Genomic DNA, 128,986 nt, shown 5'->3' with positions numbered 1-128,986 from the left:
CTCAGATAATGTTCTCCATGAGTTGGGGAGCCACCTGCAGCGTGTGTGTCATAGCCAAACGAGTCCTGCAGCACATGGACAATTCTGTATCACAATCATCGAACAATAAAATGGCAGTTGTGATTCATTGTGCTTCAGCGTGGTCTTTTCTTGAGCTCTGGTCAGTAGTCTATCCCTCTCACCTGTAAGCTTTGCCTGCTACTCGCTCGGTTTCTGAAATTCAATACGTGACCAAGCACCTTTGCAAGTTACTGGGAATGGACAAAGGATCCTGAAATTCTTATGATCAGTCAAAGGAAAAATAAGGTTATTTGGATTCTCTGTAGCAAGGAACATTGAACTGGCCTTTTTGGGGAATATCCTATTGGCAAAATAAAGGAGCTGTTTAATGGTAAACTATTAAGAGTGGTATTTTTCAAGATACGGTCCATGGATCAGGGAAGAGGGACCAAATGATACATTGTCCAAACCAGGACACCTTTGACAGTGAGAAAGAGCACTGGATGCTGTAAACAGGCATAAACCAGACTGTCCTGGACAAACTGGCTTTGGCCATTGACCAGGTACACCAGAGTTACGTGAAATGCTGGTTACATGCACATTCCTGGGCTCTGCCTCAGCTCTGCTGATTCTCATTCTCTGGGTGGCAACCTAGGAACTGATATTGTAATAAATACCCTGGGGACATGCTTTAAAAAGTGCAAGTTGCAAACTGCTGCTATGTGGAATTGGCAGAAGTTAAACTTGAAATTTTTAATGAAAGGGCTATTGGTTCCATGGTCTCTTCTGAGGAACTGGTGCCGCACCAACCCCAGAACCCGGTGCCTCCAAAGACACGTGATTGTAGCTATGTGCTGCCTGAGTAAGAGATGTAGTCTTCATGTTACCCTCCAATGTGTGATTGTTGCTCTTTCACTGAAGCTTCCGTAGTGAATGGCTGTCTTTAAAATTTGACACCCACATAACTACTGTCTTGTGTGTTTATCACTAAAACACACACACACAATTTGCGGCAAGAAACTTGCATTTATGTGATTCTTGGGTGGTGGTAATGTTGGGAAACCAACCTTTGCCTTGGTTCTGCTACCAGCTAGCTGTTAACTGTGCCCTAGTTTCCTCATCAATAAAATGAGAGAATTGAGCCCTGGCCAGTGTGGCTCAGTTGGTTGGAGCATCATTCCCATAACTGAAAGGTTGTGGGTTTAATTCCTGGTCAGGACACATACCTAGGTTGTGGGTTCAGTCCCCAGACTGGCCACATAGAATAGCCAGTCCAGGTGTATACAGGATGCAATCAATGCTTCCCTCTTGCATCAATGTTTCTCTCTCTCCCTTCCTCTCTCCTTTCATCTGACTCTAAAAGCAATGAAAAAGTGTCCTCAGGTGAAGGTAAAAAATAAAAATAAAATGAGGGAGTTGACTTCGAGGTTCCAAGGTTCTTTCCAGGTCTGATGTTGTATAGCCCTCTTTAGGCACGCTCTCTCTGGAGCAAGCCAGTGTCTTTCCCTACCTCCTTCCCCTCCCCAGGCAAGCTACCTTTCTCTCTCCTAAGCTTTAAGAGCCCTTCTTTTGACACTTAACCTTATTTCCTGAGCCCATGCAGCCCAGCTGGGTCACGTTTTGTACCTCCAGGACCTTCTAAATAAACTTATAATTGGAAAAATATATTAAAAAATTTAAAACACAAAACCTAAAATCACTAATCAGCTGTTTTCATGTGATATATTTTGCCCAAATACAAAACCAACGACTCTTGCAAGTGACAGTGGTTTTTAGTTAGAATTTTTAAATTATCCATCTGTATTTCACCAAAAGTCAATGCTGTGCTAGCACAGCATTCACAACTGGGGAATAGTGTCCTGGTAGCAGCCACTCCTGCCCTGATTGGAAATTCCAAAAGTGAACACAGTTTAGCCTCATAAAGAGACCCTCTGACTCAAGAGTCTGCGCTTCCATGAAGCTGCTGCAAAGCATTGCACTTTAGTACGTTTTCTCTTCCGTGTCCTTCATTTCAAATTCTTTCCAGTGACTTAACAATGCATGTTTACAAATGATTATCTGCGGATATTGTCAGCTGTTCACTTCGTAATTACACATAGATGTATTCTTTGATCACAAAAGTAAATTATGAGGCATCATATAGGAGGGTTTCTGTAGATGGTCGTCCACCACTAGAACTCTGTGATGATGAGAATGTTCTCTGTGCTGTATAATACAGTTGCCACTAGCCAGCAGAACACTTAAAATGTGGCTAGTTCAACTGAAGAACCGATTTTTAATTTAATGTGTTAATTAAAATGTATTGATAAATAGCTCCTTGTGGCTAATGGGTACCATATTGGACAGTGCAGCTATACACGGCCATTACATTCTGTTGAAGCTTTTTAAGTTAACAGGGAGCATCCATTTTTACCTGTCACTGGGCTGGCTGCCTAACAGCACTTTTGTCATTTCTAGATATTGGTCTTAAGTGAATCCTTTGCCCTCTGCCCATTGATGACACTTTCATCAACATAATACTCTTCCAGGATGAGAAAATAACAAAATGATATTTAGACATTTTCACCTCATAGTTGCATGGTAGATCAATTCTTACCTTTGTTATAAAAGGCACTGATTGTCAATCTCTTTGAATCCAGTTCTCTCAGAGGCTCACTTTGTTCTATGAGTTGAAACATTAACTATAGCCCAGGTGTCTCAGCTTGGCCTTGTTGGAATCTCTGAGTCCTGGGCTCCATTTCAGATCCATTCTATCAGACTGTGTCTGGGAAGCATTTATTAAAAAAGAGAGAGAGAGGTCCCTAGGAGCTTCCAATGTATGACAGCGTTGAAAACCACTGATAAAGTCCAAACCACAAACCAGCCTTTGAGAATGTCTAAAATGCTGGCAGCAGCAAATACCATCTTCCTGGTACAGAGCAGGCTTGGGATCCTTGCCACTTTATGGATGTTCTGTTCAACAGATAATTGGAAAACACATAAAAGAAGAGGCCTTGTCAATTTGGATTTGGGGCAACTAAGCAGCCTTGCTGTTTCCTTCTGTGCAGGGAACTCTAAGCTAAACTAATGCTACTCGTATTGTTTGCTGGCATTCCTGTCCAAACAGAATTTGCCAGTTCTCATACAAAATAACCATGTTAACGATTTCAACAACAGTGATGGGTGCAGAAGCTTTCCACAGTTCCTTAGTAACCACTTAATACTAGGGTCATTATTTTGATGTTAAGGATGATTGTTGTCACCTTAGCACAATAATTGGAACATAACTTCCTATATGAAAACTGTTCTTTTCCTAGGCTTTCAACTGGTAACAAAATAACAGTTTTTAAGGGCAAGTAATGCCCCATTATTCAGGTGAGAGAGGCCCACCAGCTACCATGCAATCAAAGAATCTAGGGTGAGATCTTGAATGACCATCTCATCTGCAAAACAGTTCTGTCCAAATGGGAGAGTTTCAACTATTGGAGGCAAAGGCCCCGCATCTGTTTGTTAAGGCCTTCAAGGAAAACATGTGCCAACGCCTTACGACTTTGGTAGCTCCCCCAGAGCCTTATTGTCCATGGGCCTAGCTAAGGGGTATCATTGTCCATCTCCTGCATTCAGCATTCTCAATGAGTGGTTTCTAAAAGAAAATCTATTTAAAAAACCTACTTTTCCTATTTTCCCCTACTCTGGGTAAGAATTGGCAACATTTGCACTTTGGGAAAGTTAGAGCATCCCACCCAAAAGTGAACAATAAAATAATGTGAAATTATTAAGTTAATAAAATCTTCAGAAAATTCTAATTGGCAGAAAGGAAAACATGAACCATTTATCTTGAGCTCAGTAAAGTCGAAGGTCAGGAGAGGCCAGAGTTGAGAGTCAAGGTACTGAACTGAACTTGGGGTGGAGGGTGAGGATTGTGTCCTCTTTATTCTTTGGATCCCCAGCACCTAGTAGCTCACTCAAATGTGTATTGAATGTTTAAGACAGAAATGTATGCTAAACCTTAAGTTACAATGCAGGTCGAAGGCCACAATGCAAATATAAGTTACTCTAGAAAGGAGCATGGGGTACCTTCATACTGGATAGCTGGAAGTGAATCACAGCTTAAACACTGCGGTCAACATGCAAGGACCAAACCAAAACCAAAAGACACCTACCAGACAATGCCGAGAATAGGCAGGAAACAGATTCTGCCTGGTAGCCAGAAACTGTATTCCAGAGCTTGTTTCAGCAGGAACACATCCAATGATCAAAGACTTTCCTTAGCCCTGGCTGGTGCAGCTCAGTGGATGGAGAGTGGGTTGTGAACCAATGGGTCGCCGGTTCGATTCCTAGTCACTTCCTCTCCTCATGGATCAATTTGCATGTATATTTGGGTCAGACACCTCCACTCACAGCTATTCTGTGCTTCTCTTAAGACTCAAGAGAAACATTTAAGCAGATTCATCACAAGTAGATGTAGGAATGTTTAAATGAAAAACATGTATATTTTCTCCTGCATGAGGGTCACTGTTCCTCAACTCTGTCAGGACCCAGAAGAAGGCTCAAGTGCTTATGATCACTGTCTTCTATTATCTCATGGTACACAGAGTAAGGTACCACCCCTGAACATGTCCACATCCTAATCCTCTGAATCTGGGAATATGTAGTATTCCATGGCAAGAAGGAATGCATATTGCTGATGACTGTAACACAGGGGTATTTTCCTGAATTATCCAGATGGGCCCAATGTAATTACAACAGTCCTTATACATAGAGGAGGGAGGCAGAAGTGTCAGAGTAATGTGATGTGAGAACCACTGGACTGGCCATTGCTGGCTCTGAGAATGGAAGGGGCCACAAACCAAGGAATGCAAGTGGCTTCTAAAGGCTGGAAAATTCAAGAAGACGGGTTCTCCCCCAGAGCCTTCAGACAGGAATTCAGCTCTGCCTACTCCTTAATTTTAGTCCAGTAAGATCCATTTTGGGCCCCGGCTGGTGTAGCTCAGTGGATTGAGCACTGGCCTGTGAACCAAAGGGTTCTTGGTTCAATTCCCAGTCAGGGCACATGCCTGGATTGTGGGCCAGGTCCCCAGTAGGGGGGGTGTGAGAAACAACCACACATTGATGTTTCTCTCCCTCTCTTTCTCCTTCCTTTCCCTCTCTCTAAAAATAAATAAAATCTTAAAAAAAAGATCCATTTTGGACTTCTGACTTCCAGAATTGTAAATAAATGTGTTGTCTGAAGCCACTAATTTGTTACAGCAATAGGAAACTAATACACACCTATTCAACTTCTGTCATCTCTTCTTAATCCCTGGGTACCTGATACAGAAACAAGTGGAAAAACAATCCAAGACTCAGTTGTGTTAATGTTGATTTGTGGTCAGGCTAGTAAATAGTATATTGTCAGTGCCTGTGCACTAGAAACGTGATTCCAGGTGAGAAACACTGGTTATCCCCTCAAGCTGTGTAATGAGTCAGCTCCTGCCACATGCATGTTCAAAGGTTTTCTTTGAACTTGGAAATGTTAGAGTGACAAGTTCTTAAGTTGAAAAGGCCCCTGTGGAAATGGTAAAGTATCCCAATTCTTTCAGGTATGGATTAACTCTTAAGAATGGAAGGTTATATATTAAATATTTTAGTAATGTCTAAATTCTGCTTTTATTAGTAAAGTAACTGCAAATCAATCCCCTTCCCCATGCTTCCCAGAAAGATGATAAATGTAAGGAGAATAAAAATTGCTTATAGGAGACAATACAAGCCACCCCTACTCTGAACATTTTTCTCACATTTGGTCAACTTGCAGCTGAGATTCAGCCAATACAGTGGGCTTTCTAGAATATAAATTATGGCAGTTCAAGAGGGCCTAAAATACAGATCAATTAGCACCTACAGATATTTATGCCTTTAATATTTTCAAATTTTACTGGTTATTTATTGGTTTTTACTCAATGCTTTCTTAAAGAATTTGATCACAGGATATACTTTGGTGCTTATGAACTGTCATGTTTTGTTTGAAAACCATCTCTGAGGGAGTCTTTTTTTCCATCTAATGGCTCTTGCTGAATACGTAAAGAACTGGCTTAAATATTCAGCTTCAATAGCCAACGAGGACTCCAATATTAGAGGACTCTGGGTGTATATGTGTGAACAGTTTTGATAGTGTACCTTTTAACCTCAGGTATTGTATTTATTAACAAAGGATATTTCTCTTTGGGGGCAAATGTCAGAGTTCTTAAACATGAGAGTTTGGTTATGCCTTACTACTGATTGTTTTGCCCTTGAAAACATTTCTGAGGTATCATGGAAGTCAAAATAAAACCTGTAACTGTTACTCTAAATACAGCCTGTCAAGAATGTGTTTGATCTGTGTGGCAAAGCCAAGTCATATGGTCTATGAATAACAGGTGTTGTGTTTTTAAGTGAATTCCTTTGCTGACTACAGGCCTGGTTTTATTTCTCCTAGAGTCAGGGTTAACGTTAGAGCTGTTGTTATTTCTAAGAGCTAAACATCACCAGATGGAGTTAATAGCAGCTCCTAAATTTGGCTCGTGGAGGGCATGAGCACATTGTCAGAACATGAGCAGGGTATGTGTTTGTGTGTGTGTGTGTGGGGGGGGTCTGCCTTAATTGTTGACATTTGGGATCCTGATTTAGCACCTCCATCCCCATTTATCAGCTTCCAGCTGATCGCAGGAGCTTTTCCCCAAAGATGGAAAAGAGTTCAAAATGGCCACTGCCGCACGTTTCGGTACAGGTGAAAAGCATCGTCAGATCTAAGAAAGGTGGGTGGAGCACGAGGTCCGGTGCAGCCCCTAGTGTGAGGAGTGAAACCAGCTACTGATGTTGGCAGTTGTGAAGGCCCCAGGGACCTGGCAGGCAACCTCTTCTCCAGCTTCCCACTTAGTGAGAGGTAAGCACTTTCTCATGGTCAGTGACAGCATTGTAGCTGGAGAAGCTTAGGGGCAATGCAGATTGCCTTGTAAATATAGAGGCCTTTCCAGGCAAAGACGACCTCAGAAATCATTCCCTCCAACCCCTTGTTCTACAAAAGCAGATACTGAGGCTAGACAAGTGGTTTGGCCAAGGTCACAAAGCAAGTCGGTGAGGGCCCCTACAAGCCAGGGTCCTGACTGGACTCCCCAGGTGGCCTCCCCTCCAGGAGGGTCTGTCCCTGACTAGCTTTTAAGTCAGTTGCTGGCCCTTTGGCAAAACTCTGCCCCGTGCTGCGTACCACCGAGTCCTACTCAAGTGCTGGGGACCCAGCTGGGCAGAGCCGGGACAGCTGCTACATATGTATTTTTGCATACTTTTGAGAAACCACAAGAAAAAGCGCAATTCTGAATCTCTTTATTTACAAACAGTTGGAAATGCTGTGTTCCATTTGGGAGCAGGGATGGGTTTGGAGCATAAGGGCTGGGGTGGGATAGAGGGCTGATTCCAGTAGTTCTCATTATTCAGCACCAGAGCAAATGCTTGGGCTTAAGGTCATACTTTAACTTAGGTGAATCATCGTCATCTTGTCTCATAGGTACAGTATATATGCTCTTCTTATGGCTTTGTCCCGGAACACATTGCTATTAACAAAAATCTAAAGTCTAGAGAAAAGTTCCAAACGCATTATGAGCTTATTTTCTTTTTCAAAAAAAAAAAAAAAAAATGATGGCCAAGACTGGTGCCGAGCGGGTGCCTGAGGCACGGGAACCGCTCGGCTGTTTGGGCTCATCGGGCTCAGCCGAGCCTGTGCCGCCATCTTGCATCCTGCCCCCGGGGTGCAGCTGGGTAGCTAAATGAGGCCTGAACATGGAGAGAGAACAAATCTGCACTCTTCCCGTCCCTCCCTCCAAGGGCGGACTCACAGTTACCACCGCCTAGGGCATGGAGCAACACTGCAGCCCCACAGCTGTGTGTCTTCCCCTCAGAGCAGGTCACAAGGTAGAATTCAGTCTTGGGGTCACTCTTCTTGAGGTTGGTTCCCTTCCCCTTTGTAAGGTCCTGGCACACGGGAGCTGGCTTTCCACAAACAAGCCGCTCAATGTGACCATGGCATTACAAGTCCCCCGTGTTATCAGAGGGTGGAAGGGTGAATATTTGATTTCAGGGTTCCCAGGAGGGTGTGGCAGCTCATGGGGAAGTTCTGAAATTGGGGAGCTGGGGTGGACAGGGGACCCACATCCCACATGGGTACCCACTAACTTTGGGTGTCCGTGAAAGGAGGCCTTCCTTCTTCACCTGTTAGGGGGTGTGTGCCACTTGAGATTAACTACTCTCCCACCCCCACCTTCTTTCAGCCCTGTTGTAGCCCATCGTCATTTAACCTGCTCTCTTCCAGAACCCTACATGGTGTGCTCTCGTCCTCAGTCCGAAGCTTCCCTCCCTGCCTGGAGCTAAAGAATCCTCCCTTTTTTTGTCATTAATGCTAACCTCCCTAAGCTTGTACATCTCCCATTGCAGCCTTCACTCAGTCTGGGCCATTACTGTTGACTGGCCGGCCCAAAGAAAGCAACCCCACCTCCTCCTGGGACGAGAGAGTGGCTGAGAGAAACTGATGGCCAGAAAGCATCAAATGTTGGGTGGCAGAATCCCCCCCCCCATTCCTTCTCAGTAGTCTTGTAGCCTTAGGAGGTATTGCTAGAGGTCAGGAGGGGGACATAAGGTGATATTTAGAATCCACTTGTGGGTTGTTTTGGCCCATCTCTGGAATATCCCAGGCATTGGCCATTTCCCATAATTGGCAGCTTTGATGGCCCTGAATCTGAGTCACCTAAGTGGCACCTGTCAGTATGGGGTATAAAGGCCTGCAAACTTACAATCAGCCTGATACATCCATCCCACAGGATTTGCTCCAGAGCAGGATTCAGGTAAAAGTAGATCTGTCTGCCCTGGGCCTCTCTCTAGGCACCTTTTTCCTCTTCCCTTATTCTCACCACCTTGCTTTGCCCAGCTGGTCTCCTCATCCTCTCACTGTTGTAAGGCTTGCCCAACTAAAGTGGCAGGCACATGTGCCCACTTTCCCCTGAGTGCATGACGAAAGAGAACCACCAAATGGACCTTGCACGGTCTGCACAGCAATGCTCTAGGCCTTGACTGCAAAATTTTCTTCTCATGTGCCATGTTCCTGCCAGCTCTCTGTCCCACATGAGTGCTTGACAGAATTCTGGAGGAAGTGCCAATAACAAGGGCACTCTGAGCCAGTTTAGCCCTATGATTTCACTTCCCAATAAACACCACTCATCTCCAGGTGGACAAGGAGGTAGTTCAACCCCAACACGAGGGGGAAAGACACGCCACCTTCCTTCACTGCTTGCCCCACTTGTCACGCAGAAGGCCGGTTCCCAGGGCCTCTGGAAAGGGGTGTTTCTGTCACAAGAAATGCTGGGCTCTGCCTACAAGTTGCTGGTTCAGGCCTCTTGTCTCGGGCTTCAATGGGACAGCTGGGTGGTGCCCCTTTTACCCAAGAGTGTGTGTGGTTCTACCCCTCGAATCTACCCGCTCACTTCCTTCCTGTGATGAGGGGGCAGTAACTTCAAACAACTCAGCAGGAATGCTTAGGGTCTGCATCCTGTTGGGCAAACCTAGGGCCAGGATAACTACAGCCCTCCCCAGTCCGTTCAGATGCTGAGCTCAGAACCGAGGCTCCCACAGTGCTCTCTGAAACTCTTCAGAGCCTCCCTTCACTCAAACATAGGACGGAGGCCATGAGAACACCACAACTCATTTCCTGGTTGGTCCAAGCCAGTTCTACAGGAATCCAGGATGAGCTGTTGGAAAAAAGTGCCAGAGTCACAATGGAACCAGCTAGTCCTTAACACCAAGGACTTCAGCAGGGTTATTAGAGAGCAGGAAAGGAGTATACTGTAAAATTCCAACTACATTTTCAGGTTGCCTATGGTCTGCACCCTGGATGGCATGTCATAGAACAGGTACGTGCAAGTAGCGCCCCCTATGGGTATACTACATAGTTTGGTACATCAAACTGTTACTTGAGGTCTATGAAACTGTTAACTGGTCAGAAATGGGGAAAGCCATTCCATAACAGCATCCTGTAAGGAGAAGCTTCAGGAGATATTTACCATCTGCTAGACTTGGAGCCAAAGCAAAGCAGCTCCTCCTTCCTTTGTTATATAGGATATTTTTCTTTGTCGAGTTTCCCACAGATTAAGGTAGTTTGGGAAAACAAGTTAAATCGATGAGAAGGGACAACCTGGAGCACATTAGGCCTTACGTGGTGCTCTCCTTGACAAAATTGTCCTCTGAATAAGAAATTAAGGGCCACAGTAGATGACCTTTTATATATCTGGCCTGAAGCAAACCTTCGTTTATGCACCACATTTCTGGAACTGGAAAGAAGTGATACATTGCAATGTCAGGTTGCAGTGCCTAAAGTGAGTAGGTTGGCATTTGCCTTGGACTCAACTGTTTCTGTTGGTGACAGGTTTATTATGGCAGAGCTCAGGTGGCAGGAGGCAACGTGCAGGGCCCTTAGGAGCAGGAAGTAGCAGGTTGAGGGAACAGCCGCTTCCACAGGTGGTGCACGTGGTGGGGGTAGGTATAAGGACCAAAGCAGAAGGCACCCCACTTGGTGCAAGACTCCCAGAGGTGCTCTGCATCTTTCCTTAAAGTAGAGTGATTCTAAGTGATGCTAAGGAGGTTTGTATAGTTTGTCTGCCTGGAAACCTCCCTGCAGAGCCCAGGTGCTGGGCTGAGTGGAGAATGAGGGAGAGCTGGTCCCAAGGCCTTCCCGTAACAGAGCTCAGGGTCTCCCTGCAGAGCTGCAGCTCCTGTAACTATTACCCTTTAAACACCACCCAGGCACCCCCAGTGTCCCTGCCCTCCTCCCTGGCCCGCATGGTGTGGCTCTTGTAGTCTGCCAGCAGCCTTTACTTTTCATCCTCATCCCCCTCACTCAGGCTGCTGATGGAGGCTGAGGCAGCTTTGGGTGAGGAGGGGGGTGAGCTTTTGATCGGGAGCCACGAGAAGGTGGGCGATGGCGAGCGGGAAGGGGACCGGCTCCTGGTGGGGCTGCTCACAGGGCTTTGCTTTGGGGACAGGGCCTGCAGCATCCGGCTACTCCTCTCCTGGAACATCTGCTTCTGGAGAGAAATTGGAGAGAAGGCATCTGTTAGCTGAGACATCTGAGATGGCAGCGAAACAGAAAGGAAAGGCGGGAAGGGGAGCCACCGGCCCAAACGCCTGCCCTCCCGTGCAGACTTGTACTACAGCCCGTGTGGGCCAAGACTCTCTCTCTGGAGGAGCTGTGTGAAATTGAGGCCCAGGGAGCTGCTGACACACCAGGATACATCACTGCCGGTGCCCAGCGTGCTTTCCTTCATGCCGCCTTCTCTTCCATTTACAAAATCTAAGCGAGAGTCTAGTGTTTGCCAAGCAAATAGCAGTGTCCTTGGTACCAGAAGACTATGAAGGAGAATGTCACAAACCAAATCCACAAAATATGTAGTGTGTCACATGGAACTGTGGTCTGTGAGAAAACTAAAATGATAGGATAGCAAGGAAAACGATGAGAGAGGGATGTGAGCCTGAGGACACGTGGGCTGCGGTTGTAAACAGGGCTCAGGGGAGGCCACACTGAGAAGGCACTACTTGAGCAAAGACCTGAAAGAGATGGGGGAGAAGGCCACGTGCAGGGCGATTAGGAGCAGGTGCATTCCAGACAGGAGCCCAAGAGGGGAGCATACGGTTCATGTGCAAGGATGAACAAGGAGGCTATAGGGGCTGGAGTGAAGACACCTGGGCGAGGAAGGGTATGGGGGGCGGGGTTAGAGGCAGGTCACCAGAAAAGTCACGGAGAACTGTGTTATGTAGGGTCTTGGTGGCCATGTGAGAATTTTGGCCTTTACTCTGAGGAGAAGAGAAACCTCTGTAGTTCTGAGCAAGAGAGTAACAAGCCGACTTTTGTTCTGAAGGGCCAGTCTGGCTGCTGTGCTGGCAGCAGACTACAGCGGATGAGGACAAGGCAGGGGGAACAGCTGGGAGCCCTCTGCAACAAGAATCCAGGTCTGTGGTGGCACCTTGCACCAAGGTGATGGCCATGAGGGTGCTGAGAAATTCTGGGAGTCCAGGTATGTTCTTTTCCCACAGTTTTGTTACAATATCATTTACTTAAACTTTTCAGCATACAGTTCTGTGAGTTTTGATAAATGCCTACAGTTGTGTGATTACCACCACAAAGAAATTACAGGAATGTTCCTTCAGTGCCCAGTTCCCTTGGGACTGTTTCTAGGCACCCCCTCCCTCAGCCTCTGGCAATGGACCTGGTTTCTGTTCTGTGGTTTTGAAATATCATCTAAATAGAATCGTGCAGTAATGTGGTCTGGCCACACATTGAAGGCAGAGCCAAGAGGACTCGCTGACAGATGGGATGTGGGGTGTGGGAGGAAGAAGAATCAAGCGATTCCAGTTCCTAGCCTGTGAAACTGGAAAGTCAGCGATGGCATTTGCTGGTACAGGGGACTGGGGGGTTTTGTGCAGGAGGTTTGGGGGTAAAATAGACTTTCCAATCTGGGCCCTCAGGTGACTGTTGCCTGGTGCTTTGGGGACTGAGCCCTTCCCTGGCACTGCCCTTCTGGGGAGCCCAGTCATAGCCCCAAGCCCCTGTGTGTCAGGCCTCCCAGAGCTGCCAGCAACTGTAACCTTCTGCTCTTTGCCTGTGGCACGCCCCCTTCCCCCAACTCTGTTCCATCCACTTCTGAGCACCCTGCCCATGCTCTTTCCTCATTTCTTTCCTTCGCTTGTCACCAAGACTCAGCAGCTCTGTCCAATCTTTTGATCCTAAACTGACCCTCAGAATCAATTCTCCTATTAGTTATTTTGGGCTTTGTTACTGTTTGAGTTATTCATTTTACAACCCACTACTAAACCCTCTTAGGAGCAGGCGCTGTACAGGAGGTGGTCAAGTCTGAGCTGGGGCTTTAGTCATGCTCGGGAAGAGGGGCTTGGGTGGAGAGGGAGCCGTGTGCTGGTGCAGGGAGCCAAGTAGAGAATACTGAGGATGAGTGCCTGTTGAGTGGTAGTAGCCTGGGACTGGAACCCAAGGAGGAGGTTGGATTTTTTTTCCCCCCAGAAGTCCCTGGAAGACTTCAGTCAAGGCAGGGGTATGCTCAAATTGGTGTTTTAGAACTATCTTTGGGAGTGAGCATAAAAGCAAGGAAAGAAACCATAAAGGAAAAAATTAGTGTTTGGCTATATAAAAATTTCAGAACCTTGCCCTGGCCAGGGTGGCTCAGTTGGTTGGAGCGTCATCCCGTAAACTGAAAGGTCTTGGGCTCAGTCCCAGTCTGGGCGTGTATAAGAGGCAACGGATCCATGTTTCCTTCTCACATCAATGCTTCCTTCCCTCTCTCTCCCCCTCCCTTCCCCTCTCTCTAAAATCAATAAGCATGTCGTTGGGTGAGGATAAAAAATAATAAAAAGTAAAAAGTAAAAATTTCTGAACCTAAAAAAAAAAAGGCACCATGAAATAGGTAAAAAGAAAAAGGAAAACATGGAAAAATTTTGGAACATTTAACTATAAATTGTGGGTCTTAGTATATAAACAAAGCTTAAAAATAAAGAAAATGTAAAAAGACTTCATAGAAAGAGGAGCCTATGGCATATACAGGCAATTCACAAGACCTAAAAATGAACCATAAAAATTGTTTGGCATGACTAGTAAACAAACAAATGTAAAATGACTAAAGTGCGATTTTTGTATATATTAGGTTGTTAAGGATATTTTAACCTTCCCAACTTAAATTTTTTTCCAGATATAGTTGACATATGGCACTTTGTAAGTGGAAGGTGTACAGTTCCGTGTTTTCATGTTCTTTTGTGTAATTACTACAGGTTTTTCCCTTGTGGTTACCACCAGGCTTACACTGAATAGCTTAACATTATAACACTCTATTTTAAACTGATACTTCAATGAAATTCCTAAACTTCATGCTTTCACTTCTGCTCCCCCTCACGTTTCAGGTTATTGATGTTACAGTTAACGTATGCTTTTATTGTGTAAACGGTAACAGCTTATTGCAGTTCTGGTTATTTTTATTACGTGTTCTAGCTTTTACATAAGAATCGTGAGTGAATTACATATCACCATTACCACATTAGAGAATCTAAATTTGACTATGTATTGACCATTACCAGTCAGTTTTATGCTACCCTCTTTGTTGTTGTTTTTTTCTTTTTTTTGTGGGGGAGGGTGTTGAGGGAGATGGAGGGGAAGATTCAAGGTTGCAATTTAAATTTTTTCCCGTTTCATTTTTATCTTTGGAGATCTTAAAGACTGTGGCAGAGAAGGGGCTTGAAACAATCAGTACTCTGATCCTGGCAGACCTGCAGCACCCAAGTCCTAGTCCAAACCAGCAGATTTGCTGGTCAGGCCCTGTAGATTCGAGATGTGGGGCGAGATGGATTGGGGGCTCCCAAGAAGTGACCTACAATGATGGGGGAGCTAGATGTCTGCCCCGGGCTCTCTTTTCCCACTGAGGGAACCCTAGGTTCAGGGGAGACCTCCTGGCATGGCGCTTTGCCAGTCAGGGTGGACGGCTGCCCCTGTAACCTTTCTAATGTGGCCAGTCTAGGGCTTGGTGGTGTAGAGGGTGTTTAAGCCTCACCCATGTGTTCTAGGATTCTCCTTGAGTGTCTCGTCCATGACTAGTTGTTACTTCTTGTGAGGGGGAGCCATGTCCATAATGATCCATGTCGCCATCTTGTTCATGTCACTCTCCCAAGAATCTTAAAAATCTGCAATGGCCAGGGTTGGTGACAGTTCAGAGAAAAGATCGCACTCATGTTCCTGCTAGCACAAGGGAAAAGAGTGTTTTCCTGAGGGGTAATTTGGAAATAGGTGCAAAAACTTTTTTCCTGGAGAGATAATCAGAGATGGATGTAAATATTTATTCTGTACCTGGGTATTCAGTGCCGTGTCATAACACACAAATCTGAAAACTCCCTAAATAGATGAGAGAGATCTTGCACAACTCAGAGGTTGTACTAAGCAGCTGATGAAAATCAAGTCCTTAAAGAATACTTAATAGTGTGAGAAAATGTTCATGAGCTATTACAAAGTAATAAAAATGATTTTTGAACAGTGTGTTCTGCATGATCCCAATTTTGTAAAAGGTATTATATACAGGGGTGGGGCAAAAATAGGTTTACAGTTGTTGATATAGGTATTATGGCCAGGCTTTCAGATTTCATAAAATTATTATGAAAATAATTCATAAATAATTCCAGAATAAACTATTTCGTGTACTCACAACTGGAAACCTACTTTTGCCCCACCCTGTACGTGTAGATGGGAAAAAAGATTAGGGTAACACCCCCAAAACATTAACAGTGACAACTCTGGGGTGCTGAGCCTGCAGGTGACTTTTAGTCTCTTTTTATTCTCTATTTCCTAGTAGTTCTGTAATGAACATATATTACTTTTATCATCATAAAAAAGCAGTAATAACAGGGAGAAAGAGAGAAGACTTTAGCAAGGTTAGACTGAAGGATGCTGCTACAGTGACACAAGTGAGAAAATACTAAGGCCCCAGGCACACCATCCATGCCCCCCAGCACTCATTTTCCCTTTATAAGCTGTAGCTAGCCCATTACTCTCTAGACTCTTGAGTCTCCTCTAGCAAATATAATAGTGATGATTTACTGATCACTAAGATTAATTCCAGATTTAAAAATCCCACCATTCTGCAAGCACACCAATTATTCACCTTCCATTAAAGATACTGATAATGCTGCCAAAATGCCCCACTCCTCTCAGAATCAAACACAACAAATGCTATAGCTTAAGCCCATTTATGACACAAAATCAAATGCCAAAAGGATAGGGTGGCGTATTATTAACAGCAACATAAAAAAAAATCCTTGAACTTCCAGCGTGCACTTTAAAATACGTATTTTTATTACTATAATCTTTAAGTATAATTTTAGTAGCACCCATTAGCCCTCCTGCTTTTAATGGATTGTCAGCATTTCCATTAGAAGCCCACTTTCTAAGGAACCTACAACTTGTCTACTGTATTTGACTCAAGCTCATAACTGAGAACATTCCGCCTAAGGGGATGAAATCATTTGAACCTTTAATGATAAACAATGGTGTCACACTTCATAAAAGGCGGTATCTGTGCACAATAACTCTGGGTCTCAATTTGCAGGCTCTCTGATCTGTTACTGGTGCACTGTGAAGGGCAGCTCCCCTACAAAGTAGCTGAGCTGAATTAGGTCAGGAGACAATTTGTAATGAGCTTCCCGGGAAGAAAAGCACTTTAAAATATAACAAACAGTGAAGACCCTGGCATGGCGTTTTCAAAGAGAAAAGGTATTTAAGTTCAGGCTTCTACTGTATCAAGAAGTTTCCATTTATAAAGTTTTCTCCCAAGAAAATAGTCCCATGTAGAGTCCTGTCCATATGAAAGTATTTTCCCCCTCCTACAAAGCTTTTCCTTTTAAGAAGATCTTAACATCTACTGAGGCAGTAAATGGCATGACAAATGTCTTTAAAGGTTTCAGTATTTCAGATACCTTCCACCATATCTGCCAAAAAAAAAAAAAGAAATGAAAAATATTTTAGTTACATCTGGTTTGGACCTCTGGTAAACAATGGAACTCAAGCAGAGTTTCAGTTGTGGCCAAATCAATAAACAACTAATAACATGTGCCTGCCAGGCACTGTAAAGGGTTTTAAATATAAAACAGTTTCATTCTCCCAGTAACCCTAGCAGGTGGCTGAGAGGCGAAGGACCTTATCCCAAGGCTCCCCAGCCAGGCAATGAGCCCATTCTCATGACTCTCTGTAATTAGCCACTTTCATAATAAGCTTTTCATGTTTATTCACGTCTTACTTGTACATTCGTTGGAAGGCAAAATTTTAAAACTACTGTCAAAAAGGCTCAAGTGGGAGACCTAATTCAAATCCACAAACTGAATTTTATATTTATTTTCTCAAAATGAAAACATTCTTTAAAATGAGTAGTACCACTGGGATGGCTATTATAAAAATACCAAAAAATCCAACTAGTACTAGATAAGATAGAAAAGTTAGAACCGTCTTGTATTATGTTGTGAATATAAAATCGTGCAGCCACTATGGAAAACAGTATGGTACTTCCTAAAAAAAAAAAAAAAACCCAACTAGAATTACCATATGATTTAGCAATCCCACTTTTGGGTATATACCCTAAAGAACTGAAGTAGGTACTTAACAGATATTTGTACATCCACGTTTATATCAGCCAAAAGGTGGCACAATAGCCAAAAGGTGGAAACAATCCAAATGTCCACCAATGGGTAAATGGACAAACAAAATAGAAATAATATCCCATTATATATGTGTGTTTATATCAACACACATGAAATGGGAATTTTTTTTTTGCTAGCATGATGTAGAGTATTTCCATGATAGAAGTTGAAAAGAAACATTTTGTTTACTACAAATTATGGAGGATGTTCCTGGCATGAAGAACCTGAAAACTGACCAAAGATTCATTCTTTCAACAAATACTTACTAATAGCACACTATGTATGATACAGGCATTAATCTAAACCTTGCGGATACAGGAGTAAACAGAGGAGAAAGTCTATGCTCACATTTATTTTTTAGCTGAGGCATAATTGACATATATTACTTTCAGGTGTATAACATGATTCAATATTTGTATATATTGTGAAGCGATCACCACAATGAGGCTAGTTAACACCTGTCAGCGTACACAGTTATAGAATGTTGTATGATGAGAACTTTTAAGATCTACTCTTTTAGCAACTTTCAAATATGTAATACAGTATTCAATATAGTCACCATGCTGTACTTTGCGTCCCCAAGGCTTATTTATTTTAGGACTGGAAGTCTGTACCTTTTGATTCCCTTCATGCACTTTACCCACCCCGACCCCTGGCATCTGGCAAGCACCAGTAGACCTCGGATCATGTAAATCTGCTCTTTCCAGAAAACAAACACACCATCAAAGTCTTTTAAAAAAAGATAATCTTATACATCAGATGGCAAAGGCCTGTTTGGTTGGCATAGGGATCTGCCAAGGTGACCGGACTGGGGCAGAGGGTGTTTGAGGTCCAGGATGAACTAGGAACTTGCACCTGACTTAAGGTCATTCCCTCCTGGTGCTCCAAGGAAAGGGTCTGTGTTCACGTGGTAAGCTAGAATAGACCCACTTTCATTTCAAATAGAAAGTGATTCTCTGGGTTCAGTCAATGAAGGGATGGAGTGGCAGATCATTCAAAATGATACGTAATTTTTTTAAAAACAGCATGTGTGGTTGGGGTGCTAATGTTTATAAAGAGAGTGTGTCTGCTCTGGAAATTCAGACACTTCAAACAAAAACAACAAACTTTCTCTAGGAAGTCCCTACCCCAAAAATCTAACCCTGAAAGCTGACTTAGCCTTCCTCAATCCTGGCTCCTTGACACTTGATACCTTGAAAGTGAACAGCGTTGCCTCCAATATAGCAACCAAGCTTCAAAATTTGGTGTCTTTAAAGCCCCTCCCTTGACACAAAGTGTATTTCAAAGAGACACTCTCCCAAAGAGAGGTAATGCCAAATGTCTGTTGGGAAGGCTTCCCTTTGTAGTTCTGCTTGAGTTATAGGCTATCTTCTGAGTATGAGTCAAGACTGTTTACAAGAATCAAGCACCAACAGTCATGTATCACTTAGCAACAAGTACACATTCTGAGAAATGTCATTAGGCAATTCTGTTGTTATGTGAACATCACAGAGTACAATTACACAAACCTAGATGATGTAGCCTACTACCCCTGGGCTCTATGGTATAGCCTATTGCTCCTAGGCTATGGGCCTGTACAGCATGTTACAACAAGACACTAGATTAAGTCAAGTGCAAGAGAAAATAACATAATCAAGGGACCAATCAACATGAGCTATATGAGGCTGCTGCTGGTATAACACAGCATACTCTTTTACAGCAAACTTTATAACTAGAATGACTATAAAGTACTGACAAAAGCATAATACAGCAAATACATAAACCAGTAACATAGTCATCTATTACCATTGTCAAGTATTATATACCGTGAGTAATTGTACATGCTATTCTTTCATACAACTGGCAGCACAGTAGGTTTGTCTATAGTAGCATCACCACAAACTCATGGGTAATGCATTGTGCTACAATGGCTATGTTGTCACTAGGTGACAGCAATGTTTCAGCTCCATGATAACCTTAAAGGGACCACCATCATATATGTGGTCCGTCATGGACTGAAACATCTTTATGCAGTGTGACTGTAGCTAATAAATAAGTAGAGTGGTAGGTAATGAGACTGAAAAATATGTTGTGCTCTGATCATCCACCAATCAGACTAAATAAATGGGAACAGATAATGTATTATAGTGATTGAGAAGTAGATAGCTTGCCTCAAATTCTCAAAAGCAATTATGCTAGCCAGCTGCCAAGATAGCCGTACCACCTCCTGGTATTCACATCCTTGTTTATTGTCCTCTCCAAATATACCAGAATCAGTCTCTGTGACCAATAGCATATGTCAGAAATGATGTTTCTCACCTCTTATTAAGTCATAAAAGACTACATAGCTTTTTGGACTTTAAGTCATGATGGCAGAGTAGGTAAACATGTGCTCCCCTCCTCCCATGATCAAATCACAATGACAACTGTATTACAGAATAACATCTTTGAGAACCACCTGAAGACGAGCTGAACAGGAGTCCTATACAGGAGTCCTATAACTAGGGGATCAAATCCAGACTGGTAGGAGGGGTGGAGGTGCGGAATGGGCAGGTCCCACATCCATAATGCGGTGACTAAGAATTAGGAGGGAGGAGGGATATCCCCCTCCTCCCCCTGCAGAGGTCCCCCCTGAGGAGCAAGGGCTCCCCAGCTCAGGGTGCCAGTGCTGGGAAGAAGGGTCCCATAACACCTGGCTGTGAAAGACAGTGGAGACTGCATCCGAGTGAGATGGAGGGCTACTACAGACTGAGGCATCCTCTTGACGGGATTGCACACAGACTCGCTTGCTCACAAATTCACTTGCTTTGGTCTCTAGTGCAGGGGCAGCAGCTGAAAGGTGACAGGGACATAAGGGAGGAACTGAATGGACTACCTTCAGGGTGAGGGCTGAAGGGGCAGGGGTCAGGACAGCTGTCTCCTTTGTTGAACCCTCCCCCAACCCAGGCAGCAAACAAAACAGAAACAAACTCATGGATTCAGAGAACAAACTGATGGCTGCCAGATGAGGGGTAGGTGAAAAAAGTGAAGGGATTATGAAGTATAAATTGCCAGTTATAAAAATGGTCATGGGGATATAGAATTAGAGCATATATAGTTAATAATATTGCAAAAACTGTTTGGTGTCAAGTGGGTACTAGACTTACTTGGGCTGATCACTTCCTAAGGCATATAAATGTCTCATCACTGTGCTACACCTGGAACTAATGTGATATTGTATGTCAACTGTAATTGAAACATTTCTAAAAAAATATTTTTAAAGACTATAGCTTTTGTCTGGGTCACTCTTCCTCTGTCACTCACTCTGGGAGAAGGAAGCTGTCACATCTTGAGGACACTTAGGCAGTCTCGTACAAAGGCCCATGTGGTGAGCAACTGAGGTATCCAGTCAAGAGTCACGTGAGTGAGTGTGGAAGAGGATGCTCTAGCCCTCGATGGCTGCAGCTCCAGCTGACATCTTGACTGAGACTTCATGAGAGACCCTAAATCATAACTGTCCAGCTAAGCTGCTTCCTGATTCCCATCTTTCATAGAATGTGTGAGATAAGAAATGGAGGAAATAGACTTCCAGGAAGTCCAGGAAGCCCAGAGTCCCAAAGAAGTTGGACCCAAAGAGGTTGGATCCAAAGAGGAACACACCAAGGCACATCATCATTAAGTTACCCAAGATTAAAGATAAAGAGAGAATCCTAGAAGCAGCAAGAGGAAAGGAGACAGTTACCTACCAAGGAGTGCCCATAAGACTGTCAGCTGATTTCTCAAAAGAGACCTTACAGGCAAGAAGGGGCTGGAAAGAAGTATTCAAAGGCATGAAAGGCAAGGACCTCCATCCAAGATGACTCTCTCTAGCAAAGCTATCATTTAAAATGGAAAGGCAGATAAAGTGCTTCCCAGAGAGGTAAAGTTAAAGGAATTCATCATCACCCAGCCCTTATTATATGAAATGTTAAAGGGACTTATCTAAGAAAAGGACATAAAAAACACAAAGAGTAAAATGACAGCAAACTCACAACTATCAACAAATGAACCTAAAAAAGACAACAAAAACAAAAACTAAGCAAACAACTAGAACAGGAACAGAATCAGAGAAATGGACATCACATGGAGGGTTTTCAGTGGGGAGGAATGGGGGGAAGATACAGGGAAGAAGCATAATTGGTAGGCATAAAATAGATGGGGAGAGATCAAAAGTGGTATAGGAAACAGAGGACTCAAAGAACTTATATGTATAACCCATGGACATGAATTAAGGGGGAGGAATGTTGGTGGGCTGGGGGTGCAGGGCAGGGGGCGGGTAAAAGGGGAGAAACTGGGAAAGCTGTAATAGCATAATCAATAAAATATACCAAAAAAGAAGTGTTTGTTATTTTTAAGTCACTAAGTTTTGGAGGTAATTGATTACACACCAATAGATTACGAATACAGCCATGGACATCATGATCTTGACTTGCTTAGGAAGAAGGCCAACAGTACCTCTCCTGAATCTAGATGACCTGGCCTAAAGTACCATTTTGGCAACTGGCTTTGTCACAAAACCTTAGAGAGGTTTTTGGGAGACCTCAGTTTCTCCACAAAGCCACACTCTGAAGTGAAGCAAAGTGACTGCATCCTGTGGACATTTCCTATCACGAAGGACACAGTGCTGGCTGGGAGAAGGTGGCTTGGCCCTGAACTCCATCCCAATAGATCCAAACTCCTGTGAGACCAAAGGAAAGCTTCACAATTTTTCTAGGCCTTTGTTCCTTTATCTAGAACACAGCTGTAATACTACCTTCTTGCGTGGTTACAAATGGGTAGAGTAGATATAAAGGACTTTGGAAAAAGAGTTTATCCTGCTATACAACCTTGACCAGGGGTATCCAACCTTTTGGCATCTATGGGCCACACTGGAAGAAGAAGAGTTGTCTTGGGTCACACATTAAATACATTGTGACATGCAATCACACAAAACCCCCCTCATCATGTTTTAAGTAAATTTACAATTTTGTGTTGGGCCACATTCATAGTCATCCCGAGCTGCATGTGGCCCACGAGCCATGGGTTGGACACCGCCGCTCTAGGCAGTAACATCATCATCATCATCATGACTACCACCACCGCTACTCTTCGCTCAGATGGAATGTGAGGGTCTGCATTTTATATCATGGTTTTGCTATCAAATATGAGGTCATCTGGGGAGACCTAAAGACTCTATGCCATGAGGAATAAACACAAATATTCCCTAAAGACAGGTGGACAGCATAAATATGTGACTCAGTCTAGAGGAGGTAGCAGGAGGAACAGTGGGGCGTGGTGTGGACACCGCAGTTAGCGAGTTTGTGCCCTCCCTCATAGAAGTTTTAAAACATTGTTGAGGGCCAAGCCAATCAAGTCTGCCTGCTAAATTTGATCCACCAAACACCAAGTTGGAACCAAGCTTTGTATCCAGCACCATATCTATTTGTATATATTGCTGTATATATAGATCAATATAGATTGATGGAAGATGGGGGCCTCACCATATCCTTTGCAGATGTTGGGAGTTTCTATGAATAGGTCTTCATTACACATCCATTCATTCAACCCAGAAACATTTATGGAATACCCACTATAAGCTACATATAACAATCCTGTTGTACCCAATTTTGAACCTTAAATCCTTCTATTTTCTGCCCTTTCAAGTTTGGGTTATTTGTACCAGTACTGTATTTTCAGATAATGTAGATCCTCTATTTTAAGAAATGAGTTCCAGTCCCAAATCCACAAATAAAGAATTATTATAATAATAGCATATTCATGAAAAGCAAATTACTTATCTTGGCATTGAACATCCTTGTAACTATTCCTGTACTTTTAATGTCAACAGAAAAAAGTAATGTCTAAGTCTGGCTGATATGGTAAATTAATGTTAATAACAGTTTTGACACTAATAGCAAGTTTTAAGGAGAAAAATCTCCAGTCTCTAAACTGGGTTTCATTTCTTAAAAATCACCTCAGCTCACTGTCACCAGATCCCCTAGAACAGTTCCAGCTACTACTTCGCCTTCCTTGGGAGCCTGAAATGACTAGGATCTACATAGAGTTTCCATGGAATTATATTCCTTCCCTGCCTTTGCTCACTGCAGATGGAGAAAACACACGTCCCCTTGAGTTACAATAGTAGAGCTTCACAGCAAAGACACATTTCTGAATCCCCATAAGCAAATTAATGCCTACGTGGTTTCATTCAAGAACCACTAGCTATTTCTTCAGAGCCTGAAAATTAGTTGTGAAAAATGTGAACTATTCAATTACACGCCAGACTGATGGGAAACCTCAGGCTTTATGTTACAGAGATCATGGAATACCAGACAATGAGGTCTGTATTTTGTCTTCATGCCCTTCCCTAGTACCGTGCACACGCAAGGACCTTAATAATGTCCTATGCATCAAACCGATCCGAGTGAACATTGTAACATGCCCAGGGAAAATGAAAAGGAATACAGCGCATGGCTCCTCCATTCTTTCTAGAAGTCAACAAGGGTTCAAGCAGCCCCTTGCAGACTCAGCCAATAGGAGGTGGTTGGCCTACAATATCCACCTTTACAATTACTCATAGGCCGCTAGGCTTTAAGCAAAGCATCTCTTCAAACTTTTCAAACGTTGTTCTTTTTCTATTACTAATTGAGTGTTTTACTTTTAGATAATCCTATAATGAACCAGCTCAAATGAGCAGAGAGGCAGGAGTGACAACCCATCAATAAAATAATTAAACCAAAGTGGATTTTGTTAGAGACTTCTCATGTCATAATAGGAAATCTAGGCTACTTAAAATCAGGGAAATCAAATGGAATCATTTCTTTTTGTTTGAAAGGGAAAGTTAGCTGTAGAAGTATTTCTTTCATAGAACCCTCATTAACTCTGTTAACAATATTGGTTATTTACTCTGGAAGCGCGGGCACAACAGAATATACCAACGGAGTACAAGGTGGTTTCCAGGATTTTCTTTTCCCTTCTCACAGTTTTCATTCAGATTTTTCTTTAGAATTTAGGTGAGAGACAGACCCTCGACATTTTCTCTATCAGTTTTAAGATTCAGATTGTGGCCACAGTCTCCAAAGACTTTTGTGCCAATGTGTACATGCCATGGAAAACAGCAATCAGGGCATGAGGGGCACAGATGCAGGGAAAAATCCTACCTCTTCTCTCTCTCCCAACCAATGAGAGACAAAAGTTCCAACAAAAGCTACCAAGGCAGATACATTTCTTTTGCAGTCTCCTCCCCTGCCTGATCCAAGAGCCAGTTAGTCTTGTCTTACAATACAAGTTGCACGATGCCACTGACCCAGTTCACCCTTACCCCCAAGCTTTGTATCCTCTCCAACTGGGAGCCTGGGATGAGCTACGGAACCCACTTCTGCAGTAATAACACTCAATGATTACCATATGGCTTCGAGCTCTGAACAAGAAATCAAAACAGAGGCCAGAGCTGGCTTGGGGTACTTTCGGGTAGCATATTGTCAGGTAGAGCAGGAACTAAATAAGGAAGTGGCATGAACTTCAAGTCACTCAGGCTAATGGATGCCCAAAGTGGAGGCCACATATTGGACTGAGGTAAGAGACACCCTGGAGTGGTTACATGAAAAGTGGTTACTGAAAACACCCGTTATTACGGGGCCAAATGAAAGAATCACATACCCATGCTCCGTCAGGCCCAAACAGTTCTAGGAAGTTGCCGATGAATTCCCTGGACTTCTCTTCCCACTTCTGAATTAGATCATGACTCTTTTCTTCCACTCGGTTCACAAATTCCTTTGACCTTTCCTCCACAGTCTTTACCTTTTCTTTCATCTTGTCTACCTGATTCTGAAAGCGGTATTTCTTCTCCTGGTAAAAAATTAAGGGGGAAAAAATGCATTTATCTGAGAGTGCATGAGAGAGATCAGCATTCACACTATGGTTATATTTTACTTCAACCTGTGTGTGTTCTTCATCTGAAGAGCCAGAGCATTACCGTTTCCCAGAGCTGGACTGATGGGAAGGTGTGTCTCCCTTGCTGTTAGTCTTGCTGGGTATGTAAAGTGCAGTACAAGTGGTTTTAATATTCTTTCTTTTAAACATCGCAGTTGAATTGACTTATTTAAGAGAAAAACCAAAAATACATATTTACTCTTACTATTGGAGTAGATGTTGGGCAAATTCACCCCCTCAATTCTGCTGAGACTTAGATAAAAGCATAAACTGTACATACAATGGCCACTCAGAGGCTGCCTGAGTCTTCTGTTTTACTGGGCATTGTTAAAACCACTATCGGTTGAAAAAGTGGGTCACTGGCTGGGCCTTAGAATCCATGTATTATACTCAGATTTTCATTGTAATATTTTCCATTAAGCTAATTGAACTACATCGATTCCCTGGGTGATGAAGAAAGATTTTATCCCAATAGCTTCTCTTGACTGGGACTTTGCTTTTCCTATGGCCTTATGCAACAGTGCTAGTATCTATGTGCCTGGAAGGCATTGTATGTTATGCAAGTCATGTGTCACCTCTAAACCTCGGTTTCCTCATCTGTAAAATGGGATAACTATCATCCTTACCCTATAGGATTACTGTAACAATTACATAACATAATGCATGGAGTGTGCTCTGGCACAGCCTGGCATTTATTAAAAGCTCAGTTGCGTTGTCTGTTTCATTACTATTAAGCAGCATATACATTTAATCCTGTTATCTGATGAGAGTGGTCTCAAAGCCATGAAAATAACATGAGACGGGGGTCTTCCCCTCCATGAAATCATGATACAGTTTCTCCTAAATAGGTAGTAAGGTTTGTTGTTTTTCTTCTCTACATGGGACTGAAGTTCATTTCATATTTCAGAATATTTTGAGGTAACTGTAATATTGCTAAACTGAGTAAAGATTCCCTGGTTTAGACCTTTCAAGCTTAACTGTAGCCTCAGGGTGGGTGTGAGCTATATGTGCTGCCACTCAGCTGTTTTTAATATATGGTTACTATACCCAGCACTCAGGGCAGAATGTAGTGGCAGAATGGGCACTGGACTGGGAACCATGAGGCGGGGCGGCTGCTGCGGCCTCCCCTCTACTTTGCTTGTGGGACCTTGATCACAGTCCCTCTGAGCTCAGCTTTCCTCATTTCTAAATGCAGGGACTTGGACTGGGTGACTGACCCTCAGCCAGTGCCTGTCACCTCTGAGGTTCTGTGATTCATCTACATGCCCACCCAACACATTTGACTCCATCTCTGGGCTGAAGCCAGGTTGGTTGTCACAGAAAGGCCACGAGAGCATCCTTGCTGACTACACGGTCCCCTAAGCTAAGTGGCTTATCCAAAGGCCGCTTAAAGAGAACGAGCGAGAACTTTTGGAAATGGCATGAGATGCTTGGATGGCTGACTGAATTTAGTTTAAAAGAAGTTTAATTTATTGCAATAACCAGGGATTTATTCCCTATGAGAATGCCGAGTAATCACTTTGACTTCTTTGCAGCCGCTTATTCAGGTGCCACTTGAATCCTACATTTTCCATTTTGTTGTACGATTTGTGTGAAGCCACAGAGCCTGGACTGCCAACACCCCCACCTCATGAGGGACAACTAATAATCCCTGATTTACAATTAACGAGCTCCTCCTCATTGTGAAGGTACTAGTGGTCAATTTGTGTAAGCTGCTGGATAATTATGGCTATGCGTAATTATAAGCATCTAGTTTTGTAGAAAAATCCCTCTTTAAAAATACAGTATCTATTTTGGGGAGCTGAACTTCTGTAGGGATGGAGAGTTCTTGTTTTAATCAACTACATGGGCTCATCAGAGTCTAGGCAAATGGAGTTGTCCAGACTTGCTAACATCACCTCCAGCAACTGGGCTGCCCTCCTTGCTTTTTAACAGCATGTTTTGCTTGTTTTAAAGATTGTTTTAACAGCTGCTCTATTATTAAACTAACAGCAGCTCAGTGGGAACAATACGGCAGAAATATCCAAGGAAACCAAAGACTTTAGGCTTTATTTAAGCAGCTGTAATTTCTCTGGACAATAAAAAATAGCTGTTAAGGTGTCTAGCAAGCATCTGTAAGGCCTTAATAAAATGAAAAATTTAAAGTGTTAGAACAAGAAAGCATTTTCTCTGGGTTTAGCTTTCCATCGTCTCTCTGAGCCTCCCTCCTTCCCTTTGAGCAGAAGAAAATTCTTGCTTTTCAGGAGGGTAGATCTCCCAGAGACCCTTGACCCGAGTCTGAGAGCTCTAAAGAGGGAGGTTGGGATGAGGAGAGGGAAGCAAGGCAACTCCTTTGTAAAATGTGAAACTCACTACCTGTATACCTTGGTTGACTTATGTTACTCCTTTGGACATTGGTTTTTCCATCTGTAAAATGGGGATAATAATAAACCATTGGGTTGTTAGGTGGCTTGAATGAGATGATACATGTAAAACATCAGGAACACTGAGTGGCATATAGTAAGTGCTCAATAAACAGTGGTAGTGCTGTGATGTGGTAGTCCTCAGAAGGTACAAGTTGGCACACTTACATTTATAAAGCTGACATTCAGTTCCTTGGCTGTGTACCCTCTCTGAAGGTTGCGACGGGCATAAACATCATAGTCCCGGACAATTCTTGTGATGATGTCTGATGTTGAGATGCCTTCTGTTCTCTGAGTTGGAACGAACATTCCTGTTCAAAGAGTAAAAACAAGACAAAGAGAAAAAATTAAGATGCACTTGGCTGATCCATCTTCTTTCATCCTCCTTTCCAGGGCAAAGGTGTACTGCTGGGTGTGCCAGTGAGGTTTTCACATCTGGCCCCAGCTGACTCTCCAGGCTGTATTCTGTGTGCTTCTTTTCTACCGTAAATGCTGAGTGTTCATCCTCCTAGACCTGTTCCCTAGAAGCACCACACACTCACCCAGCTCCCGGCATTTGCTCAGACCCAGCCCTTCCTTTCTGCCTTGAATACTCCTCCCTTGCTCACATCAGCCACATCATTTGTCCTCATCCTGCAGCATCCAGCTTTGAGGTTATGCCTCTGAGAAGTCTTTCCTGACACCTCTGGGCAGAATCCAAAACATTGAGGACATACAACGAGAATGGTGCCCCATGCAGCTATGTAGCACATCTTCTATTGACAGAAGTATTTTATTTTATTTTTTACCTTCAAAGATTTTATTTACTTTTAGAAAGGAGAAGGGAGGGAGAAAGAGAAGGAGAGAAAACATCAATGTGTGGTTGCCTCTTGCAGCTCCCTGCTGGGGACCTGGCCCACAACCCAGGCATGTGCCCTGACTGGGAATCGAACCTGCAACCCTCTGATTTGCAGGCCTGCACTCATTCCACTGAGCCACACCAGCCAGGGCCATTAACAGTAATATTTTAAATGTCTGTCTCCCTGAAGAAAGAGAACATTCTGAAAGCACAGATTATGCCTTGACTGTCTTTGCTTCTCCAGCACCAGGCTCAGTGCCCCTGTATGTAGCACACGGAAGGTGCTAAGTGAATGGAGAATAACAACTGAGTCAATGACTTAGATCACCGTATCCCCCCTTCACCACATCCCCCCTTCTTCCCCAAGGAGATCTGTGTCACATTATGCTGGAGAAAAGGTGTACTGTTTTTGTTGTCTCTGATCTAAAGACATGCTCGTGGGGTGCTAGATGACTTTATTTCCCTAAGACTGTTCTACTCTGCATGGTGATTTCACCACTCAAAGGCCCTTTCATCCAGAATATGTGGGACTGAGTAAAAAAAAAAAAAAAGTACAGGATGTCAAATTCCAAAAGAACTTCCTTACAGACAACTGAAATGCTGTGCTGGCAATTGAGATCTTTCTACCCAGTATGATTACGGCTACTCAGTCAGAGACATCAGGCACGGGATGGCATGATGGATGGAGCCTGGAGACGAGGGGGCTGGGTTCTTGGTTTGTAGACTGGGCAGTTTCTCAAGCTTCAGAAGGCAAGTTACTTAATCTCAGTCTCCAAAGCTCAGAAATGAGGTGGCTAGACAAGACGACCTCAATCTCATTCGTGCCAGTTCCCTCTTCCTCACTCTTCCAGGGGTGTCCAACCTGTGGCCCGCGGGCTGCGTGTGTCCCAGGATGGCTGTGAATGTGGCCCAACACAAAATTGTGAATTTACTTAAAATATAATGACATTTTTTTGTGTGATTTTTTTTGTGTGTGTGAAATTCGTGGCTCAAGACAACTCTTCTTCTTTCAGTGTGGCCCAGAGATGCCAAAAGGTTGGACACCCCTGCTTTACACCCAATTGCCTTCCAATCACCAATCTACTTCATACATGTCTCCCCAGTTGACCCACTTTTCTCCATTAAACCAATCTAACATCTTTTTCCACAGCGCCTCAACAGCAGTCTCCAAAGATGCCATTTTTTGTCCCCCCAATTCTCTGTCCACACAATAAGATTGCAGAGCAGTCTTTCACAATGCAAGTCATATGCCTGCCCAACATCCTTCATGGGCTTTCTACTGTCCTCTGTATTTAGGTCCAAATCCCTAACCTGGCTCTGCAGCAGCTTGTAGCATCTTTCCTGTGCTTCCCTCCAGTCTCATCCCAAACCCTCTCCACCTCCTACACTCCCTGAGCCAGGTCCCTGTGCTACACAGCTGCAGGGGCCCCGTTCTCCTATTCACTGGTGCTGGGCAATGGGCTGAGCCCCTCCCCTTACTCTGCCACACACACACTCCACTTCGTTAATTCCTGGTCATCCATTGGCTTTCACCTGTAGTGTCACTTTCTCAAGGAACTCTCTCAACCCTTGACAGGGTCTTCTGGTTGCTATTTCCCTACCAAGGTCCAACTGCCCTTTTCCTTCAAATATTCCAAGGTCTTTATAAAACAACTTGCTCAAAAAATGTCTTCCCCGCTTGACTATATGCTAACATGAGGGAAGAGACTGCTTGTGTCTCCTCAGTGGCAGGTGACAACTAGGCACTATAGGAACATCTGTTGAATGAATGACTAGATGGATACTGATCTCTAAGTGCCTTTCCAAATCCAATTTTCTCTGATTCTGTCAACATGGGTGGATTTTTTAGTCTTTTGGACCCTCCTAGGATGTCTCTTTAGAGCTTTCTTTTGCTATCACTGCACATTCACAGTAGCAGCAGCAGGGGGGCACTGCTGATGTTAGAGACAAAGCATCTGGTTTCTAATATCCTGTGACTCCAAGGACAGAGGTGGGGTTGCCACTTGACCAAAAAATTCTTTTATCATCTTCTGAAAAGGTGGACTCCAGAAAACCAGATGAAAGGCAGAGGCTGCGAATAGCTAAATGCATGAATATAAATAGCACCCAAGTGACTCAGCTGTGTGAGGTGCTTTGGTGGGTGGAGAACTGAGTGACCACTCAGGTCCGGGGGGCAAGGGGAGGGGTCACATAACAGCCTCACCTTGGTGGGAGCAGCAGGGAGCTTTCTGGTGAGAAGTATGCCCCATCTTTCAGCAGGTAGATATTTCACCCCACCCTCCCTGCTGAAATGTTAAGATTCTCCAGCTATTAAAGGACTTCAGCAAATCACTTAGACACTGGTGACATGAGCTCACCCTTGCTGCTTTGAAACCATAGGATGAGGTCTCTGTAGCTGAAGAACTGAAAGCTGGTGTTGGGGAGAGATTTGCTTTGGCTGGTTGAGAGGTAGGTCTCTGAAAGAAGCCAAGCCCTCTGCTGATAAAATGAGGCACCCAGCTTCTTCCACATCCTAATTATTGCTCTGCTAAAAATATTCAGTAATGAGCATGATCAGAGAACCTTTTTTATCGTGCTTTTCAGAATTGCAGCATTTGGTTATAGAGCTATTTTAAGCAGCAGCAAAGCACATGTTAATGAAGGAAACTTTCAACAGTAGTAGGCAATATTAGAATGATGATGAGTAATGTGGACCTTACAGTCTACTTCATTTAAGCTCCATCTTGTCGTCCAGGTTGGCTGCAGGATTTTTGACACGTAGCCCTGACAAGCAGAGCAGAGTGCTATGCAGTTTAATTCATGCCCTTGACATCTCTGGCTTCATTTCAAGTGATTTCTGACTTTCAAAATACACCTTCAGTATAAAAGCCGAATGTGGATGCCTAGACCATTTCTGAGCATCTTTCTCCCACAATGAATAGCAAGCACTCTGGCTTTCTGTACCAGGGCCCCAGACAGACCTCTGTGAGCCTCTCCCTTGGTAAGGACTCAGCAGAGCAGCTCTGTGGACCACAAGAAAGGGTCCCTGTTCATATGAAAAGTCACACATAGTCTTATGCCTGTGCTCCCAGGGCAAGTGAAATACCACCCAACTGTTCAATTTGGAGATGGGAACTGTGGTTGAATTAAACACGGGCACAATTCCCATCCCCTGGAATCTGGGCTGGCCTTAGTGACTTGCTTGTAACAAATCAAATGTGGTATAAGTGACACTGGGTGACTTCCAAGGCTAGGTCAGAAGTGTACAGCTCTTGAGATGGCCAGCCCTCCAGATGCCTCCTCTTAAGCCGCATACTCTTGGAAGTCAGCCACCATGCTGTGAGAAGCCCACGCAAGACGGAGCAGCCGTGTGCAGGTGCTCCAGTGTCAAGCCCAACTGAGCACATTGTGGGCAGCCAGCCTCTGTTGCCAGTCACGTAAGTGCCCCATTTGGGGCCTTCAGTCCAGTTGGGGCTTCAGATGATTGCAGCCCCAGCCAACAGCTGACAACAGCTGTTTTAGAACCACCCAGCCAAACCCTTGGTGAAACCCTGCCCCACAAAATCACGAGCAAAATAAAGTGGCTCTTTTAAGTCACTAACTGTGGCAGTAATTTCTTGTGCAACAATAGGGTGCTGGATTGCTTAGAGTTAGAAAAATGTTGGACCTGTTCCTACATCTAAACAAGTGGACTTGAGGTTTGACTCCCTAAAATCAGAAAGCAACTTTTTCTGAGCTCACTAGAGGTCACTCATCCAGAAGTAAAACCACCACCGAATGCTTCTTGTTCTTGGGGTGACAGAGGAAGTGTCACCCTAGGAAATGTTGATTCAATTAACCCTGGGGGTAACCCTGGGTGAACCAGAATCCTTGGTCTAGATTCTCACTACTCTAGGTCAGGTATATAGACTAGCAGTTTCTAACAGCTTGGGAGCACATCACAAATGGAGACCTTAGGTCCCACCAGGCCCCCTGTCCAAATCTGCACTTTAAAAAGATCCTGCAGGGATCTGTAGGCACATTTCCATTTGACAAGCAATGGTCTCTACCAGGTCCTCATGACAGTTTAGGAGCAGCTAGCTCACAGCTCAGATCTTACAAAGACTTAAACTGACGTAACTGCTGTATCAGCCAGTTTCTCCCCCTCCCGGACATGGTCCTCAGCAGCCTTGCAAGTCTGAACTGTATTAGGTTTCCTGTCTTGGAACGCCTTTCAAACAAGATCAGGATTTGAGAATGTCAGGCCTCCCATTCTTACCCAATGTTCCTGACCACTGAGGAAGCCCTTTCTAAGAGCACGGGGACAGAACTGACCACCAGCCCTGCTGGGGGCTGCATGGAGATTCCCCACATCAAGGGAAGGTAGTTGGAGCTAAGAATCCAATAGACTGCGTTTAGCTTTTGACTTCTAAAACAGGCTCTTGTGAAGGCTCATTTTTAAAAGAATAGTTATGAAAGGGAAGGCCTTTACCTGTAGGAGCCAAGCTTCAAGGAGTACAAAAAAGTTTTCTAAATCCCAGAAGTGTCCCTCTAATTGTTAAGAACCAAAAGCTGAGTAGGCTCAGGGTACAGAATGTTTTACCCTAAGTCCCCGAGTGGAGGAGACATGAAATTGACAAGGGGGTGGTTTCCTGCCTCCAGGAGAAAGAAGAAAAGCCCCTCCTGGGGTTGAGGGAAAGAGCCCAGGCAGGGATCAGGAGACAAGCAGCGAAGCCAGAGAACGTGAACAGGGCCTGTCCCATGCCCCCCACTCAGGTTCAAGCCCCAGGGACAGGGAAGAGACCCCTGAGAAAGCCCAAAGCAGAGGATCCGGCACACTTTACCTCCAGGAACTTTTGTGGGGAAGTGAGGCCTCAGTAGAGTGTTCTGCATGACGGGCAAGTCAGGCAGGGTCTGGCACTGCTCCCTCCCACTACCTGTGTTTCCTTTGCCCTCCAGGAAATTATGGGGGACATTTTCCAAGTTTCCAGCGATCCCCTCTAGGAAGACTTAAGGTAGCTGAGATTTAAGATCAGCATGACTGCTGAGTGGCATACTAGCAGCACAGGGAGTGAAGGTGGCTGGGGAACAGATGGAGAAGGTAACAGTGTCAGAGGGTTGCAATGGGGGTTTGGTAGCCATAGGTGATGGCTGAGCAGGACCTGATACCCCAAAATCTAAGGTCAGCCAGAACCGGATCTCTACCTTATGATAGGCCAATACGTAGGCCCAGAAAACACCAGGAAAAAAAGGCCCAAAGTTGACTCTACATAATCTAAGTGCCAACCTAGAAAAGTCTGAATTACTTCAAACGTTAAGCAGGGTTTTTCCCAGAAACGGGGCCTTCTAAATAAGTTCAGTTACAGAAAATACTTTTGTTCTCTTAGCCAGTTGGTCACTCCTCTACAAGAGACCTGCTGATGGTCCTCCCCTGAGTTAGTGGCAGCTAGCTCCATGTGACATACAGAATGAAGCCCAAACCACCCATCCTGCTGGTCTCTACCTCTGCTCTCACCTCTGCACACCCTATACCACATAAACGCTCTTGATTTTCTCCAAATATGCTGCATTCCTTCATACATTCCTACCATTGGGCATACTTCCCTAGCCTGCTATATATGCCCATCACAGGCTTATAATATTTTGGTAATAATGAATTATTTATTTCTGGTCCTGCTCTCTCTCAAGGGTTACGGTTTATCTTATTCATATTTGTATTTCATTTCCCCTCCAACAACTGCTGGCTTGGGGATGCACTCAGGGGATTCTTGAGTTAACCAATGAGAGTCAGAACCATTCAAAGGTGAAATAGTCTGTGGAAGCAGGGAGCTCCCCACCCCATCGCAGGAGATGGATAAGCATTAGGTCTACCAGATGCTGACAGTGATGCCAAGGAAGGGATAGGAGAGTAAGTTAGTGACTCTCAGGGGCCCATCCTACCTCAAGAATCTGAAGGTCCATGAGGAGTACCAGGGAAAGGCTGGAGTGGCAGGAGGGTGAGGGTGCCGGATGGTGGAACCAACATGGGTTGGGTTCCAATGGCCCCTGCGAACAGGGAAGATAGCTCTGATGGCAAATGTCAGCAATGTGGGCGGCTCAAGTATAATGTATATTAGGCTTCTTGAAATCCCTCAGTAAAGCATATGGTAATTCACTAGAGTATCTGTATCAGGCCAGATCATGGTTTAATGTATGTAGGAAGGTATGCATGGATGCACCCACAGTGCCTATCCATGGGATGTATGACAATAAGCAAAATAGCAAAAAAGAAACCAAGACATTAAAAATCTCCTTCTGTACCTACCTCTAGATAAAATACCAGTTCCATACTCTTCCCTGCTCCAAGATTCTCATGCAGCAATAGGCCGACGGGAGGCTTACGGCAGGGCGTCTAATGACGGAGGGGGATGGAGAAGCTGAGTAATTCAGGTTACTATACCGCCCCCTCCATCTTGGACATCTCCATTTTTAGGGCCAGAAAAGCCATCTGACCCTATAAGAGGATAAAAGTAATTACCTTTTCCCCATCTGTCTTTTTGAGTAATCCAGATGGATATAATCTGGGAAGGCAGGGTATTTTCAAAATCCCAGCAATGACTATTTTAATTCTTAGGTGATTATTTTAAACTCTGCAACATTGATGAAAAACCTCAGCTCAGAAAAATGACAAGTACTGGGTAGTGAGTGTACAGCAGAGCCTATTTTTCCATTATACATTTGTCCCCCCAAAGTACCTAAAATTTGTGATTTATATTCTTGCCTGTTATAATTAGAGCAACACAAAGGCAAATTCATAGCTATAACTTTAAAGCTTTTTCATTCAGATTACAGTCACCTTTGAAACCAATCAAATGGCAAACCCTTCCCTCTCTCACTGAGATTCTGCTGGGCTGTGAGGCTATGATGGTTGGGAGTACTACACTTGCTTTATTGCGGTGGTCTAAAACTGAATCTGAAGGATCTCCAACGTCTGTCTGTAATTTTGTGGTCAGCATCTCCTTCAGTAAAGGTGTGTGTGAGGGACTCAGTGCCAGGAGACGAATGAAAAGCAAACAAACTGGATGCAAAGGCCCATATAATTCAGGCCAAAATATCACCCTTATATATAAATAATAGGAACAATCCCACACAATAGAGCTGTGGCAAATTATCTAAATGGCTCCATTCCCCATGTGTTGGGAAGGCTTCCGTCTTAAGCTAACTCCCCATCATACTCCATAAAAGCACCCTTGTTCCTCCAGCATTAATGCATACTACACATGTTCCAGGCACTGTGCTGGGGATACAAAACTGGAGGAGACATGGCTATGGCCTGTGGCACTTCATTCTAGCTAGGGACGCACACCAAGAAACCGTCAGGATGACATGAGAAGGAAGCTGAAAAGGAGGTCCATGTGCAATGAGTGTCCAAGGCAGGGTGGGGGGAGCAGCTGGCTCCTCACCTGAGCCTGGAACAGTCATAGAAGCTTAGAGGAAGGGCATCCCTAGCCCAGAGAACAGCAGAGCAAAGGAACTCAACAGGGTGTGCCTGGACCATAGGGTCTGTGGAAGGCAGTGCAGAGAGCCCAGACTGGTGAGATGAAGAGGTTGCGCAGGGCCGAGGCAAAGAAAATGACAATAAAACCCAGGAGTGGCCAGAGATACCAAAAGGCAATTAGAAGGTCCCAGAGGTGTCCCACAAGTGGTGGACAAGAACACCTAAGAAAGGAGAATGGCCAGCATGGTTGTTATGCCCAGACGAGGACTGGAATGAGGCTCCTGGATTTGGTGGTTCAAAGGTCATTGCAGAACTGAGGAAGGATGGACAAAAGTCAGACTGCAGGTGACTGAGGAATGACAGGGAGGTGTGCCTGAAACTTGCCTGGAAAAGGAGGCTGGAGAAGGATGTGGCTGGAGAAGGGGGGAAGAGGGAGCGTAGAGGAAGGATTTGGGTTTGTTTCGTTTGTTTCTATAGACCTCCCCATGATTGCAAGCTGAGAAAAAACTACTAGAAAGTGAGAACCTTGGATAGCAAAGAGAGGAAGAAGAATGAAAGAAAACAGGCTCCAGGGAAGGGAGAAGGTAGATTCAGATCAAGAGGTTAGCCTGGGACAGAAAACAAACCCCTCTTTCTCAGGATGCAGGAGAGGAGGCAAGAATGCATGAGTTACAGATAAATTGGTTGCGGGGAGAAGAAGAGGGGATAAGTATCACCAAGGAGCCCCAAGAATCCTACTGAGACTAGAAACCACAGATCTGTTATGAAGCTCTAGCAGTGATCCAGCAGCACAGCAGTAGGAACACAGAACCTGATGAAGAAATTAACTCCAGGGGGTCTGCAAGAGAAGGAAACCCACTTCTCTGTCTCCCCTGCCCCAAGAACACCCTCGAGTTGACCTGTCTCTGACCTAGACAGAAATGCTTAGTGACAAACAGGACAACTTCCAAAGTTCAGGCACCATGTCTGCCCTCCACGACAACACTTAACAGCTTCAAGAAGAAAATATATTACCTAAATCTACAAATACTTATCCCTTCTTTTTTGGCCTCTGCATGTGGTACCTGAGGATATTATTATCATGTGACAAGATGACATATGGCAGGACTGACTTTGCAGATAAGGAGTCCTGGTCGTTAATTAGCCAGTTATCTGTCTTCTTCTAGAAGGGACTTTCTTGGGAGTATAAAATAATTTTGTTGTGCCCTGGCTGGCATAGCTCAGTGGATTGAGCGCCAGCTGCAAACCAAAGTGTCGCAGGTTCGATTCCCAGTCAGGGCATATGCCTGGGTTGCAGGCAGTGACCCCCAGCAACCACACATTGATGTTTCTCTCTCTCTCTCTCTCTCTCTCTCCCTTCCCTCTCTAAAAATAAATAAAAAAATATTTTTAAAAATCAAGCATTTATTTCTAAAAAAAATATTAATAATTTTGTTGTGAGGACTTCATTGTGAGTAAGGAAAATGACTGCCCCTCCATAAGGTCCTGTGATTTTAGTCTGATGAACTTTAAAATCGCGCCTCAAACCGGAAGTTGAGTACTTTGGTTAATTCCTATATAACTACCTAACCAGTAGCTGCACCATTTAGCATATGTGAACAGTCTTGTAGAGGCTACCTGGGGGACCTCTGAAATTCCAACACCTGGTATGTGTACACTGCAGGTCTAGGGCAGATGTTTCATTAAACCTGCTTAGTGTGCCACAGTGGACGGGGGCGCCCAGAACTCCTCACCTGCTTCCTTTATGTGCTTGTAAACATCATCAGAGCCAGCAGAAGAGTACGGAATGTCATCATGGGCCACAAAGTCAATCTGTTGGAAAGAGAGAAGAGTATGTTACCACGGGGGTGGAATTTAACTCATCCTAAAAACTGACGTCCCCTTCCAATGGCACCTCCATTTTCCCAGTTCACATAGGTCCCAATCACCTTGGAATTGACCTCATTTCCTCTTTATTGCTACTACAATAATCTAGGATTATTGATACCAACTTGTAGCTGGCCTTCCTCACTGCAGGTTCCTTTCCAAGCCATTCTTCTGTCTCATGGGGGATCCTCCTTAACCAGAATTATCTCTTTGTCATCCTCATGCCTGCTGATCTCTACCAGTTCCCTGTTTCCTACCACATCAACTAAAAACATCTTTGCCGAGCTTTCACAGCTCTTTATAACACAACTACACTCCACCTTGAGAGGTAGTTTGGAGTAGCAGTTTAATTTGCCTGGATATGATTCCTGCCCCACCACTTACAAGCTATATACTTATAAATCAATGGTATCAGTTAAATCAGGATTTCTCAACCTTGGTACCAGTGACGTTTTGAGCTGATAATTCTTCAAGGGATTCTGTCCTGTGCACTGTAGGATGCTCAGTAGCACCCCTGGCATTTACCCACTAGATGCCAGTAGCACCCTTCTAGTTGTGACAGCCAAAAATGCTTCCATGCCCTGCCCAATGTCCTTTGGGGGCAAACCTGCCCTCACTTGAGAATCACTGGATTAAATGATATATTATGTAAAAATGTTTAAAAGTAATAACTGATACATAGTAAGTACTCAATAAATGTTGTTATTATTCTATTCTTAGTACTCAAACTTAGTTTCTCCTCCTGTGCAATGTATAATGCTAATAATAACAACTGTTCAGGGTGGGTAGTCATGGCATTGAATATGATTTGTGTAAGAGCAAAGCACTTAGCACAGGGCTGGGCACATGGTGAATACTCAATAAGTGGCAGCCATCATCACCATCATGAGTCTCCCCATAATGCCTAGCACAAGTTGAATATATAATAGATGCTTAGTAAAAATGTGTTAGTGATTGCTAGAAGTAATCATATTGTAGCTCTTCCTTTTTCTTTTTATTCTCGCTGGGAAATTGTCTCCTCTGCTATTACCAATGCACATTTATCAGTGTTCTCTATTCTCTTCTGCATCGTGAATTTAAAAATAGACAAGAAAACTCTTAGAACAGCTTAATCTTATTTTTTTGTGCTGCTTATAAAAGGGAAGAATAGCTCCTAATGTGGGGCTGGTAGGGAGATACAAAGCACATAATTTGATGCAAATCAAAAGAATTTCTCATGTTTTCAGCTAATACAAATCTTATATCAGTAGGAGCCTCAGGGTCACAAAATCATAGACATAAAGTTCTTTCCTTAAAGGCTGACCCCTGCCCTTCTGGATAAGATGTGTGTTCATTTGTTCCATGAAAAATAATGCCTGCAAATCTATAAGCACAAATAATGACAGTGCAGCGGCTGCTGCTGCTGTTGACGATGACAATAATGACATTTCTGGAGCTCTTGCTATGAGCCAGCCACTGTTTCAAGGGTTCCACTGAGACGAACTCATTAGACCCTCAAAACAGCACCATGAGGAAAGCACCAATATCACCCCATTTTACAGTTTAGGTAAATGAGTTCAATATTTTGCTCAAGGTTAGGGAGGGATTAGAGGCCACACCTAGACCTGGTGGAGACTCTAGCTCCAAAGTCCACAGTGAAGACGTGAGAGGGTATCAGTCCCTAGGATTGGGCAGGAGAGAGGTGCTACATCAAGTGACACCAAATGACAGCTGCTTTTTTAGAAATTGGAAGTGACTTTGGGCTTTCTGGATATTGGCTGCAGAGCCAGACTCCCAGTTCTGCTACTTAGAGAACAAGAAAGAATAAGTACCTTGTGTTTTTCCAAAAACTCGGGTGTAAGTGTCCATGGAGCATCTCTAATGACTTCATCTACATAGCGGCAGTGTCTGAGAGCTTCATATCGCTCGGCTTCATTCATCACAGTGAAGCCTTTGAATTTGTGGGTAAGGTTATCACTGCAAACTGAAACAGGCAAGCACATTAAATGCTGCACGCTGGCCCCAGCCCTGCTCACAGCCATTCAGTACAGACATGGCTTCTTTTTTAAAAGATTTAATCTTTATTGTATTTTTTCCAATCACCATTTAGTCCTTATACCCCCCTCCCTCGAGCAATCACCATCCTGTTGTCCGTGTCCATCAGTCCTTCCTTCTTGCTCAATCCCTCCACTCCCTAACCTCCCCCCCTGCAACTAGCTGTCATCTGCTCTCCATCTATGAGTCTGTCTGTTTTGCTTGTTAGTTCAGTTCGTTCATTAGATTCCACATATGAGTGAAATCCTATGGTATTTCTGTTAAAGGAGCTCAGTCTCGCTAGGTGCTTTGCATAATCAAACTCAGTTTTTAACAGGAACAAAGGATCAGGAAAGCAAAGCAAGCTGAAATTCACTAGCACTCAGAATTTCATTTTAGTGCTAATTACAACTGCATTCTTCACTGTGGCTTTTATTAAAACTGTTCTCCACACTACTAATATGACTTGCATTATCTTTTTATTTCCCTATCCCACCCTTCAGTGAAAATGAGTATTTAGAAACACAATGATCAAAGAGACAGAGAAGGGAGAGAGAAGGAGCCAAGAGGCCTGAATTATAGAAGGTTTGAACAGTCAGTTCCAGTTCCTTTACTAGATCATTGTACTTAATAACCCAAGTGTGACTCACGTGCATGGGCACGTGCACAAGCATACCTCTGTTCCCTGGACTGAGGACCAGTCACTACACATCTAGCCACACAGTCAAGAGGAGAAAGTCATGAAATACAAGGTCTGCTCAGCAGAGCCTGTCCTTCCCACATCTCTTATCCTCCCTGGATCTCAGGTTCATTCTGAATCCTCAAATGGAGACGGTAACAATGTCCACTATCAGCCTTGGAACGGATTTTTTTGAGGATTTACATAAAAGTGCTTTGAAACAAATGGAACAATAAATACTATTCATTATCCTATCCAGAATATATGTTTTTGTTGGCAAAAGCAGCTTTCCAGAGCTTAACTACATGTCGGAAAGAAATGTCACTGTGGGCACGGTCCGCATTTACCAGCACCCCAGGAAGGGTCTTGCTGCAGTGAGTCAGACTACCTGATTGCTTCTTCAGATGAATTTTTTTTCTTTAAGGTGTTATGTACAGACAATACATTTACAAATTTTAAGTGTATAAGATATGATTTTAGAACAAACATGCGATCCTTTTCTTGGAACCAAATCATGACCCACCTGCAGGACCAAATTTGGCCTCAGAGCTAATAGTACAGCCAAGGGCCACGCCCTGGATCCTTGGAAAAGCTCCTGGGTCACACCCTCCACATCCAAACCGTCAGCAAAACTTCTGGCCCTGCCTTCCCAGTGCAGCTAGAAGCCATATTCTTCTTACCACCTTCACTGCTCCGGGCCCATTCACCATCTCTCCCAAGGCTTACTGTAGTGGCCTCCCAACTGGTGTCCTGATTCCAGCCTTACCCACCTCCTGTTCTCATCAGCCAGAATGATCCCCTTAAGACCTCTTCCCAGGTTCAGGACTCTTCTCATCTACCCCAGAGTAAAAAGCTAAACTCCTCCAGAGACCACCTGGCTCCTCCTACAAAATCCACACCTCCACCCATTCCTTGCCTCTTTGACCATATCTTTTTTTTTTTAAGATTTTATTTCTTTATTTTTAGAGAGGGAAGGGAGGGAGAAAGAGAGAGAGAGAGAAACATCAATGTGCAGTTGCTGGGGGCCGTGGCCTGCAACCCAAACATGTGCCCTGACTGGGAATCGAACCTGCGATGCTTTGGTTCGCAGCCCGCGCTCAATCCACTGAGCTACGCCAGCCAGGGCTTGACCACATCTTTTACTTTGCCCCAGCCCCTGGTTTCCTTCTTGTTTCCTGAAGCCACCAGGAATACTCTTCCACAGGTCAGGGCTTCGCATTTTCTGTTCCCTAAATCTGGAACAGTTGCATTCCAAATATCCACAGGGCTCACTCCCTGTCCTCCCTCGAGTCTTCCCCGGCCACCCTATTCTAAATTGCAATCCTGCCACCACCCCTGGCAGTCCCTGTACCCTTGCACTGGACTTCTTGCCATGGTATTCATCATCATATAATTGTCTTATTTAATTGTGTTTATGACTTGTGTTCCTTTACTAAAATATAATGTCCCAGAGGATGGGGCTTTTCTCTTGTTTTATTTTCTGATGGCCCATAGTAGGCTCTTAATAAATATTTGTTGAATGAATGAATGGTGTCTGATACATATGGATGCTCAGTAAATATTTACTATGATTTATAATAATAGATATATATCTGCAGGCATATTTCAATACTGTACATGCAACTAAGAGACTAGTGTGTCTCTAGATACACATAGGTATGCCTATATATCTCCTATACATCCTGAGATGCTGTATAGCTATATACAGAATATAATACAGTACAATAGAGAAAACAGTATATTGGTGGTTTATATTACTGAAACACCATCAGCCATGTGGCTTGCTTGAAAACCTTGATGAGTATCAGAACCACCTAAAGACTTGTTAAATAGAAAGATGACTGGGTCCCACTCCCCAAGATTTTGACCCAGTGGGTGCTACAGTCTGAATGTGTTTCCCCAAATTCATATGTTGAAATCTTATCTCCCAAAGGCAGTGAAATAAAAGGTGGGCCCTTCAATGGTACATAGTGAGGGTGGATTGGTGCCTTATAAAAGAGGCTCCAGAGAGCTCCCTAGAACCTTCCACCATGTAAGAAAACAGCCAGAAGGTGCCGGCTATGAATCAGGAAGAGGGCTTAGCAGGAGACCATGTTAGCACCTTGATCTTGGGCTTCCCAGAACTATGAGAAATAAACTTGTTGTTTTTAAGCTACGCAGTTTATGGTGTCTTGTTATAGCAGCCCCAATAGACTAAGACAGTGGGTCTGAAGTGGGGCCCAGGCAGCTCTGTTTTTGACAACCTTCAGGGAAGATTCTGATGCATGCAACATTTGAAAGCCCCTGAAGCATATTATGAATATCTTGAGTAAAGAGCCCAGCCTGTTTTGAATCACCCACCATGCCAGCTGTCGGGGGAGGCAGGGAGTAAGGCCATAATGACTGTTATGTATTGATTTACTGGCTGTGTTAGCTTTTGACTCCATAAACAGGAATCATTTATCGGCCAAGCTGTACAATTTAAAAATTGATCTAAGACTTTAAATGTTCTTTTAGGACTTTACTAAAATACTACCTCCAGAATCATATTGAGCAGAAATGGATTTCAGATCCATCAGTTTTCTATTTTAAACAACACAAAACTAGGCCAGATTATATTCCACTGCCACCCCCCTTTTGAATGTGCACCTGAGCAATTTGATATAACTTCTAGATGACCGAGATAATGGCCTCCTGACAGAGCGCAGAGAAAACCAACATCCTGTTTATGCCAATACAGGGTCCTATTTTCATATCCCAGGAGTGACCTCAAGAAGCAGCTGAACATGCTGACCAGTTATTGTCTAAACATTAATTACACCCAGAGCAGCACTGTTATTCTTGAGTCTTGGCAAATGCACTCTGACAACCAGATGGAGAACTCTGAGCCATGGTGTTCCATGGATGAATTCACTGAGCAATCTGGGAGCTCATGCTGCAGCTAACCTATCCTGGCAGCTCCCTGTGCTCAAAATAAAATATTGCTGGTACCTCTAGACTTGCTGGTGGTGATCACTTCGTAAGTTTCATACATGTCTAATCACTATGCTGTACATCTGAAACAAATACAATATTGTATGCAATTGAACTGTACTTGAAAATGTATTTGTTTTTGAAAAATTTTTTTAGATTAAAAAATATTACCGGTACCCTTGAGAGAAAAAATATAAAATAAGGGTTGAACTTTGGATTTGGTTTGGGTTCTAATCCCAGCTCTGCTACTTGGGAAAGTTAAACTCTCTAAGCCTCAGTTGTCTGTCTTAAAACATGGCAAAGTTTTCAGAATTCAATTTGATCATCAGTACAAACAGAGAGTCATGCTCAGTAATGTTTATCATTTATTAATAGCAGTAGAAATACAGGACCACTGACGGCAATACTCATTTGTGTTTGGAGCTATGTCCTTTCCCTGCCCCCACTCCAAGCAGGTGCCTAGCCCCTTACTACAAACTCCCCCATAGAAGCTGTGAAGTTCAAGTTGTTGGCAGATAGCTTGCCATTCTGGCTACCATTTCCCTTAAGTCAGAGATCCTTGGAGGAAATTCTGTTATGAAGAAGACACAGAGACAAGATTCCCCCAAATGAGGAAGAGACCAAAGGTCTGAGGAGCCCACAAGTGGCATGTGCCAGAAGCAGAGCCTCTGGGAATGAGGGACATGCTGCTCTGAGCACTGGGGTTCCAGCTGGACACAGACCACAGGTGCCTCACCTTGCTCAGTGGACCTGCTCCCTTCTAGTTATTCCATTGGTTTGGATGAGGAGTGCAGTGCAAAAATCATGCTGCGCTGAAGACTGGAAAGCCCTCTCCTGTTTCAGTAAATGTTTTGAAATTTTGTTTGACTCTAGGGAGCTGAAGTCAAACACAGACTGAAACTGAATTTCCTACTAGTCAGGCAAAATAGAGTCTTAGAGGAATATTTCATTTCAATTCAAATACAATAGAGCATAAACCCTTATTTATGAAGTAATGTTTATGTCTACTATAGTACAAGTGGTATTAGGTTTATTATTATTTTTTTATTCCCCTCCCATGAGGCATTCAACCAATGAATGCATAAATAAGTGGCATAGAAATTGTGTCTCTCTCCCTTCTCTAAAATCAATTAAACGTTTTGAAATTAGAAATGCAGGTATTATAATCATAGTGCAAAATCATGGCAGTTTGTAGTGTATGTTACTGCCTAAAGTTGAGAAGTAAATTGTAGTACTTCCAGCTATCACAGTTTCTGGTTTCTGAATCAATTATTTCTGCCAAATACCAAGTATTTCAAGCAAGTGTTTGACCATGCATTTGCCCAGACCAGAGGACTGGCTAAGTCCTCACTCCACCCAGGGGAATTCCTACAACAAACCTGCCTGCAGATGTAAGGGGGCCCACAATTAATAGAGCAGGTTCTTTCAACTCCTCATAATTGTTTATTTGCTAACTGCACACATATGATCAAGAGCCAGCCTTTCAACCACAGAATATCTATTCATAAAGGGCTCCCTAACTGTCTTCACTATAGAACTGTCTGCCATTAAGTTAGTTTGTGCTACTCAGGAAATACAGTCCAAGGCAATGAATGGTCTTCAAACTACAGCACACATACCCCTGAGGATACACAAAGACTTTTCAAGAGGTTATCCAAGCACAGGGAGCTGTAAAGGGATTAATTTCCAGATCAACTTCCAAGGGGTGCTTTCCTAAAATTAACAGGCTCAAAAAAGCCTGTGTCCAAAACCATGTTTATCCACTTTACAAAAGAAAGGCACCATGCAAACCTCACTATGTTGCATCGCAAGGGGTGGGGAGTTAAGACTTCAGGCCAAACCAAATGGAAACCTTTTTAAATAACTATTCAAAGCACCATGAACCTATAAAAGCTGCCTGTGTTGCACACAGTTCTGATACAGGTGAAGCTGGATCTTAGAAACAAAATATGGTTGCCAGGAGAATAGGCAAATTTTTGCCTAACAACTTTGCCTCTTCCTTCTCCTAAGTATTGTCAAAGGATAAGGATCTCAAGTGATTCAATTCAGGAATTCAGAGCAAAATGAGCACTGGAAAAAATACTGAGTACTGAAAATTACTTTTTAACGTAGGTAAGGGTAAACATGTTTTTCCAGCTCGTCTCAATACTCATAGTGAATCATTTTTAATGGAATTTATTGGGGTTACATTAATTAATAAAATATAGGTTTCAGGTGAACAGTTCTACAATATGTCCTCAAACTCTGAGTTCTCTGAGGACATAGTCGGCTTTGTTCATGGCTTCATCCTCAGTGTACAGAAGAATGCCTGCCTCGTAATAGAATCTCAATAAATAGTTGTTAAATGAAGGGATTATTCAGTGAATCAGTGAACTCATTGTTGCCTAATGACCTAGATAGTTGCTAATATTAATTTACTGCTTTTTCCAACTTACAATGGTATATGGAAAGCTGCAGGTTTCCTTTGTCCTTACCTTTGGTGTGATAACTCAGGGCCATGGCGAGTGTTCTTGTTAAGTGTGGCCAACACCTAACTACCTCCAAATCTGAGTCACCGAAATGACCAAAGCCCAAATACCGCAGAGGTCTCCCTAGAGTCCCAGCAGCTTAGGACCAGACTCCAGGTAGCAGTGATCTTCCTCTCAAGATAAAGGGAGATGAACAACGGCTGGGTTCTCTGCCTGCCCCAGGTCCTCTCTGCACGACTTGTCCAGTAACCACTGCCTTTTACTGCCTCTTCCTTTGGGAAAGAATTCCATTCGATGACCACATGGTCACCATCCTCAGCAAAATCTATAGGTGAGTTCCTCTTAAACATTCAAAAAGTAGTTTTAAACTTGCAGAAGATAATGAAATACAAAAAAAAAAATACCCAGATACATGGTCTCTTATCAGCATCTTTATCTGCACAGCAGCGGCCTAAGAGTTGATGGTGTGTGATTCATGTAATGCCACAAAAACTGCTCACAGGGAAAGGATATGCTGCTTTCAGAAGCCACAGAGGTGAGATATAGGTTTTCCTAGTCCTTTTTACCCAAGTTGAAATCTGTAGGCCTTCTGGGGAAGGAACATTTCATTACACATATAACCTCCCTTCTCTTTGCACACATTTATGCAGTCAGTCTCTTCACTGTGAACCAAGATTACTTGGGTACATAAATCTCCATTTCTTTAACACACTGTACATAAATTCAACTAATTGGGGCTGTTGTAAGCCACTCATGTTAACACAACATCATCCTAAGTGCTGTGGGTCACACAAAGTAAATAAACGATGACCTTGTTTACCCTTCTTCATTCTGAACCCCTTTCAGCTCTCTGAGATTTGACATCTGAATAATATTGCCTTTCTCCTAACCCTCTAGAAAACTTTAGAAACATAAATTGGATCATGTCTCAAACACAAGAAGAAAGGCATTAATAGAAACCATGAAGCAGTTACCCTCTCTCTTTCTGGGGATCAGTGATGTATAAATCACATGATGTAATTTCTCCTATAGTTTTTTAAAATGTTTTACATTTCAGACAGTGAACATGTGAGTCAATAGGGAACACACTGGGAGCCTTAACCACATGAGAGTTTAATGATGAGACTCTGAAAGGGATTCCTTTCAGGAAGCACATTATAAAGGAGTTTTCTAGACAAAAAGAAAATGTACTTCTTACCTCCTACCAACAAGTAGCTGTTGGGAAACAGTGTTTTTGCTTGCATAAGTGCCCTTGCATGGCCCGAATGAAAGAGGTCAAATATTCCATCTGCATACACTCTGACAGGTCTGTCAACTGTCGGAGAAAGAAAACATCATTAACAGAACTGCAGAATAAGAAATCCCTGTTACCTGATTCTTCCATCAGTGTAGCAGCATAGGAAATTTTATCTGGATAAAATACAAGGTCATGTACCATCAATTTCCTATTAGTGCAGGAAATTAATTTTACAAAGAGGTTCTTCTGAGGACATTAAAAGAGAGTAAAAACATAACAAAATTAAGACTGGCTCACAGTAAGAACACATTATTAGCTAATAGGAAAGACAAACAGAGCACTGGGGAGTTCTCTTGACGCAGAGCAAAGTCTCAGGGGTCAGAGCAGGCACATTCAGACAGACCAGGCATAACCAAAGGGTTGGCGGAGTCAGCCCAGTGGGCATATCAAGGCAGGAGCAACTGAGGAGCTCAATGAAAAGGACAAATGACTTTAGCCTTGAGTCTGGCAGTCCTGGATGAAGACCTCCGAGTCCTGTTCCCCAAGGCAGTTACATACACCTTTATGCCCAACTCCAAGTCACACTGGTAGCTAGAAATCAGCCTTGGTAGGAACATTTACCTACAGAAATTGGCAAATGCTAGAAATCAGGGCTTATGTTCCCCTGGAGGGCTGATTGTTAAACATTTACCAACATACTACTGCACAAGGATCACCCCCTAACCTCTTTGGTAACATGAGAGATGGGGGAGGGGAAACACATGCCCCCAAAGAGAGGAGAATCAGAGGACAAAAGCTACATGAGGTGGGGTGGAGCTCAGGGTGGGAGGCAAGCAACCAACACTACAATCTTCTCTGAGGAGAAAAGTCAAGAGTAAAGAGGCCACAGCAGACACTCTCACAATGGCATACAGAGCTCTGGGAAGTGCCTTTCCATGAGGAAGAAGGACACACTTCACCACAGCTCTCTGGAAGCCAGGAGACTGAGCTGGAAAATGCAGGATGACACTTTTGCTGAGCCCGCACAAAGACCTATCCCCTCAAATCAGAGGGAGACGTTGGGGGACGCAGGGGCTGGGTGCCAAGTTTTACACAATTCTGGACTCTCACCGAAGGAACCACAAAGTGAAAAGATAGCAAACTACAAGCTAAATGTGGCAAACTGAACACACACATCTCCACTTCCTGCCAAGTACCATAAGAATTACAGAGAAAAATATTTAAAAGGTATAAGAAATGAAAAGGCAATGACAGTGAGTGAAAGATGTCTACAACATTTTGGAAAGGTGATTGTCAAGTGCTGAGTGTCTACCGGAAGCAAGACTCCGGGGTGGGGCAGGTGGGGAAAAGGACTGCTGGTTTATTTCTTTAGAAGCCTAAGAGTCTTACTGATTTTTAAAACTATATGCATGTATTATGTTGATGCTATAAAATAAAATTTAAGGAAGCAATCAATGCAAACTTCAGCTGAGTGATCTTTAAGACTTAGATTTAAAATTGTGATTATTTCTTAATGTAGTACAACCTCATTAATTTGGAATTTAAATTAGAAGAAATGTTACATTAATAGATTCGGATGGTAAAATGTTTCTAATAAATTAAATTTCTCTAATAAAAATACTGGAGGCTTTATGTAAGATAGGGGATTGCAATTATTTCCAATTATACACCATTTTGAACAAACAGAATTGCCTTCACAGGATTATCCTGTATTCTAAATAAAGCACAGTAAATAGAAAATGCTTTGAAATAACAAACTGCCTAATGAGGGATCCTTGGTTTCAATGCTCTTATTCAATTTGAATTCAATTGAGGAAAATTTGTTTTAAGTTATAAACCCCAGGGGAAAGCAGATGGCAGTTTTACAGAACTTTTTCTTACTGATTCAAAGGTGATCAAGATAAATGGATTCAAGAAGCAAGGAAGAAAGAAAAGTAAAGAATGGTGACATAATTATTGAGAAAAAGGCCATTTAGTACATCTTTTAAGAGTATTTGTGGAGCTGATTTTGTAATAAGTCCACTTTTACAACTATAATGTGTCAGCAATTTCTAGATTGGGAAACGCTACAGGACCAACAGAAAGGGGGGAGAAAAAAAAAAAGGAACTCTGCCTCTTCAACAAATAAACTTGAAGAAAAAAAGAGGAAGAGAGATGGAAGAGGGACGTGCAGATTAAGAGAGATTTAAAAGACATATAAACATATTGTAATGTATAAACATTATTTGGATTTCAGTTCAAACAAACTATAAATAAATGATATAAGACAACTAGGAATTTTAATATTTGATGATATTAAAGAATTACTGGTAATTTTTTAGGTGAGATAATGGTCTAGAGAGAATGCTTTAAAAACAGTTACTATCATACCTCAGTACTCGTTGGGTTCAGCGCTCGTCACATTTTGACGAGAAAAAAATGTTTCAACACTCGGTGCTTGCTCAGGACTCATCGGTTTCGGCACTTGTCATGACTTCTAGAACGAATTAATGACGAATACCGAGGTATCACTCTATTTTATATACAGACACACAAATATATAGATGAAATTATAGGAAGCCCTATTCAAATAATTCAAGAGGGAAGAATAGATGGGACAATACTGACCATGGTTGTGGTCACAACTAGGTATGGGTGACAGACTCATAAGTGTTTATCATATTGTTTTACTTTTGTGTATGTTTGAAATTCTCCATAATAAAATTTTTAATAGAATGTGCCTTTTTCTAGTTTGTATGTTTCTTTGTTTTAATCTTTTCCATGAAGTTTCTCTGGACATCCTTTTAGGCATCTGGGCATCTATATTGGGAAGCAGTGGCTGGTGAAGCTGGGGTTTGACAATTATCACAAGTAGGAGCACAGCTACTCCATGGCCACAGTTTAGAGACCTTAAGGTGACTCCCAATGATCTCCGCCCGTGCTGTTCACACGTTTGTGTGACCCTCTCCCTTTGAAGTGTGAGTGGAACCTGTGACTTGTTTGTAATGAATAGAATCTAGCAAAGATGATAGATGGTACTCCCATGATTATGTTACAGCATATATGACTTCATATTGCTACCAGACTCACTCTCCCTTGGTGGCTTTGAAGAAGGAAGCTGCTGCGTTGTGAAAGGGCCTATATAGAGGGCCATATGGCAAAGAGCTGCAGGTTCCTCTAGGAGCTGAGGGTGACCTCTGCCTGACAACCAGCAAAAAGCTAGATCCTTTGTCTCACAGTTGCAAGAAAATAAATTCTTCCAACAACCTGAGACCTATCACCAGTCAAGCCTCAAGAGAAGAACTGAGCTCTGGGTGACACCTTGAATACAGCCTTGTGAGACCCTGAAGCAGAGGCCTCAGCTAAGCCAGGCTTGGACTCCCGAGCCACAGAAATTATGATGTAACAAATGTGTATTGTTTGATTTGTTATTTTTACCAAAATACATATTGTTCTGCTTGTAGTAACCTTTTGTTAATTGCATAAAATCATGTTTTCTTTTTGCCATTTAAACATTATCATACAATTCTATTCTGAAAGACTTCATGAAAAACAAAGCAAAACTAAAAATTCACAACCTTCATTACCTAGAAGATGTCATTTAAAGAAAAAAAGTGTCATTTAAAGAAAAAGGAGGGGCTTTCTTGCAAACTTTTTCACAAGTGTCCCATTTTCTCCTTAAAAAGGAACGAGTTCTCTTTTTTGAATATTTTCGTGTTTTAATATGTATAAGCTTTTTAATATTAATGATACCTAGTTGGAAATGTAATTCAACAACTAATAGAATAAGTAGATAAAAAAACAGTAAGCACACAGAAGATTTAAAAAGCATGATGAGTAACCTGACAACTTGATCTAGGCTATATTTATAGAACTACAAGCAAATGCTATAGAATACCATCTTTACTGGAACATGCGGAACATTTATCGAAATGCACTGTAAACTAGCCATAAACAATTCTCAAAATGTCAAACTGAAATTATGGAGTATATGCTGTAATCTAATTCAAGGAAATTAAAATAGAACAACAACAGAAAGATAACAAATTCCCAGATGTTTAGAAGTAATACACTTCTAAAAATCCCATGCATCAAAGAAGACTCAGAGTAGAAATTATAAAAAAATATTTTGGGTAACCCAAAGTAGCCTGTAAGAGATTAAATTTATTAGAATATTTATATTATATACTTTAAAAATTACCAGGATTAGCCCTGGCTGGCATAGCTCAGTGGATTGAGCATGGGCTGCGAACCAAAGCATCGCAGGTTCGATTCCAAGTCAGGGCACATGCCTGGGTTGCAGACCACCTCCCCAGTGGGGGGCCACGTGAGAGGCAACCACACATTGATGTTTCTCTCTCTCTCTCTTTCTCCTTCCCTTCCCCTCTCTAAAAATAAATAAATAAAATCTTAAAAAAATTACTAGGATTTTTCCTTCTTCTACTTCAGTGTTGTTGTTTTTTTTTAAATAACTGTTTTTGAGATATCACCTACTCTCAAGGACTCTCAAATCAAAGGGAAGGATTTCATAACAAAGATGAAATACCTTAACAGAAATACTCATTAAAAGGAACTTTACAGAATTGCCAATAATGTTAAGACAACACTGAGCCCTGGCCAGGTAGCTCAGCTGGTTAGAGCATCATCCTGATACACTAAGGTTGTGGCTTTGGTCCCCGGACATACAAGAATCAACCAATGAATGCATAAATAAGTAGAACAACAAATTGATATTTCTCTCTCTCCCCCTCTTCTAAAATCAATCAGTAAATAAGAGTTTCTGAAAACAAACAAAAAAAACACTTAAAGACAACAATGAGTAACCACTTTCATTATAGCATCTTTCATTGGAATTCAAAATCCAAGTGAAATCAACTGTACCAAAAACCCATAGGCAGAATCTTCACAGGCTACCTCATTTTACATACATAATTAAATATTCCTCCTCACCTTTCACTTTGTATATCTCATTGGCCACAGTTGCCATTGTAGTTGGATGGTTGATGGCACTGCCCAGTGCAATGGCTGGGTGAAGATCCTTACAAATGTATTTCAGGCAGAAATCAGGCTTAAAGTTTCCTTGAAGAATATTTTGGCACTTTTAGTCTAAGAAGATGCTGGTCAATTTTCTTTGATTGAAGATGGCCAAGAATGTCTGGGGACTGACATGTCTCTTGGGCCAAGGTCAGCCCCTCAGTGATGGTGGCCCTAGTGTCCATCTAGGACACAGGTGGCAAATGCAAGGCCCGTGGGCTGAATCTGGCCCTCCACCTTGTTTCTACCCGGTGGCAGTGCTGAGATCCTTGCCCCTAGGTAAGGAGTAGTTACATTTATACAGTCCTAAAATTATATCCAGCCTTTTGAAGGCAACTGCGAGGCTGATGTGGCCCCCCATGAAAATGAGTTTGACACCCCTGATCTAGGAATATAACAGGCTTTGTGTTCAGACAGAATTCAAAATCCAAGTGAAATCGCCTGTTCCAAAAACCCACAGGCATCTTCCCTGCTCTCGTCCCATGACTTCCAGGACGGCTGCTGAAAAGCAGTGAGGAGAACAGGCTTCTGGGAGGCTCACCTACAGGCTGTTTGCTGCTGTCCCTGGAAAGTCCTGCCTTCACTTGCCTTTGCCAATCCCTTTTCAGTTCACAAAGGCATTTCTGGAGAGTTGGTTGCACACTTGTAGCTTAAACATGACAGTCCTCATCAGCTGGTCACCTGAGGTTGCAGGGCCCACAGGGTCCTCTGTTTAGTCTGTGCTGGTTCATCTTGGCCCAGAGCACAGGTAGCAAACACAAGGCCTGGGGGCCAAATCTGGCCCTCCACCTTGCTTTACCTGGTCTGGCACCTTTCTACCCGGCGGCAGTGCCGAGATCCTTGCCCTTAGTTAAAGAGTAGTTATATTTATATAGTCCAAAAATTACATCTGGCCCTTTGAATGCAACCGCGAGGCTGATGTGGCCCCCGGTGAAAATGAGTTTGACACCCCTGATCTAGGAATATAACAGGCTTTGTGTTCAGACAGAAAAGAATTCAAAATCCAAGTGAAATTGCCTGTTCCAAAAACCCACAGGCATCTTCCCTGCCCTCGCCCCATGTCTTCTGAGATCCCATAACCTGGGTTGATGAGTGGAAAAGGGCCAAGGTTATGAGGGGGAGGGACTCACACCAGTGTGGCCACCTCATTTTATGTATATAATTAGATATTACTCCTCACCTCTCACTGGTGGCCCTCAGGACCCCCTCCTCAAGGCCTGGAATGCAAATCTAAACACTAAAATAGTCTGTTGAGGAGTGAGCTCTCCCTATACCAAAGCAGAAAGTTTGAACCCAGTCCAGGGCCCAACAGTGATGGTACCTTCCAGGACTTCCAGGATGGGTGCTGAAAAGCAGTGAGGAGAACAGGCTTCTGGGAGGCTGACCTACAGGCTGACTTTTTGCTGCTGTCCCTGGAAAGTCCTGCCTTCACTTGCCTTTGCCAATCCCTTTTCAGTTCACAAAGGCATTTCTGGAGAGTTGGTTGCACACTGGTAGCTTAAACATGACAGTCCTCATCAGCTGGTCACCTAAGGTTGCAGGGCCCACAGGGTCCTCTGTTTAGTCTGTGCTGGTCCATCTTGGCCTAGAGCACAGGTGGCAAACACAAGGCCTGGGGGCCGAATCTGGCCCTCCACCTTTCTTTATCTGGTCCGGCACCTTGTTTCTACCCAGCGGCAATGCTGAGATCCTTGCCCCTAGTTAAGGAGTAGTTCTATTTATACAGTCCTAAAATTACATCCGGCCCTTTGAAGGCAACCACGAGGCTGATGTGGCCCCCAGTAAAAATGAGTTTGACATCCTTGGCCCAGAGTCTCTCCGTACAAGAAATCCAGTGGGGACTGTGGAAATAACCACAGCCTCTTTGCTCTGAGGGAAGCAGTAGGGAGGCTTCCAGTTTCCACTGTTGATTCTAGTTCCTAGAAGGAGTCTGAGATAAGACAAGCTTGGAAGAAGGGGTGAAAAAGCCAGGAAGCAGTTTCTGGGCAGCTTGTATCCTGGAGTAAGTACAGGTGGGGTGGGGGTGTGAACACACATCCACCTGTGCCTTGCCATAGGCCAATCCTGCTGACATTCCTCCCCTTCCCAGGACCTTCAGGGGAAGAGTAAATGCTGTATGCTGTACTGAGGAGAAGTCTCAAAGTCTGTATAAAAGGAGATAAAGACAAGTAAACAGGTCCAAAGTAAAGTCCTAGGACCCCAGCCCCGTGTGAGGAAGAGGGGGGTCACAGGGGAGATTGGGGGAGTAGGAGCTCAGTGCATGTAGGCCTGGGGCAGGGCAGACATGAGGTTGTCAGACTGTCCCAGTGCCTCGGCTCTTTTGTACACCTCACTGGCTGCAGTTGCCATTGTAGTCGGATGGTTGACGGCACTGCCCAGTGCAATGGCTGAATGAAGATCCTTAACAATGTATTTCATGTGGAAATCAGGCTTAAAGTTTCCTTGAAGAATATTTTGGCACTTCTGGTCTAAGATGATGCTGGCCAATTTTCCTTGATTGAAGATGTCCAAAAATGTCTGTGGGGACTGACCTGTCTCTTGGGCCAAGGTCAGCCCCTCAGCAATGGTGGCCATGAAGCTCCCCTGGACCATGTTCACAATCAGCATCATCTTGGCTGCACTGCCAACCTCACCTAGAAAGAAGGCCTTCCCCATTGCCTGGAAGCAGGTGCTGCAGTCCTCATATAAGTCCTTGTCTCCAGCTGCTAAGATCACCAACATCCCATCATTAGACAACTGCTGGTTGCGTAAGACCGGGGCTTCCAGAAAGCGCCCCCCCCTGGACATAATCACCTGGGCCAGCTCTGTGACTGTGTCAGCGTCCACTGTTGACAGGTCCACGTAGCACTTCCCGGGGTGGATCCCCTGCAGCACACCATCAGGACGCAGCACCAGATCCTTGGCCGCCTCTGAATCAGGTGCATAGGCAAAGGTAATGTCACAAGATGAAACAACTTCAGCAGGGGTTCTTCCTAGGCAGGCCTCCTCTCTCTCTGTAGTCGGGTTCCAGACAGTCACTGTGTGACCCGTTTTTAGCAAGTTGGAGACCATGCCCCTTCCCATGCAGCTCGGGCCCAAAAATCCTATCTTTTTGTCTGTGGGTATGATGCTACCATTCATGACCCTGCTGTCTGTTGCCTGGGTAGAGACGGATCCGGTCTCATTTCCACTTTTCAACTTCTTTGTAATTTGCTCGTAACAGATAGCTGCGTTCCTGATTTGACTGAGCAGGAAGTGATCAAAGCGGGGGTCTCCGCTCACAGGCTCACCACTCGCAGTCCACTGCCCCTTAAATGAGGCCACTGGTCTAGCTATCGTCTCCGTCATGGTTCTAGACTCAGGAACGGGGATGTTCTTTGGGGGCTGCCTACGCTTCCGGGAACGGTGCGATCGAGCCCTTCTCCGAGGGGCCTTGGGGCCTCTCTCTGAAGATTCTGAAGACACTGTCATCTTTCCTTCTCCCATGGTCTCCTTCAGCTGCCCTTCAGACAGGCAAGGCTCGCACTTACCACATGAGTCTGGTCTACTTCTCTCCCCACTGGAATTACGCCGATTCTCGTCATCAGCGGACTTGTGAGGCGGCGTCTGGTTTTCCTCGGTGGCTGCTCGGATGAACTCTTCCACATCTTTCACAGCTCGCCGGAACAGTTTTCCCTTGTTAGCCTTTATTATTTCCTCCTTATGCGCATGATACGGCTTTAGCTGTCTCATTTCCATCCAGGCATGATCCTCCATTCCAAAAAACTTCACAAAGCAGCATTTCTTTCCACGCGGTCTCCGCAAACACTTGGGCGGAGTAATAATCTTTGCCGGCCAAGGAGGATACGGACCGAGTTTCCCCCACACCAAATCACCAAGCCGCAGACGCACAGGTGCCATTTTACCACACAACTACCTTCGTCAACGTCGACGACGACGACCACAGTGAGAAACGGGCTGCAGGCGAAACCTGAAGTCACCCAGATGCTGCCTGCTGGAGTGTGCTGGACATGACGGAGTCAGCTCAGGGACTGGGGTCAGCTCACGGGAAGGGGGGTGGCTCGCCGGGAAGGGGGGTGGCTCGCCGGGAAGGGGGACGGCTCGCGAGAAGGGGAGCTCCTCACGGGAAGGTAGGCGGCTCACCAGAAAGAGGGGTGGCGCATATGTGCTGTTTTACGGCACTAGGTCTGCGACTGAAACATGCACTCTTTTACGGCACTAGGTCTGTGGCTCAAACGGGCACTGTTTTACGCCACTAGGTCTGTGCCGAAATGTTATACATCATAGAAAATGAATATGATGGCATTATACACTTTCTGCCTGCAGATTATAAAATTTCTAAAGCATTTTAAGTAAATTCCTCTTTATCCTGAATGGTTATAAGTATATTAGATAAATGTGATGTTCTGGTAGAATGTATGTCCATATACCACACACTGATAACTGTATTTTAAATAAACATAACAAATTAGGCATAACACCAAAATGATGCTTGACATTTGCTTGAGGATCATGGATACAAATAATGACCATGGTACAGTACTGTGGGGGAAATCTGATTGTTTTAACTTTCTAGATACTACATTCCAAATTTTTATGTTAGCACTTTGAAGTAAATGAAATGATAGAAGGAACTATGCTTACCTCTCATCTCACACTACGTACAAAAATTAATTCAAAATGGATCATAGACCTAAATGTAAGAGCTATAACTATAAAACCTCTAGGAGGAAACAGGAGAAAAATCTCAGTGAATTTGGCAAAAATTTCTCAAATAGGACCCAAAAAGGGTACACTATATAATGAAAAAACAAAGATAAATTGGACCTTATTTAAAACTTACACTCTTTAAAAATGAAAAGGCAAGTTATAGGGAGAAAATATTTGCAAAAAATATATATCAGATATATGACTTGTATCTAAAATATATAAAGAACTCTCAAAACTCAATAAGACCAATAACTCATTTTAAAAGGGGCAAAAAATGAACATTCCACCAAAAAAATAAATATATGGATAGCAAAGCTCATGAAAAGATGCTCGATATCATTAGTCATCAGGGAGATACAAATTAAAGTCAGAATGATATACCACTTCATACCTCTAAAATGGCTAAACATTTAAAAAAATTATTGACCATATCTATCAAATATTGGTGAGGATATACAGTAATGAACTCTTACACATTGCTGGTCGAAATGTAAAATTGCAGTTGTTTTGGAAATCAGCTTGGTGTTGGTTTAAAGGTTAAGACTACACCTACAGATTATGCTGTTTCTTGGTATTACTTCAGATTCAGATAACAACAAAAAAGTGTAGTTATTCATTTTTTATTATGGCTATTATCAACCCACATTTAAATAATGCCTTAAAAGTACATATGATTTATAAAACCCATATATTTCACTTGATCTTCACATCAACTCTGTGAAGTAGGTAGGGTGGACTTAGTATTATCATTTTTAGTATCCTCATAGAGGAACAAATGGAAGCTCAGCAAAGTTAAGCAGCTTACACAATGTCATACAACCAAACCATGAATTCCCAACACCGAGTAATTATGGTAACTAGTATTGTTTTTGTGTACAATTGATGTGCAAAACGTGGCACAGAAATTAACCTTTTAAAATCTAATAGTTACATATTCTATAAAGTTTACAGTTTTATATAAACTTTATACCTCCCTTCTAAAGCCAGCAATACTATTTTCAATAGATAATGATTGATGTTTGCTTTTTAGATACATTAAAGTTAACAGAAGAGAACATTAAAGAAAAATTAAATAAATAATAGTACAGGTGGCACACAAATGAAACAAATCATTAAGGTAACTTTTGAAAAATGAATTTGGAAACTCTATACACTGTGGAAACAGACTAATATAAATCCCAATTCTGAGAAGGAAATAGGAAATTGGAACTGAGTTCCCTTTTGATGAAAAGGAACCTATGAAACGATCACTTGAACTTTTCCTTTACTGCAAGACAGAAGACTGATTCTCTTTGTTTCAGGACACATGCTAAACCCTGTAGACACATAGCTCCACAACTGGACTAGTTAAGCTAGGGTCAAAGGGGCTGATTCTGACTGCCCTACTATTTTTCGTGATGTTTTATCATCCTTGTGACCTCACTGATGAGGCCCAGGAGCTAAGAGCTATGACCAGAGTTTGTCATTACCTCTTTTAGAATTTATATGCTAGCCTCTGTTTGGGCAGACCTAAGATTGTGAAACATATTGTAGGCAATTGTATTGAGTCATAAAATAGGGCTAGTGGAAAAGATAGTGAAAGACTTCAGTTATAACTATAATCTTGAAGCACATTATAAACCCCTAGTACGGGTCTGTTTTGTCTTTTTTGATGGAATGCTCAAGACAGTGCCACAAAAAGGTAATTGCTTACTACTCTTGAAAATTACCAAACACTTCAAAAAAGTAATGTTTTTCTCGTTTTCTTTAAAGAACAGTACAACAGCAAGATTTAAAAAACGTGCTCTGAGCTTTTCTAGTAACAGTACAATGCTTCAACAATTATTTAGGATAATCTTCCTGTCACTCCCTCCAACTACTATCAACAGTTACTCTTCAGCAGCGGTTCTTACAGTGTGGTCTCAGGACAAGCAGCATCAGCATCATCTAGGAACTTAGAGATGCAAATTCTTGAGCCCCACCCCAGACCTATCCAATCAGGAGCTGCTGTCTGTTTTAATAAGCCCTCCAGGGGATTCTAAGTAGTATGCTGAAATTTGAGGACCATTGCTCTAATAAAACAATGGTTATCAGGGCATTCCAGATAATGAAAGAACTAACGTTTCTATATAAAGGAATTTTTAACTGAAGTTCCCCAGCTAGGTACCCATCAACATCACAGATTCTCTTGCATAACTTCCTAGGGTCATCACCTGAGATAACAGGGGAGAGCTTCTAAGACTAGGAGTTCAGCTTTCCTGTCTCATTCCTCTTCAGTGACCCACGTTCAACAGAGCCCACCGCACAGCTCTTTCAAAATGTAACACCATCTTATTCTAGCTTTATTCTCTGTGTTTAAACTGCTTGGCAGTTAGGCAACGTACAGGCACCTGATCTCACCCAGTTAATTAGCTTGATGCTGGCTCAAAGCATTGGACCAGTTCTCTCTAATTCTATTTTTTAAAGATTTTCTTTACTTGTTTTTAGAGAGAGGGGAAGGGTGAGAGAAAGGAAGAGAAACAGCAATGTATGGTTGTCTCTCACACACCCCTTACTGGGGACCTGGCCTGCAACCCAGGCATGTGCCCTGATTGGGAACTGAACCAGTGACCCTTTGGTTTGCAGGCTGGTGCTCAATCCACTGAGTCACACCAGCCATGGCTAATTCTATTTCTAGAAAACAAGCTCCTTCTCTTGTCCCAAACTTCCAGTCATTCATTCACTCACGAAATATTTACTGAACACACAGTACTTGACAAGCATACCTCCAGGTACTGGTGAAACAGCAGTGAGCACAACAGACAACCCAGCCACTGCAGAAGATCACAGCTACTCTCTGCCTGTCTTGTTACTATACCTTCCAACCTCCAGTTCAATGCCTGAGCATGTTTTCTCTGACCTCCAAGGTCTGCTGTGGCTTGTGTTCCACAGGGCAGCCCGATGTGGAGGACAAAGCAGGTTTTGAGGTGAAAGATAGTTGGGGTCAAATCCTAGCTCTACGCACTCAGCTAGGAAATTTGACAAATAACTTTTCAGTTCTCCAAATCTCATTTGCCTCATCTGTAGAAAGGATACACTAACACCCATCACACACAATTTTTGCAAAAACTAAATGAGACACATGCAGGGGCGTCCAACCTGTGGCCTGCAGGCCGCATGCATCTCAGGATGGCTATGAATGCAGCCTGACACAAAATTGTAAATTTACTTAAAACATGATGAGATTTTTTTGTGATTATCACAATGTATTTAATGTATGGCCCAAGACAACTCTTCTTCCAGTGTGGCCCAGAGATGCCAAAAGGCTGGACACCCCTGGAGGAAAGAGCACCTGGCAGATTCAGAGTAAGTTAGATTTGGCTTACCTTTCCCTAGAAAAAGCTTTGTTTTCTCCTTGGGCCTAAAGCTCATCCTTTAACTTTAGGTCAAATCTGTTCTCTTCACAACTACCTGGACTTTCATCTTTTGGATTTACCTAGGCTATTCGTTAAAAGTGCAGGTGCCTGGACCTCAACCCAGATTTAGTGGTGGTGGTGAGACAGCAGGAAATTTGCTTCTTTAACAAACTTACCAGGTGATTCGTTGCACACTGAAGGACGGGGAACAAGTGGTTTAGCTGCTGTGAACTACTGCTCTAAGCCACTTCTTGCCTTTCTCAAAAGAAGTAACAAAAAAGCTTACTAATTTGGCCTGCTCTCTTCCTTACCTCACTCTCTCCAAGCTATAGTCCTCACTTAACATCGTCAATAGCTTCTATGACTTTAAGTGAAACACTGTATAATGAAACCAGTTTTAACATTGGCTAATTGATATAAACAAGAGTTTGGTTCCCATAGCATCTTATTTTTTTTATTGTTGTTCTACTACAGTCGTCCCGATTTTCCCCCATTGCTCTCCCCTGCCCTGCCCCCCACCCCCACCCCGCTCCCACAGTCAATCCCCACCCTGTTGTCCATGTCCATGGGTCATTTATACTTATTCTTTAACTAGTCCCTTCCCCTTCTTGCCTCCCTTATCCCCCTTGCCACTCCCCTCTGGTCACATTCAGTCTGTTCCTTGTTTCAAAGCCTCTGATTCTATTTTGCTCATTTGTTTGTTTGTTTGTTTGTTTTGCTGATTAGGTTCTACTTATAGGTGAGAGCATATGGCATTTGTCTTTTCCCGCCTGGTTTATTTCACTTAGCATAATGCTCTCCAGTTCCATCCATGCTGATAGGTAGGGTAGGAGCCCCCTCTTTCAATGTTATGACGAAGCAACATTGAGGAAAATGACTTTATTAAAGGACCCACTGTACTCTTAAAGAGGAGGCAGTGTCATGGCTGAGAAAGCAAGCTGGAACACAAAGAGGTTTGAGATCAAATCTCAGTTTTGCTACTTACCATTTGTTCTCCAAGTGTAGTCCCTCAGCAGAAGCATCACCTGGGAACTTGCTAGAGAGGCAAGTTCTAAGGCCCCACCCCAGTTGGACTGAATCAGAGACACTGGGGGTGAAGGCCAGCCATCTGTGTTTGCATATGCCCTCCAGGTGATTCTGATGTGTGCTCAGGGATAAGACCCAGTGCCACTTACTAGCTGAATAATCCTGGGCGGATTCACAGCCTCTCTAAAGCCTTCATTTCCTCACCTGTGATATGCTAAAAGCACTAACCACATAGTGTTGACAGTGAAATAACATGATACAGGTAAAGAACTTAATAGTAAACAGTTAGTAAATATCCGTTGTTGTTATTATTAAGAAGGCTGTCTTTTGTCCCATGGATTCTTTTAAACTTGGGATGTTTGTTCTGGAGCCATCTTACAAGGCTAATCAGTCTGATTTTCCACTCCATCCCAAATAAATGGAACACCATTCATTTACTGCTGCGCAGCTCGCTACCTGCACGCCTTCACTGTTCCTGTTCTACTTGCCCAAAATACCTTTCCCTTTTCTGCCCACATTGTTCAAATCTTACTTCTCCCAAAAGTATCAGCTGAGGTAGCCTGACTGCTCCAGGCTGAATGAATCTGCCTTTCTTAAAACCATCAGTTTTCATCTATGTTGTATGATTTAACCCCTCAACCAGTGATTTTCAACCTTTTTCATCTCATGGCACACATAAACTAATTACTAAAATTCTGCAGCACATTTTGCCAATCTGACAAAAAAAATATTTTTTGCCAGCTATTATTGTGTTGGCCATTGTCTTTTTTTTTTTTTCCATTTGACAATCTAAGGGAAAAGAGGTCAGTGCCCCTGACTAAATAGTCAGGTATTGCAAGTTTTAAAAATCTTTGCAGCACACCAGTTGAAAATTGCTGCCCTAAATACATCCATGCACGCTATTGGTGAGTTTATTTCATATCTAGTTGTCTTGTCTCTTTATAATGAAGCTTGTGGGAACAGAGGCAGTACCTTAGAGTTCTTTTTAAATCTCTTCCCTATCCAGCTGTGGTTGGTATCCACTAGAGGAGTGAATGAATGAACAAACTCCTAGCTCTTTAATTTAAGGCACACCTGGAAAAACGTTTTCACAACACAGACTTTTAAGAATGGTAATAATTATGCAGCTTAGGTTTGTATAAGCCTTCACAGTTTAAAAAATGCTTCAGAGTTTTTAACCGAGCCTAGTTGTCACAAAAACCTGTGAAGCAGGTATCATCATCGTCCCTGTTCACACATGAGGAAAAATTTAGATCATTCTTGTGACTTGCTCAAGAGTGCAGAACTACTTCATGGCAGAGCTGGGGCTCCAACACTGACATCTCGCTGTATCTTTTCCTTGGCTACTTTGCTTTGTCGCATTTATTACTGTTGGTGTTACCCTTGCACTGTGTTATAATCTCTAAATTCAACTCTGATTGACGGTGAGTGCTGCTCAAATGATCACGGGCCTTTTTGCTACTTTGGATGTCAAGACAGGGCCCCTTCGGAGGGGAAGTCCAGCCTCACCTGGTGTTCCTAGGCGGGCTTGAGCAATGGTCAGTTTTTCATGGGGCGCTTGGCACTGGCAGCTGACTTCGTCTGCAAATGGAGCAGGAGCAGTCAGAGTCTAGAAGGGAAAAAGAGAAAGGGAATACAGTCTGACAAACTTTCTTTAGGCACTAACTTCCCCAGCAGTTTTATTTCTGTTCGCTACACAGGTATGATCAAGAAGTAGAATATATCCAGAGTCTTTTAGAGAAATATTGTACTGCTAGAAATAAAAACAGGGACATTGGCACTGAAACCTTTTTTTTAAAAAACTGTTGCTTCAGAAATAATGAGAGCTCTTTTGTGTTTACTATATGCCAGGTACCAGATGAGGTACTCTGGATATATTAATTCTTTTAGGCCTCACAACACCCTGTGATGGCTAGCTCCTTCTATCCTTCTATAGTATAGCATAATACCATCTCTATTTCACAGAAAAGGAAACTGAGGCTCAGCAGGATTAGGAGGTATGCTAAGTCATGCCCTTGGAAAGTCACAAAGCTCAGCTTTGAATATTTCACAACCAGTAAGGGCAGGCTTCAAGAAATAAGACTTACCCACACCCTGGGGTACTCATCTGGAAGGAATGCCATACTCAGCAATGTGAGACATCTGTATTTCACACACAGCAGCCTGGCCAATCACAAGATCTGATGTCTCTTCAGTGCAAAGGCCAAAGACGTTATCTGTTCCCTGGGACCTAAAAGCACAGTATTTCTGGCGGGCTGCAGATAACTGCTCCTGTGGTAGCTCCAACAGCCACCAACGGCTGGAGGCCCCGCCCCAGGCAGCTGGGGCTGGGGCTCCAGGGAGCTCTGCAAGAGAGATGTAGTCACTTGGAAGCATGCCCAGGAAGTGGCTCTGCATTTTTTAGTCAGCCTCTTAAAATGAAAACCTCACTCTCTCCAGACAGAGGAAGACAAAGCGTGTGGTGTTTTTGTAAACAGGGCAAATGCAATCCAGAGTTGTCCATTTGTAGTCTTTGAACTATATCATTATCCTGGTCACTACATCTACCTTGGTATTTTTTAAGCTGAAGTTACTGTAAACATTACTTATATTATTGCATAGATCGCTTCTTAGAGATAGACACAGGTGTTCCTTAACCTGGCAAAACTTAATGGAAGAATGATCCATACATTTGAAGAGGGGCCGTGACCCACCTCTGCCATTCATTTATTCATTCACTCATTCATTCACTCATTCATTCACTCATTCATATGCTCATTCAAATATATGTCAGGCTCAATCTTAGAATTGGGGGTGCAAGTAGGGATAAGACCAGTTCCCATACTGGAGGAGTCCCTGTTCTCCTCTGTACTGCCAAGAACCCATCCTGTCCCCTTCCCACCCACCTGCATTGTAGCATCTTTCTCCCTGGAAGCTGGAGTCCTGCCCCAGAGTTGTTTGGAGACCTCCCAATTGCCCAAGACTCTTAACCCCCACCATCCCATTCAGGCCTCTGAAAGCAGACCAAAACTTGGGACATGGATTCAGGAAACTTGAGTCCATTATTGGTTCTTTTTCAGATACATTAAGGTGACCTTGTGGGCCATGGTGGGCCAGGGGGCCAGGGCAGCATTTGTAATATGCCAAAGAGGTACAGTGACAAGAACAGAGGCTCCATAGCCACAAAACTGGGGTCCCAATCCCTTTTCCAGAACTTACAGGATGTGTATTCTCAATTGGCTCTCCTGGTTGAAATGACCTGACACCCATTAAAGTTAGCTCAAGAGATGAGGGTTCTTTTAGGGCTACCTGGCACAGAAACTGGGAGGGTGGGGGAAGGGGCAGCGCCTGGCCCCAAAGAACTCTGCACTGACCTGGCTGCTCTCTGCATGTGATTCTTTCTGTCCCACACCCATTTATCCTATATCCTTCCACTGCATTTAAGTCTCTGCGTGCCTTCCACTGTCCCATAAACTTCGGTTTGCATGGGGCACATCACGGGCTCCTCGGCCTCCCTTCCTAACACTCATTCATCAGTTTCAGATTGAGCCTTTCAGTCCCAGCTCCTGCTTGCTCCTACCAACTTACTGTTTCCATGTTTCCCCATTCAAATTCCTAAGGGAGACTCAGATTAGCCAAGCTCATGTGTTCCAACCAGGCCACAACCACAATTAGCCTGCATGGAATCAGGTGCCCACCAGCTGCGGCTGGTGAGTGGAGGGGGAGTGGCAAGGGATATTATGGGTGACCTGTCATTGCCCCTTTAGCAGGCACTGTTATTGGGGCAAGAAATGTATTTGCCCTGGTGTGCTCTTAAAAGGATGTTCCTTAATTTAGTTGAATTTTAGTTTTACCTATAAAATGGATACCCATCTTGTAGGGTTGATGTGAAAAATAGAGATAATTATGTCAAGTACCTGCTACTCAATAAATTGTGGCAATTATTATTACTGCTATTAGTATTCATTATTATATATCATGATATATACTTTATATTATGATATAATAGATAATGTAGTTCCCCATAAAAAGAAGCAAATTGACTCTGAATGAACTTCCAGGACACAGCCCAAATAGGTAAACAGATTAGCAAATGGGGTTCTTACGTTAATGATTCATTCATCTTTTTTCCTTTTTATTGAATTTATTAAGGTGACACTGGTTAACACATTTATACAAGTTTCAGGTGCACGATCACTAACCTTTAATATATGTGAACAGTGAATCTTTTTCACATGATCTAAAATTATTATTTGGGGATATTTTATGTGCTAGTCACAAAGCTTATTAAAGTCATAGGGTGTTGTCCTTTTCCAAGGTGTACTCTAGAGGGTGTGAAACATGGTAATTAAAGCAGAAATACAGAAAGTTGTAAAGCGACAATAGCTACTCAAAGATGAGGAAAATGTTTATATGCACTGTGCGTTTGTCCTTTTTTGTGCCTTTTGTTCTTAATTATTGTAGCCTAGAAGTAGGACAAAGGGAGAAGCAAAGAAATGGAAAGCAGAAAGAGTTCGTGTTTGTATGTGCGTGTGTGCACGTGTACATGTGTGCTTACAAGCACCTGAGCATATGTAACAGCAGTTGACATGGAGAAGGGGTATTTCTTGGTATGTACAAGGCATCGTACTTGGAATGGGGAAAATGTAAAACTAAATGAGCCACAGCCTTGCTCTCTAGAACATCACCTTCCAAAATGAGGCAGAATACTCCCTGGGTTGAAAGTCAAGTTCTGCATTCAGGGAGATCTTGGTTAAGGCCCAGCTCCCACCAACCCGCCCTGTGAGCTGAGACAGTATTTTTTTTTTTGTTTGAACACCCTAGAACTACTCCTTCTCTGAGCCAGAACAAATCATTTGATTTACGAGGAATTCTATACTACTCAGGTTCTGTCTCTTCCACCTACAAGAGGCAGACCAACCTCAGAACAATGGGACTAAGACAGCCAGGGGCTTTAGAGAGGAGCAGGGACTGGTCCACCCTGGCCTCCAGACTCTATCTACATCAGCCTGCAGTTGACCCAGGCCTCCTCCACCTGTTCCTCACCATTCACCACAGCTGGGATGGTTCCAGAGATCCTCTGGGTAGGCATAAAACTGGGGCCCAGTAACATAAAACTAAATCTCTGAGTGCCTACTTAGTACCATGGATATCTATCTATATACTAAGCACTTGAACTATATTAGCAGCCCTTTTAATTTGTACCACAACTGGGTAAAGCAGGTACCATCTCCATTGAATGGTACAGGACCTCTCCTCAACAGCGACATCAAGTGGCAGCAGGAAACAACTGCAGCAGTAGATACCTCAGACTTACCTTTTTGGCTCCCTTTAAACTGAGGAAACTTTCAGGATTCTTAGACAGTTAGGATGGAGGGGCTCAAAAAGGAGATACTGGACTTCTTGATAATTAGAAAAGAAGGTGCAGACAATCAAAAAACCAAAAGCATGTGGCCATATTTTTACCCAGATTTAGTGAAGTGGGTTAGATGATCTACATGTAGTTATGGCAAGGCTCAGCTTAGAGTCCAAATCACCAAGATCAGACTGTCAAGTGTTTACTAGCACATTCTATGTGTTTCTTTTGATCTAGATGTTTGCAGGGTGAATAAACAGAAAAGATAAATATGAAAGGAAGGAACAGAATTGGCTCTGGGGCAGCAATCCTCAGTTTGAAGGGTGGCCATTTTAGAATAGGGGGAGGTGTTGGTTAGAAAAGGCATATTTAATTTTCAATAATTTTACATTTGGGAAAAACCTTACCCTGTTCGACATACAAGCCACAGAAATTAAGCCTCTGGACAGGTAGAGATCATCAGACAATAGACTATATCCCGCCCCCCTCCCCCAGGAAGCCATATTCCAACTTCTGGCTTGGGGAGGCATGTGAAATTTTATTAAAGAGTTCTTATTTATCTTTAGAGAGAGGGAAAGGGAGGGAGAGAGGGAGAGAAACATCAATGTATGGTTGCCTCTATCATGCCTCCTACTGGGGACCTGGCCCGCAACCCAGGCATGTGCCCTGACTAGGAATCAGACTAACGATCCTTTGGTTTGCAGGCCGGCACTAAATCCACTGGGGCACACACCAGCTGGGGTGGCACATGAAATTTTCAGGTTTGGCCAAAGACAGCAAGGATTTAAAGGGTTAAGAAACCCTGGCCCAGTGCCCTGGACCTCACATGTGCATGGGTCTTGCCAGGGCATAGACTTGGAGCTACACTCTTTCTACCTAATTTAAGATACCCAAGTCATCGCATGTGAATATGTTGCCTATTTGTCATGCAAGTTCTGGTTATGTTAACTGCACCATAGTAACATATCAAAGCCATATTCCCATCAGGCTTTTTAAAGGTGAAGACATTAGGGGAGGGAGGACAGAAGTAACGGGGGAAAGAAGGGAAAGGGTCGTCAATAAACATGTATAAAGGACTCATGGACAAAGCCAAAGGGGGCTAGGATTGAGGGTGGGAGGTGGGGGTGGGTGGAGTGGGAGAAAGTGGTGGTGGGAAAATGAGACAACCCTATTTGAACATTAGTAAAAAATATTATTTAAAAAAACAAATGTGAGCCCTGGCTGGTGTAGCTCAGTGGATTGAGCGCGGGCTGCGAACCAAAGTGTCGCAGGTTCGATTCCCAGTCAGGGTACATACCTGGGTTGCAGGCCATAACCCCCAGCAACCGCACATTGATGTCTCTCTCTCTCTCTCTCTCTCTCTTTCTCTTTCTCTCTCTATCTCCCTCCCTTCCCTCTCTAAAAATAAATAAATAAAATCTTTAAAAAAAATAAAAATAAATGTGAAGACATTAGATATTGGGCATTTCACTGGCAGAATGTGTTTACCTGGACATTGTCAAATATTAGAACAAAAGCTATTAGGCACTACATAAAATGTACAATGCAAACATTATTTGAACATGAAAAATGGTCAGTAGGACCTGTACTTATGCAGTATGCATCACTGACTGACAACTGGACCAATCAGACAGGCAGCCCATCACCCAATCAGAACTTAGCATAGTACTGCTGCTAGTGACAGCCAACCACAGAACTGCTTTTTTAAGCTAAGCTGTTCTTACCTACAGTGAGGCAATCCATTCAGACCTGAGTTCAAATCCTAGCTTCAACCCATTTGATTTTTTAAATTAGATTTTTAGAAAATTGCTGGTTCTTAACACCTGTAATCTTCAGTATCGTCATTTATAAAAGGGGGATAATAACATGAACTACTTCATAAAGCTGTTGTGAGGAGTAAATGAAATCATGTATGTGTGATTAATTCCTTCCTTTTTGCCTCTCTAGAATCCACTCTCTTCCTACCCTTCTCTACTCTTCTCTGTAAGGCATCCTGTATGGGCTGCACCAATAGGCTCTGGTTGCCTTCCTGCTTCCAGTTGGGTTGGGTCCATGGGAAGTGCATGCAAAACACTGGAGGGCAGACAAGAGTGAACTCAGGGTATTTGTCTCCCTGGCTTCCTACCTGCTAGGAGGCAGTATGTTGGTTCCGTCCTTTTAATGAAACCCACAGCTTCTATGAGGAGGCCCTCTTTCTAGAGCACTCTGTGAAGTTCTGGTAATCACAGTCTCCACTTGCCTCTTCACACCTAGGAGTGGCAACCCCTCAATGTTTCCAGGCCAAGGGTACATATGACCCCCTGAGGTTTCCTTTAACCCTTCTCATGCCTTTGTAAATAGTCCCTTTATTAGACTTTCTTCAAATTTCCTGTCTACAGTGAGCGTCTGTGTCTTGACAGAGCCTTGACTTGGGTGGTATATGTAACAGTATGATGGCAAGCTTACTAAATGTTAACTAGCAAATGTTGACCAGGCATGTGAGAAGTGCAGAGATCAATTGAAAAGCAAATCCCCCATAGTTAATAGTCATAACCATCTCAAGAATGCCTTCCAGTAGGATGGAATTTTACAGTGGCAGAATATTTTAATCAGGAGATGCAAGGGAGACATGGGCAGGACCAGCGAAAGACCCTACTTGTCCCAGGTAGGCCTTTTGTCTCAGCACTCACCAGCTTCAGCACCACAAACTCAGAAGTTACAAAAAGACATTACAACATCTCATCCCTCAGTCTCATGCTGTTGTGTTTGTATTTACACATCTCTGAACATAGTTTGAAAGCCTGATTTTAGTTGGGATCAGCCTATTTTACTCTTTTGAAGACAGAGGAAAGAAAAAGCAGATCTTATAGCTGATCTTAGTCCCCATGGGGAATCAGTGGATTCTTGGCCATTGTGATATTTATAGCCGGTCTTCCCCAGCGACTGTAGAAGCACCAAGAAAACAGGGACTTGGTCTGTCCTATTCATTGCTATATCCCCACTTCCTAGGACAACACCTGGCATATAGAAGGTTCCTCAATAAACATTTGTTGAATGGGGGGATTTATTTTTCCAGATACAGCTTTTTAAACTTCACTTTTATTGTTGACACTAGTATTGGTGTCCTCATTTTCTCCCCTTTTGCCCACCTCCACCCAGCCCCCTGCCCCCTTCACTTTGGCCAAAGTCAATGGAGAGAGAATGACTGTTGACAAAAATGGAACTCAAATAAATACACTTATCAATTTTTCTTATCGTCATCATGATACATATTATAAAAACTAGGGGAAAAAGGAGAAGAGAGCAAAAGTCATCAAGAATTCTACTTCCCAAACACAACATTTAAAATGTTAAATGTTTTTAACATTTTCTTCACTTCTTTTCAGGCATTCTAATATGTTCTATATACATATTAACAACTTGGGAATCTTACTACTGCCTGGACAGTTTTTTTCACTCAATAAGTTATGATTACTGTATCATATTATCTAAATAGTCTCTTCAGCCTCACTACTTGTTCTAATGAACAGGCTATTTTGGGGGGAGGAGCAGTTGTAGGGTCTCAGCCAAATGAACAAAAGGTCCAGATATTTCCATATAACTCTTACTAATTTTGATAGCTGTAAAACAGTCCATTGGATGGGAAAACCAAAATTTACTTAAATATTTCTCTATTGAATATTAAGTTGTTTATGCTTTACTAATATAAATAACATTCTAAATATAATTCTAAACCTCTGATTGTTTCCTTAGGATAGAGGCCTAGGAGCTGAATTACTTAGAGTAGGAGTGTGAACATTTTCAGTATAAATATTTGAAGAATATTTTACCATATATTGGTAAATTACCTTCTACAAAAGCTGCATTATTTATGCTGACATTACAATGTATGAAAGCACCTTTCTTGCTGCCATCTCACTGTCTCTGAGTATTGTTGTTGTCAATTGTATAGACCAAAAAATGGTATCATGCTGTTTCAATTTGCATTATTTTGATTACAAGAAAGATTGAACATTTTTCCACTGTTTATTAGTCATTTGTGTTTTCTTCTAAGGTTGAGTTGTCCTTTGCTCATTTTTTCTATTATTGAGAACAAGTATTTTGAAGTTCATTAAAAGCAAAACAATAGCATAGTTTAAACATTATCTTAAATAGCATTTTCATTTATTTATTTATTATTTTTTAGAGTGGGGAAGGGAGGGAGAAAGAGAGGGAAAGAAACATCAATGTTTGGTTGCCTTTCATGCACCCTCAACTGAGGATCTGGCTCGCAGGCATGTACCCTGACTGGGAATCGAACCAGTGACCCTTTGGTTTGTAGGCTGGCGTTCAATCCACTGACCCACACCAGCCAGGGCTTAAAGCCTTTTTAAAGTGCATTTTGCTGGTGTGGCTCAGTGGATTGAGCACCAGTTTACGAACCAAAGGGTCACTGGTTCGATGCCTAGTCAGGGCACATGCCTAGGTGGCAGGCCTGGTCCCCAGTAGGGGGCCTGTGAGAGACAACCACACATTGATGTTTCTCTCTCTCTCCTTCTCCCTCCCTTCCCCACTCTCTAAAACAAACAAACAAAATCTTTTAAAAATATACCCAATTTCATTGATTGTAAAGGGTACATAGCCGCCCCCCCCCCCCCCGCCACACACCCACACTTTAACCTCCCTGAGATTAGGAAGGGGATCTTACAAGAAATATCTTAAAATCAGAAATAATGTTAGGCAATTTCTAACATTTTAACCCCTCTAAAATGGAAGTTCATTTTATAATTAATGCCGTCTTAGATTAATGAAATGAATAGATGCTATTAACAATAGAAAATAATCATCCTTACCTAGAGCTAAAAATTCCAAACCCTAAATCATTTTTTTCTTCAGCAATTGAGCACAAGGAATTTATAATGAATATCAATAACAGTCTTATATCTTATTCAGATCCCATCTCCTCCCCCAAAGTACTTGAGGTGACTTTAAAAAATATAATTTGAAAGTTTAAAATAATAGTTGCAAGATATGAGGGGTTAGGGGTGAAATAAGCACACAGGAACACCTATCATAGTCCTCTGCAGTTCAGAAAGGAGGGCCACAGAGTGGCTTTAGGCTCTCAGCAGTCAAAGCAAAGAAGAAGACGAAGTTAATATTGTACTTAAGTGAAAAAAAATAAGAAGAAAAAGAGAAGAAGAAAAAAGAAAGAGAAAAAAAAGCCAAAACCACTATCAAGAAGAAGCTCAGCATTTCCTGATTCCAAACTTTATAGAAATTCCTCCCCTGGTGCCTCCATAAGGGGCAGGTTGAGCAATGCGTAGTGACCTGATATCCCCCAAAACAGCCCAGGTACAGACAATCCTGTTTTTTATGTTTGTCTTGGTAGTGCCCTCCAGGCAAGACTGAGCCCCAGAACTGACATGCAGTTCAGAAACACATTTCCACAAGGGGCCAAACGTGTAGCCTGAAAATGTGGTTGTCTCCCTCACAGCTGGATCCACGGGCAGGATTTAGAATACCAAGACCAGGGTGTTATGATGTGGGATATCAAGACAATCTGTTGGACAGAAATGCTTAGATATTTACTTTTCATGTTTTAAAAAAAAAGCATTACTACTATTTAACTCTAACATACAGATTCACACCGGCACCCCATCTATGCCTCATAAAGTCCACAAGGTGTCCTCAAGGAAGAAGGGAAGACATGCAATAGAGAAGGAGGGCCTGACATTTTCATTTATTTTTAGCTTATGGCAATACAATGCAGTTCACCTGGGCCTGAATAAGTAAATTTGTAGATTATATTATCTACTTGCATTATCTACTAAATCAGCACTCACAGGATCAGCAGGTGGCTTAAAACGTTTCCTGCAATGACATAGGAAAGCAAAGATAACATAAGAAGGAGCAAACAGTAGGAAAGTGGCAGAGCTGGCCCTACATGAGTTCCCCACCTGCCACATTACTAAGTGGTGACCTAATCAGACCTCACAGGAAGACAGCTGAGTCAAAAATGGTCACGAAGAGGACAATTTGAAATATCTGCTACTATTAGCATTAAACCTCACCTGGAACATATATTGGACCTTGAGATACTGGCTAATGATGGCATGAAATGACTATAATTACTGTGATCCTTAAAAAGAAAGCATCCAGAACATGAAGACAAGCCTCTATGACTTTTTCAGCAAGGTTTCAAGACGTGATACTCAGTCCTGTAGTTCGCAAAATCCTGTTGTTACATGTAATGATAAATGTTTAGAAGCCTTGAGTTCCCATGATTCATCAGAGAAAAACCCGCTCTTCACACCACAGTAGAATTGGTTGCTCTAATGTGTAGAAAAAAATGGATGTCAAAATAAAATGCATTCCTTTGTCAGCAAATATATTTAAACGACATATAGAAAACATTGCTGAAGATGGGAAGAAACAAGCATTAGAATAAATTATGCAGTGTGGGAGGTTTGTTATACAGTTGGATAGTACACATATTTCTAACATGTCTCAGCTTGAGGTATTTGCTAGATGCTATTTCAATGATAAAACCTTTTTTTCTGAGCCACCAAAGAAAAGATCTTCCAAAGAAGAAAGATTTTCCAAAGAAAGATGGTCCAAAGAAGATTGATTCTGCAAAATGGATGAGTTCTTTAATAAAAACGGCATTTTACAGAAACATTCTGTAAGTCTGTCAGTGAGGTGACTGCTTTCCTCTTGCACCTGGATCTCCCACCTATTTGAGAAATACCTTTCTTCTTTCCATGACCCTTCCTCTATTGGCTCTCTTACATGTAGTTCTTTGGGGTTCCATCCTGGAAGATTGTGGAAGATTTGTAGATTAAGTTAACCAGATCTCATATATAGGCAAATATAGGGAGGGTTCTAATAAATAGCTTTAATTACAGCTTCTATTTTTCTTCCCTTTAAAAACCTGATAAAGTGGCTTGGCGCCAGCTGTTTTCTAGAATTTTCCCTCCAGCAGGATTATCCTGAGGCAGTCTTGCAAGCTAACCAATGCCATCCACTGCCTTCTGAGTCTAGAAACTCCATACCAGGCCATTGTCTGTCTGTTTGTTTGTTTGTTTGTTTGTTTTTAAAGCATATAGACTGGGAACCATTGATTTTAGTTCATAGATTACTTGACTAGGGCTTGACTGGTCCTAGAAATAAGGCAAGTTTAGTTCAAGGGCTCACATATGCTCTCTTTGGGGCTGGATATACTGACTCCTGGAAGGCCTGAACACATTAGAGCTGTTTTAAGTTTAGGTAGGATCGGACATCATTCCTTAGAGTGTTACCTATCAGCCTACCAGAAATTGTTTGGAAATGGGAAATCTGTTGTAGAATACACACTCTCTCCATTACTGTGGTCAGAATATCTTTCAAGTTTGTATTAAAGCATATAGAAACGTGCACATATCCTAAGTATGTGGCTCCAGGAACTTGCACAAGCTAAACACACCACATCAGCCAGATCAAGTCACCAGCCACCACCAGCCTCTATCTTGTGCCCTTTGCACCACCCTGACTCTGAACACCATAGGTTAGCTTTGCCTACTTTAAAAATATTTTATAGACATGGAATCACGTAGTGTATATTCTTTTGTACCTGGCTTCTTTCATTCAATATTACAGTTGTGAGAGTCATCCATATTTTTGGCAGGTGGTTGTAGATTTGTCATGCTCATTGCTATGTAGCATCACACTGGGTGAATGTACCACAGTTTACTTATCCATTCTACTTCTGCTAGGCATTTGGGTAGTTTCCCATTCGGGTTTATGAATAATGTTGCTTAGAACATTCTAATATTGGTTTTTGTTGGCCATATGTACAAATTTCCTAGGAGTGGAAGAGCTGGGTCAAAAACACTTATTTCTAATTTCTAAATTCACTACAAAGAGCCTAGACATCTGATTTGTTTACACTCCTGGTCCCGCAAGTCGACAATGTAACCTGAGAGAACTAAATACAACATTGCTCAAAGTGCATCTGGCTCCTGAACCACCTGGGAGCCTGAGGTGATTCTTTGCTTATTGATATTGGAGAACTGTGTGCAGTCGAAACAGGGGGCTTTAGAAGTCAGACAAACCTAATTTTCAATCCTGGCTTTATCAGTTCATATTCAATCTTTGGGGAATTACTTAATTCCTGCCTTCCTCACTTAGAACATGGGGAATAGTAATTCCTACTTCACAGGTCTATAGCCTGGTTTAATGAGATAACACACATAAGGTATTCAGCACAGTGCCCAGCACAGTTTGCACTATAAATAGTTGTTCCAGGCTTCCATTTGCCCACAGGGGGAAAAAACGCGTGACAGCCGTAGCCTTGAACCCAGTACAGAACAATTAACCTCATCACTAAACAAATTGGACATAAAATAGATTTTAGTATTATGTGACTGTGCCTCTGATCAACATTAGGCACACTGGCAATGAAGCGCAGAAGCCTGTGTGTTCCAGGAACAGGCTTTTGACATCATTTGGTTGGCAATAGGCTATACACGCCGTTCATGATGCTTTTATTAACCTATTATTATTGTTGTTGTTACTTTTCTTTAAATGCCCGTTTAAATAACCCTCAGCATCCTTTTACATTGATGTCAGGTTCAATTGGCATAAATTACTGAGTAGAAAACAAAAACACTAAGTCAAAGACTTTGGCGGGAGGGAGGAGGTTGCATGAAAATGAAACCTGCTCAATGGGCTGGCCCCGTGTGGCCCTGCACATTATAACGCAGGCTCACGCTACCAGGGCTCGCTGCTTTATTTTCTAATCACTGTGTTTTCAAGTGGGCCTTCAAGACTGTTGAGAGCTAAGCTGTCTCTCTATCCCCAAGCAGGGTCAGCTTCCCCAGCTTCCCATACAACCTGGTTCACGCTGGGATAAAGAGGAAGGTAGGAATGTTAAAACAATAATGCTATGGTCTGAGGCCAGCAACGGGTAATCAGATCCTAGCAAGGTAGAGGCCGTTACCTGGGAGATTATTAGAAGAAAATAGGCCTAGCTTGCAATGACTTAGTTTGTTCCTACCTTCCTTGCTTTGTTTTTTTCATCCTGCCCCCAGTGATCAGATGAAATAAATCTTTTTCTACATTTATTTCACTAAGGGGCTCTGAGAAGCTTTGTGTGAGCACCAGTGAAAGATGCCAGAGTTCAAGACTATGGCCTGACTCACTGTTGGACTTGAACCCCAAGCTTAGATGGATAGCATCACTTAGACAAGGCCTCTGTACTTCCATGCCATACTGCCATGCCTCAAAGAGAACCCAGTGCAGGCATCTCCCGTTTTACTGCACTTTGTTTTATTGTGCTCCACAGATGTTGTGTTTTTTACAAATTGAAGGTAAGACCCTCCACCAGCAAAAAGACCATAACTTGTTTTATTGAAATACTCTATTGCAGTGGTCTCAAACCAAACCTGCCATATCTCCAAGGTATGCCTGCATTTTGAACTTCAGTATTATGACACAGAAAAATTAGGAGGCTATTGTTCATATTAAAAAGAGATTTGACCTAGGTTTCTTTGGACAGTAACTAGAACATAAAACCTTTCCAAGGAAGCATCTGAAGAATACAGCAGAAGACACCAGAACTGTATGTTGTATTAGTTAATACAACATAATGTAAAGTTCCATAGTATTTTGTGATGCTTTGTTATTCATATTTAGCCAATATGCTTTACCATAAGATCTTTCAACCTGGTTTTACACCAAATGGACAAAGCCCAAAGGAGGTGAGGAGTGGGGTAGCCCTGCTTTTTTTTCCTTTTCTTAAAATGTATTGATTTTTTTTTTTTTTACAAAGAGAAAGGCAGACTGACACATTGATCTATTGCTCTACCCATCCACACATTAATTAGTTGATTCCTAGATGCACACCAATGGCGTTTGAACCCACAATCCTGGTGCACTGGGATGACACTCCAACCAACGGATCTACCTGGCCAGGGCCAGCCTCGCTTTTTCATAGGAGCATAAGGTCAGAGTACACTGTGGTAGACAATGTTCTGGGGCTATGGAAGCTAGATTCACAGTCTTGGAACTAGAAAAGATAATTTATTCAACACATTGTAGGTGATGGAATTGAGGTCTAGAGAGAAGTGATTTGCTCAAGCCCACACAATAATTCAATGGCAACACTGAGGTTGAAATGAGGCTGTGGGCTCCAGGAAGTAGAGACCAAGCTACATCATAGTTGTCTTGCCAAGCCCCAACCCTTTTGCTGTGGGCCAGTCCAGGTCCCCTGGAGCTCCAGATCTGGATTTGCCTTGACCTTGGGGATAAGTGTGGAACCCCTGGTGCAATAAGGGAACAAATCCATTTCCTTTCATCACTACCACATCTCATCAGGAACCACTTACCCTTACTACCTTTCCCTACCTCCCCCTGAGCCTGAACAGAGGAAATACCCTGGGGCTGGACTCAACTTCCCAGGCTATCCCATAATTACACTTTTATACCGACCAGAAGCAAACTACCATGACTTTCCTTCCACCTTCACAGAGAAAACAGACGGTCAGATAAAGGGAGGCTTTCAACTTTCAGCACCCTTCTGCTTATGAGTTATTTCTTACCCAAAACATCCTTGCCAGCTTCCTCATCGCCACATTGGGAGAGGTGTCTCTTTTCCTACCTGAAGCTAAGTCTTCCATGTGTGCACTGGAGCCCAGTGTCTCCAGCTCTTAAAGTAATTCCCTCCCACAATCTTCCCCATTGCTTTCACCCTCTCCCATTGGTCCTTTCCCATTTATATTTAAGTGCAAGTTGCTACCATCTTAAAAGAATGAGCCAACCAAAAGTTTTGGCATATTGGATTAATGGAAGGAAAGAAGGATGAAGGGAAGGATGAAAGGAAAGAAGTTAGAAAGGAGAAAAGCTAGCATTTCTCAACCCTGAACCCTAATTTATACACCTTTGGGGTACTATACATTCTATCTGCTTCTCCTCTCAGTCAACTCCTACTTCCCTGCCTCCTAAAGGTTCTTCAGCCTATTGCCACCTGGCCTCTGCTTGCACCACTTCACTGAAACATCACTGTTGACTTCTTTCTAAATCCAAAGAAGACTTTTCCTTATTATCTCATTTGCTGCATTTGGTTATTTTTTATTTTTTATTTATTTTTTAAAGATTTTATTTATTTATTTTTAGAGAGAGCAGAAGGGAAGCAGAAAGAGAAGGACAGAAACATCAATGCGTGGTTGCCTCTCATGTGTCCCCTTTTGGGGACCTGGCCCTCAACCCAGGCATGTGCCCTGACTAGGAATCAAACCAGCGATCCTTTGGTTCACAGCCCACACTCAAGCCATTGAGCTACACCAGCCAGGCTCATTATTTTTTATTTTTATTAAATGTATTGGGGTAACATTGGTTAATACAATTATATAGTCTTCAGGTGTACAATTCTATGAGGGAGGACCAAAAAAAACAGAACTTATAAGAATTGTGTATTTATTCTTACATGTTTAAACTCCAGTCATCTTAAAAGTACTCTCCATTTTAGGAAATACCCCTATCAAGATGTTTTTTTCTACTGCTCAAAACGGTTTTGAATTCATCAATTCTGATGCCTTTTAGTGCTTCTGTCATTTTTTGTTTCACCTCCTCCACATTAGCAAAATGTTTCCCCTTGAGGACTTTTTTCATCTGGGGAAAGAAAAAAAAAGTTGCTGGGAGTGAGATCAGGCAAATAGGGAGAGTGGGAAACGGGGGTCATGCCTTTTTTGGTAAAATACTGCTGAACACTCCCGTGTGGGCAGGTGCACTCATAAATCAGCCATCATGAAATGGACAAATGCATTGAAAAAGTGTTCCAAAAATATTCACTGAGGCAGAACTCAGCCTCTCACAACAACACCAGCTGGTAAACTGATACAGATGGGTTTCTAGAATACTCACCTAGTGGGGGAAACCTGTACTATAAGGAGCCTACCCTCTAGAAGATAATTCCAGTTTTTTTGGTCCCCCCTCATATAATACAGAATCTATATATTGTATTGTGTGTTCACCACCCCAAATCAAGTCTCCTTCCATCACCATTTACCTCCTCTTTCCCTCTGGCAATCACCATACTGTTGTCTGTCTGTTTTTTTTTTCTTTGCTTAATCTCTTCACCTTTTGCACCCAGCCTTCCAACAACCCTCTCCTCTGACAGCTGTCAGTCTGTTCTCCATGCATGAGTCTTTTTATATTTTGTTCAATAATCTTGTTAGTTTATCCTGCCCCTGCTACCCTACCCACCCAATCTCTCAAATATTTGAGAAATATCTCTGTCTTCTTTTCACAATTCTTTCTCTATCAGTCCTTTAAATGGTGTTTCTCAGGGTTCTATCCTAAAAAGATTCTGTGATAACACAGATTAATTTAACCACACTTCATGTAGAGACAGGCAGATAGATGTAAGGAGGCTTCTAATACCTTTAATTACAGCTCCTCTGTTTTCCCCCTGATAGGATGGCTCAGGGTCAGTTATGTTCCAGAATTACCCAGTAGTAGGATTATCCTGAGGCACTCTTGCTAACCATTTCTATTCACTTCCACTAAGACCAGGAACTGTCTTGACTCAATTTCACTCCCATCAATTTCACTACCTCAATTTTCCTTCCCTTTTCTCCATGTTGATGCCTCCCACATCTACATCTCCAGCTCAGAACTCTCTCCTGAGTTTCAAAACCAAACATTAACTACACAAAGGGAAGTCCCCATGGTTTCCCTAACATAACTCTCACAAACTGCTGTCACCTGATGCTCCCATCTCAGTGAAGACACCCACTCACTGGAGCCAGAAAACTGAATCTTCCTTGATACTGCCCTACCTTCAGACTCAGTTATCAAATCCTGGGGTATTTACCTCCTAATGTATCCCATATCCAACTGGTTCTCTCCTTCTCCACTGCCCCATTCAGTAACTTCAAGCATTCTCATCTACATTACTGCAACAGGCTCCTAATTAAAACAGAATGGGATCGCACAAAAAATCAGTGAAAAATATGAAGTAAGGAGACTTCTGGCCAAGATGGAGGCATAGGTGGATACACTATACCTCCATACACAACTAAGATAGGGACAACAATTTAGAAACAGAATAACATCCAGAAATGACAGAAAATTTATCTGATTGGAAGTCGGACAACCAAGAAGTTGAATTAGACCCGTGCATCCAGACCGGTAGGAGGAGCTGAGGAGCGGAATTTTAGCAGCCAGGCGCAGGTCAGGTCACGGCGCGGAGAGCAGAGAGCAGTGGGACTGGCGCATAAGATATCCGGGGACGTGTAAGGCATCCAGGGTGCGCAGGAACTCAGCGGGTGGACCTGAGTGCGCAGGCAGCAGCTGGCAGACCCCAGTCCAGAGGTGGCAACCAGCAACCAGCAACCAGCAGACCCAGTGAGGCGGCGATTGCAAAGCAAGGCAGGACACGCAACCCAGGATCCCAGCACTGGGAAATAGAGCCTCGGGACACTGACTGAGGACATCTGTGGGAATTGAGGCGCGCGGAGAGACACCCATCCTCATGGGGGAGGTCCTTGGAGGGTCCCACAGCGTGCACAAGCCCACCCACATGGGAATTGGCACCAGGGGGCCCAGTTTGCTTGGGGGAAACAGCAGAGGGGACTGAGGTCCCACAGAGAACAGAGCAAGTGTCATTGTTCCCTCTCGACCCCGCCCCCACATACAACATCACAACCCAGCGACTGGGGTGCCTGCCCTGGTAAACACCTAAGGCTCTGCCCCTTACTGTAACAGGTGCAACCAGACCCCCCCCCCCAAAAAAAAGAGACATGGCTCAAACAGAAGAACAAATCAAAGCCCCAGAACCCATCCTTTTGAGCGACCAAGAGATAGCTAACCTATCAGATGCACAGTTCAAAACACTGGTGATCAGGATGCTCATAGAATTGGTTGATTTTGGTGGCAAATTAGATGAACATATGCAGGCTACAATTAGAGAAATGAAAAATGCACAGGAAACCAATAGTGACGGGAAGGAAACTGGGACTCAAAACAATAGAGTGGACCAGAAGGAAGAAAGAAACAACCAAACAGGAAAGAATGGAGAAATAAGAATTCAAAAAAAAAGAGGAGAAGCTTAGGAACCTCCAGGACATCCTTAAACGTTCCAACATCCGAATTATAGGGGTACCAGAAGGAGAAGAGGAAGAGTCAGAAATTTAAAACTTATTTGAACAAATAATAAAGGAGAACTTCCCCATTCTGGCAAAGGAAATAGACTTTCAGGAAGTCCAGGAAGCTCAGAGAGTCCCAAAGAAGTTGGACCCAAGAAGGAACACACCAAGGCACATCATCATTACATTAGCCAAGGTAAAAATGAAGGAGAGAATCCTAGAAGCAGCAAGAGATAAGGAGACAGTAACCTACAAAGGAGTTCCCACCAGACTGTCAGCTGATTTCTCAAAAGAGATCTTACAGGCAAGAAGGGGCTGGAAAGAAGTATTCCAAGTCATGAAAGACAAGGACCTACATCCCAGATTGCTCTATCCAGCAAAGCTTTCATTTAGAATGGAAGGGCAGATAAAGTGCTTCCCAGATAAGGTCAAGTTAAAGGAGTTCATCATCGACAAACCCTTATTTTATGAAATGTTAAAGGGACTTATCTAAGAAAAGAAGATGAAAAAAACATGTATAGTAAAAAGACAGCAAACTCACAGTTATTAAAAACCACACCTAAAACAAAAGCAAACTAAGCAAACAACTAGAACAGGAACAGAATCACAGGAATGGAGATCACATGGAGGGTTAGCAATGGGGGAGTGGGAGGAGAAGAGATGGGGAAAAGGTACGGAAAATAGGTAGCATATATGGTAGGTAGAAAATAGCCAGGGGGAGGGCAAGAATAGTATGGAAAATGTAGAAGCTAAAGAACTTATGACACACGGACATGAACTGAAGGGGGGGAATGAGGGTGGGGGGATGCAGGGTGAAGGGGAGTGAAGGGGGGAAATGGGACAACTGTAATAGCATAGTCAATAAAATATATTTAAAAAGGAAAATATGAAGTAAAAGAAAGTGTTTTTTTTTAATCCTCACCCAAGGACATTTCTTTCACTGCTTTTTAGAGAAAGAGAGGAAGGGAAATCTTTGTGAGAGAGAAACATCAACTGATTGCCTCCCATAGGCACGCAGACCAGGGATTGCATGTGCTCAGACCGGGGATCAAACCTGCAACCTTTCAGTTACAGGGTGATGCTCCAACCAACTGAGCCACAGCGGCCAGGGTTGAAAGTGATTTTTTTTAGCCATGAGTAAATATATGTATATACTATGCAACATGAAATGTATTAATCATGGTGGCTTTTCAGAGCTCATCCTCCACTGGCCTGGGCAGGTGTCTGAGCTCTCTCTAAAGCCACATTGTGGCTACTGCACACTTGTAATTGGCTAGCCTGAATTGAGATGTGTTGCAAGTGTAATGTACACACCTGATTTCAAACTTAGTATGAAGAAAAGAATATAAAATACCTCTACATAAAATAATAAAAATTAATCATTTTCATATTGATTACATATTGAAATATTTTGGGTGTATCAGATTATATAAAGCCAAACTTACAAAAAAGCTCCCTTAAGGGATTTCAGCCTCCTGGCACACTTCCACATGCCAAACACTTCCACATGCCAACTACTGCCTTCTGTTAAATGGAAATGATCGTTACAGGCAGGGGCTGTGGATTACTTCTTTCATTTTCCTCCATAGCACCTGGTGCATTGCTCTGCATGAAAGTTGATAACCAGCTGGCTAACTGTGGATCCAGTTGGCAGGGGACTGAGTTTTCTCTCACTTATCTTCTATAGCCCTGCTATCACTAAATACTTTAAGTCCCCCTCACTGCCTGAGTGAGGACATATGCACCCTGTCCATTTCTATATGCTCAGACACCACAGTAAAACAAAGACCCTACCTATCTTTTTATATTTGATTTAATTCCTTTCTTCCATAAGGAGGTTAGCATTAAGCAAATGGTGGGTTGGAAGGGTAGTGAAAGAACAACTTTAAAAGAAAAGAAGAAACAAATTCATTCATTCCATGCTCAATATGCCTGACTATAATCACTCTGTAAGAAATGAATGTTGCCTTTGGACAGAGACCAGCAGGAAAATGGCTAATGATAATGCTGGACAGAATTCCAGGTGACCACAGTAAATGCCCAAGGAAGCCCATGTTTGTTTACTTTCACTAACACAGCCCATTAAATGTCTCACTTTTAAAATGTATGCTGCACTCAGTGGCTAAATAGATGGCAATACTAGTAAAGGAAGTCATTGATGTCTCTGGAAATCCATCATCTTTTGGTTCACCAGCCAATGAGCATCCTACCTCACAACTGATATAATGCACCTTCTGCAAGACAGCAGTCTCTTGGCACTGCTCCCCTTTGAAGGAAAGCCTGAAATGAACTCCTGCTAAAGTAGCATATTGAACAAGCCCATTTTTATTTCCAAGGCCTTCTCAGTTGATCCATGGTACACCCATCTTCATGGAAGTGACTATTGCAGGCTAGAATTACAACTTCCTTCTGACAGCAGAATGCACTCCTGGAAGAACCTGACCAAGGTTAACCGAATCCTTAAGTAGACAGCTTTCAGAGTGGCTGGGCCTTGTTAGAAAGGGTTGGCAGAACACCTGCTGGGCCCAAGGATTTGTCTAGGCAAAATCTGAGGGTTGGGGAGGTCAGAGGACACAGTCCTTGTTTACAAGGAGTCTTTATCTCTCAGGAGTTCGGTCCCCAAAGAGGGCTGTTACATCATATTGCCCAAGGCTACTTACTCAGTTTCTCTTCTTGACAGTCAAGGTTATGAGTCACCTTGCATCATGTTTAAGCAAGAAAATAAAGAACAGAAAAGAAATCAAGGATCAAGAATAAACACTGTAATGATGGAAAGAAGAAACATGTCAAACCCATGCAGTATGGTAAAGTAGCCAGAGCCATAGAGTGTGTTTCTAAAATACCAGCTCTATCATAAAATCCAGGTAATCTTTTCCAATTTCTGTATCAGTGTTATTTAATTCTACTTATTCCCCTCTTTTTCTATATTTTCTTCCAATGAAAAATAAAGCAGGTGGAAAAACTACAGGCATACCTTTCCGAAAAAAGTTCCCCTTGAACACAATTCCATTGAATCCTCAATATCCTTATCAATGTACTACTTACAAGAATCTAAAATACAGATTGCTTTTAAAGTCCTCTTAAGTATGCCAACTTCCCACTTCATTCCCTTAAAGAGCTATGCCAGGCTCTGTATCAGAGACCAGAGATACAGTGATGACAAGACAGGTTTCTACTCAGCATCCCCGTGGCAAACTTTGACTCACTCTCAGGGAGCTCACCACTCTCCTTTCTGTCCGCACTGCACCTGGTAACACAATTCTTAGTATGCTGTGCTCTTATCAACCTGTATGGAAACTATCTGTTTATGTTTCAGTCTGCTCTCAAACCTTTAGATGACAACGTACTTGAGGGTTCAGAGCTCAGCCTGTAGTACGTACTCAATCAATGAGGGCTGAGTTAAACTGGATCAGAATTGGTAACCTTCACTGTAAACCATATAGAGACAAACGCATGTAGACACAGGAACACTGTACACACTTTCTGAAGTGCCATGCTAAACAGACAGCCCAGTTCACTACAAAAAGGGCATTTTACACAATTGCTGAGATTTAAATAAAATTTGTACTTCCAGACAGTAAGTTCACATTCTGGGGCTTGTCATGAAGTTTTATATCCCTTATATGCTCAGAAACTTCCTTTTCCATTACCCCTAGGTAAAGTTAAGAGTTTAGGGAGCCAGTGTATGCCTCAGGTAATATAATGAGAACCACTGTGGCAATGGCTACCTTTTTTTTTAAGATGTTTTATTATTGAGTCCTGTTTTCTCTTAACTGTATGAATTCAACATTGGTGACTATTGAGAGAAGGATCCTGTCCTCTGCGGGCAATCTCTCAAGCCTTTTGTGCACTTTCCCAAGTTAGTTAAGCAACTCTGCAGCCACACCCTGCTGATAGTTGTGACGCTGGTGATCCACATGTAAGTTTGGGTGAAATGCTTGAGTGCTGGGAGAAACACAGAGTTTGTATAATTTGAAATATGAAGATATTAGCAAAGCTAAAGATCAACAGAAACTACTTAAAAACTTTAAAAAGAAGTGTGAATTTAGCATTTTCACTTGGCAGTAACTCCCTTCATGAATGAAGTTTGTTATTAAGTCATTAACATGTGTCTTGACTATTAAAGTAAAATCCTTAGCAAAGGAAAGTTGGGGTCCGAAGTGCAAATCAAAATTTAGAATATATCCCTACAATGACCAAAGTTTGATAAAAGGTGCTTCAAAAAATTTAGTGTAGTGGTTTATAAATTGCTTGCTGCCTCTATTTAAACAGAGCCAATTTTCAGTACCTGGACAACATGGAACATTTTTATCAAATGTAGATCAAAGCAATCGCTTAATGATAGAACTTCTATACATCCTTCATTCTCTCTCTCTCACACACACACACACACACACACACACACACACACTTTAAGCCAGAACTACCAAAAAGATCAGAAGGGAATGTATCTCACTTAAGAGTGTGTTGTAGGGGAAAGAACTTCCTCTTTGTAGGTGCAGAGTTCTGGGTTTGAATCCCAGATCTACCCCTTGGAAGCAATGTGACTTTGGGGAAGTTGGCTTACCCTGTCTGAACCTCAGTTTCCTCATTTCTAAAGCGGCAGGGAAATGGAAGTATAACATTGCCAGCTTTGCATGGTTCTTGGGAGTTAACTCCAGGATGAGCTGTCACAAGTGAAAGTGAAAAGTACTTGAACTTTCTTCCCTTGATTTCCTCTGCCCACCTTCTTAGGCAGAAGCAAGCAAGGAGCAGGATAGCTAAAAGGCAAGAAGGGAAGGAAAAGAAGTTGGCACAAAAGACTGAAACAATATACAAACTGGAGCTGGATGTTGCCTTTCTGTCCCTTACCCTTCCTTGAACTTACCTGTCAGGAAGAAGTGTGATACAAATTTGAACACTGGGTTTAACTTTTAAAAATATTTTTGGGTGATATGGTAACAAGTCTTTAGTGGTCAACTTTTTCTGTGCTAAACCATAAGATATTTAGTGGTTTAAAGGGATCCTTTGGTAACAAACTTATTGGGATGCTTGGCACCCCATGAGAACATAGGTCGTGTGTGTCATTCAGTAAGTGCTGGGGAGAAGTTAATATCTAATTGCCCTAAGAAAATACATTTTAAAAAACAAGCACAAGTGAACAAAGGCCCACATTGCTCTAATATAACTTCCTTTGTTTTCATGCATCAAGAAAGTTGTGCTGAGGGTGCCTTTGAACCCTTATTAACCCTTTTGAAGAAATAACAGTTCCACGATGGGTGGCTTTGGAATCTGTGAGCCCTCATTTTGGGAAAATGCTACATCACAAAATCCTTTAAAAACAAACAAACAAACCCCTCTTTCCAGGGTCAAACTCCACAGCCAATCAAAATATTGCACCTTTTAACTTAAGGGAAATCGCTAGAGAGAAGATAGCTCTAACTAGTGTATAGTTCTAACTAGTGTATTGCGGGTTCCCCAAGCTCCACAAGACTTCAGTCCACGGAAAACCCACCACCCATTTGGTGTTTCTGATTCCTTGAGGATACACGCCGAGGTGGCTGTGAACCAGTTACTGAGCAGGAAGGAAGCTCCGAGTGCTCGGTTTGCACTCTTATTAAAAGGCATGCAGCCTCTAAGTAAATGTAGCTTCCCATACCTGAAGAGAAACCCTCACAGCATACCCGGAAATGCTTACAATTCATTTAAGATGATACACATTATTTCTAGATACATCATCAGAGGGACTCTTTTACTTATTTTGAAATGTTCAAACGAATGGGGAAGTTTTGCTTCCATGTCGTTTTCATTTTTCCAAAACGCATTAGGCACCAAAATTAGTTGAGAACCGAATCATTCCTTAGCTAGAATTGAGAACTTAACGGACTCGTCCAAAGCTTTGCGAAGAGAATACCATTTTTTAAATTGCACTGTAGAATTTTTTTTTCCTTCAGACAAGAACACACTTAAAAGGAAAAAGGCCATCCCCTCCTCCCCAGGCACAAAAACACAGCAGATCCCAAGCAGCCCGTTTCCTACCCAGCCTGTACAATAATGCTTTGTAAGCTGAGAGCAGCGCCGGGTAGAGAAGCTAAATATAAACAGCTGAGAAGGATTAGGCGGTAGCTCCATTCTCATTTACATGAAAATCCTCTAAGCATCTTTTTTCCTCGCTGGCTGCGGGCGCAAAAGGAACTCTTTTGTGCCATAGCCACGCATACATTTGCATCCTTTGTCTTTACTTACCAGTCGAGGCTGTGGGCATGTGTGCTCTATTTCCTCCATGGTTTCTGAGGGAGGCTCATTGGAAAGGGATTTTGGGATACCTGTTTCTGACTCAGCATCAGTGGTAAGTACTGGCATGGCCAGCGAATGCTCCCTCCAGTTCTACACCCTGTCAGTCTCCTCCCAGGCAGAGAATGTTTTCTTTGTCACGTATTTTTCTCTTCCTTACCCATCCCCCTTCTTCGTCCCTTCTTTCTATTTTCCCTGGGGGAAGTAAAGGGGTTACCCCCCACCCCCGGCCCTTCCGTTCTGAGAGAAGCCGGGAGGCAAGGCCTCAGTTTATCACTAGAACAAGCAGGCGGCACTGGAGCAGCGGTGCGGGATACAGTACCTCATTTGCATGGAGCGCGCTGGTTGGCTACTGTCATCATAGTACCACTCCGCCTGGGAGCTGCCGGGCCCCATTGGCGGCCGGCTGTGCCCACGGGGCCCGAACTTGCTGCTTTTGTGTCTTTTCTTGAATTCTGTTGCAAAGGTCTCGGTCCACTCGCGGCAAGAGACCGGGCTGCACTACCCAGATAAGGTAAAACCGCGTCCGGAGGCGGGGGCAGGAGGCCCTGAGAAAGAACATTGCAGATCTCCGCCCAAAAAAAGACCATGTCCCTGGCCTGAGCATTTGAGGTGCTCTAGTCAGAATTTTGTCAAACAGGAGTCACTCTGAAGACAAAGCCGCTTTTGAGCCCAAACTCCCTGTGCTCACAATTGTCAGCTGGCCTCCGAGGACCTCTCAGAGGCATTTACTGTGGGCAGCTGAATGTTCACCCGCTTGATTGCGACAAGATCAGGGCAGATCCCCTGGGGCTTGGCCTCCTGGGGCCGCGACCTGGGCTTGTTCAGTGGCTGCCCTGGGGGGAACTTTGAGGGAGGTAGATTGTTTCTGATGACCTGCCTCTCACCTCCAACTGCTTCCTCCTTCAGCCACACTCCTTTTGGTCCACTATTCTGTTTCCTCAGTGAAGTCAGTGCTGTTTGCCCTTCTATACATGCCGGTTTCCTCTGCTTCATTTCCCAAGCCCCCAGCAATCAGCAAAGGCTCATGACAATCACAGAAACATCCCAGATGGGGTGTTAAAAAGGAAGTGACTTCATGTCTAAATTGGCTAGGAATATCCCCCATTTTAAGAGGGACACACACTCAAAAGGACTTATGCAGGTATCCAATCTAGTAAAATATCACACTTGTAATAACATTGATAACAAGCATGGTAATTGCTAGCATTAAGCACAGGCATAGTGCTAAGTACTTTACCTAGATCTTGTTTTATCTTCACAAGAACCCAAAGAAGTGGATCTTATTATCCCCATTTTACAGAGGAACAAGCCATTGCTCAGGGCTTCAAACTTATAAGCAACAGAGCTGGGATTGGAAGGATGGAGCATGAACCAGGGATGCAGCAGGTGTAGAAAAAAAAAAAAAACCTAGGTAGGAGTCCTCTTAAGATAAGTCCCTGGGCTCCTAGATCTTTCACTTTAATCTAGCAGTGGTTTTCATCCAAGTGTGGTCCAGTACCAGCAGCGGCAATATCAGCATCACCTGGAAACTTGTTACAAATGCAAACATTTGGCTCCCCAGGGTCTGGGGAGGAGCTGGGATTCACATTTCTAACAAGTTCCGAGGTGGCACGATGCTGCAAGTCCAGGAACCATATTTTGAGAACCAGTAGTCCAAAAGATGGGATAAAAACACCTGCTCTGCCTCCCTCACAGAATTTGGAAGATCAAATAAGATATTATGTGAAAGCATGTTATAAATTAGAATGTGCTATACTAATGTAAGGGAGCATTATTTTTCTTAGTCTTCCTATAAGCAAAGAGAACCTTAAAAGAACAAAATGGGTTCTGCAGCAGAGATTGACAGTTTTAGAGCCCACCACATTAAATCAGAATGGCGTCACTTGACATCTCAGTTATTATCAATGCTTGAGAGAAGTCCAGTGATGTAAGAATTCCAGTGATACTTGGGTCATCTGAAAAGGGGTCTTCCTACCCTTTCCTTTCTATCATGTCTGCCTTCCTGGAAGCACAAAACACATTGAGCTGCAAGTTTAGCTCTACCAATCCCTTCAATACATTTGGGAACCCCTTTCCCACCCATGCTGAGTGACACAGCAGTGGCTCAATGTGTGGTCCTCAAAGGAGCAGCAGCACCCCTGAAATCTCATCAGAAATTCTTATTCCCCATGTCAGGCCTATTGAATCAGAAATTTAGGTGGTAGAGACCAGGAATCTGTGTTTTAATTAAAACCCCCAGGTTTGGGGGGCATTCTGCTACATACTAAAATTTGAGAACCACTGCCTAGAACCATATGATCTCATTGGAAAGTACCAAACCCCTGCTGTTGTGGACCACTGAGCTGCCAGCTTGATTCCTAATTGGTCCTCTAATTTCCTCTCTAGAATGAGAAGCTCACTTGTTCACCTGCTAATTTAGTAGAGTCCTGATGTCTGGTGGGGTCCTTTCGAACCCCTCTTGCCCAAGAACCTAGACCATGCCTTTATCATCCCAACCAGCCTTTTCTGTCTCAAAGTGGGCAGATGCCCCTTTCCACCCTTCCTCATCCTCCCCAGTCCCATCAAATCAAGACACTGCCTCTGCCTAAAATGAGTATATTCATTGTGTCACCCAAGTCAAACCCTTACCTATCAGTGCCACTATGTTAAATCCAAGTCACACTTGACACATATTCAGCCCAAGTCCTTGAACCTCGCAAGTTAGACTTCTGTCTTGAGCATCAGCTCTATAACTACTAGCAATTCCATTCCCACTAATTCTATTCCAGCCTTGTCTTGGCTTCCTCATGCCCCTCGCCCCACAGCCCAGAGTTTGAATCTTAGTATGTCTCACAGTCCTATTGGGTAGAAATAGACTCCTTCTGGCACTACTCTTAGAGGGGTCTTTACCAGATCCATTCACTCCAGGGGCAAAGTCTTGGCTGCTATTGCAGTCTGATTCAGGAACTTCTTGATAATACTTTAATGGGTTATTTTAATTTGGGAGCTTTGTAATGGTATTAAGATGATTAGCTGAGAATGGCCAGTTAATTTAACCCTATAGAATTAAATATTCCATAACCCTTAAAGGGTTATGATGCAGGATTACTTATAAAAGACAAAAAAATATATAATTTACATAAATAAGAGGAATGATTAAAATAAAAATAAAATACATTCATTGATATAGTATTAAACATGCATTAAAAGTCATGCTTTCGAAGAAATTCTAATGCTATGGGAAATGTTAACATTATGTCAGGATGAGAAAAGTGAGCCCAAAATACAATCCCCCAAAATGATCCCAATTATGGTTATGTCTAGAAAAAAAGTACTGGAGGGAAATACACCAAGATGCTAACATTGACATCTTTAAACTGGGATTATGGGGGATTTGTTTTCTTTTTTACATGGTCCTGTCTATAACATTTATTTAAGAATAAGAGCATATATTGCCCTTATAGTCAGGAAAAAAAAATTACCTCTCCTCCCAAATGCATTGACAGCTGGCTATGGGGTGGGGATGAGGCCGGCAGAGGTTAGCACGTGAGCAAATAGAAAAGTGCAGGGACACAGTGAGAGGAAACAAGAAAGTTGAAACCGAGAAACAATGCTGTAGGTAAGGGGGTCCTATCTCCAGTTAACAGAAGCAGAGGAAACCCATTGGCAGCTGGCTGTTCAGAAAATCCCCAGAGACCAGTTGGGGACAAGACTCCTGAGTCTTGTAACCTCTGCAAGTAGGGTGTGGCTGGGGTGAGAACGTGTTAGCTCTGCTGCCCCTCACAAGCTCAGTCATCTTTTTCTCTACCATTTACTCAGTACTTCTCACACTGTTAGCACCATGCCAGGGACTTAGCACTGGCACCTGTAATCCCCACAACACCTGGTCAGAGAGAGTTGTCCCACTTTGCAGATGAGGAAACCAAGCCATATAGCCCTTCACTTCAGCTTTGAGAGAGACCTACAAATGACATCATTCTTCCTGTAAACCATATTCACTTCAGCAACATCAAATTGTTGAAAATACCATTCCCAAAGATCTGCAGGGAAGAACTAAAAGAATCTCTTCAGAGCAGAGCTTATCGGAGCCCTGATTGATCCCCTTGGGCCTTATTGTGAACACCTGGCCAGCACCTGCATCTCTCTGCCTCAAGGCTTTCTCTGGCCCTGGGAAACTCTTGCCCTTTGCCACCGCCCTCCCAGCATCACCACCACCAAGGCAGGGCTGAAGAACGAAAAAATTAGCAGCCTAAATCCCCAGGAGCCCTCAACCAGTGGCTGAAGAGTGAATATACAAATACCCAATTACTCTACATCAGTGGTCCCCCACCTTTTTGGCACCAGGGACTGGTTTTTCTGCAGACGGACATGAGGAGTCCAGAGGTAGAGCTCAGGCAGGGAGGGGGTTGGTCGGGACGCAGAGCTCAGGGGGAGGTGGAGCAGGAGGCAGAGTTCAGGTGGGAGAGGGGCAGGAGACTGAGCTCTGGGAGGAGGCAGGAAGTGAGGTAGGGCAGGAGACAGAGCTCAGGTGGGGGATCAGGAAGTGGGGGGCAGGAAGCGGACCTCATGTGGGGGCAAGGCAGGAGACAGAACTCAGGCCAGGGTGGCGGAGGCAGGAGACAGAGCTCAGGGGGCAGTTGGAGCTCAGGTAGTCAGTTAAGGGAGTGGGGGGGCAGAAGGCGGAGCTCAGGCCATTGTGGGATGTCTGGAAGTGGGGTGCAGGAGGCCAAGCTCACACAGAGCAGGTGGAGGCAAGAGGCGGAGTTCAGGTGGGGGCGGGAATCAGGAAGTTGGGGGGCAGGAGGCAGAGCTGGTGGGTATCAGGAAGTGGGGGGCAGGAGGCAGAGCTGGTGGGTATCAGGAAGTGGGGGGCAGGAGGCAGAGCTGAGCACCGTGGGGGGGGCAGGAAGTGTGGGGGCAGGAGGCCAAGTTCAGTCTGGGGCGGAGCAGGAGGCACAGCTCAGGTGAGCTTCCCTAGCCACCCTGTTCCTAACAGGCCTTGGACCAACACCAGTCCGCTGCCCCGGTGTTGGGGACCCCTGCTTTACATGACTCGAAAGTTCCCCAGTGGCTTTAATTTCCAATCACCACAGTCATAAATGCCCTGACAGTGAATCCTGAATTGGCTGCCTTCCTTTCCTCGCCTCACTCACCCACCCTCCTGTGGCTGTTTTCTGGGCTCAGCTCCCAAATAAGCTATTTGAACTTGAATCCTTCTCTCAGCATCTGCTTCTGGGGGATCTCCAACTAAAGCACTATTTCAGTGTCCCATCAAAAAGTTTTAATATCTGTTTGTTATGGTGAATATCTGTTTTTTATGGTGAAATGCCTTTCATATTATTACATATGGGTAAAAATGAGCCATAACAGTACTTAAAAGCCTATTTTTAAGTAGGCATCACATTTAGGCTTTTTCTTTAAAAATAACCTTCAATTTTTATCTAACTTTTCAATCTTTAAACTAGTCATGCTTCTAGATATTGTATATTCATTGTATAAAAGTATTAAGTCAATCATACTGAACATTTTAAATTATTTGGCTACAGTTTGTATGCCCATACATATATTACACTGCTCTTAATATTTATCAAGGCTGTATGCAAAGCCTCCATTTCAAGTCCTTCCCTATTACCATCACTGCAGGCACCACTCTTTCTTTCCAGTCTCCTCTTTCTTCTTTACTCATTTTTCTCACTGCCCCAGGTTCATTACATAAGGAATGTGTCAAAAAAAACCAAACAACAAAACAAAGAGGAGATGGAGGAAGCAAGGTAAAGTTCACCAAAGAATTTCAGGTTACCCAGAGACCATTATTACCTTCTATGGAATTTTATTACTTTCATGGCTCTATTGTGAGTCACTTCCCTAGTTTTCCACATGTGGCTTATGGTTTGGGCCTAAAACCTGATATAGTCCAGCCCTGATGTGACTCAGTGGGTTGGGCTTCATCCCACAAACCAAAAGGTCGCAGGTTAGATTCCCAGTCAGGGCACATGCCTGGGTTTTTGGCCAGGTCCCTGGTTAGTGGCATGCAAGAGGCAACCTATTGATGTTTCTCTCTTGCACGTCCATGTTTCTCTCCTTCTCTTTCTCCCTCCCTTTCCCTCTTTTCTAAAAATAAACAAATAACTATTAACTTAATTTTATAAAAATAAACAACTATTAACTGTTAATTTTATAAAAATAAACAAACAACTATTAATAGTAAAGAGTTTCGAATGAGAGGTTAAGTGATATTGTGACCGGCGACCGCCCTGTCGAGCCCCTGTGCTTTGTTCTCTGTTTTAGCCAAATAAGGTAACTAGATCTAACTTCCGCATTTGGGCTCCTGTAACCTTGCTTCGCTACGTAGGCAGGAAGCTCGGGGCTATTTAAGCCCTGGAAGGTCAGAGTTCAGGGCTTAGAATTTGGAGTCCCATTGTCTCCTCTGAGCCCGCGCCCATAATAAAGGGTCGTGCTCTGCCATCTCTATCGCATGTGAGTTATTCTTCCCCGCAACATTTTGGTTTTCTGACCGGGGAAACGGCTCACGCGAAGCAGGCATTTTTCCTCCGGTGAAGATGACAGAGAGCTCGGCGGGGGAGCCTTGCCGCAGGGAAGGAGCATATGCCCTGGTTGTTTCGGGCTTCCTGGGACGGAGGCTCCCGTGTCTCGTCCCGGACCGCTCTAAGACCCGGGCGGAAGGGGAGAGACGGACCACGAACTGCCAGAGGCAGCAAATGGAAATCGGTAAGTGCCCCGGGGACGGACCTGTCGGAGGCGGCAAATCGAAATCAGTAAGTGCCCCGGGGACGGACCGAGACCAGAGAGAGGCTGAACCGGAAAAAATCAGGAGTCTGAGCCAAGGCCCAGACCATCGGACTCCTACTCGGGGGAGAAAAAGTTGTAAACTCTGTGTAACTGTGTGTATGAATGTATCTGACTCCACAAGCCAAATTAGGCTTATGGAGTCTAATTGGGACAGGCCAGGTGGGCGTGCAAAAGATCCCCTTTTCCTGTTTGTCTGCGCCAATCGCGAGAATTCATCATGGGGTGCGGGGGCTTTCTGCCACAGTACTTACTATAGTGCATGTATGTTGGAGATCGGACAGCAAGCCACGTGGGTACGCCGCCATTTTGGGTAAAATGGAGGATAAGCCAGTGAGTGCCGCACTGTGGAGGGTGGAGCATGCATGGGCGTCGCCATCTTGGAAACCCAGCAAGCATGGTTGCCGCCATCTTGGATGATTCCGTGTGCGTGGGCGCCACCATCTTGGGACAGGGCAAGATCGTGGGCTAAGGGTTCTCTTCAGATCACGGGCTGTGTGCTGGCTGCTGTATGGGCACTGCATCAGTGAGGTTCTCTGTAACTGCTTCTGATAAGAATGGCTCTGGTTCTGAAGGACATGAACTGAGGTCCAAGGGTGAACATCTGACCTATAGGGTGTTTTGCAGGGTCTGAGCTTCAGAAAACTGCAGGATGTCCCTGCAAATCTAGGGAATTTTAGTGGAAGGTACCTGCAGTGCCAGGGACTTTCAGCTGCCACATACTGAGTTTAAATATAGTCTTTCCCAGAGTGGGAAAGGAACCAAGATTAAAAGAGAATGATGGTTAAATCTGAACGAGTAAAATTATGTATAAAGAATGTAAAGTTTTAAACCTGGAGTAAAGGAAACCTCAACTATTTGTTTTCTGGTTTTGTGGGAAAAGAGCAAGTTTCTAACATTGGTGTTGTTTCTGATCAGAAACCCTCTGTACTTGAAGGCCTGTTTGAGGTCGCCTGTAACCGGTCAGGGAGAATGCCTTTGCCACTCGGGATCCAGGAAGGGTCATTTGGGGCTGATGAGTGCTTCAGCCAGAGGCAAAGCAGCATGTCTCTGCGAGGCACCCATGGACACATTGGTGCAAGAGAATGCCCCTACCTGTGTATTGTTCTGGAACTCTGTGTTTTGGATTTTGCTCTGTATCTGCTCTAAAAAGGAAATTGAGGATTCCAGGGAAGGTTGAAGCTTCACACTCTGTAGGAAAGTAAATAAAAACTGTAAAATATATATATATTTTTTTTCTATATATATATATAGAAAGTCTGTGGGAAACTGCAAAGATAAATGGAAAAGTAAAAGTTTAAGGAAGGAATTATGTGGTGTTAGTTAGTAATAGAAGGTATAAGGCATGGAGATACAACCTTGGTGGATAGCAGAAGCTGTATTAAAGAAAGAATAGAGGATTTGTGAATGTTGCAGAAAGTCTGTGGAAGTAAAAGTTTTGAGAAGCCTGGTAGATATCAGAAGGGAAAGGATTTTCCTTCATGCTTTGTATTTTTCTCCCTACCTTATCCCTCCAGAATTTGGCATTCTGAAGGAGTGAGTTAAGACATAAGGTTTCTTTGCATAAAACCAGTAAGATCAGCCATTAATAGTAGTTTTGTTAAGACTTTGACTGGAATGTCACATCTGAAGGAGGCATGTATGGGTTCTGATCATCACCAAAAAGCCCTGAGGAACTGGGATTGACTTGTGAAGCTAGTGTAAGCCCACGAGAAAAGCCTGGTACTTTGGTTGGTTGTGCAGTTCATGGCAGTCTTTCCAGGGAAGGAATGCAGGTTGCTTTCATGAAAGATGGCCAAAAAGGAACCTGTGGGCACAATGGAAGCCTCAAGGATCTGAGTGAAACAACTGGTACAGGTGAAGCCAGAAGGCAGATGTGTGGCTCTGCTTCTGTGCCCCAAGGGGCAGACTAAGAAATCAATCTAAAGGTTCCCTGTGTGAGTTAACAGCAAAGTGGAATTAAAGATCCTAAGTGATCCAGGCCGCTCTTGGTGTGTTTATGCAAATGAACAGTCAAAATGAAAAGCAGGACTCAAACTAGTCCCTTTAATAACAGTGAGGATGATCTTAAGAAGAAAAATTGTGGTTCGAGGAAAATCACAATGCTCAGTATTGGACACCAGAATGACGCAGCTAACTGTCTTGAAAGCGTCTTTTTGTTTGAAAGTTAAAACTGGTTTTGTAATATCATCAAAGATATACAATTTACAGGTATGGAGAACCTGTCAAATTGCCATCGCTAAATGTCATTGCAGGAAAGACCTTGCAACTGAATGTCTTCCCAAAAGACAGTGTCACAGGCACAGAGACTGGTTTGGGGACTATTGTGTGAATTAACCTGTGTGCTCTTCTGTTTTCATAGGACGTATGCCTATGACTTCATTACCTGAGTAATTGGTTGCAATATAAGCCTCACTTAAGGAGCCCATTCTTCATCATCGCCCCCTGAAACTCAATGGTTTGGCTGAACTGAGTGGTTGGGTTGGTGAGCAGTTTGAGCAGTCTGTGGGCTTCACTTTAGAACTGATTTTCCCTTTTCTGTCTTGATGGCTTGGACAGGAAGGGTTCAGATACCTGAAAGGAGGGAAATCCTAATATGTTCCCCTCAGCCCGAGTGAAGTACAATGGGCCACAAGAGTTTTGGATAGGTGTAGCATGCCTTGTACACCTTCCTCCAGATAAGCTCCTGCCTTAAGTTCCTGCCTTTGTCATTTAGTGGTTATGATTTAATTGTGCCTTCCAACTCTTTCCAAATCTGTCATCTCCAGAATATGACCAGGATGCCAACGGTCCAGTAATGCCAGTCTTTGGACACCAAGCCTGCGACTTTCTGGTGACAGCCAACTCACCAGGATTCTGTAAGGTCCTTCCCCTGCGGCAGGACTCCCTCTGTGCTGCACCCCCCCCCACCCTTCAGGGCACCCCTAACCCACGGGTAGGTAGAACAATGTCCATTTCCAGCCGGAAGCAGTTAAAAGAAGATAAGACCTTCGTCCATTGTCCTTTAAAAGAATTTAAAGTGGGTGTATATCTGAAATGAGAGATTATTACAGGGCGCAACCAAGAGAGGGGACCCCAAATGGGCATTTAAAATGGGGTCCAGAACTCAAGGCATCCAGGAGATTTTAAGATGTCTTCACCCCTTCCCCCACAGGTGTGAGTTGGGGGAGGGACACACAGAGCAAGAACATGCAGGGCTGTTTTGTAAAGCAACAGCTTTACAGCTAATCCATGGCATAGTTATTTGACATACTTATAGCCTTCGGCTGGTCACTTAGATATGCTGAATAGCTGTGGCCATGCTCTGGGCCAGGGAGATAAAGACTCCCCCCGCCCAAGATGTGACTGGGAGGCAGGTCCCCCGAGTTACAGCACCTGCGTGGGAGCTTGGAGAAGATTGGCTCCATAACATGGGGCCACACCTGCCCAGACCCATGATGGCAGCCGGACGGGAGCGGGTACCGGCCCGTCCAGGATCTGCGGGCCATCAACGAAGCAGCCGTCATCCTCCACCAGTTGTCCTGAACCCATACACCCTCCTGAGCCAGCTTCCCCCAACAGCAACATGGTTTACCTGCCTTAATCTGAAGGATGCCTTCTCCTGCATTCCTGTGGCACCTTCCAGCCAACCCATTTTTCCCTTTGAATGGAAAAACCCGCACACAGCGCTGAAGAATTAGTTAACTTGGACTAGACTGCCCCAGAGGTTTAAGAACTCCCCAACCTTATTTGGGGAAGCCCTAGCAGGAGACCTGAAGCCCCTCACTAAGGGGGGCCGGACCTGACAATTCTGCAGTACATGGATGACTTCCTCCTGGCGGCCCATCCCAGGAACGGTGCTGGGAGGGAACGCACATGCTGCTGAAGCGCCTGGCTGAATTAAGGAAAGAACACCAGAAGCACATCCTGAACACACTCCTGCTCTTCGTGTCGAGTTGCAGAGGGCATGTGCTGTGTATCTGAAGTGCCCTCCCCCCCCGCAGCCATCCTCGCAGTCCTCTGCCATGGCCCTTCACGGTGCTCCGTCGGGTGCACCTGCCCCAGCAGCCTACGAGCTCCCTCAGGGTTCTGGTGTGTCGCCCAGCGCAACGCTCAGCAACCAGGCTTGTCGGAAGTACTCACGGTATGATCAGGGGCGCAGACGGAAAATGGAACCTTAGCTAAATTCTACCAGGAAACTGGACTGCCCTGGACAGACTTTCTGCTACTAGCATTGCCTAGGTTGCAGGAGTCACCCCATGGATCCACTACAGCCGAGCCAAAACAGCAGCAGATCCTGAGGACCCGGGGACTAGGCCTGCACCTAGAATACCCACACCGAGGCACCGGAGGATGCCAGCCAGTAAAGGAGACACCAAGGAATGGACCATTGCTCCTCAGGGTACCTGACTTTAATTGGTACCTTCGAAGGAGCATTGGGAATTGGACTAGTGACTGTGACACCTGCAGAATGGAATCCCACAGAGCGGATCGCCCTAGGAATAGCTTATCTCTGTTTGGTCTCTGCATTTGGGTTTGCTGTATGCTTCGCTGAACAAATGCGGCCCCTGTCTCAGCCCCAGCCTGCAAATGTAATACCCCCGGGCATAGGATTATGCTCAGCGGCAGAGTAGTCTCTTGCTATCTCCCAAGGTCAGCTTTCAGCTCCTCCACTGACATGCCATTGGGTTGCGTTCAGCCACAGCAATCCCTCTGCACTTGGGGAGGGAAGGTATACCAGACTGGAGTGATATCCAGGACCATAGGATACCAGACCCGGAGGTGTCAGGCATATGGGACCCTGCATCCTCTGAACCTTGGTCCAGCACCTGGGGTCACAGTGACTCGTAGGGCAGGCGCCAAAGTGTTGGCCCTCCAGTGTACCAACACCAGTATCAGCAGTTGCAACCCTCCCAAGGACCTCAGCCATATAGCCAGGTATATAGTGATGCTAAAGGGAAAAAAACACTTTATAGCATCAAAGGGGGGAATGTGACAGGCAACTGCTGTGTTGAGCACCTGTGCTTTGTTCTTTGTTTTAGCCAAATAAGGTAACTAGATCTGGCTTCCGCATTTGGGCTCCTGTAACCTTGCTTCACCATGTAGGCAGGAAGCTCGGGGCTATTTAAACCCTGGAAGGTCAGAGTTTGGGGCTCAGAATTTGGAGTCCCATTGTCTCCTCTGAGCCCGCATGCGTAATAAAGGGTTGTGCTCCTCCATTTCTACTGCGTGTGAGTTATTCTTTCCTGCAACAATATGCGCAAGTTCACACAGTTAATGACATAAGTATCCCTTGAATCCAGGTCTCTTGAATCAAAGTTCACTCTATTTTCAACCAAGCTACACTGGATTTGCTCTGTTAACAAGGTTGCTAACTCATATGTATCTCATCATCCAAAAATAAACCCTTTCCTCCTCTTCTACTAAATTCATGTAACATGAAGTACTCTTCACTTGTATATTTATTCAATATATGGATCTGGACTCATTGTTGGTGGTTGAATTTACTTATGACAAAAAAATAAGCATAGCTACATTGCCAGATTCACAGGTGGGTAAAGAGGCAGGCTTGATACAGGTCTATGACCAGTAAGGGCCATTAGGGGAAAAAATAGTGGTCAGACATAAAAAGCACTCAGAGCTTCACAACTTATTTTTTGAAAAAACAAAATCAAGAAGATAGAATGAAAGTACTTGAGTTTATTCTTCAAGAATTTTCTTCTTTTTCCAGCTTCTATAATAACCAAAGAAGAATTGACTTTCGCTCATTCATTTGACCAAAATTTACTGAGTTTAAGGATAGTTGTAAGGTGCCAGGAAGCAACTGCACAGACCCAACATGACCAACCTACTACATGAATGCAAATGCCACTAACGAAATGTCATCTTACACCTTATATTTCAAAGAAATGAATATTTGACATGAGTCAGAGAGATGAGCAGCAAAGAGCTCCAGTTCTTAGCGCTCAGAGACACCATACCATAGTGGTTGTGCCTGTGTTTGAGAAGGTCCTGAAAGAGGTAAGTTGGTTTTCATCAAAGTAAGATGTTTTATCTAAATGCTGATGATAAAATCTGTTGTAAATATGATGTATTTTGTTTTGCTGTAGCAGAACAGATATGGTAACAGCTTTTTATTTTGCATAAATTAAAATTGCCCTTAGCTGGAATAAATCATTCTTATTGACATTAGCAGCTGTGTAGTCAGTAAAGAATTATTGTTGCTATTACTTGGTGGTATTTATAAACACTTTTATTTTCTAAGTGCTTTACAATCACTTATTGTCTAATTAATATCTAATCATCTGTTTACAAGTAATAATCACACATGTAGTGCAGTATAATCAAAACTCCAAATGCAGCCGCCATCACTCAAGAATGTTGTGTAAATTTTGGTCCCTCCTTCATGGGGTTTGGGTCCAGACATACAGCTGAAATAGATAATACAAGAGAAAAAATGAATAAAGATTCCTCACTTGGATTTGAGCATAGTTTGGATTCACTACTTTTATGTGCCAAACATATCTGAATGTCAGTGGGTAAGTAGGAATATAGGTAATTTTCAACACTTAATGGCTCAATTACACAGACATGTAATATTTGTAATTTATTTAATCCACAGAATTGTATAATAATGTATAATAAATGTTCAAGGGCAGGCAACAACTTAACATTGGAACTATTAGTCACAATCACCAATCAGTGATTTTCATGAAAAAGATCAAATGTAGCAAAGTTGGCTCAGGGACCTTCAAGGTTAACCTAACCAGGTTCAAGTCTAGACCAAGCTATGGCCGGTACAAACACCTGTCAGTCTTAATCATCCAATGTAAGTGGATGTACTGCTCTTGCCCTTCAGTCTTCCCAAGTGTTATTCTATAAGCAATTATGGGAACCATGAAAGGATTTTTTAAAGCAGGTGAGTGATAGGTATAATATTCTAGATTCCGCACCCCTCACCCCACCACCCAGGAAAAATTTGCCTACAAATAGAATTGCTTCCTTGCATTTTGGGCGTTTTATATACATCATGTTTTCTGATGCTGTTCTCAAACTGTCCTCCAGAATAGTTGCCCGAATTTACACATCTGATATTCCTAAAGAGTTGTCTTTGTTGGTTATTGACCTGCCACAACCAGTTCTCTTCCTTGCTTTCCCACCAGGCGGTTTCCTGGTACCGCAGCAAATACTGCACAACCCTGAGGAGTGCACCTTCTCAAATTGATACAAATGTGCTCGACTGGCAAGTGAGTAATCAAGACCCTGATGCCAGGATCGATAATTTTTTTTATTGATTTTTATAGAGAGAGGGGAAGGGGAGAGTGAGAGAGACATGGATCTGTTATTCCACTTATTTATGCATCCATTGCTTGCTTCTTGCATGTGCTCTGACCAGGGATCAAACCCACAACCTTGGTGTATCAGGACAACACTCTACACAGCCAGGGCCAGGACAGATAAATTCCTTAACAAGTAAACTATTATTATGATGCCTGGATTTTATACTAATCGATTATGAATAGCATGGAGTCCAAAGTGAAATCTTCATCTTGCAAAATCTGCACTCAGAATTGTTAAACGCTCAAAGAGATTTGGTTTAATCTTCTGTATTAGTTTCCTATTGCCACTGTAACAATTTACCATGAAAGTAATGGTTTAAAACAACACAAATTTATTATCTTAAAGTTCTGGGAGTCAGAAGTCTGAAATAAGTCTCAGTGGCTTAAAATCAATGTATCAGCAAGACTGCATTTCTTCTGGAGGCTTTAGGAGAAAATGTTTCCTTGCCTTTTCCAGCTTCTAGAGCTACCCACATTACTGGGCTCCTGACCCTCTTTCTTCCATCTTCGAAGCCAGCAGTTGTATCACTCCAGCCTCTGTCTGCTTCAGTAATCACATCTCTCACTATCCTGCCTGCCTCTTTTCACTGGAAAGGACCCTTGTGATCACCTTGGGCTCACTTGGATAATCCAGGATAATCTCAAGCTCTTTAACTTAATCACATCTGTAAAACCCCTTTTACCTTGTAAAGTCACATACTCCCAGATTCTGGGAATTAGAATGTGGACATCTTGGCAGGGGGCATTATTCTGCCTACCACACCTTCCTTAGCATGAGCTGGACCTGGTATCTCATCTCCAGATACTCCAACAATATAGTGTCTATCATTTCAATATTTAGTAATTTATGATACCCTGCTCTGTGTCAGGCACAGGGACTGTGTTAGGTTTGCATATAAGAATCAGTGGTTGGAGAGGTTAAATAAGTTGCTCGAGGTCAGTGGCAGAGCTGAATTTCAACTCAGGCCTGCTGGACTTCAAAGCCCTCGCCCCTGCTCATTGTACGCTGCCCCTGAAGCTCAACATATCCCATGCTGTGTTCAGTTTGTTCTCTTGGCATAGCCTTCATGTTGAAAGCTTTTCATTTAGTTCGATGTTTAATGATTCTACTTAGCTAGATAAAAAACCTTTTATTAAGCCTCTATAAATCCCATATTTGACTCACTCATAGGTGCCGGTGGATAATATCATCATGAAACACTCATTCAAGATGATGTCTCCACATGCACTAATAAATCTTCCAAACAGTAGCATCCGATGGGTTCTTCCTCCATAACAGAAACAGAAGTGGACTCACCAGGTTATGTTCTCTTTGAGTGAAATGTAACTCTCTGAATAACACCAGGTGGTGCCAATGAGAAATGGTCTTTCCAAAGGCCCATGAGTGTATCAAATATGTTATTCTTGAAAAAAACAGAGCCCAACACTTTAGGAGTCTAAGTTCATGTCTTAAAGTCTCTCATTGTCTCTGAATCTCTTCACAAGTTTCTCAACCTTCAATTTGATTTGATGTTCTGTCATCCTCCCAGGTGTTGCCTGAGGCCCACACTTTGAGTAACACTGTTTTAGAGCAAAACTGTGAAGGTAAAAATACTCAAGAGAATATACAAAATCTATTATCCTTTCTTTTAAAAGGATACAAACTGTCAAAGGGACTCAGGAGTTAATTTGGAGAGACTTCTGCCAGCCAAAGATGGAAACTTTAAGCATCAGTAAGGATAAAGAACTGCAATAGATTGAAATCCATCAAGTATGTTTAAAATGCTTTATTTATTTTTTAGAGAGAGGGGAAAAGAGGGAGAATGAGAGGGAGAGAAGCACCAGTGTGCAAAAGAAACATTGATTGGTTGCCTCCTGCATGCTCCCAACTGGTGACCTAGACAGAAACCCAGGCATGTGTCACAACTGGGAATCAAACCGGCAACCTTTCAGTCCACAGGGTGGCGCTCAATCCATTGAGTCACACCAACCAGTGCACCATCAAGTATGTTTAAATCTGTGAATTCATCATACCACAAAACCCAAACAAACTAAAAAAAACTCAGTTGTCTGCATTGGAGAATGCAAGGGAGAGAAAAAAAACGCATTATCTTGAAAACTGGGAACCAGAGGAAAAGAATCAAGCATTTATATTACCATTCTCATACAAACTGTATGTAGAAAGTGTATCGTCTGCCCTGGCTGGTGTGGCTCAGTGGATTGAGTGCCGGCCTGTAAACCAAAGGGTTGCCAGTTCATGTTCCCAGTAGAGGGCACATGAGGGGCAACCACACATTGATGTTTCTCTCCTTCTCTTCCTCCCTTACCCCTCTCTAGAAATAAATAAAAAAATTTTAATGAAAAGAAATGTATTATCTTAGAATGAGTAATGAAGAAGGTATTACTATTGGTGGAAGTGGAGCTGTTGTGTTGTTGTGAGGAAAAGAATTTCCTAAGACCCTCATGGAAGGATGGAGTTCCATGGTAAACTTTATTGATGATGTAAAATTAAAGGGGTTCCCTTCCTGACTGCTCAATGTCCCCCTTCCATCTGTCTTGCCATAGAAAAGGTCCAATCTTGTCTTCTATAGGGCCAGTATAAAGGCCAGTGCCCAGAGTTTCTGCTCCGTATCAAAGTACAGTCCAGTCTAGCATCTGGCTAGGTTAGCTTGTGTTCCCAGCTTCAATCCATTACTGTGCTGAGGTACTCAGACTCCTGCCTGGAGCCTGCATGTGCAGTCCACATAGCCATTGACCACACAGCCGCTCAGGCCACGTGGCTATGGAGAGAGGATGTGCACATGCATGGGGCAAGTGTGTTACCAGGTGGGTGAGAGAGGGCTTCTTTGCTCCTGTGGGATTCTATTAGCTTGGGCTTGGGAGAGACCAGGTGCTTTTTCAAATTGGCTAATGAAGTTTCCAAGTTTTCATGGGCTTTTGATAGGTTTACACCCACCAGTTAGACAGACAGGACTCTTTGATCAATCACCTCTTCCTGTGCCCCTCAACAATCTTGTACCAGAATGGGGAAGGGAGGGGTGTTAATCTGCTTGGTGAAGCAATACCATAATTCCCTGGGGTGTGAAGCTGTAGCTTCCTGGCTAGGCAAGCAGGCTCATACTCCCCATTTTATTAAAGCTCAATGTCTAAGTCCTTTTCCTCCCCTTTCCCATTGATAATTAGCTAAATACCAACGGTGACAGTGAAGGTAATAAAGAAGGTAATGAAGTAGACTATTCCTATTTTATAACACCCAATGAGTGATTGGATCTAGGCATTGAGCACCAACAATTGTTAACATGACAAAAAGGCAGACAACCCCAAATGTTACATATATCTGCTAGAAGTACCTGCACCACCTATAAAGTAGTTTGCCAAGTAAATATCAATAGAACCTGGCTGTGATCACACCTCTTTCTTTGTTTTTTTTTTAAGATTTTATTTATTTACTTTTTAGAGAGGGAAGGGAGGGAGGGAGGGAGAGAGAGAGAGAGAGAGAGAGATATCAATGTGCGGTTGCTGGGGGTTATGGCCTGCAACCCAGGCATGTACCCTGGCTGGGAATCGAACCTGGGACACTTTGGTTCACAGCCCGTGCTCAATGATCACACCTCTTAATCCCAGACCAATTTACAGAAAGTACAGCAGGGATAAAAGAATATGTTAATGTCACAGGGATGCAATTAACAAAATTCAGACTGTGAGAAGGTCTATAGGACAAACCTAGTTTCTGTAACCAAAAAATTTCAAGAAACCTATGGATTCAACAAGATCTTAAAGACATAGAAATGTGAACAATTTCTGGATGATATAAAATTATTATTTGTCTTAGGTATGATAATATTGTATTTGTTTTGAAAAACTTTATTTTAGAAATACACACTGAAGTATTTGCAGATGAAATATATTGTGTTGGTGTGGGAAATGGACAGGACTCTAGATGAGTAGTTCTCAACAAGGTGAAATGTTGCTCCCCAAGGTATGTTTAGCATGCCTGGAAACATTTTTGGGTGTCAGATCTTGGGGAATGGTGCTCTAGGCATATAATGGGTGGAGTCCATGGATGCTGCCTAAACATCCTAAAATGCACAGGAACAGCGATCCGCTATGAAGGAATGAGTCTGCCCTGGCACACAGACGACCTTCAACATGCCCACATAGATCACACCAGCAAAGACTTGCACTGCAGCTCATCCAACTGTTGGCAGAATGCCTGTGCTCTTCCTGGAATGTGAGAGGCGGGAGGCCTGTTAGGAGCTGCTGCAAGGCTATCTCATGCTCACCTCCCTATCTCCCCTGAGAAGATGTCACTGGGAAGTTTTTAAAAATTTATCTTTGCTTTATTTTAAATTAGAATACAAAAGTGTAAAAAGAACAAAAAGTTGTTGTAGTCATTGATCACCATCACTGTCAACATTTCATGTATTTTCTTCTTGTTATTTTTTCTGCACTGAGATTTTCCACCCTCAACAATGCTTTTCAAATAAAAAGAAGGCAATTGGAAAGTCTCCATTATGAGGATATTTTTGCTATGACTTTACTGAGCCTCAGGGCACCTAGTGTGATGGTGAGAGGCTTTGTCCTGTGTACTCAAATGTATCGGAGGAAATGAAAATGTTTGGTGTGGTGAAGGAGACGTATTGGGGTAACAGGTGGGAGGGCAAGATTGTTTGCTTCAAATCTCACCAATCAATTAATTAATTAAATATTATTGAGCATCTGTTACATGCCAGAACAGAACATGATTCTTCTACTTAAATGAAGTTAACAGTCTGGGAGGGAAAGGAATATTAGTACTAGTAACAATAACAATAGCAATAGCTACTATTCGTGATGAGTCTACTATGTGCTAGTTATTGTGTTAAGGCTTATTTTTTTGTTAATTTTTTTCTGAAGTATAGTTGATATACAAATGCTGTATGATTTCACTTATATGTGGAATCTAAAAAAATGAACAAATAAGAAATAGAAATAGACTCTCATAGACACAGAAAAAACTCATAGTTGCCAGAGGGGAGGCAGTTGCTGATTGTCTCCTCGCTCCTGTGAAGGTACAGAGCTTTCTGCCTTAGCCTCCTGTATAGAGCTGCAGAATAGAGAACCAGTTAGTTGCCCTCTACAATGGGCTCCTCAGAAACCGGAGCTGAGGTCACCCAGCCTTCTTTGTTTCCGTGTTGTCCTTTCTGGTGTGTGGGACAAGGGCTACAGGAAGCTGGCACCATTGGCTACCTTTCTTTCACTGTCCATATACTCTCTGAATCCAAAGTGACTCAATGTACTTTTATCAGGCAAATTAGTCTGACCTTGTTTTTGGTCTTGCATGTGTACTGGACACACAGAACAAACAATTACCCAGACCCAAATGGCAATAATGCCAAGATTGAGAAGCTCTAGATGAAATGATATTGGTCATGAGTTGATCATTGTTGAAGCTGGGGAGGGGTACATGAACAGCACAAATGGGAAGACACTGTTTTGTCCAATTTTGCATATGGTTGCAAGTTTCCATAATAAAAATTTTATTTAAAAAAACATAAAAATTGGTGATCGTGTTATTAACCATAAAATGTGGATATCCATGAAAAAAATTGGTCACCTCGCTTTATTAAATATCTAGCACTTAAAGTGCATATACTGAGGCAGTATGCACAAAAGCCCAAACTTTGCAGACTTTTTTCTAGCCCCACTGCCAAATTATGGCTGTCTTTTTTATTGATGAGAGAGAGAGAGAGAGAGATCAATTTGTTGTTCCACTTATTTATGCATTCATTGGTTGTTTCTTGTATGTGCCCTGAATAGGGATCCAACCCACAACCTTGGTGTATTGATATGATGCTTTAACCAATTGAGCTAATTGGCCAGGGCATGACTGTGTCTTTTTGAACAAATAACTTAGACTCTTTAAGCCTCAGTTTCCTCACCAGCAAAATAAGGTTAATAATGCCCCCTGAGGGTTTTGTAGCTTTTAAATATAAGTAACCAGTTTAGTTGAGTGCCTTAAGTAAATACCTTTATTAGACCTTCTTTGTTATTCTTCTCTGCTAGTTTTCAATACAGAAATAGAAAGAGGCCTTCTTGTTGTCCGGACAAGTAACTTTGACCTAGTTGATTTCTTTCAAATAATTCCCTGGCAAATGTGGATGGTCCTGATATGAAATGTTTGGTTCTGAAGATTTAAAACAGCAAACCCTGGAGGGATGCAGAGGGATGAGGAGTAAGACGGAAATATATGTGGTTAATTCAGTAGTTCTCAATCTGGCATGATTTTGCCCCACAGGGGACATTTAATAATGTCTGGAAACATTTTTATTTGTCATGACTTGGGTGGGGGGTGCTACCAGCATCTCCTGGTTAGAGTCCAGGGATGCTGCTAAACATCCTACTATGTGCACAGGATTGCTCCCCACCACAAACAACTATCTGGCCCCAAATATCAGTATTACCAAGGTTACAGAGAAACCCAGGGTAAGGAAACCAAAACTTCTTCATGAAGCTTTTCCTAAATAATTAACTTTGCCTTTCTCTGTTCTTCTTACCCAACACTTACAGGTTATTAAAGGAATGCTCAGGAGAAATCATTCAAAATGTGATTACTCTAGCTCTGTGGCCCTATTTTGTTTTTCATTTCTTTATGAGAAAAAAAAATCTGCATAGTGTTCTGATTTCATTACCTTTGAGTTTCAAATAGCAAACTCAAAGTATGCACTGATTACCTTCTTAACTCTAATACACGGTGGAGGCTGGGGGCATCACGTTATTAACTAGTGGGAAGAATGTACCATCTCCCAGCGTCTGTCATCTTTATTCCTGTTATGCCAAAGGGGGAGGATTAGGGTTAAGGGAATTTAGACACTACTCCCCAAACATACATTTCTCCTGCTGCAATAGCCCATCTCAGTTTAGATGACACTTGCCTACCATGTCATTATCAGATAGAAACACTGTGGGTAATTTACCCACCCCACCCCCTTTCTAAAGGCAGGATACTTGAGGTCAAGACCACAGTATCAGAGGCACTGAAGAAATGAGTGAAGTAAATGGTGATAACTATGTATTCAACTGGAAAACAATAATAAGGCCATTTCTGTGAGATGTGATGTGTGTTTTGGGGAGCAGTAAAGTAAAAGTGGGTGAGATGATAAATGGGGGGAATCTGTGTGGGTGATGGAGTGGCTTAAGGATCTGTGATGTGTTCCTATTTCTTTATGTCTCCCTCCCCCTTTCCCAGCCCTCTTATCAAAACTGTGCCACCCACAGCCAGGCAGTTGGGTTGGGATACCTGATTAAGAGAGCCATGCCAGGGCCTGTTCAGTGGTTTCTCAGATCCTCAGGTTCCCTCCTTCAGGCACTAGAACTAAGACGGAGTCCAAGTAAGTTGGGAGCTGAGCTGTGAGCAGAGCATTAGAGTACATATGTCCAGAAACGGCTCCTTCCATGGGCTTCTCAGGCTGCTCTGGGTCCTGTTTTTGCTGAGGCCTGCTTTTTCAGCTTTCTCTGGATTCTAATAATCAGTCTTTTGCATTTCTCCCTAATGAAAAAGTTAACTGCCCTGGCTGGTGTAGCTCAGGGGATTGAGCGCGGGCTGGGAACCAAAGTGTCCCAGGTTCGATTCCCAGCCAGGGTACATGCTTGGGTTGCAGGCCATAACCCCCAGCAACCACACATTGATGTTTCTCTCCCTCTCTCTCTCTCTCTCTCTCTCTCTCTCTCTCTCTCTCTCTCCCTCCCTCCCTCCCTTCCCTCTCTAAAAGTAAATAAATAAAAAAAAATCTTAAAAAAAAAATAGAAAAAGTTAACTTAGTGGGTACTGTTCCTTGTAACATAACCATCTATCTCTGGGATGGACGTATACACATCCACACCAAGAGATGAGACTAACCTGAGAGATGAAGCTGAGAGCTGCCTACCAGCAAGGCAAGACCCCTTAACAGTCATTTGTGCTTCATGCCGAGGAGGGTCAAGGGATGGCACTCCATCCCAGAGACCAGTTTATAGTAAATTCCCCTTCTCAGAAATCTTGTAGTTCTAGATACACTATACTACACTTTTGATACTTGCATATACAGTCTTACAACTCCTTTTGCTATTATGTTGAATTATTGTTTATCTCATAATGTTACCTAAGGCTTATTTGTAACCTTGTTATTTATCTCTCATAAAATAAATACTGGGTAGATTAGTTGACACTTCCAGGGTCCATTCACTTTCTTACATCATCCTCAACCCACTCAGATCAGCTTCTGCCTCCAACACTCCACTCAAACTGGGTTATGTTTCCATGTAAGTATTTCTCAGGTACAGAGGAGGGTATTTTAGAGCAGTGGTTCTTTTCTTTAGCATAAAATATGGGTATTTTTATTTGAACTTTATAGATTAAGAGATTTCATAAGTGACACAATAGCAATTTTGTGGATGCTTAAATCTACCCCTCACCACACTAAAAGAAAAAACACATTCTTGACTCTCCTGAAACATCTTTCTTGTATGTGTACACATAGAGGTTAACAGTGTCTGATGACCAGCAGTCATTTCACTAAATACAAAACTGGGCAATGGCATCAATTAATAGCCTACTTACTACATTGGTGGGTACTTTTTACACAGCGTCCCAACAGGATATGATCTTTAGATCCTAGCTGAGTGACAGAATGGAGCTTTGAATTAATCTAATTCAAAAGCCTCTATTTGCAGTATTTTAACTAAAGAATTTTTAAATAGGTGTAAATCTACATTTAATGCTAAGTAAATATGTGTTCAGTTATTCCCACCAATTTCATCAAACAGATATTAAGCAAACTTCAATGATTGCAAGACAAAAATTTAATGAAAACTGGTCAGTGGGTATGTAATAATCCAAGGGGCTAAATAGTTACATGGAGACTATATTAGAAATTTTAAATACATGCTGAAGTAAGTGTCATATATTATCATCATCTGATTCACCTTCCTCCAAAGACCCCTTAGCATATTTCTCTGCCTCTCCCCTTATATCTTTTGGAATAATTTCATGTCTTTCTTTAGTTATTTCACCAACCCAGCTGAGCTCCAGTTCAAAAGCTTTATCCTTAACTTTGTCGTGTACTATGTAAATTATTTTGGGAACTCCTTTAACAACATCACAGCAGTTCATTTTTTTTTTCATTTGAAGTTTTTCTATTCCTGTCTTTGCAGCTTGCCTGGCTTTGCCAATACACAGCCCCAATAACCACATGAAACACCCAATGGGTCAATCATGTAGAGTTGTGCACTGTCATTTACACCATAAGACCCTAACATGAAACTGCAGCCAAAAGGTCTAACAGCACTGTAGGTGTATGTGCATGTACATACATGGCCACTCTGTCTGCAAGATGTTTTAGTGGGATATTATAGCCAAAGTTAGATCTAGTTGGAAGCTTCTTCTCTTGCAATGTCTGCTAAAGAATGAGCATCTGCCAGTAAACCTGCTACTGCCATTCCAATATGCCAATCAATATTAAAAGGTCGGCCCTGGCTGGCGTAGCTCAGTGGATTGAGTGCTGGCTGGGAACCAAAGTGTCCCAGGTTCAATTCCCAGCCAGGGTACATTCCTGGGTTGCAGGCCATAACTCCCAGCAACCGCACATTGATGTCTCTCTCTCTCTCTCTCTCTCTCTCTCTCTCTCTCTCTCTCTCTCTCTCTCTATCTCATTCCCTTCCCTCCCTAAAAATAAATAAATAAATAAAATCTTTAAAAAAAATATTAAAAGGTCATTTATTGGAACCTTCTTCATAAAGTTTAGAAAGGGCTAATTTTTTTAACCCAAAGACAACACCATCTTTACATCTGATTCTAATAGCTGTACTACTATTTTTCACAGCCTTCATAGTGTATTGAATCTGAAAAACTCTTCTATCAGTGTGTGTGTGTGGGGGCTCTACCCGCAGAGCCCCCTATCCACCACAAATGAGAGTAAGTCTACCAAGACATGGTCTGCTTGGGGAGGAAAGGTAACCAATCTCTCAAAGGAGAAGAGCGTTGAGCCTGTTCCTCAGTGGGCTTTTATTGGATTCAATTTGCAGAGGAATACAAGTAAAGCTTGTCAATCATTGTCAGGCAGTAATGATCAAACAATAGATAACACTCAAAAGAACTATGAGGGCTTAATCTGAGTCGGTCAGATAGCTAAAGGGCCATTAAACTTTGGGGAAACAAACTCATTTTATGTTTGGACCCTTATCATTTAAATTGAGGGTATTCTTAGCAAAGCATGTTTCGCAGGATTTTATGCATTCTTTCTTAGGCCTGGTCACCCTGGGGAACCACCTGTTCTGGCACAGGGCCGCACTCACCTCTGGCATTGTTTTAGGCTTAAGTCAGGTGGGGGATGTGGGCAGCCAAGAGATTAGGAGAATTTTTACAGATAGAATGAGGACTCGGGCTATGTCAAAGCTGAGGGGTGAGGGTCCATCACCTCCTTTTTCTATAGTTCCCCAAGTCCTTCACTGATGGCACCATCACGACTGTGCCTGTCTTAGGTTGTCCCTCCCTTGTGGAATCTTACCTGTCATTGGCTAACCAGTCATCCACCCTGGGCCAAGCAGGGTGAAGTAAAGGGGGCAGAGGGGGCACCCCTGCCAGGAAGATAAGTTTTGTCTCCTTAGTGGCTTATGGTCCTAAGATCTTTTACTCAGCCTTAGCCATGGTTGGAGAGGGGGAGGTTATAGCTTCTGAAACCAGTCAGGGCAGTTCCCAACACATCAGGAAGGAATGTAGAGGGTGACAGGTCATACCTGGTGCTGACTGAGCTCATCCTACTAAAACCCAGAGCACTGGTTCTTGACAAGGGGAGATTTTGTGCTTCCCTCCCAAAGCTGATTTTTTAGTGTCTGGACACAGTTTTGATTGTCACAAATTGGGAGGGGGTTGCTACTGGCATCTGCTAGATAGAGACCAGGGATACTGCTAAACATCCTACAATGCACAGGAAAGTACCCCCACAGCAAAGAATTATCTGGCCCCAAATGTCAATAAAACCAGTCAGTTGAGAAAACTTGCTTTAGGGCAAAGATGGGTCTTTGAGATAAATAAGACAATTTAAAAGGGGCAAAGGATTTGAATAGATATTTCTCCAAAGAAGACATACAAATGCCTAGTAAACACATGAAAAATTCTCAACATCATTAGTCATTAGGGAAATGCAAATCAAAACCACAATGAGATACAACTTCATATCCACTAGAATAGCTATAATTTTAAAAATGGAAAATAACAAGTGTGTGTGAGGATATGGATACTTTGGAACCACCACACATTGCTAGTGAGAATGTAGAATAGTGTAGCCTCTTTAGAAAACAGGTTGGCAGTTTCTCAAAAAGTTAAAAATAGAGTTACTACTTGACCTAGCAACTCCACTCCTAGGTATATATCTGAGAGACTTGAAAACATGTCGAAAAAAAAAATAACTTTGTGTGCGAATGTCATAGCAGCATTATTGACAGTAACCAACAGGTGAAAACAACCCAAATGTCCATTAACTGAAGAATGAAGAAACAAATGGTAGTATATCCATACAATGAAATATTACTTGGCCATCAGAAAGAACAGATACTGATACATGCTGTAATGTGAATGAACTTTGAAAACATATGCTTGGTGAAAGAAGCCAGACCTAAAAGACCACATATTGTATGATTGATTCCATTTATATGAAATGTCCAGAGTAGGAAAATCCATATAATAGAAAATAGACTAGTGGTTGCCTGGTACTGGGGCTGTTGAAGGGGCATGAAAGCCCTTATCTCACCATTTTTCAGCAAAGACTGGTAAAGGGAAAAGAATGGGATAGAGTTTTAATTTTGATCCATGAATTTGCTATAGAAAATTGGAATTCAATCTAATAAGTGGCATCTTGAAAGAACTATTTCTGTCATTCAGCCCTGGCTGGTGTGGCTCAGTGGACTGAGCACTAGACTGCAAACTGAAGGGTTGCCAGTTCATTTCCCAGTCAGGGCACATGCCTGGGTTGTGGGCCAGGTCCCTGGTAGGGGGCACTTGAGAAGCAACCACACATTGATGTTTCTCTCCCTCTTTTTCTCCCTCCTTTCCCCTCTCTAAAAATAAATAAATAAAAAATCTTAAAAAATAACTGTCTCTGTCATTCAACCAACAGTTAACTATCAAACCCCTTTTATGAGCCCAGCTCTCGGGGTGCGCACAGAAATGCTCCTTCCTGGGAGATAATGGAAGAAGTAAGGGCTTTGGAATTAGATCTTGAGCTAGTAAAAATTTCAGTGTGAAAGTATCTTATGCTATCAATTTATAATCCAAAAGAACAGAGAAAGGTAAATCAGTAGTATAAAATAATTTTACATATAATTTAAAATAGCAGAAGGGTTGCTAGAAAGAACTAGGCTAACTACATTATTTTCTACCAGAGCACCATAGGGGATCCCTGTTTTAATGAATAAATAAAAATGATGTGTAATTATCATATCAATTGCTTGCATCTAAGTGAGTGCTTCTGAAATTATTTGATGGTGCTTAAAAATCTTTGGTCTCTGAAGTGTGTTTAACGTCTCCTTGACTCTTATCTATATTATTAATTTGCAGATCAAAGTTAACTTGGTGGTATGCAAATGAAGAGACTTCAAATGAATGAGATTTTCCTGTAAAATTTTAAGTCCATATTACTTGTAACAGGACTGCAATATATTTTGAGAACACGTGTCAACATATCTAAAAGAGATATTACAGCTTAAAGCAGTGTTATTCGATAGAAGTTTCTGTGATGGTGGAGTATTCTATATCTGCATTGTATAGCTGTCCAAATAAGGTAACTATGTGGCCACTGAGCATTTGAGATGTGGCTAGTGCAACTGAGGAACTAAATTTTAAATTAAATTAAATTTTAATTAAAATTTAAATAGCCATACATGGCTAGTGTCTACCTTATCTGAATTTGAGCTCTACCCTTACTACCTTGGACAGTGTTCTTAATCTCTGTGAACTTTAATTTTCTTACTTGAAAATGAGAACATAAATAATATCTTCCTCCCAAAAACTGGGGCAAGAGGAATTAGGATATGTTCAGGTAGTCTCCTATTTCCAAATAAGTGCCAATCAAGTACCAAATTTAAATATGTGGAAAGTGAATAACCAACTCCCTCGTTTAAAGGGGGTTTGCATTCCTCAAGGGATAAGAAATATGATTAAGCCCTGGCTGGTGTGGCTCAGTGGATTGAGTGCTGGTCTGCGAACCAAAGGGTCACCAGTTCAATTCCCAGTCAGGGCACATGCCTGGGTTGCAGGCCAGGTCCCTGGTGGGGAGGTGAGTGAGAGGCAACCACACATTGATGTTTCTTGACCTCTCTTTTACTCTCCCTTCCCCTCTCTAAAAATAAATAAATAAAATCTTTTAAAATGAGGCATGAATGTATGAATAAGTGAATGAATGAATAAATGACTAAAATGCCTCCTAATTTTCCCATTAACTCAACAAAATGAGCTGGCAAAACTCATGAGTCCTCAACATACAAATTTCTCCAATCTGAGATAGTATGGAGGTGAATGGGAAAGTGACTGACTGGGGTAAATGGTCTACCAATCGTAGCTCAAGTGCCTGTGGATACGGACCCAGTCTACTTTTCTGAGACACGTGGTGCTTTAACCAGTAATCTACAGCCACTCCAAGGGGGCGTGGGAAGGTTCTGAATGAGTTCTGGGACAGAAAAGACCATGACCTGTGTCCTGAAGCCTGAGAAACCACTCTCAGGGAAGTGGCATAAAACCAGCTTCACCATGAAGCAGAGAAATTGCATCATTGCTAGGAAGGTTCCTCTGGTCCTGATCTCTTCTTCATGTCACCTGGAATCATTCTTACTGTTTTGTCCACTGCCTAAACTTTTTCATCCAGAACTTATTTGTTTTAACAAGGACTCACTAAAATGCACATTCTCCAATGCCCTCCCCATAAAATAAAATAAAATACCACACAAGGTGGTCTCATTTTTGTGCTAGTTGCATTGCAAAGAATTCAGAAGTGGGTGTTGTAATCAGGATTACAGCCTTTCTTCTAGGAGAATTTCTAATTGTATAGAATAATGAACATTTTGCTAAACATTCTCCATCATCCTCAGGCTCCCATGGCATCATTCTTACCCTTGAACTACCCACATTGCCTCATCCTGATTTGACTTTTTTTTTTTAGAAAGAGAATTTGTTCCTCTCATCTAACTCTATTGGGGAACTCACATACTCAGTAAGGGGGATAAAGAAATATTAGCTGTAATTTTTCTTTTGTATCACCTTAAAATGGAGAAGGTAATTTTCCCATTTTCCATTTTGATTATGACCTAATTAGCATAGGTCCATTTCACTCACAGATTCATAGGACTTTGCCGTGATATTCAGAGGCAAAAATCAATAAGAAATCATGTACGGTACCTTGCGCAAGAATTTGGGAGTGCAGTTGCCCCTGATGTTCTCTTCCATGGTGCACTCCTGGTGGCCCACCATGTCTGTTCCTGGCCTGCTTTACCTCTTTTCCAGTGTCCTCTCTTTGGAGTTCTTTGGAGTCACAGAGTGAAATTTTTCTTTCTCTGGACTTACCGGAGCACTTGATCAATGGTTAAGCTCAAAGATAAGCTCAGAGGAGCTAGCTGTGTCCCAGTGATTGAATAAGCAGAGATCCAAGTTGCTGGAGCTTCCTGCTTTATTTACCACAAGCTTCCTCTTTGTCCCCTCTGGGCTGTTGTTATTTGACAATCACCGTGCTCTGGACTGGCGCTAGGATGGCCTGTTGTGTGGGGACAGGCAGGTTGTAGTGAAAGCTGGACTCATGAAAAAGGCCATTGTTTAATGTACCCTGTCCCTCTCTGGAGCTATGGCAACAAATTCTGTTGGTGAATTAACTATGTCCTTGTGTGCTGGCTCAACTGATTATGCTCGTGGAATGACAAACATTTTCTCTCTTTTATTTTCCAAGATAAAAAGTGGTTAAGACCTTGAAGTATTAATATACAACTCAGTACTTTTTTAAAAATGGGAGAATAAAGATAGAGAAAATCAATCTCTCATACATACTTAGATTCTAATAAATAATTTCCTTTTCAAGGAGCTATTCTAAGCACCGCTGATAAGGAATTTGTCCATTTTAACCACGTAGAATCTTCACAGTTTGTGCTGAGGTCATTTCTCCTCAGATAACCCTGGGTGGTAAAAGAACTCTTCACATATGCATATGCTTGGTCCTTCATGAGAAAAAGATTTTTTCAAAATCTGGCTGCAGCAAAGTGCTATGGGAACTTTGGCTGCTAACTATTAACATGAGTACCATACTTCAGAATGAAGACTGCTGTCCATCTTTATCTTAGCCATGTAAAGATTTCTTATGACCCACGCTAGCAGGAGAACTCTCTGCTGCTTTCTCACAGATTCCAGTTTCCAGGATGGTAAAACTTGCTTTCTGATCAGTGGAAGAATCCCTTCAACCTTCCTGTCCATCCATCCATCCTACACTCTCCAGCATGATGGGTGCTGTCCTGGTTGCTGGGGGAGCTCTGTTAGTCAATTTGCCGCTAGTTCCCTAGCGTGGCTGTGTATATAGTATGCCAACTTGGTGAGCTGGAGCTGTATTTTCAAGGATCTTCTTCCCTTAGGACTCTGGGCAAGAGTTGGCCGAAAGAGGAGTTTCCACACGATTTGCAAGACAAGAGTGAATCAGTGGTCATTACTTTCCCAAGGCTGTCATGGCTGAGTGTGGTGACGAACAGATGGTCCCAGCTGATCCTCACTTTCCCTCACTGTGTCCAGATCTTCTTCCAAACTGCTGATGCTGCAGATCTGCAGCTTGAGACCCGGCATCAGACATTTATGCAACCCCACAGAACTAGGAGCAGCTTCCCATAGGCTTCTACAGGGTCCGGCAGAAGTAATGCCTGCTTCAGTGTGGTTGGTAGGGTAATAATATGGATGTAGTAATTTATAGTTTGAATTTGAACATTTCACCAAAAATGTCATATGGTGTGCTTGAGCATGGTATGTTCAGAATGACATGCTTATGATTTTGCAATAAAAGATTTTGTAATAAAAAAGGGGTGTTATTTGTGTTGGACCCTGTACTTTGGCAGCTGGGCTTCTGACTGCCAGGTGGGTGGTTTCTTCTGTCCTCCAACTGCCTTCTAGATCTCCACTCCCCCAGTGCCTCCCTCCCACAATGGGCCAAGTCTATTTCCTATAATCCCTTCCTGTATAGCTCAAAGTGGTTCTGCTTCCCTCACTGAACTAAGACTGATACATTTGTTTTTCTAAATGATACGAGGACTGTTAGGAGAGGATCTTCAGCTTGGGAGGAGTTTGGAGAGCAATAGAGAGCAAACCCCATGCAACTTGTGTCTGGAAGTGACAGAGAAACCCAAGAAAATAGATGTTATATTTGTATCAGACCTCTCCCCACAGTTCCTTATAGCCCTCACCCTGCAATACTTCTTTTCAGATCCAAGCACTTTTGCAGGTACCTCTTCTTTCTTCATTCCTATGCTTTCCACTCATCCTCATTCTTTAAAACTTTTTAAAATTTATTGATTTGTGTGTGAGAGAGAGAAACATTGATTTGTTGTTCACCCATTTATGTATTCATTGGTTGATTTTTGTATGTGCCCTGACTGGGAATTGAACCCACAACCTCCTTCATCCTCATTCTCATCCCCACAAAGAGACTGGGATCGGCCATCAGAGGTAAGCCACATTATAGGAGTGGGTTCTAGATAGTAAGCTAGAAGGAAAAAAAAAACACGTCCTGGATACTTTATTGCATCCAGAGTGATTCACTGGGTCCATTGAAATGATGCCCTAACTTGATGTGGTACAGATCAACTCGAATGGCAGGTTTCTCTGAAACTAAAGTGAAGCCTAGTTCAGCTGTCAGGAAGACATCATCCACCTCTATTTGCATTGGTTTGTTCTTCTCAGTAATGGAAAAATCACTGTTGTGTTGTCAAAGCCCAATGGTTCACAAGAGGCTTGTTTTAAAATTGCCTCTTGTTGTCATTTCATAGAAGAACAGTGCATTTGATTATATTTCCAAGCTTCTGTCTCATATTCAAAAGAAGAATCACAGCCAATCTATTTCCTCAGTTAATTCCTGCCTAGAGCACACAATTATTTCTCATGACCACGAGAAAGTTGAGGGAATAGGTTTCGATTAATTCTGTCCAGGAAATAGAACTGATACAGGACTACCAATTCCATACTGTATTCGTATCACAGACCTAGTCAGGTCAATAAATTAAGCCATTTACCCTTGGATTATGAAGGTGTCTATTACCTGAACACTTGGTGGTGGTTTTCTGGGGTCTTCTCTGTTTTTGAGTCTCATGAATGAAAAGGTCTCAGGGGATCCCTCTGAACAATTGCCTGTGGTCTACCACATGGGGTGCTCCAGAGCTCTGAGGGTTGTCAGTGGGTGCAGCCTAGTCATGCAGGCCCACAGAGTTGGAAATAGATCCGCAGCAGATTTCAGCTACTCTTTATGGCACCATGTGTGAATTTGAAAAAGGTGTTCCTCTGGACTAAAGCAGCCCCACTTGGTGAGCAGAGGGAGGGTTGGATTTCAGCCCCTATTCTCCAAGTCTGTGGTGAGCCCTTGCAGCCCCTGACCCTCAAGAGAAAAAAGGGTTGTTGGGGAAGCAAACTGTGTCAGCCTCATCACAGGAATTTGCGGGATGAGTATCCTCATGGCCCAGGAGGTGTTCAGTGTCAGGAGGCATAGATGGTCAACTAGGCATCAGCTCCAGGACAGGTAAAACAACCCTCCTTTTGCATGAATTCCTTGGCAGCATTCTGTTGACCTTCCTAGTACCTCACTGGTGGGCAGGGTATACCCTGAATCATTGCCTTGACTGCGGTATTTAAGAGGGCCTTGTTTTGGCTCTCCTCTTCTGAGGAGTCCATGTGGCCATGGGGACCCCCACATGAAGTCCTGGAGCTCTTCACCTACCCTTCTAGAATACTTTGGAATTTGCTGCCCAAATGTCCTCAGCCTGCTTCTGGGGCCATATTCAAATTCAAGTGTAGAGTTTAGGTCTTTTGCATATTAACTGTGGCCAGTGGATTTATTGAGCATCTACTTTGTGTCAAGCCCTCAACCAGGTGAAAAAATAAAGGCAATTACAGCAGTGCCAGCCTTCATGGGATTACAAATCATTATATGAAGTGCTATTAAATTGACTATTTCCCTGTCTTTAACAATTTATTTTACCACCTCTAACTTATCCTCTATTCCCGCTGCCTGTGCTTTGTCTTACTTCATACCCATCTCCCAGGGGCACGTTATGCTTATTGGTTTATTATCTACGCCTCTCAGGGGCAGGCACTTGGCTTCACTGCTGATACCCCTACTGCCCAGAAGAGGGCCTGGCATGTATAAATGCTCAGTAAATATTTTATTAAAAATTTTGGTGTCAAAGCTGCATGATTTTCTTCCTGTTTAATTTGGCTTTGATTGGCTAGGAGAGTAGCAGAAAGCAAAGCAATCTGATTTGACAGCGAGAGGTATTCCTGAAAGGCCTGGGGGCAGATCAGTAATGCTGAAGATGGAATTTGGATCCGGGAGAAGAGCTGGTGTCAAACAAAAATAGATGCATTGAGAAACTGTAGGGGACAAGGATCATTGGAATGTATTAGCTTTCTTTTTAGACACACAAGAGTTTTAATTTGCAGAAACACTCTGAAAGAACCAAGCTCCGAGCAAAGACATACATTTGTTCATCCATTGGGCCATTAACAAAACTTCTCTACGATGTAAGGGTGATAAGTCAAGTAACTCAGAAATTGTTTTCTTCCCCTCATCCCATAACAATTATTTTAATGGATTGCTAGGGTTTTGCAGACATTTTTTTCCCTAACAGAAAAACTGACATTTTGCCAGATGTATAACTGACTTGGAGAAAACCTGAACATGATATGTATATAGTTTTTAAAAATGTTATTTATTTACTGATTATTAGAGAAGGAGGAAGAGAGTATGCAAAACATCAATTTGTTGTTCTACATATTTACGCATTCATTGGTTGCTTCTTGTATGTGCCTTGCTGCGGGGTGAACCTGTAATCTTGACATGGTAGGATGATGCTCTAACCAACTGAGCTACCCAGCCAGGGCTTATGATATATTTTGTAATTTTTACTATGTCTTTCCCATGGCTTTTTGCTATTTGCCAGAAGCCCTTTCATGATGCAAAATTTCTATGCTTGACCAGAGAACCTGGTTTGTTGTCCTTTCTTCTCCCTTTCCTCTTCCATTCTCTTACCAACTAGGGCAAAAGGGTATCTTTACCTTCAACTGTGAATCTTGAAGAAGTTATTTTGCGGGAGGGTCCAGAAGTTGAAGGATTTCTAAGAACTTCTCCACCTCCAAATATTCCTGACTGTGGATAATGCATCTGAATAAATTGGTGATTATAAGAGAAACATACTTAGACGTCCCACGAAAGTCTATGGAGAAAAAAGAGCAACAAATAGTGTTTCCAAAGTTTTGACTGAAGAAAATGAACTCTAATGTCTGTTTGTTTTTTTTAAACCAAGCGCTGGCTAGTTTTATTAAAGAAAAATTCTGCACGATTTACTTTTCACCAGTCTGTTCTGACATGCTTCTAATGATATCAGAATCACCTGGATCAATGATAGCCAGTGTGCACACTCTGTCGTATTTTCCACATGCTGTGCCCAATTCAATATTGTTGCCACAGTAGTGATGGGCACCAGTCTTAGCTGACAGGGCATTGTCCTCTATTTCAGATTTCCTCAGGGCTGGACCATTGTTGGCGAGGATAACCAGATTGGCTTTGCCTTGTCTGATCACCTTCTGAGTCTGCTTGTACCCCAACACACACTTGCTACTTTCTTTTCCTAATAAGTTGGAACCTAGAGTTGATCGACTCCAGCAAGTTTTTTGTTTTCTTTGTGGCCACCATCTCCCTGCCTTAGGTGTGGGAAGGACCCCTACCAAGCACAGCAGCCAAGATGGCTGGGTAATCACAAAGGCTGAACTCTAATGTCTTGAAATAAATCTAGGTAGCTAGGGAACTTTGTGGCAGGGTTTTGGAATTGAAACCAAGACACCAATTTAGAAATGGTTTGCTTTGCTCCATGCCAGGCTCCAAAGGAAAACAAAATGTTGGGTGGGTCAGTAGTAGTGTGCTGAACCCCTCCCTGCATAAATGACAATTCAGCAGAAATGCCAAAGAAAGAAAATTATGTTCCCACAGTTGTGCCACCTGCCCTAGTTGAGTGAAGAGAGAGACGGTCATCTGTTTTGGGCTGGCATTAAAATCTTAGATGGCAACAAACAGTTGGAAAATAAAATTTAAAAAAATATCAATTCAAAGCAGCATGAAAACAAAAAAGATAAACTTAACATGTGGAACTTATGTCCAGTGAAAACTTAAAAGACTGCTGAGAAAAATTAAAGGAAACATACAAAAAGGGAAAAATATACTGTGGCCATAGATTGGAAGACTCAAAATTGTTAAAAAAAAGATCTATTTTCTTGAAATTAATCTATAGATTCAATAAAAACCCAGTCAAAATCACAGAAAGCTTTTTGGTAGATATTGACTACCTGGTTCTAAAAAATGACATGGAAATGCAAAAGAGTTGAATTAGAAAAATTTTGAAAAAAAAGAACAATGTTGGAAACTCAGACTCCCTGATTTTAAAACTTACTATAAAGCTACTGTACTCAAGATAGTATGATAGTGCCATTAGTATAGAGGTATTATGGATAAATGGAGCAAAGTAGAAAATCCAGAAATAGACCCCCATATATATGATGGATTGATTTTTGATAAAAGTGCCAATTCAATGGTTAAAAAAATGCCTTTAAAAAGAACATGCCATTCATTGCAGCATTTTTCAAAATAGCCAAAAGCAAGAAGCAACTCTCGTGTCCTTTGATAGATGAATAGATAAACAAAACGTGGTAAGTATATACAATAACATATTTTTCAGCCTTAAAAAGGAAATTCTGACATGTTACAACATGGATGAACCTTGAAGACATTATGCTAAGTGAAATAAGCCAGACACACACACACACACACACACACACACACACACACACTATGTGATTCCACTTATATGAGGCACCTAGAATAGTCAAATTCATAAAGACAGGAAGTAAGCCCTGGCTGGCGTAGCTCAGTGGATTGAGCGCCGGCTGGGAACCAAAGTGTCCCAGGTTCGATTCCCAGCCAGGGTACATTCCTGGGTTGCAGGCCATAACCCCCAGCAACCGCACATTGATGACTCTCTCTCTCTCTCTCTCTCTCTCTCCCGCCCCCTTCCCTCCCTAAAAATAAATAAATAAAATCTTAAAAAAAAAAAAGACAGGAAGTAGAATAGTGGTTGCCAGTGGCCAGGGCAGTTACTGTTAAATGGGCATAAAGTTTTATTCTGAGATCATGCAAAAGTTCTGGAGATCAATTGTACAACAACATGGATGTACTTAACACTACTTAAAATGATTAAGATGGTAAATTTTACATTGTGTGTATTTTACCATAATTAAAAATTTTTAAAAGTGAAGCCAGAACACCTGGATATCTATAAGTAAAAAAGAGAACCTCAGTACTTATCTTACACTACATACAAAAATTAACATGAAATGGATCATGGACCTGAATGTAAAAGCTGTAAGATTTCTAGAATGAAACATAGAAGAAAATGTTTGTAACCTTGGATTAGGCAAAGATTTCTTAGATAGGATACACAGTATGAAACATAAAGGAAAAAATGGATATGTTGAATTACATAAAAAATAATAACTTTGGTCTTCAAAAGATGCAGTTAAGAAAATGAAAAGGTACACAAAATACTGAGAGATAATAATTGCAAAACACATATTTTATAAAGAATTTTTATTTAGGATGTATAAAAATCCTTATAATTTAATAACAGGACAAATAACTCAATTTTAGAAAATGGGCAAAATGTATATTGTAAACCCTAGGTCAATCACTAAAAAAGTTTTTTTTAAAAAAGAAGTATAAATGATATGCCAAAAGAGGAGATAACATGTAATCATATAAAATACTCCATCAAAACCAGAGAAGTGGTAAGTACAACATAGGGAATATAGTAATATTGTAATAACTATGTATGGTGTCAGGTGGGTACTTGAAATATCAGGGGAACAATTTGTAAAGGATATGATTGTCTAACCACTATGCTGGACACCTGAAACTAATATAAAATAATACTGAATGTAAACTGTAATTGAAAAACAACAACTAGAGAAAAGAAAAAAGAAACAAGGAACAAAGAGAAACAAAGAACAAATAAAAACAGTTGCAAATGGTCAATAATCACATAAAAGATACTCAACATCATTAGTCATCCCGGAAGTGGGAGTTTAAAGCTCGTAATGAGATACTAATACATAACCAGTAGAATGAACATTAAAATAAAAACTGATAGTACTGCTGAGGATGCAGAACAACTGGATCTCTCAGACTTTGCTGATGGGAATGTAAAATAGCACAGCCACTTTGGAAAAACAGCTTGGCAGTTTATTTTAAATTTAAACACCTGATGACACAGAAATTCCACTCCTAATTATTAACCTAAGAGAAATGAAACATGTCCATACAAAGACCTACACACAAATTATAGAAGTAGAGAGCAGATAAGTGGTTGCCAGTGGTTAAGGATGAGGGAGTCGAGCAGGAGGGGAACAGGTGTGGCTGTATAAGGGTAGCATAAAGGTTCCTTAGAGATGGAAGTGTACTGTATCTTGACTGTGTCAATATCAGTATCCTGGTTGTGATATGGTATTACAGTTTTGCAATATGTTACCATCAAGAGACACTGGGTAAAGGATACAAGGATACATTTTTCTGTATTCTTTTTCATAACTGCATGTGAATTTACAACTATCTCAAAATTAAAAGTTTAGTTTAAAAATGTAGGGTGGGCCCTGTAGGGTGTGACTCAGTGGATTAAGTGCCAGCCTGAGAATCATAGGGTCTTGGGTGCAGTTCCCACTCAGGGCACATGCCTGGGTTGCAGGCTAGGTCCCCAGTAGGAGGCGTGTGAGAGGCAACCACACACTGATGCTTCTCTCCCTCTCTTTCTCCCTCCCTTCCCTTCTCTAAAAATAAATAAAATCTTTAAAAAAATGTAGGGTGGACTATGAAATGTAAAAAAAAGTAAATATTGACAGGAATTCTTAGAAACATGCCCATTGTATTAAAGACATAGATATAACATAGTAAGTCATTGATTATTTATGCTAAGGGAAGCAAATGAAAGCAAAGGTCAACCAAGATATACACACGTGTAACTTTTTAGCAGACTTACCTAGCTAGTAATATCTGATCTAGGAGACATGCCTCTCTCCCACTTTTGAACACCTATTGTTTTCAGGATGATCTTTTGAAGTAGTGCTGACCTTACATAAGAGTCTTTTAGGTAACCCAGATATCATTCAATTCATAGAAAGCTACAATACCAAATGCCGTAAGATATTAAAGAGTGAACTGTGGCTGGTGTAGCTCAGTGGATGGAGCACTGGCTGTGAACCAAAGGGATGTTGGTTGAATTCCCAGTCAGGGCATATGCCTGAGTTAAGGGCCAGGTCCCCAGTAGGGGGTTCACAAGAGGCAACCACACATTGATATTTCTGTCCCTCTCTTTTTCCTTCCCTTCCCCTTTGTCTAAAAATAAATAAATAAAATCTTTAAAAAAATTTAAAAAAGATGTTAAAGAATGAAAGTCTTTAGAATAGGAGGGAGATGAGTCCTCCTTTCTCATGGAAAGAGGGGTATATGTGACCAGTATTGTTCAGCCTGATGTTTATGTCCAGGTTAGCCATCGTGCAGATGACTTTAACAGGGTTAGCAATTCCTTGCCTAGACCCCTTGTTCTCGACTTTGGCTACACGTTGGAATCCTATATTGGGATGCCATCCTAAGAAGTTATGATTTAATAAGTCTTTGGGGAGGGCACTGGAATTTTGGAAAACTGCTCCTATCATTCTAATGTGCAGTCAAAGTTGAGAACTACTGCTCTTAACGTCATAGAATGACTGCTCTAAACTCTATAAACTTTATGGCCATATGTAGATTAAGAAACCCTCATGCTGCCATCCTTGGCTAAAATTCACTGTGACTGACTGTATGATGAGTGTTCTAACTTGTAATTCTTTCTTAACTTTGCTCCAGTACCTTTCTTTAATAATTCCCAGATGAATTCTGGTTTTGCATTCCCAAGGGTGAGTTCAGGCTGCTGGTTTACAAGGTTCTGAAGCATTAGTATAGCTATTTGTCACTGGGATAGGTTTTATTCATGATGACACTGCATATTTATGTTAGGATCCATGGCTTGCTATCACAAAAGACTTGCCCATTGGTCAGTAATTCATGTTGAATCACTTGAGGGCATGGATCTAACATTGTTCTCTAGGGGATGGTGCGAGATACATTGTACATTAGTGGGTTCGAGAAAAGGATTCAGATACATTTGCCGTGATGGCTAAAGTTACTTCTACGTAAAATGGTACTCAAAGATTGTTCTCATTCTAAGTTCTTGGTTTAATTATGTTCTCTTACTAAGATATACATGCAGATGTCTCTGTTCTTATTGTTTGTTAAACAATAAATGAGATGCCGACTTTGCATGTTTTGTGCCACACACAAGAATATAATGGCCTTTTTGTCTTTAATAACATTGACATTTTGCAGTAGTGTAGGCCGGTTGTCTTACAGATTGCCTTATACTTCGGATACATCGTTATTTCTTCATGGACAGATTCAGGTTAAACAGTTCTTGGGAAGACTTACATAGGTGATGTTCCTTTTTCCAAACGCATCGCATCAGGAGGCATATGATTGATTGCCCCGTATTGGTGATGCTACTTTCGGTATTTTGGCTAAGATGGGCGCACATACCTTTATGCGGTCGTACCTATCACACAGCGACTGTGTTCGCACTTTGAGAAACAAAGTATCAGGCCACAATTAAGGGTGCGCAGCAGGAGGCGGTCGCTTTGCCAAGCTCTGCGGAAAACGGTGCCCCCACAACCATCCTACTACCCGCCCGCTTCTCTTTTCCACGAAAATCACCTCTCAGAACCAGAGACTCCCTACTGCAAAGCACCCACATATTTTTCCATCTCTGTGGGTGCGCCTGCGCAGCGAATTTCCACGCAGCTCTTTTGTAGGGCCCGACCGCTTTTTATTACACTCTTGGGCCTCGGTTCTCGTAGAGCTTTTTCTCCTCAGGGGTCAATTTCAGGTCCTTAAACGCGCGCCCGCGGGAAGACCTGGGGCGGAGCACTGCTCTGCACTTCACGTCAGGGGCTTTCCGGGCGGAAGTCCGCAGACTCAGGAGCCTCTGATTGGCTTTTAGGCTGGCGCCCGTATCTACCCCCGCTCCACTTTCGGGTTGATTGGCGCGGAATCGAGAGACTCCGGACCATGGCGCCTGTGCACGGCGACGACTGTGAGCTGGGGCCACGTGGGATCCCGGGTTGGGACTGCGGGGACAGTGGCAGAATTGTGGGTGGTGTGGACTAGGGAGTGGGTTTCTTTTATTTTTCACAAGGCAGTCGAGCGGCGGGGACTCCCTGCGGGTCTGTTTGGCGCAGACCTTGGTTGCCCAGGGCGGGGACTTGTAGGGCACCAGACGGGTCATTCCTGCAGGGCCCTTTACTCCTGGAATGCCCCCTGAGGGTTTTTTTGTCTGGGAGACTGCCTCACTTCCAGCACTGCGGGTCTCCGCACTAGCCTGCTTTTTTTTTTTTTTTTCACCTTTGGTGAGTCAGGTCGCACTTGCTGGCCACGCTCGTAAAGCCTCTGCCCGGGGGGCAGTTTTGACGAAAGGCTTTACTCTGCTATCAGTACAAGTGTGCGCTTGAGGGCTGGGAAGTGTGTCATCCGGTTTGTAGAAAATTGTTTTACGAGCTGTCACCAGAAGATATGGATACACTTTGTCTTTGTAGATAGTGGGTTTCTACTTTCTCCGTAACATTTTTTTTTTTTTCAAATTCTATGGGAAGTTCTTCAAGTATTGCAGAGAAATAGCGTTCACAATGTAGTCATTTCTGATGAAGCTTTTAAAAAATGTATCAGTTCCTCAGCATTTTAGATGTCTTGTATCACTTCTTTTGCACTGGTAATATTTTATTTCCAAAAAATAGGATACAAAAATGCAAGTGGGTCTGTCTGATTTCTGATTGAACAGTGTTCAACTAAAGTGTGATTTTAACGAGCTTCTGACTTAAAATCAGATGCATCACTTTCTTAGTTGCAGCGTCACATCTCTTGTCACTTAAAGTGCATCACCATTAATGAGAACTTGATACCTACAGGTAATCAGCTTCCTTTGCATTCACCTAGTGGTGAGGCAGAGGCTTCAATTTTTTCTTCTAGCCCTTCGTCTTTTAAGACAATTTGGAGAGTCAATAGCCTGGATTGCAAATGTGAGTACAGGAACAGCCTTTGCAGCCCTATATCAGTGATTTGCCACCAAGCTGTTTCTTCACACTAAAAACTACAACATCTGTGAACATCAATAAATCACTCTGGAAGATACTGTGCAGTCTTGAGACCCAGCCCTCATAAGGCATGGTGTTAGGTGTTGCTGGAGACTTGTGACTGGAATTTTTCCTTGAGAGCAGACTAAAGATTGGTACCTGAAAGACTGTTGCAGGCTAGTGTCTGTCTGCTTTTGGGGAGGATGGTGATGCTTAAGATGGTAATTTGGAACCAAACATTTAAAGTTCTGTAACTGGATTTTTTCCATGCTTATTGTTTTTTGCTAACTTACTATGTGAAGCATTGGAGGCATTCCAGAAAGGAAAATCTAGGCCTTTTTTCCTCCTTAAGTATTAGGTGGGGTACCTTGACAATGGCAATGAAAAGTTGAAAAGTCTATAACTAGCTGTTATGTATGAAAAGGGATCTGGGAGAATTTAATGATTAAATAAAGCATGTACAGTAGTTCATTCATTTGTTCATTCAGCAAATGTTTATTATGTACCTACTAGGCAAAGGCATTCTGCTAAGCTCTGGTGTTACAGTGGTAGGTAAAGCTGGATGTGTTTTTTGTCTTCATGGAGTTGAGATCGTAAACACCTCTAATTATATGCAGTACTATATTCGAGGCTTCCCTGAGAAAACTGCTTTGCTTTATCTTTGTTTTCTAGATATTAGACCATGGTACTGCTGAGTGTGGTGTGTGTGACTACCCTGCATCTATATACATACAAACATTAAATGAACTTCTCTTATATTGCTGAGTACAAAGCCAAGTATCTTCATTTAATCCTTAACAACTTTATGAAGCAGACATAATTATCCCCATTTCACAGATGTGGACCCTGAGACTCTGCATTAGTCTGAGTCCTTAGGGTTAGATACAGCAACCAACTCGAGCTAATTTTTTAAACACAATTTTATTGACCATTGAAAATGAAAAAAAGTAGAAAATACAAACATAAAAGAAATAACACAGCAAGCTATTGCCAGTTATTTTCCATTCGTGAAGTCTAGCTAATTTAAACAGAAAAGGAATTTATTAGGATATTGTGTTCACAGAAACTCCAGGAGGACTGGAGAGTCCGCCTGGGGCTGCTTAGCCAAGAATAGTGATTAAAGTCCTGTCACAAAAGCTGGTCTAGTGAGGAGATCCTTGCCAACACTGGGCAAATACTTGAGGTTATTGCTTGTTAACATTGTAGTTACAGCTCTGGTTACCAGTGCTGACACTTTTGCCCCAGTTCCTAAATCCTGCAGCTGTTGCTACTTACAGTCTCTTTCCTTAGCCTACCCCCTTTCCTTTTGCCACTAGCTTCTGATTTAAAGTCCGAACAGGTGTTCTTAATTGGTAGCGCCTATTTTATATGCCCATGCCCTAGCTGTAGGGGTGTCTGGGAAAGAGCATCTGCCTTTTCAATTTCTGTAGTAGGACGTGGCCTCTGTGTCCCGTCAAGACTTACATGAGGGAAGTTTCACAAACAGGTTCAGATGCTGGGTAGCTTAAACAATAGCAAGACAGCTGGCCATTGCAGCTCAGAGAGGTCAGCCGATGGTCTCATGTGGTCCAGTAAGTGGCAGGGCTGGGCTGTGCTGCTTCTACCTAA

At 42.7% G+C, this 128,986-nt stretch overlaps 3 protein-coding genes and 2 pseudogenes across 7 annotated transcripts in view; 1 reads left to right on the top strand and 4 right to left on the bottom strand.

Moving 5' to 3' along the window:
- Positions 1-7,301: 7,301 nt before the first annotated feature.
- Positions 7,302-115,582, bottom strand: PCYT1B (phosphate cytidylyltransferase 1B, choline). 2 transcript variants are annotated; one of them, XM_045856060.1, is made up of 8 exons: positions 115,292-115,582; positions 62,621-62,720; positions 46,971-47,087; positions 39,472-39,623; positions 37,528-37,606; positions 27,690-27,832; positions 24,847-25,035; positions 7,302-11,060 (listed from the first exon to the last, which is right to left on the bottom strand). In XM_045856060.1, the coding sequence occupies exons 1-8, from the start codon at positions 115,361-115,363 to the stop codon at positions 10,848-10,850; spliced, it is 1,065 nt and encodes a 354-aa protein (XP_045712016.1). In that variant the 5' UTR covers positions 115,364-115,582; the 3' UTR covers positions 7,302-10,847. The 2 variants fall into 2 exon arrangements, with proteins under 2 accessions (XP_045712016.1, XP_045712014.1); XM_045856058.1 differs by lacking the exon at positions 115,292-115,582 and adding an exon at positions 86,753-87,069.
- On the bottom strand, positions 54,276-55,901 carry LOC123830064 (putative oxidoreductase GLYR1). 2 transcript variants are annotated; one of them, XM_045856057.1, is made up of 2 exons: positions 55,626-55,901; positions 54,276-55,394 (listed from the first exon to the last, which is right to left on the bottom strand). In XM_045856057.1, the coding sequence occupies exons 1-2, from the start codon at positions 55,899-55,901 to the stop codon at positions 54,276-54,278; spliced, it is 1,395 nt and encodes a 464-aa protein (XP_045712013.1). The 2 variants fall into 2 exon arrangements, with proteins under 2 accessions (XP_045712013.1, XP_045712012.1); XM_045856056.1 differs by having other exon boundaries at positions 54,276-55,901.
- On the bottom strand, positions 109,805-111,659 carry LOC123830067 (annotated as a pseudogene).
- Positions 115,583-120,466: 4,884 nt separating the features above from the next.
- On the bottom strand, positions 120,467-120,818 carry LOC123830120 (annotated as a pseudogene).
- Positions 120,819-126,104: 5,286 nt separating this feature from the next.
- POLA1 (DNA polymerase alpha 1, catalytic subunit) overlaps positions 126,105-128,986 on the top strand; it is a 295,619-nt gene continuing 292,737 nt past the window's right edge. For all 3 annotated transcript variants that reach the window (XM_045855968.1, XM_045855967.1, XM_045855969.1), the window contains exon 1: positions 126,105-126,345. In XM_045855968.1, coding sequence (XP_045711924.1) covers positions 126,321-126,345 — 25 coding nt within the window. In that variant the 5' untranslated portion in view covers positions 126,105-126,320. The remainder of the gene's footprint in view (positions 126,346-128,986) is intronic.

This window comes from Phyllostomus hastatus, unplaced genomic scaffold, assembly GCF_019186645.2.
Source record: "Phyllostomus hastatus isolate PE091 unplaced genomic scaffold, TTU_PhHast_1.1 phas_scaffold_12, whole genome shotgun sequence".
Taxonomy (NCBI): domain Eukaryota; kingdom Metazoa; phylum Chordata; class Mammalia; order Chiroptera; family Phyllostomidae; genus Phyllostomus; species Phyllostomus hastatus.
Note: the sequence above shows the minus strand (reverse complement) of the source record. Positions and strands in the feature narration are given on the sequence as shown.

What these genes read in the sequence shown, in the direction of transcription:
- PCYT1B (XM_045856058.1), bottom strand. Translation starts at nt 86,869, where the DNA reads ATGCCAGTACTTACCACTGATGCTGAGTCAGAAACAGGTATCCCAAAA. An exon ending in AGTTTTTGGAAAAACACAAG is followed by an intron (nt 37,607 to 39,471) that starts GTACTTATTCTT and finishes TCTTTCCAACAG; the next exon opens with ATTGACTTTGTGGCCCATGA. An exon ending in TGAATGTCAGCTTTATAAAT is followed by an intron (nt 25,036 to 27,689) that starts GTAAGTGTGCCA and finishes ATTTTTTACCAG; the next exon opens with GAGAAGAAATACCGCTTTCA.
- LOC123830064 (XM_045856056.1), bottom strand. Translation starts at nt 55,901, where the DNA reads ATGGCACCTGTGCGTCTGCGGCTTGGTGATTTGGTGTGGGGGAAACTC.